Source organism: Medicago sativa, chromosome 5 (assembly GCF_051527215.1).
Source record: "Medicago sativa cultivar Bolivia chromosome 5, Bolivia_mono, whole genome shotgun sequence".
In the NCBI taxonomy this organism is placed as follows: domain Eukaryota; kingdom Viridiplantae; phylum Streptophyta; class Magnoliopsida; order Fabales; family Fabaceae; genus Medicago; species Medicago sativa.
The window spans coordinates 1,674,234-1,816,208 of NC_140753.1; the positions used below are offsets into that span (position 1 = coordinate 1,674,234).

The 141,975-nt window shown below is 32.7% G+C and overlaps 15 protein-coding genes, 1 long non-coding RNA gene and 3 pseudogenes across 39 annotated transcripts; 15 read left to right on the forward strand and 4 right to left on the reverse strand.

Moving 5' to 3' along the window:
• Positions 1-9,580: 9,580 nt before the first annotated feature.
• LOC146918992 (uncharacterized) lies at positions 9,581-10,497 on the forward strand. Its single transcript, XR_015011315.1, has 2 exons — positions 9,581-10,096; positions 10,219-10,497. It is a non-coding gene; the product is annotated as an uncharacterized LOC146918992 (long non-coding RNA).
• A 9,427-nt stretch (positions 10,498-19,924) lies between these two features.
• Positions 19,925-24,209, forward strand: LOC146918993 (uncharacterized). The gene is made up of 6 exons (XM_085712244.1): positions 19,925-20,458; positions 22,112-22,277; positions 22,553-22,729; positions 22,805-22,888; positions 23,237-23,318; positions 23,412-24,209. Exons 1-6 carry the CDS (start codon positions 20,091-20,093, stop codon positions 23,843-23,845), a joined length of 1,311 nt encoding a protein of 436 aa, XP_085568370.1. The 5' UTR covers positions 19,925-20,090; the 3' UTR covers positions 23,846-24,209.
• A 4,037-nt stretch (positions 24,210-28,246) lies between these two features.
• Positions 28,247-33,111, forward strand: LOC146918994 (uncharacterized). 10 transcript variants are annotated; one of them, XR_015011316.1, is made up of 6 exons: positions 28,247-28,793; positions 29,384-29,683; positions 29,827-31,786; positions 31,923-32,058; positions 32,181-32,293; positions 32,695-33,111. XR_015011316.1 is itself a non-coding variant. In XM_085712245.1 (6 exons), the coding sequence occupies exons 2-6, from the start codon at positions 29,416-29,418 to the stop codon at positions 32,800-32,802; spliced, it is 2,574 nt and encodes an 857-aa protein (XP_085568371.1). In that variant the 5' UTR covers positions 28,247-28,793; positions 29,384-29,415; the 3' UTR covers positions 32,803-33,111. The 10 variants fall into 10 exon arrangements, 8 of the variants coding, with proteins under 8 accessions (XP_085568371.1, XP_085568373.1, XP_085568376.1 ...); XR_015011317.1 differs by having other exon boundaries at positions 28,247-28,366; XM_085712245.1 differs by having other exon boundaries at positions 31,934-32,058.
• An 894-nt stretch (positions 33,112-34,005) lies between these two features.
• Positions 34,006-35,823, reverse strand: CDI (Nucleotide-diphospho-sugar transferases superfamily protein). The gene is made up of 2 exons (XM_085712254.1): positions 35,724-35,823; positions 34,006-35,104 (listed from the first exon to the last, which is right to left on the reverse strand). The coding sequence occupies exon 2, from the start codon at positions 35,100-35,102 to the stop codon at positions 34,299-34,301; it is 804 nt and encodes a 267-aa protein (XP_085568380.1). The 5' UTR covers positions 35,103-35,104; positions 35,724-35,823; the 3' UTR covers positions 34,006-34,298.
• A 1,848-nt stretch (positions 35,824-37,671) lies between these two features.
• On the reverse strand, positions 37,672-38,025 carry LOC146918996 (uncharacterized). Its single transcript, XM_085710582.1, has one exon. The coding sequence runs from the start codon at positions 38,023-38,025 to the stop codon at positions 37,672-37,674; it is 354 nt and encodes a 117-aa protein (XP_085566708.1).
• Positions 38,026-38,844: 819 nt separating this feature from the next.
• Positions 38,845-39,950, forward strand: LOC146918997 (uncharacterized; annotated as a pseudogene).
• A 5,337-nt stretch (positions 39,951-45,287) lies between these two features.
• Positions 45,288-47,139, forward strand: LOC146918998 (F-box/LRR-repeat protein At4g14096-like; annotated as a pseudogene).
• A 7,735-nt stretch (positions 47,140-54,874) lies between these two features.
• Positions 54,875-56,719, forward strand: LOC146918999 (uncharacterized). The gene is made up of 3 exons (XM_085712239.1): positions 54,875-55,415; positions 55,974-56,102; positions 56,283-56,719. The coding sequence occupies exons 1-3, from the start codon at positions 54,906-54,908 to the stop codon at positions 56,562-56,564; spliced, it is 921 nt and encodes a 306-aa protein (XP_085568365.1). The 5' UTR covers positions 54,875-54,905; the 3' UTR covers positions 56,565-56,719.
• Positions 56,720-60,810: 4,091 nt separating this feature from the next.
• LOC146919000 (F-box/FBD/LRR-repeat protein At3g14710-like) lies at positions 60,811-62,847 on the forward strand. Its single transcript, XM_085712255.1, has 3 exons — positions 60,811-61,862; positions 62,081-62,209; positions 62,359-62,847. Exons 1-3 carry the CDS (start codon positions 60,888-60,890, stop codon positions 62,632-62,634), a joined length of 1,380 nt encoding a protein of 459 aa, XP_085568381.1. The 5' UTR covers positions 60,811-60,887; the 3' UTR covers positions 62,635-62,847.
• A 296-nt stretch (positions 62,848-63,143) lies between these two features.
• Positions 63,144-64,981, forward strand: LOC146919001 (uncharacterized; annotated as a pseudogene). Its single transcript, XR_015011318.1, has 3 exons — positions 63,144-63,880; positions 64,120-64,260; positions 64,457-64,981. The product of XR_015011318.1 is annotated as an uncharacterized LOC146919001 (transcript).
• Positions 64,982-70,596: 5,615 nt separating this feature from the next.
• LOC146919002 (ASI1-immunoprecipitated protein 2-like) lies at positions 70,597-79,762 on the forward strand. Of its 6 annotated transcripts, none has more exons than XM_085712261.1 (14): positions 70,597-70,673; positions 70,759-70,800; positions 70,997-71,043; positions 71,637-71,726; positions 72,708-73,453; positions 73,598-73,683; positions 73,781-73,875; positions 74,034-74,339; positions 74,529-75,023; positions 75,246-75,936; positions 76,045-76,275; positions 76,380-76,504; positions 77,210-77,601; positions 78,180-79,762. In XM_085712261.1, the coding sequence occupies exons 5-14, from the start codon at positions 72,770-72,772 to the stop codon at positions 79,452-79,454; spliced, it is 4,380 nt and encodes a 1,459-aa protein (XP_085568387.1). In that variant the 5' UTR covers positions 70,597-70,673; positions 70,759-70,800; positions 70,997-71,043; positions 71,637-71,726; positions 72,708-72,769; the 3' UTR covers positions 79,455-79,762. The 6 variants fall into 6 exon arrangements, with proteins under 6 accessions (XP_085568387.1, XP_085568388.1, XP_085568385.1 ...); XM_085712262.1 differs by having other exon boundaries at positions 70,597-70,647; positions 70,759-70,814; XM_085712259.1 differs by having other exon boundaries at positions 70,597-70,647.
• Positions 79,763-84,718: 4,956 nt separating this feature from the next.
• On the forward strand, positions 84,719-88,132 carry LOC146919003 (uncharacterized). Its single transcript, XM_085712263.1, has 5 exons — positions 84,719-84,819; positions 85,163-85,307; positions 86,160-86,244; positions 87,419-87,502; positions 87,702-88,132. The coding sequence occupies exons 1-5, from the start codon at positions 84,783-84,785 to the stop codon at positions 87,837-87,839; spliced, it is 489 nt and encodes a 162-aa protein (XP_085568389.1). The 5' UTR covers positions 84,719-84,782; the 3' UTR covers positions 87,840-88,132.
• Positions 88,133-93,050: 4,918 nt separating this feature from the next.
• On the forward strand, positions 93,051-95,621 carry LOC146919004 (protein RGF1 INDUCIBLE TRANSCRIPTION FACTOR 1-like). Of its 2 annotated transcripts, XM_085712270.1 has the most exons (4): positions 93,051-93,232; positions 93,385-93,603; positions 94,318-94,533; positions 95,119-95,621. In XM_085712270.1, the coding sequence occupies exons 1-4, from the start codon at positions 93,230-93,232 to the stop codon at positions 95,326-95,328; spliced, it is 648 nt and encodes a 215-aa protein (XP_085568396.1). In that variant the 5' UTR covers positions 93,051-93,229; the 3' UTR covers positions 95,329-95,621. The 2 variants fall into 2 exon arrangements, with proteins under 2 accessions (XP_085568396.1, XP_085568397.1); XM_085712271.1 differs by lacking the exon at positions 93,051-93,232 and having other exon boundaries at positions 93,392-93,603.
• Positions 95,622-95,761: 140 nt separating this feature from the next.
• Positions 95,762-99,421, reverse strand: LOC146919005 (Ribosomal protein L14p/L23e family protein). Its single transcript, XM_085712272.1, has 4 exons — positions 99,305-99,421; positions 98,486-98,547; positions 96,643-96,734; positions 95,762-96,399 (listed from the first exon to the last, which is right to left on the reverse strand). The coding sequence occupies exons 2-4, from the start codon at positions 98,517-98,519 to the stop codon at positions 96,025-96,027; spliced, it is 501 nt and encodes a 166-aa protein (XP_085568398.1). The 5' UTR covers positions 98,520-98,547; positions 99,305-99,421; the 3' UTR covers positions 95,762-96,024.
• A 923-nt stretch (positions 99,422-100,344) lies between these two features.
• LOC146919006 (Tetratricopeptide repeat (TPR)-like superfamily protein) lies at positions 100,345-104,853 on the forward strand. The gene is given in 8 exon segments (XM_085712273.1): positions 100,345-103,347; positions 103,569-103,599; positions 103,657-103,682; positions 103,779-103,871; positions 103,874-103,902; positions 103,940-103,965; positions 104,540-104,614; positions 104,617-104,853. Coding segments are annotated over 8 exon segments (3,249 nt in total). The 5' UTR covers positions 100,345-100,464; the 3' UTR covers positions 104,703-104,853.
• Positions 104,854-106,084: 1,231 nt separating this feature from the next.
• On the forward strand, positions 106,085-112,575 carry LEW1 (Undecaprenyl pyrophosphate synthetase family protein). 5 transcript variants are annotated; one of them, XM_085712265.1, is made up of 9 exons: positions 106,085-106,190; positions 106,980-107,569; positions 107,701-107,757; positions 108,319-108,589; positions 108,675-108,736; positions 110,958-111,150; positions 111,255-111,351; positions 111,831-111,913; positions 112,216-112,575. In XM_085712265.1, exons 3-9 carry the CDS (start codon positions 107,710-107,712, stop codon positions 112,221-112,223), a joined length of 762 nt encoding a protein of 253 aa, XP_085568391.1. In that variant the 5' UTR covers positions 106,085-106,190; positions 106,980-107,569; positions 107,701-107,709; the 3' UTR covers positions 112,224-112,575. The 5 variants fall into 5 exon arrangements, with proteins under 5 accessions (XP_085568391.1, XP_085568393.1, XP_085568392.1 ...); XM_085712267.1 differs by having other exon boundaries at positions 107,410-107,569; XM_085712266.1 differs by having other exon boundaries at positions 107,490-107,569.
• Positions 112,576-123,997: 11,422 nt separating this feature from the next.
• Positions 123,998-128,288, forward strand: LOC146919008 (WEB family protein At3g02930, chloroplastic-like). The gene is made up of 3 exons (XM_085712274.1): positions 123,998-124,369; positions 124,921-125,206; positions 125,799-128,288. Exons 1-3 carry the CDS (start codon positions 124,353-124,355, stop codon positions 128,082-128,084), a joined length of 2,589 nt encoding a protein of 862 aa, XP_085568400.1. The 5' UTR covers positions 123,998-124,352; the 3' UTR covers positions 128,085-128,288.
• Positions 128,289-129,865: 1,577 nt separating this feature from the next.
• LOC146919009 (plasma protein) lies at positions 129,866-134,480 on the forward strand. Its single transcript, XM_085712275.1, has 7 exons — positions 129,866-130,092; positions 130,231-130,332; positions 130,929-131,043; positions 131,309-131,424; positions 131,876-132,064; positions 133,483-133,625; positions 134,169-134,480. Exons 1-7 carry the CDS (start codon positions 129,971-129,973, stop codon positions 134,348-134,350), a joined length of 969 nt encoding a protein of 322 aa, XP_085568401.1. The 5' UTR covers positions 129,866-129,970; the 3' UTR covers positions 134,351-134,480.
• Positions 134,481-136,663: 2,183 nt separating this feature from the next.
• On the reverse strand, positions 136,664-141,746 carry LOC146919010 (transcription factor MYB92-like). Of its 4 annotated transcripts, none has more exons than XM_085712240.1 (4): positions 141,448-141,746; positions 139,543-139,807; positions 138,055-138,687; positions 136,664-136,951 (listed from the first exon to the last, which is right to left on the reverse strand). In XM_085712240.1, exons 2-4 carry the CDS (start codon positions 139,803-139,805, stop codon positions 136,927-136,929), a joined length of 921 nt encoding a protein of 306 aa, XP_085568366.1. In that variant the 5' UTR covers positions 139,806-139,807; positions 141,448-141,746; the 3' UTR covers positions 136,664-136,926. The 4 variants fall into 4 exon arrangements, with proteins under 4 accessions (XP_085568366.1, XP_085568368.1, XP_085568367.1 ...); XM_085712242.1 differs by lacking the exon at positions 141,448-141,746 and adding an exon at positions 139,920-139,999; XM_085712241.1 differs by lacking the exon at positions 141,448-141,746 and adding an exon at positions 139,920-139,984 and having other exon boundaries at positions 139,543-139,812.
• Positions 141,747-141,975: the final 229 nt, after the last annotated feature.

Consider the following 141,975-nt stretch of genomic DNA (forward strand, 5'->3'; position numbering starts at 1 on the left):
TATCAGTTTAGGGGAATGTTGTCTGGTTCGAGACCATTCTTCTTCTGAACCATTATAGACAGACAGACCACCAAGGATATGAAATGGAATGATTTCGGACCAGGCTTCATTCCCCTCAACTCTAAGTTTCCTATAAGCTTTTGTTTTTTTTTTCCTACTAACAATTGAATCCATTCTTTTACTACAAGAAAGTTCAGTGCTCAACACCTGTTAAGTAACAGGTAAGAGTTCTTTTCTGTTTGTTTTTTCATGATACTTTTAGTATTGCTTTCCTTTCTTAAAACTTGCAGAAGATCAGTTCTAAAACTCTTATTCTTGAAATTTGATATAACATGATGTTCATTGTTGAACATGACTATTAGCTTAATTATGTGCTGTATGAATGACTACTCTTCAAAATTTCTCCTTGTCCTTCATTTACTTTTACTTTCATTGACCATGCATGTATAAGAGAAGTTGCATCAACCAATATCTGTAATGTAAGTTATTTTTGTGTTTCAACTAGCTAGCATTGCCCTTTAATTTTGTTAAATGATTATATCCTTAAGTATTAACAACATCAAGTTAATATTTTGCTAATTTTCAAAATTTGTCGATTGAGACAAACTAATGTAGCATCTCATGCATATCCTTGTAAAGTCGGCTATTTTTATCCTTGTAAACTCTCCGGAAGGAAGGGTTTGTAACTCTACAAATTGTCTTTGTAATTTGAAATGTTGGTGTATGTCCTAGGTTGCCTACCATTATTTACCTCTTTTTACCAAATTTGTTGAAAAACATTGTTGTTGGTGTGAAAATATGACAAAGAGAAAAACCGCGTTGATGTGAACAAACTTAGTATATGGTTTATCTTTTCTTTATTTTAATATCTGAAGTCACACTTTTGTTAACTGTCTTTGCTTGTGCTGAGTTACAAAGAATATAAATTTTGGAACTTTCATTAGTTTTATTCCGTTGCAAGAATTCACATTCCTTTTCTTGATCCCACATTAATGCATCAAGATATCAAGTAGTTGCTTCAACAATATCATCCAGTTCAAAAAATTACAAATTTTAATTTTATAATTTAAAATATCGAGATTGAATCAAAATCATTCAATCTTGATCAAACGGTCAACGATGTACTAACTAGTAACTACGTGAACCCTGCCTCACACAAATCAAATAACTAATCAAGATGAAGCTTTGAGTTTCTCTTTTTATTTTCAACCCTATGACCGTCATCATAACAATTAATATGTCCTACTCATAACTCATGAATATTGCCTTTTAATGCCGTGTGGGTCAGACTATGCATGAACGCCCCAGCACCATAGGTTCGTGATAATTGGATCTTACTCTTAACCTTTTTGTTTTATACTACAATCTCCCTCACACGTTGCTTATACTGCAAAGATGCCAAGGTAGCATTGAATTAGTTGTTGTATTAGTATATGTATCAATGCACCATGTTCCCTCTTCTGTAGTGTTGTATAACGTTAGTTGTTATACAAGAAACATAGTTTTGAATCTTCATGATATTTTGATTTAACAATATGTTTTATTTCTTGGACATATTTATGGTTTGAACATTAAAGTGGTGACTATTCTATTTTTCATTCTTGTCATAGATGCATGATATTGGAGTCCTCGCGACACATATAGAGTACGTGAAATTTTCTCATTTATTCAGAGAAACTAATCAAGATGTTGATGTTTAGACAAAGATTAGTTTATCTCAACCTTATCTATTGAAGATTTACATATTGTGTTTTTTTTTTTTTGCTAGTAGCGTTGGTACTCAAAGATTTTTAGTTTAGTTTAGTTTCTTTGGGGGTTTTAACTTCTAACCCCCCCTTTTCACAAAACACAAAACACGAATAGTAGTACTCATCAAATTCATACTCATTGTCATCTTTAATTTCATGAGTCATGTTAATTAATAATTTACATCCACTTTTTATTTTCAAATTTGGATTCACTTATTAAATGAGATAATATTTATGACTATGAAGTCTAGTCACGTGGAAGGTGACTCTGAAGTCTTTGATGGTAACGTTTATTGTATAGTTTTATCAAAAGAGGATGATAAAAAAACTATTTTCGTTGTGATTTTGTCCCGAATGTCGAATGACACTGTGTTTCTATGAAAATTTGACTTTGCCTTTTTTAGAAGGTTTCTCGTGAGCAATTCTTTTTTAAGTCATTTTGGAAAAAAAATTTGTACACAAGTATAACATTTTTTTGACACACATATACCAATATGCGATTCTTTAAAAAAAAAAAATTGTGGTCAAATGCACACATTTACACGTGACAGAATAAAACTAGTTATAACATGATCATGATACTAAAAATCATAATGATATATAGTGATGTTTTTTTTAGTAAATCACAGTTCATGATTTTGTTAGACGGTTTTAAAAAAGTCTCTGACGTTATGAATATTTTAAATATGTCTGATTCTTTTAAATTTCACTCATATCAATCATTCTAACAACATATTAGAGAGATGGTAGTAAGTAATTAAGTATAAGGATTAAGTCGATTCCTTTTTAAAAAAAAAAAGGATTAAGTCGATTTATTTTTTTGAGAGAGGGACCCAACTAATAGTTGTTAAAATATTAATAACCAAATTGATAGTTAGTTGCTAAAATACAAAGATATATTCGATAGTAACAGCAGTGGCGGAGCCAAGTCAAATTTTATGAGGGGGCCAAAATATGAGAAATACTTTGGACATTAATCTAAATATAAGTAATGTTTGGACATGCAAAAAAGAAAAATTAAAAGGAAAGAGGAATAAATGATATTAATTGAGTGGAAATTTTATACGGTCACAACTCACAAGTATTTGAGCACATTATTGAGATGCGCACACCCACACACGCTTGTGCACGTATAAAGAGAAAAGAATTAAAAATGTGTTTTTCTAATAAATTGTACTATCTATTTTATGCAATTATGTGTCCAAATGATTGTGATCATCAAAGCATTTTTTTTTGACACAAAACAAACGACATTCATTCATTCAAATTGATAGAGTACATCGATGCAATACAAATTCGCTAAAAACAAAAAGGATGAATCTGTGAACAAACTCACAACATCCATGTTAATAGCATAAAACGGCAAAGTACATAAGCCTACAAATATGACTATATCATCAAAGCATTTTCTGCTCAATAGAATGATTAAATTTTTCTGTTTTAATTTTTTTATTTATGTGTGCGCGTTGAAATATTTTTATTTTATACACACGTAATAATAATATATTATTTTAGCCAATATACTATAAATTCATGTTGGCTGGTTGGGGTTCCTTTTTTCTCTAGTAGTAAGCATGTTCAAACATACAACTTCAGTTTGCATGTTTAAGATTGACATTAACCACTGGGATAAAGCATGTATAGTAAGTGTAATAGCATAGGCATAATATGATATTTATACAAATGTTTGGGGGGCCGTGGCCTTCCCTTGTCATAACATAGCTCCGCCTCTGAGTAACAGATTAAATATATGAACTAACTTGTAAGTTGGTGACTTTTTTAAAATATAAAGATTTATTTTAGAAAGTTTTGTAACATTAGAGACTAATTTGATGGTTTATTTTTCAAAGATAAGTGAAGATAAATATAAAGTGATGTATGATAATATGTACTGCTAAATTGAGAGAAATATAAATTGATCTATGTTAATTTCTACTCCTAAATGGAGTAAAACATAAAGTGATGTGTGTATATCATTATTCCTTTGTCATCGATATTTTTTCTTTCTGATGGATCCTTTGTCATCGTTGCTTATGCCGTAATTATGATATCATTTTTAGACTCTTAATGACGTTGTCACACACATATATATGGATTTGGGATGAGAATATTCCCCACCAGAGGAGTCAAAAGAGAAGAGAGACATATTGATCGAGTATGTGATCACCAACACAAAAATAAAGTGGATACCTACGCTCGATAAAGACCATTGGAAGGACTCAACGTATATAGTTGCATATATTCCCATGTGTTCTTCTTTTATTCTAGCTAGCTTTTCCTTAAACCATTTTGGGCTGGTTTTTTCTCCTTTTAACTATATCATTAAACAAATGTGACAGAAGAATGTTATTTTGTTTGGTTTGTTACAATCCGAAAGTCACAAATATTTGTACTTATAATTTTAATCAAAACCAAAATTCATATAAAATATCGTTAATAATTTACACGTGTTAGAGAAATTAAAAGAACAAAAATACAGACATTCGAGAGATCGTCCTTCCGTTAGTACTGTATATAAAGAAATTAGGAGATTTTTGACTGATTTTTTTATTATCTCAGTTATACCCATAAACAATTTTTCCTATAATAATGATTGTTGTTAGTGTCATTTAAAGATAATAATTTATATTATATATTTTTGTTATATTGTTGTTGTCATTGAAATAGATAAACATAGTTAGTTTGATTTTTCATAATTTGAAAGTAACAAGCATTTATATTTATATTTGTATTGAAAATCAAAATTTCATAAAAACACCGTCATATTTCCAAACGTTAGCGCAATAAAAAGAGCGGAAAAACGGACACTTAAGTTGATTACTAGTTTTTCCTTTCACTAATTGATACTCTAGCTGTTCCTTTTTAAGTGTCGATTTAGAATATTAACACCAAATTAGCGAAGTGTAATTTTGCACATTTACTTCCTGTTATACCCTTATTTTAATCCAACAATATATTCATATTTTTTCACACAATTTCTCTTTCCAATAAATTTAAGGGTGTAATAGGAACTTTAAAAGTTCATGTTATACCCTTAGGTACGATTTCTTAGGTGCTTTTAGTATGATTATTAACTAAATTTACCAAGATTTTCTCAAATCCATAATTTTCTTAAAGTTTGTTATATGCAATGCAAAAAAAGTATATTTTTAGTTAAGAACCATACAAAAAGCACCTAAAGAATTGTACCTAAGTTTTGTTCTAAATTTAATATGTTATCTTCCTCTCGCAACAAACAATTGTTTGTTACTATCTTCTTCTCCAACAAATTCCTATTTTTTTGCATACTATGTCTCTCTCATAACAAACAATTGTCAATTTTAACATAACAAGAAACAAACTAGGTTTTTTTTTTTAAAAAAAAACTTTGTTTGAAAAAACAAAATTTAGTTTTTCCAAATACATAACATTAATTAGTTTTATTGAAAAAGATCAAAGTAATTATCAAAGAGTATAATTGACAAATCGTACCATTAAAATACCAAAAAGATAGTTAAATAGAAGAGAAATGCTAGGATCACACCCACTAACACTCTCTTTTAACACACCTAATAAAAACTAGCCATGTGTCCCACTTTTTTAATTCAATTAACTTGAAACCTGTTCAACCAGTTTCTAAACATTTGATTTTTTTTTTAATAATTTAGTAAAACAGTTGGAGAGAGAAAGAGAAGAAGAAAAAGAAGTGAGAGAAGAGTGTTGAGAAACAATCTTTGATGATCTGGTGTTTTGATTATGTGATTTGGAGCAAATTCATGCAAGTGATTTTTAACTAAACTAATGGAGTAAAATTTATCAGCCCTGGAGAATGTCTTGTAAAAAAACCATTAAAATAACGAAAGCAGTGGATCTCTTGTTACTTCTGGTTTAAAAGAAAGTGAAGTCGTCTTTTTGAAATTCAACAACAAGATCACATCAGAATCTCAAAATCGGGGGATAAACAAGAACGACGGTGGACATTTGCCGGAGATCGGAGAATTCGCCGCGGAACAAAAAGATTGTCGTTTGGTTGATTGTTGAAGTTCAAATTCATCACTCTGTACCGATAAGAGTGCCGAAATTCTTTTTATAACTTCTGAAATTTCATTAAATTTAAAGCAATTAAATTGAAGAAAAATCAGAAATGAACCTCATAGAAAAGAGAGAAAGATCGAATCCTGCAATTGTTCTCAAGTCTCAACACTCTTCTCTCACTTCTTTTTCTTCTTCTATTTCTCTCTCCAACTGGTGTCCTAAATTACGTCCTCCGTCCTTTAATGTAACCACCCATTTGATTTTATTTTTGTCCCTAAATGTAACCCCCTTTTCAAATTACTAGATGCATTTATTACTTTTTTTCTAAACATGCCCCTAATTAATACTACTAACTTGTCTTGAAATATGAATAGTCAAATTTAATACACATATAAACAAAGGACAATTTGGTAATATTAATACACATTAATTACACTGACAACTTTTCTTAAGAAATGTGAAAAATACAAAGGGGGGTTACATTAAGGGACGGAGGGAGTATTAAAAAAAAATCAAATATTTAGAAACTGGTTGAACATGTTTCAAGTTAATTGAATTAAAAAAGTGGGACACATGACTAGTTTTTATTGGATGTGTTAAAAGAGAGTGTTAGTAAAGAGAGTGTGACCCTATCATTTCTCTAAATAGAAGCACTAAATTCACACCTATAATTTTAGAGATTAATTGGAATAGACTGACAGTGTAAAACAAGTTTACACTGTCAACCAATTAAAATCAACCAATTAAACACCTCATCTTAAGAGTGTGTTTGTTTCAAGTTATATTTGTAGATTCCCGGGAATAAAATCATAAAAATGCGTATGCCTACGTTTGTTACAAGTTTACTAAATTTTATTCTCGGGTATAAAATGTTTTTGGGAATAGGAAGTTTTCCCAAAGAAAATGGTGGGAATAAAGTTCCCATGGAGATGAGAATAAAATTTTATGTAATTACCTATTATATTCCCTATTTTTAAGGTTCCTTGGAATATTATAATGTTAACCAAACATATTTTTTCTAAATACATTGGAATAAAATTCCTATCTTTATATTCCAGGGAATGTTATTCCTAGGAATAAATTTGCTACACTTGAAACAAACACCCCCTAAGTGTTAAAAAAAGAAAAATCAAATAAAATCTTTATAATAAATGCATTCAACCTACTTTTCAAATTTTGACATTTTATTTCCTAGTTTACAATCTGCATCATACATACCGTGTCCTTCAAAAAAAAAAGAGAGGTGTTTAATTGGTTGATTTTAATTGGTTGACGACAGTGTAAACTTGTTTTGCACTGTCAATCTATTCCAATTAATCTCATAATTTTATTGTTAAGTTTTGTTTGTTTTTTCCTTTGGAAAAGTGTTACTAGTTTTTTCTAAGTCAAATGTTAACAGAAAAGATTACTAAATTCATAGATACTTCAAAAAGGGATTTTGTCAAAAAATAAAGGATCAAAAAAATATCAAACAGCACAAGATTACTATCCAATTTTTCCTCTAAAAAAAAAAAAAGATTAGCATCCAATTTAATGTGAGTCAATCTTAAATCCCAAGTAAGTATACATAAACTCGACACTATATATACTTGTAAACACACATGCTATAACATACATCAAAACCCCAACTCTAATGTTGCTCGGTCCCTCTTAGTTCAAGAAATTTGTGCAACCTAGAGAAATAATGAAGACTCGAGAGAAGGGTGAATCCTATAACTAATGAAGTTATCAGTTACAAGGAATTGGCTAAGTCTAGGCAAAAGTATGTGTATATGCAATATCCCTTGACAAACTTCGGAAAAAAAGGAAGAGAAAGAGAAAGAGAAAGAAAGTGTGAAGCAAAAAATTAGAAAGTGGTACAACAACGTGAAGAAGCCAAATAAAAAGGAGGTCAACAATAACAAATTGCTTGATGGATGCAAGAGCAAGTTATTTGATTCTTGGAAAATTTAGTAAGAGTTTTCTGATGCTCATCATTATCAACTGGGCAAAGGTTAATTTCACGATCATTCGAGTTCTCACGACTTAGTTTCTAAAATTCTTAGTTTTATTTTTTTTGTTATTTTTCCATTGAAATTTTTTGGTTACATATTTTTCCATTAGATTCTTTGTTCTGTTACTCGACAAGTTATTATCAAAATTAAAAAAATTTATGTTTAATATTTCCTATGAAAATAATAATCTTGCATTTACTATTTCTTATCCCAAAAGAAAAAGAGAGAAAATTGTGTTTAGCGTTTTAGAGTATGAGAAAATTAGCAATTGCCTTGGAACATCGGTTAAAGAATACCTTGTATGGAACCAAACAATTGAAGTTATTAATGATCTCTCTCAAAAGACCAAATATTTAAAAGAATCTAAGTTTGATTTGTAGGTTAAACAATTTTTTGTTATCTTTTACTTACCATCTTGGATTATCAGAGCCCATTCACATGAAAAACAAAGAGTTGACACACAAAAAAAAAAAAAACTTTTTTGGTTGTGCATATAGTATAATCATATATTCATTATTTTGGTAAATTTTTAATGTTATTCTGAAAGTAAAATTTGTTTTAATTAAACAATTTGACTAAAGTGGTTAATGAGATTCATAAAGGATGAATTGCTAAAAATAATTTAGATTTAATTATTGGTTGGAACAATTCTTTACTAAATTTTCATCGTCTTATGGTTAAACTCTGAATTACTAGAGCTGAAGAGGGTTAACACAATTTTTTTTATTAATCAATGAGTGCTTAAACGACACTAATGTTTATCTTTCAGTTTTTTAAATAAAGGTCATAGTTAATCTTGATTGCGGGAGAATTTAAGTTTGAAGTTTTAAACGAAACTTTATTATTTATTACTAGTATTTAGACGATCACTCCTTGTCTATTTATCTACTCTTTTTATTGCACTATTGCATTAACATGTGTAAATTATGAAACTTTTTATATAATTATTTGGATTTTTGTTCGGTCAAAAAAATTATTTGGATTTTTGGAGCTTTTTTTTTATAAATTCATATTTTTTTGCGCACACTTTCTTTTTCCAATAAACTTATTGGACAATCTTTCTCTCATAACAAACAATTGTTAGTTTTTTGATAAAACAAACAATTGTTAGTTACTCTCCATCTCTCCAACGAATTCCTAGTATTTTGCATATATATTCTATTTTTTCCATCATAGTTGTTTTTTCTTATTTTGTACACTTAAAATTTTTAACAATATTACTCATCTTATCTATCTATATATAAAAGTTGTCCCAAGCCTATTTTGAAGCCCTAATTTTTCCAAAACCCTAATGGCTACAATTACTGTTTTATCCTAACTAAATCGTTAATTATGAAAGAAAAAAAAAGAAAAGGAAATCACAGGATAAACATGAAATCCTAATAAAAGGAAATCAAGGAAACAGATTGGACGGATAAATATCACAACAAAAAAAAACGCCAATCACGGTTCTATATTGTTTCCTATTTTGTTTCCACACTAAACTATCAGCTTCTATAACAAATAAAGCCGCAAATCAGAAATCCTTTCTCCAATTCTTGACCTATGGCTGGAAGAACCATGGAAACTCTCCTCTCCTATCACTGCCTAACTGGTAGACACTTCAACACATATTCCTAAATGTTTAACTCTTTATTTTGTTTATATTATTTTTTTGTTGCCGTTTATACATAACAAATTTCACTTTCGTTCCTTGCCAGGTCCTCTATTGAAAAACCCAGTTTCAGAATATGACAAGGCAATTAACAAGCTACAACTCAAATACATAACATACATCGTCGAGTATGACTTCGAAACTGTGAGTATACTTTCCTTTTCTTGGAATGTAAATCAATTTTGCATGAATGTATCCAAAGACAAATCACTTATAGTGAAAATCACTTTTAACCAAAATTAATTCTTCCCACCGTACAACCAAACACGCACGCAAATAGGTTCGGGTACATTGACTGTGATATTACTTTTATTGAGATCATAAAAGAAAGTCCAGATCAGAAAGCTACAACAATGCTATATCCCTATGCAAGTCTCAACTGATCTTGGAAAAAAAAATCAATTTTACCTTTCTATGATCACTTTTACTTCACAAAAGTCAAACATGTTTGGTTGTGAATTGTGATTATTTCAGTCCCCCAAAGTTAAGATTATTTTATTATTTATTTCTCTTAGATATTCACATTAACAACTGATGTTATTATAATCGTAACAAGATTTGTTTTATGTGTTCCCAGGTAATTAAGGAGAAACAAAATGTCTGATCTTGAAGTTGTTTGCATTCATCTTTTGTTGTAATCTCTCTCATCAGTTTAGATAGTCTGCATGGTTAATATTTGATTAAAGGTACAATTTCTATAGTTAGTATTACTTATATGTATTAGCTAATTGGTTTAGCAAATTTATATCGTAGCGCTTCTAATATTTTTTCTCATCTGAAATTCTGATTTTAATTTTCATTCTAACAGCAGCAATTTATGATACTGATTATGAGTACAAGAAGTCTATGAGCCAGCCGTGTTGAAGATGCGAACTTATGAGCTTTTTTTTGTTTGTTTGTAATAATCTGAGTTTTTTATGATAAATTCATTATTAGCCGAGAGGGAGGTTGCCTAGCCTTTTTTATAAATTCCAAAATAGCAGCACTTTCATTGATAGCTCATGTTTTGAGCCTTTCAAACTGTACAAAATGGTTGCTAATAATGTTATGACATTACTCTTGAATAAGTAAAAAATGTCCCTAATAATCATTGTCACTATCTCTTCCAAAGGTATGCTCATAAATATTTTGGGAGTACTTTATAACCCCTGCAACTAATACTAATGTTGGGTTCATATTAATAGTTTGTGTGCTCAAGGTACTTTATGTCATATTCAAATTATGTGGTTATTTGATTACTTTTTTGGAGATCATATCAGAAAGGTGTATAGTATAGCATCATCTAATTGCCAATTGCAGTGAACTATACAAGCTCATAACTCCATACATATCACGCCGATTGATTTCATTGTTTTCATTTACAATAAATTTGTCTTAATTTTCATATTTTATGTTGTCTTAGATGTCCCCTGAGCTATGCAAAATACAAATTAAGTTGTAAACCATGATTCATATCATTGTTTTGAAGACTATGATTATTTAATAAGGATTGGCCCAATGCTTCATGTGATATTCTATTGGCTGAATAAGGATCTATCTAAGCATATGATTGTGTCTTCAAAATATGCTTAACTTACCATTAACTATAAGCATGACCATTGCAAAACATTAATTGTAAATCATACCTTAAGTACATAATATAGCTATATATTTCATGTTATTTTAATTTACCGTTTTTATGTAATGTTGAACTCCTAAATTACTAATATATTGTGCTCATCATTGACCCGTGTGATAGCACGGGTTAGCAAATTATGAGGGTGTCTATCTACCGTCATAACAAGAGTCGGGGTCAGTCTATGAAAAATGTTGGTGTCTATCTACCGTCTCATGTTTTTTCACATGGACAATTGTACGTCGCAGTATCGAGGGTTACTTCGAGGGATGGTTTAAAGATATTGATCAATGATGAGGACGGCTAAGATACTGATGTGACATCAAATGTGATCTACAGAAAAGTTTTCCGTAATGTGTAGCACATTGTTTTGTAGTATTGTTGTTATTGCATATCGGTACTATTTTTATGTCGACAGACGTTGGATTTCCTTTTCTTCAATAAACTATGTCATTAATTTTATATGTTCTCTTACCGTAACAGGGTCGATGTCATGTAAATTGTTTAATGCCGTACATTAAAAACGTTTGTGGCAATTTATTTTATGAGTTGAATTATACTAATTTTCGATTCAAGTAAAGTATTTATTCTCATATTTGTGCTATATTTTTTTATTTGTGTGACCCGTGCGGTAGCACGGGTCGATGGTCTAGTTTATATAATTTTAACATATTTAGAACCTCGTCAAAAGGTCATGTGTGGACTTGAGCTTTTAGTTGGAAGCCATCATGGGTGAGGTTACATGCTCCCTCTTTGTACGTGAGGTTACATGGACTTAAACTTTGTTGTGATTCTTATCAACTTTCATATTTTCAACTTTGCCCTCTACGTAGAACATGAGTCTTTATTGGTATTCAATTGTCAGCGTCAACTATTTAATTATGGTGTTTTAACAATTGTGTGTCGTATTCGCTAGTTGATATAATTTCATTATTTAATTTTGTTTGTTATTTTCTTTCGAAAAGTTTTGCTAGTTTTTCTCTCAAGTCAAATGTTAACAGATACTATTACCAAATTCATAAATACTTCAAAAAAAGATTTTGTCAAAAAATAAAAGATTTACTTCAAAAAATATAACGATGCACAAGATTAGCATCCAATTTAATTTGAGTCAATCTTAAATCCTAAGTAATTCTACATAACTCGACACTGTAAATACTTCTAATACACATGCTATAACATCATAACCCCAATTTTAATAGTTCAATCCTTCTTAGTTCAAGAAATCTGTGCAACCTAGAGAAATAATGAAGAAACCTGTGCAACCTAGAGAAATAATGAAGACTCGAGAGAAGGGTGATAGGGTGAATCCTATAACTAATGAAGCTATCAGTTACAAGGAATTTGCTAAGTCTAGGCAAAAGTATGTGTATATGCAATATCCTTTAACAAACTTCGGAAAAACTGAAGAGAAAGATAAAGAGAAAGAAAGTGTGAAGCAAAAAATCAGAAAGTGGTACAACAATGTGAAGAAGCCAAATAAAAAGCAGGTCAACGATAACAAATTGCTTAATGGATCGAAGAACAAGTTATTTGATTCTTGGAAAATTTAGCAAGAGTTTTCTGATGCTCATCATTATCAACTAGGCAAAGGTTAATTTCATGATCATTCGAGTTCTCACGATTCACTTTCTAAAATTCTTAGTTTTATCTTTTTTTGTTTTTTTCAATTAGATTTTTTTTTTGTTACGTATTTTTCCATAGACAACCTTGAAGGGTGTTTCGTATGTTGAGGATTAGTGTGTAGTATGATATTCCCATAGAAACGCTGTTAGTTCGTCAACTCATTCTCCTTTTGCTTGTTCCACTATTTTTTGGAAATTTATTAAGAATTATGTTTTTTATTGATTCGACCTGCACGTTCGTCTATTAGATTGCAAATTGAGCTCTATTTTTATTTTATTTTATTTTATTTTATTTTATTTTATGATGATTGTGTGGGGAAGTCCATGTCGCAAATGTCATATTTCTGCACAAAATTATGCATCCTTTAAGTTGTAATAGTGGATAAAGCCTCAACTTATATCCATTAAGAAAAATAGTCTATAAGAACTGTAACAAATTTAATTTGACTTGGTGTTTGTGGAATTGGTCCAAGGATGTCACTCCCCCAAGTGTTGAAGGTCCATGTAATTTCACTATGCGATGAAGTATCTCGGGTGATTGATATGAATGATTGGCAAACCTTGCACAATTTCTTTGCAATATGCTTGTAGGGTTGGACAACAATATCCTAACGTGAGGACTGAGGACACTTGAGGCCATTGTCCTAGATTTGATAGTCATTAGTGGTGTAAAAGTATTTTAATTGTTGTATTGACAGAGACAACGGCGAAGCTAGCAATATTTCTATGAGGTGGCTACATATAATTTTTTTAAAAACTAATCTAACTTAAGCAAAAAAATTAATCACGATAACTATTACTTACTAGCGAAAAGACGGACATTCACGTGTCCGTCTTTCCGCTCTTTTTATTGCGCTAACGTTTAAAAATTATGAACGTTGTTTTTTTATGAAATTTTGATTTTGATTAAAACTACAAATATAAATGTTTGTTGCATTTTAGTGACGCCAACAACAATCTTTATTGTAGAAAAGTTGTTTAAGGGTATAATTGAAATAATGAAAAAGTAAGTATCGATATACTCATCTAGTTTGATACATTTTTTAAATGATAAAGAAAAAAAACCAGACATATATATATTCACATCGTGTTTGTTACAATTTTTTTAATATTTAAATTTATCCTTATCTGTTTGTTACATGTGTTATTTGTATTGAAAATTGAGAGCATTTTTAGACAAAGACATACAATATTTTTAGGCGTTCAATTGTCTTCTGGTTCTGAGTTAGGGTTTGCAAGAGTTTGTGGTAATATAAACAAAAATGCGATAAAAGTAAAGAAACTTTACAAGTTAAAAGACATGTTTGGGTTAAACTTTATTAAATACTTCTCAATTGTACCTTCTTGGTCGATTATATACTTTAAAATTTTCAATTATATCTTCACCTGTCGTTGATCATAAGTTTTCATGTTTGAGAAACAACGAGAAATCTATCGTATCTCTTAACTTTGCACGTCTCGCTAAATTAAATAATTTGTAAGATAGTAGTAGGATTCAACAATGATTTGTGACTGTAAATTTAGCCATATGTCAACCAACTAGCATCCACGTGTAAAATTACTCTAGATTCTTTACTTAAAAATGGTGTTGTAAAACACTTAATAAATCAAATAATGTGGGTAGATGTAAAAGGCAAGTTTTCAACTGAATTGTAGAAATGGTTTGAAAAAAACTTAAAGGATGTAAAAAGAAAAAAACCTGATCAAATGTTAGTTTAGGCTACCCATACCCATCTTAGAGTGTTTTCTTATGTACAAGTTTCCCCCCCTTAAATTATTGGGAACATAGGAAGGAACAAGAGTAGTTTTTATGTTATTTTGAGAATATTATGTTCGGTTTCAATTTTGGAGGGTCGAAAATGATTCTATGCTTGAATGATTTAGCATGTGTTTGGTTTTAATTTTAGAGGGTTAAATCTGATTCTAGAGATTGTGGAATTGATTTTATGATATTTGGATGATTTAAATTATAATTGATTTCCCTTGTAGAATTGATTCTACTTGAATCTATAACTTGTAGCTTTTGGCTTCTACAATTAATTTTAGGCTTAAATTTATTGCTAAATTCACTTTTACATAAATATATCCAAACAAAAACCACCTTACATTTAACTCACTTTTTCCCTTAAAAAAAAAACTCACTTTTAACCCGAATATATTTTACAGAATAAATTCACACAAAATCAATTCTCGTAAAAGCTGAACCAAACATACACTTAAAGGAGAATTGATTTTGTATATAAAATTGCTAATTTTTTTTTAGCTTTTGGCTTCTAGAATTGATTTTAGCCTTACATTTATTGATTTTTAAAAAGTCAAACCAACTCATCAAAATTAACACCAAAGAAGATCTCAATCCAACATGCCAACCCAAGCTGATTGCTTAAATTAATTTACTATTTAATCCACTTTCACTTAAATATATTTAAACAAAAATAACTTTACATTCAATTCAGTTTTATTAAGAATCAATTTTACATAAGTAATATAGTCAAAATCAATTCTTATTACCACATAACCAAACATACATTCAATCATACAAAGAGAAATGATAATTAGGCAGCTCCATGTGCTAGTCTATTTAGCCATGGAGGACCCAAAAATGACCTGAGGGTTTAATTTTCCCGACTCTACTAACCAAATATAAGTTATATTCAAGATTTGTCTATTAGCAATAAAATACTCTCATTAGTTGTATTGATGTATGTGATCTAAAATAGATAGAACCAAAAGAAATAACTATATTTTCTCAATAAAATAAATAGATAGAAAAACCAACCGTAACAGAAAAACAATAGTAGTATATCCAATATTTTCAACAACTGTATACTTACATTTCGGATTAATTAGATTAGATTAGATAAGGTTGTAGACTCTGAGCTGCCAAACTATAACAAATCTTAATTAAAAATTAATTAATTAATCTAACCACATCAACGGTAAATATCTCACCACGTGTCCCCGTATATCTCTGAAAAAGCAAAATCTATCAACGGTAAATTATGGATTTGAGAAATTATACCCAAGTTTTGTCCTAAATTTAATGTTATATTTCTCTAGTAACAAACAATTGTTTGTTACTATCTTTTTCTCCAATAAATTTCTATTTTTTTGCACTTTCTGTTATTTCTCGTAACAACCAATTGTCAATTTTAAAATAACAAAAAACAAACTTTGTTTAAGAAAAAAAAAACAAACTTTATTTAAAAAAAACAAACTTTAGTTCTCCAAATACATAGATAAATCAAAAAAAGATTTTGTCAAAAAATAGAAGATTTACTTCAAAAAATATAACGTGCACAAGGTTACTATCCAATTTTTCCTCTCAAAAAGAAGATTAGCATCCAATTTAATTTGAGTCAATCTTAAATCCCAAGTTTCTACATAAACTCGGCACTATAAATACTTCTAATACACATGCTATAACATCATAACCCCAACTCTAATAGCTCAGTCCTTCTTAGTTCAAGAAATCTGTGCAACCTAGAGAAATAATGAAGACTCGGGAGAAGGGTGATAGGGTGAATCCTATAACTAATGAAGTTATCAATTACAAGGAATTTGCTAAGTCTAGGCAAAAGTATGTGTATATGCAATATCCCTTAACAAACTTCGGAAAAAAGGAAGAGAAAGGGAAAGAAAGTGTGAATCAAAAAATTAGAAAATGGTACAACAATGCGAAGAAGCCAAATAAAAAGCAAGTCAACGATAACAAATTGCTTAATGGATCGAAGAACAAGTTATTTGATTCTTGGAAAATTTAGTAAGAGTTTTCTGATGCTCATCATTATCAATTGGGCAAAGGTTAATCATTCGAGTTCTCACGATTCAATTTCTAAAATTCTTAGTTTTTTTTTATTTTTTATTTTCCATTAGATTTTTTTTTGGTTGTATATTTTTCCATTAGATTCTTTGTTATGTTACTCGACAAGTTATTATCAAAAAAAAAATTATGTTTGATATACCTTATAAAATAATAATCTTGTATTTACTATTTCCTATCCCAAAAAAATCATTCTTATGACTTCACCATAGAATTTTCCATTGTGTTTAGCAGTTTCAGAGTATGAGCTGGTTCCGATCTCTATATAAAATCACAGAGTAAGATGGCTTTCCATTAATCACAAAGTAGGTTGGCTTTCCATAAACAAACTTGAAGGGTGTTTCCATTCTCCTTTTGCTTGATCCACTATTTTTTGTAAATTCATTAAGAAATATGTTTTATGCTGATTCGACCTGCCCATTCTTAGGCAGTCAGAGAAATATTGGAACTATTAGATTGCATATTGAGCTCTATTTTTATTTTATTTTATGATGATTGTGTGGGGAAGTCCATGTCGCAAATGACATATTTCAGCATTAACTTGTGCATCCTTTAAGTTGTAATAGTGGATAAAGCCTCAACTTATATCCATTAAGACAAATAGTCTATAATAACTCCAACAAATTTAATTTGACTTGGTGTTGGTGAAATTGGTCCAAGGATGTCACTCCCCAAGTGTTGAAGGTCCATATAATCACTATGTGATGAAGTATGTTGAGTGATTGATATGAATAAATGGCAAACCTCTAACACTCTTTGATTCTCTGCACAATTTCATTGCAATATGCTTTTAGGGTTGGACAACAATATCCTGACGTGAGGACACTTGAGGCCATGGTCCTAGAGTTGATAGTCAATAGTGGTGTAAACGTATTTTAATTGTTGTATTGACAATTTGACATAGACTTGCAAGAGTTTGTGGTAATATAAACTAGAATGCAATAAAAGCAAGGAAACTTTACAAGTTAAAAGACATGTTTGGGTTAGACTTCATTAAATACTCCTCAATTGTATCTTCTTGATTGATTATATACTTTAAGATTGTCAATTATATCTTCACTTATCACTCATCATAGATTTTTGTGTCCAAGAAACAACGAGAAATCTATCGTATTTATTAACTTTGCACGTCTCGCTAAACTAATTTGTAAGATAGCAATAGGATTCAACGGTGGTTTGTGACGGTAAATTTAACCATGTCTTTTCTTTTCTTTTTTTTACAAAAAAATTAACCATATGTCTAACAACTAGCATTCACATGTGAAATTATTCTAGATCCTTTACTTAAAAATGTTGTTGTAAAGCACTAAATAAATCAAATAATATGGGTAGATCTAAAAGGCAAGTTTTGAACTGCATTGTAGAAATGGTTTGGAGAAAATTACTTATAGGATGGAAAGAGAAAAGCCTTTCTTCCGCAGGTAAAAGCATTATGATCAAATGTTTTTTTAAAGGACATTATGATCAAATGTTAGTTTAGGCTATCCATACCTATCTTAGAGTGTTTTCTTATGTACATGGTTTTTCCCTTAAATTGTTAGGAGAACATAGGAAGGAACACGAGCGGGTTGAATATTATGTTCGGTTTTAAGTTTGGAGAGTCGAAAGTGAATTTATGTTTGAGTGATTTGGCATGTGTTTGGTTTCAATTTTAGAGGGTCAAAAGTGATTTTAGAGATTGTAAAATTGATTTTATGATGTTTGGATGATTTAAATTATAATTAATTTTGTTCGTAGAATTGATTCTACTTGACGCTGTAATTGATTTTAGCCTTAAATTTATTGCTAAATTCACTTTTACATAAATACATCCCAACAAAAATCACCTTATATTCAACTCATTTTTAACCAAGATCAATTTTACATAATCAATTCACTCAAAATCAATTCTTATAAAAGCTAAATCAAACATACACTTAAAAAGAATTGATTTTGCATGTAAAATTGCTAAGTATGTGTTTGTTTACATGGTGGGATACCCACCAACCTGCGTTTTAGCCAACTCTACAAATCCAAGCTTCGTTATTTTCACGTTTTCTTAGCCTCAGGACGCGATATTTTGAATTGCAACGTCCAACCAAACACACTATAAATTGTTTAGCTTTTGGCTTTTAGAATTGATTTTAGGCTTACATTTATTATTTGTTTAAGAAGGCAAACTATCTCATAGAAATTGGCACCGCAAATGATCTCAATCTAACACCATCAGACCAACCCAAGTGAGTTGCTTAAATTTATTGTTAAATCCATTTTCACTTAAATACATCTAAATATAAATAACTTTACATTCAATTCACTTTTATCAAGAATCAATTTTACATGATCAATTTAGTCAAAATCAATTCTTGTTGCCGAATAACCAAACATACATTCAAACATACAAAGAGAAGTGATAATTAGGCAGCTCCACGTGCTAGTCCATTTAGCCATAGAGGACCCGAACGTGATCTGAATGTCTAATTTTCCCGACTCTATTGTAACCAAATATTAGTTATATTAAAAAAGAATCTATTAGTAACAAAATATTTTTCATTGATTTTATTCATAAAAGTCATTTAAATCAATAAAAATTGATGTATTCGACATCAAGACTATTCAACATCTTTTATTCTCTTGTCCGTTTTATACTGCTTTGTGGGGGCAAATTCGGTCCTGGTTAGATGTAGCTACAGTCGAGCCATTATGTGTGTCAAATCATTTTTATCAGTTTGTTTATTTCGTAGGTAGCTCGCGTACCATTCGCTCTTTTATGCAACTCATCTGGTTGTGTTGTATGTGGGTCTTGTGGATTGAAAGAAACAATCAGGTCTTCAAAAACATGGACCATGCCGTTCACCAATTGGTAGAGAAAGTCAAATTACATTCGTTTTGGTTGATGAAGGCTACTAACATTTCTATTCGTCATAATTTTCATATGTGGTGGTCAAACCTCTTTGTTTGTTTGGACATTGGCTAGACTTTGTTATTTTTCACTATTGTCTTTGTAATTGTACATTGTCGAGCTTTCTCTAGCACACCTTGTGCTTGAGAATTCTCTTTTGGTTTATAATATATATATATATATATATATATATATATATATATATATATATATATATATATATATATATATATATATATATATATATATATTCCATTTTTGATTGTTAAAAATAAAAACAATATTAGTACCAAAGAAGTAACAATATTTTCTCAATAAAATAAATAAATAGATAAAGAATTACAGCTAAGGTTAAGCACCAACCGTAACAGAAAAAGGATAAGTATATCCAATATCTTCAACAACTGTATACTTACATTTCGGATTAATTATATAAGGTTGTAGACTCTGAGCTGCCAAACTATAACAAATCTTAATTACTAATTAATTAATCTAACCACATCAACGGTAAATATCCCACCACGTGTCCCCGTATATCACTGAAAAAGCAAAATCTATTATCCCCTTTCTATGTTGCGTTGGATGAAGGATGGAAGAAGAAGGTGGATAGGATAACTCACTCGTTCTTCGCTCTTAAACTCGTTCTTTCCATTTCCATCATCATCATCATCATCATTCGCATCATCATCATCATATAAATTTCAATTTCAATTTCAATTTGATTTGAATTTCAATTATGGAGGATTATTTATTCGATGTTATGGAGTTTATGAAGAAACCTTCAATAACGGAAACATTCGTCGATATTTTGCTATGTGCGGTTCCGATTTGGCTTGCGGTCATGATCGGTTTGGTGATCGGTTGGTCATGGCGTCCACGGTGGACCGGACTTCTCTTCATCGGTCTTCGGAGCAAGTTTCGTTTCTTATGGACGGTTCCGCCGGGATTCGGTGCTCGCCGTCTCTGGTTAGCGTTCACCGCTCTTTCTGCTTTCTCTATTTGTCGCAGATATTGGTCTAATTTCAAAAATAAGGAGAAAGTGCTGGATCCTTCTTCCAATTCGTGTTCTGATGACGCCACCGACGCTACCAAACACGCTTCTCGGTAATTCACTACATTATTTTTGGTTTCAATTCAAGTTATTAGGGTTTTTTTTTTTTTTTTATTATTGAAATTTATCTGGTTTATTGAAATATTGAAATATATATAATGTATCAGGTGTGTCTAGTATTGACATGTGATGGTTGATTTTTCATATACTTTTTCAGCATTTTTAGGAACTGGTTTATATGTGTGGTAAGATTAGACAGAATACAATTATAAATGAGAACATTAGAGAGATAGAGAGAGTTGGGGTAGAACTTATAGTAGTAGAAAATATGGTACAAACTAGACTTAGGTGGTTTGGGCATGTAGAGAGATAACCTTTGGATTCTGTAGTAAAGAGAGTAGATCAGATAAATGGAGTCAAATCACTAGAGGTAGAGAATCTATTAAGAAGGATCTAGAGATTAATGAGTTGGATAAAGACATGGTTTTTGATATAACACTATGGCGTTGTTTAATTGATGCAGCTGACCCTGTTTAGTGGGATAAAACTTGATTTTTATTGTTGTTGTTAAGGAACTGGTTTTCTACATGTATGAATTAGTTTAGAGTTTAGACTATATATAATTTTGTTGGGTTAAGGATAGAGAGATATTTTAGTTGCTATCTTGCGCATCTCATTTTTTACTTAGCTACCTTTTAGGCTTTGTTTTAGAGTTTGAAGGGGAGGGTGAGGGCTTTGGGGGGAGAGGAATAGAGGATAAAATAGAGAAATCTTCCACATTTTTGAAAGAGTGTTTTTAATATTGAGATTTGAGAATATTACAACAACATAGATTGAATTTGAAGATTTCGAAATCTTTCTCCAATACAATGTTTGAGTTCCTTCAAAGTAGGGGGATTTTGAATTATGAAAAAAAACCTTCCAAAGCCCTCCCATTCCGAAGTCTTCTATTCCTTCCACCTGCTTCTTCCTTTTTTCCAAAGCCCTCCCCTCCCTTCCCTTCCAAATTTGCAAACAAAGCCTTAGGGTCTGTTTGAGAGTTTAGGAAGGGAGGACTTTGAAAGAAAGGAAGGATGAAGTGGAAGGAATGAAGGGTTTTGAGAGGGGAGGGCTTTGGGGAATTGATTTTTCTTCGTGATACAAAATACCCTAATTTGGAGGAACTCAAAAATTGTATCACAACTGGATTTTGGAGGGTTTTGGTGTGGCTTGGATAAATTTTTCAATTCCAATCTATGTTGTTATAATACTCTCAATATTAAAAATATATTAATCATAAACATTCATTTATCATTCTCTAAAAAAATACTCTCTCAAAAAAGTTGAAAGATTTATTTATTTTTTCCCCTCTAATCTCCCCTCCAAACTCCCAAACCAAGCCTTAGAGTATGGTTGCAGCATTGATAATCTTGTAGTAGTTTGTTATGATTTTTCTACTTGGCACTTTACGTTCGCCGTGATTCTATGTGTAGGATCTTTTTCCAATTTCTTCTGTGTGTCTAATTTCCTTAAATATGACAATCAGCTTCTTTTTACTGTAACATGGATTTCATAAATGCGCACAAACATTAATTATCAAATTGATGTTCCTATGTAAGTGGTCACTTCTAGTTCCTGGATGGTTGTTTGATATATTATACTATATTTCTAGCAGAAGAATGAAGCGTTTTATTCATTTTGGAACTTGGTTATTGCACATACATTAGGTCCGGTGATATGGCTGACGAGAGAGACAAGGATACAGTTACAGAGGCTGATTTGGAACATCTTCTTCATCTTCTTGAAGGGAAAGATGGAGAGATTGACTGGCAAAGTTTTATGGAAAGGTCAACACCAAATATGCAATACAAAGCTTGGCGTTATGACTCTGAGGTAGATTTTGATGTTCAATTTTCATCTTGTGCGGATATTGTCTGTAATCTGGCAAAAAAATAACAACGCATGTTACAAATAAATAATTTTTTTTGGATATCCTTTCTATTTGAGGCACTTTTACTTCCTAGTTTAAAGTGGATTTATGTGAGTTATCTATATTCCATATTTGACACCCAAAAGGCTCATTACATAGTCATCATCTATGTTGATGATTATTTCTCTTTGTAGTTTGACTAAAATAAATCAGCATCTGATCTTGGAGCTTTTAACAGACAGGGGCTACAGTTTACCGTAGTAGAACTGTATTTGAAGATGCAACTCCTGAGTTAGTGAGGGATTTCTTCTGGGATGATGATTTTCGTCCCAAATGGGATCCTATGCTCGCACACTGCAAAGTGTTGGAGGAATGCCCTCATAATGGGACATCAATTGTTCACTGGATTAAAAAGGTATTTAAACCAAATAAATAGTTAATGTTGTATTTAATGTACACTGACATGGTTCACTTACTTTTCTATCCATAGTTCCCCTTTTTCTGCAGTGATCGGGAATATATTATTGCTCGAAGGATTTGGCAGGCTGGAAATGCATACTACTGTGTGACAAAGGTATGACTATGAGTTGTGACATAATTCATGCAATTTTGTGACATTTTATCTTGTTTCTTTCCCAATGGCTAGCCTCCATTCTTCTGTCACTAGAAAAGAAAATCCTGTTAATCTGAAGGCACTAACAGCGAAAGTTTCAATTTATCACTAGAAACATTTGAGCTTAAATTGTCATGCTAAGAATTTGTTAATACGAGTTTGCTATTACTCGACCCTGTTTCTTATATTTCTTTTTGTAGCCAATCTAATTTTTCATAAACCTGTGTATGTGTTGTCAGAAAAGACAATTCATATCTGATTATACAGTGTAAACGTAAGGTTTTTACTATTTAATCTTCAATGTTGTAGGGGGTTCCCTATCCAAGTTTGCCAAAACGCGATAAGCCCAGACGCGTAGACCTCTACTTTTCTAGTTGGGTAATCAAACCTGGTAAGAAATAGGCAAAGTTCATTCTTATTTGCTTGTTAGCATCAACTATTTAATAATGGCGTTTTAACAATTGAGTGTGCGAAATTGATGCAGTGGAATCTCGCAAAGGAGATGGGCAGTTGTCTGCATGCGAGGTTACCCTTTTGCATCACGAAGACATGGGGATTCCAAAAGATGTTGCAAAGTTAGGAGTTCGCCATGGAATGTGGGGAGCTGTCAAGAAATTGCACTCTGGTATGAGAGCATACCAGAATGCTAGGAAAACAGATGCTTCTTTGTCGAGATGTGCGTTGATGGCAAGTAAAACAACCAGGCTTTCTTCTAATGGAAACTTGCATTCGTTAGAGGATGCGTCTTTGATGGAAGAGAGGGAGCAAGCCATCAACAATGCCCGACAGATTGGTCACGGCCTGGATTGGAAGTGGGTGGCCTTAGGTGGGACTGTTGCTGTGGTTTTGGGTATACACAGTGGTGCAGTAGGGCGAGCATTGTTGTTGGGAGCAGGGCATAGATTTGCACGGAGATGAGAGATCTAGGATCTATTCAATGGAATGTTCCATTAATCAACATTCGGAAGATTCATCATAAATTATATTTAGCCCATATTTATCACTATCGAATGCTAATTTTGCGGCTATTATCATCATTATTTTTTATATTAGTTTCAACCTTTATTGATTCATCGCGCATTTGTGCATTTTAGAATGCAAAGGTGCAATTACACGCCTCTTTTTTGGAGGGCGTAGAGAGAGGGGGATGGGATCCTTTAACAGAGTTGTACAATATCATTCTGACCCCTGAAAGTCTGAGTCGGTCATTTTAGTCTTTTGAATGTGTAATCTGTTGGTCTATGTAGTCCTGTTATTTAATGTCAACGTTCTTTCTTCCGTAGTATATGTGTTTAAATGTCTGTTATGGATTGAATTGATAAGCAACAAGAATTGATAAACAACAACAACAAGCCAAGAATTGATACAAACAGTGTTTACCACATAAACACTGTTTGTATGAAAGTGAAACTTGTTGCTCTATAAATAACCCCAAGGAGGCCAATAGTAAAAGGAGTCCGGGTTTACTTAATTTTTAGATAAATCGAGAAAACCTGAACTCATGTAAAAGGGTTATAGATCTGAAAGAACAAACATGTAAGAAGGGTGGAAGCCGACAAATGATAGAGAGAAATGGTGTAACCTAGCTTTGACACAGCTTGAGCGCTGTCTAGCATCTACAATTATTCTTCATCCTACATTCAACCAGCCAACGGTCAGTCAACTACCACCACCCTTTTCGTAAATAAAATAATGAAGGAATTTGTAAACAAATACAAAATTAATCATCAACGTTTTCTGCATTTTTTATTTTTCTTCCTTGTAATAAAAACATTCTGCATTTTTTTAATCATTAACATCGCAATAAGGAAAGGATATGTTCACAAGGACCACTTTGAGGCGGTCCACCAATAGATCCCTTGAAAAAATCTGCTTACATGTGCCTTCACTTTCCCAAAACGTTTTAAACTACATGGCCTTTTTTTATTCAAGAAGTGATATATGCACAACTATTTTGCGACAATTTTTGTGATAACTTTTGCTTTTATACTTATGTTATATTTTTATTTTTTTCTCTCTATTGCTTTAAATTCCGTGTTAATACCTAATTTTCTTTGTAAATGTATAGTTGTCCAAAAAATTATCACACAAATAATCGTTCAAATGACACTTTTTTTTTCCGACAGATTAACTGTAGGGGCTTAAATCAAATTTGATAATAGTAACCTACAAACTAGTTTAACCTTAAATAAACTGTGAGTAGATGACACTTAATACTGATTATTTACCAAGATTATATTAAAAAAATTTAAGGAGGGCGTATTGCATTAGGATTTTAAAAGATAATTTTTGCATGAAATAGTCTAGTGGATTTTAAAAGACTATGCAAGATTTTTATGACTTTTAAGATTTTAAAAGACTATCAAGATTTGTTATTTGGATTTCAAAGGATTTATATCATAAGTCCCCATGAACTTAGCTCAGTTGGTAAGGACAATGCATAATATATGCAAGGTCCAAGGTTCGAACCTTGGACACCACAACAAAAAAAAAAAGAATTTATATCATAAGATTTTATAAGATTTTAAAAGACTGTCAAGATTTCAAAAGATTTACAACAAGAAGGCAATAATTTTGTTTTTTTTCTAGATGCTTATGTGTTGAGAATTCTCTCTTGAGATGTTTTTATATTTTTCAACACTGTTACAATTATATTCATTTCCGACTTGTTACAGAATTTGAAGCCAAGTATTGAATATTAAGCTTGAAGTATAACTAGCTAAAATTTTACGAGAATGAAATTGTAGAAAGCCTCAAAATCCACCATCATGATTCCGATGAAGATGGTCCTAACTGTATGATTTCTGCTCTTCACCCTGCACATTTTACTCGCGCCCTGCAGCCATGCCAAAAATACCCTTACGCAAGTTAACTAACGCAAGTGTAAAATTATGCGTTACTTAACTAACGCAGCGTGACTTAAGTCACGTATGTGTAAAAACCGTTTTTTTACACTTGCGTGAGTTAACTCACGCACCCCGCGTGAGTTAACTCACGCTGGGTTTCGTCTGCACAATAAGCTTTGTGCTTTTGTAAAGTAACAGTTTATGTATGTATGTATGGGTCAATGAGAGAGAGGATCATCATGTAAAGTGGAGTAACAGTGAATGCATGTGGCTTACTGTCAACCATAGTTATATATAGAAGCTTAGAAACTTTTTTCCGTCAACAATATTTATATATGCAGTAAGCCACACTTAACTCATCAAACACATTTCTAAGTAACAACACATTAATAATGCTTTTCTCCACCATATACGTGTACTCTCATACATGTAGAAGCAGCATGCATATATGGCCAAAATAGTGACAATATATAACAGACACGTGTAAACTCACATACATGTACTCTCAAGCATGATAATGCTTTGAAAATTTCTCATGCTTTTGAAATTGTTAACTAGCGTGAGTTAACTCACGCTGCATGAGTTAACTTGCGCGGCGTTCCTTAACTTGCGCATCGTTAGTTAACATGCGCAAGGGCAATTTTGGCATGGCTGCAGGGTGTGAGCAAAACGTGCTGGGTGGAGAGCAAAATTCTAACTGTATACGTAGATGGAAGGTTTCTGGCCCCATAACAAAGTAACAATCAACCTTTTGTTCTGCGCACCTAGAATTCATGAGAAAATGAATCTCGTTGGACAACACGAAATGAAAATTGTGAGAGTCTCACAAAGTCTTGCAAGTTTTTGTGTTGAATGAGTATTTTGTTTATATTTTTAAGGGTAAATACCTCTTTTCGTCCCTGTAATATTAGCGAATTCCGGTTTTAGTCCCTGTAAAAAAAAAGATTTAGATTTTGTCTCTGTAATTTCAGATTCTTCCACTTTTGGTCCCTCCTTTTATCACGTCAGCAGAATTTGCATAAATTACGTCCCTATAATTTCAGATTCCTCCCAGTTTTGGTCCCTGTAATTTTAGATTTCTCCACTTTTGATCCCTCATTTAACGTGTCATGCATGCAGATTCTGCTGACGTGGTGGAATGAGGGACCAAAAGTGGAAGAATATGAAATTACAGGGACAAAATCAAAATCTTTTTTTTATAGGGACTAAAACCGGAATTCGCTAATATTATAGGGACGAAAAGAGGTATTTACCCTATTTTTAACTAAGAAGTCTCACAAAATCCACTCCATAAAAGAATCCATTAAAATCTATATATTTTTGAATAACAATGGACATTTTATAAGTAATGAGAAATCCCAATTGAATACCATAGGATTTCGATGATGCATTGAAAAAAGAATCTTGATTGTCTTAATCGAATACCAGAAGATTTATTTATATTTTATAAAAGTCTTGATTGAATAACACAAAACTTTTTTATAGTTAAAAAGTCTTTTAAAATCTCTTGAAATCTCAATCCAATACACCCCCTAAATTACAAAGAGATTATACTAAAAAAAAACTAAATTACAGATCAATAAGTTAATTTTAATTTTAGGTCTTACTTTGGTCTCTTTTGCTTTTTTGTTTTTGTTTTATTTTGGTCTGTTAAATTAGAAATGTTAGACAATTTGATCCTTAAGTTTTTTTGTTTTGTTTCATTTTGGTCGGTTAACTAACAAATGAAACAAAATGAAACATTTGACACTTTAGTTTCTACTAAAACGACCAAAATGTCTTAATATTGGGACTAAAGCTCATAACTTAAGGATCGAAATGATTAAAAACAACTCATCAAGAGACCTAATCGTATAATCTTTATAATTCAACAGACTAATATGAAACTAAACAGACTTAAAAGAATCAAAGTAAAACCTGAAAATATCTCAAGGGCCTAAAATAAATTTAGCTTTATAAAAAGAAGAGAGATCATTGGAGCTAGATGTGTGGGAACTGGTTGATGTTTCAAAATGTGTGATGTGTAATAATATAATCAAAATGATTATGCATTTTGACTAAGGTCTTAGGAATTGAATGATTTATTTGTTTGATAATGCTAACTGTCATTAGAAGATAAAAAATGAGAATTTTGCATTATAAATAACGAATCTTTGAACATTGAAAGAGTTGATATAAGTTGAATTCAACAATTTTCAAGACAAAATATGTAAATTTGCTTCATTTTCAAGTGCTCTAAATACACTCTTATAACATATTCCTTATTTGTTAATTTAATTCATAAGATTCACATGCTATTTTGAGTGATCCTGACAAATTTGCATATGTATACACTAAATATAATCACCGTATATAAGTGGTCAGTGGCAGAGAATGTATCCACGTGGCATAAGCTTAACCTCAAATAGCAGAAAAGAAGGAAGGAAGGCAAGCAAGGCAGCTTCACATTAACTGTCATGACATGACATCTGTCACACTTAGCTCTTGCAACTTGCAACAGCAATTCCACTTCCTCAGTTTCTCTTTTTTCTTATCTATCACTAATAATACTTCTGCTTAGAAGATTCATTGTTTTCTGGATCAAACATAACTGGTATGTTTCTTTCTATCTATCACTTCTTAGCTAGCTTATTTATTGGTTTCTTCACTTTCAAGGATTCAACCTTATGTTTTGTTTAGATAAGATATGTATACTATATGATCCACTTTATCTTATCCACAACTTTAATCTTATTAGATTATGTTTTTGTAACTTTTAAATTGCATACATGCTTTAATATCCTACTTTTATTAACATAATAATAATAATACTGTGTATTGATATTCCACTAGCTTACTATTATGTTTTGTGGTAATAGTAATAGTAATTGTAGTAATAGTCAACTTGTTGAATTAAATTCAATTTCAGCAGTTGATCCTTGTTGTTTGGATTACCATGAAGATTTGTCATGAAGAAGCATGCATGTTAGCTATGAAATTCATTCATAAGCTTGTTGTCTAACAAACAATTTGAGTTTATGGTATGAATGAATTATCCTTGACATTATTCATAGTAAGATATTATTTTCAACTTCGTTGCAACATGCAACCTAACCTATAATGCTTTTGTGAAATAATTTTTCCAACTTTAAGAAAGCTATAGAATATTTTTAGAATCGAATTAAGTGAGATCGAATGTTATACGATCATGTATTATGTTATTCTTTCAAAAACAATTAAAATCTCAAATATAGACCAAAAATATAGACTTAGCCCTTCAAAACCCTTTATAGAAGTTAAATACTTGAATTGAGAATGTTGCATAGAGAAGTTAGAATAATGGTTTATTGAGGAAAAGGCGAACAAATGAATGTATGCAGCACGCCTAATAAGGTGCATTTCAGAAAGCTGACTAATGAGTAACACATAATTCAATCAAGTAATTCGGTTCTAGCTTAATGTTACTTAAGGAATTAGTTTCCTTTACATTTACATTTATATATATATATATATATATATATATATATATATATATATATATATATATATATATATATATATCCTGCATTCAGAATTATTTTCATTTTAAGGTGCAACACAGAAGTTGATTTTGATTCGAATAATATTTCAGGAACATTCGTGGAAGTGTTTGTCCTTCTGAAGATGAGTGGAGAAGAAAACAAGATAGTAAAACCAAAGACTGATAGTGAACTCTTTCTGAATAACGCTGACCAGTGCGATTGGAAAAATGACTCATGTGCAGGTGCAAATGCAGCTTCAAGAGCTGATATGACATTAGCTACCACTGATCCTCTTTCCGAATTAGTTTGGTCTTCAGATAAAGGTTTAAGTCTTAAATGTGCCGATTCAAGCTTTGCTGATAAAAATAGTTCTCTTTTTCGCGATGTTGGACCTAGCTGCTATAATCAATGTAAGAAACATATAGGTTGTTATTTTAAATACAGTTTCCAACATTTGAAATATACCCTCGATGTTCAAAAAAGTAGGTTTAGAGAAATTTAGTTCTTTCTTCTGCATGCCTTAATAGTATTCCTCGTTCTGAATTTTCTGCAGATCAGGTTGATCAAAGGCCAACTGATGATTTATCACTTCAATTAGATGAACCTAAACCTATTATGGAGCAAAATTCTCCATCAAGGAGGCCTCCCAATGAAGGCATAAATTATGATACTGGTAATGCAGTTGAGCCTGTAACTGAATACAAAGGCTCTGGTGCTGCAGGAACTAATTTAACATCCTCCAGCAGGAATCCTATAGAAAAACTGGAATCTAGTGCCGAGAATGATTTAAGAAATGTTGATGCTGAAAACAAATATGAGGGAAATGAAACGACACTACCTTGCGTTAAGGTTCTTCCTGTTTTGCATTCTCCATGTAACAGCAAAATCCGCATGGCAAAAAACAAAGGCAAGGAAAAGTCCTTATCAGATGGGGATGCAAATGTAAGATTATCCATGGATAATGACAGCAATTCAAGTGTTGAAAGCTGTAACAGTGCTAGGTTTTTTTCCACAGGTAAGAAGCGGCATAACTCTCAACAGCAGTTGATGATTGGGAGTAAAAGAGTCAAAATCGACAATGAAGAAACTTCTGGTTCCAAATCCTACATTAAACAAGAAAGCTCATTCAGAAACTGGATTTCAAGCATGGTGAAAGGGCTCTCACAATCAACTCAAGATGATTCGAACACTTTAGCTGTTAGCCTTGCAAATCCAAATCTTCATAATGCATGGTTTGACGAGAAACTTATCACATGCAAAACGAATCAAAATCCTGAGCCGAAAAATACAGGATTCAAATCCATTTTTCAGTCCATGTATTATCCAAGTTTGAAGAATATAGGAACAAGAATGTTTCATCAAGAAGGAGAAGGTGACGAGGATTTAGAGCCAAGTAATAACACTGTACATGGAATAAATGCTACTCCAATAACCTGTTTTCCAGAGATCAATTGCCTTAACAAACGGCATTTTCAATCAAATAAGTTTGAAGCTGCTTCAGAGAGATATGACGCTGGTCCGTCACAGCCTAATATTGAACCTTTAAATTTTTATAACAGCCAGGAAATAAGCAAAATTAACCCAGCAGAGAATGAAAATTGTTCAAACTTGTGCCTTAGTAAGGACAAGGAAGAAATGGTATCAAATTCATCTTCAATCAGAGAAAATACAAATAATACTGATAATGTAGATTCCAACGCACCATCCGAGAGAAAGAAAGCAGAGAATATCAGTCACCGGAAAGACAATCCAGGGAGTCTATGGATAACTCGATTTGCTCCAAAATCCAGTGGTTTTGAGGAAGATGAGAGAAATAACAGCCAAAAGTTGAAGTATATGTTCAACGACCTTTCATCATCTTCGCGAGGATTCACAAACTCGGAGCAAATGGCTTCGACGTTTGCAAAGAGATTTGTTGGCCTCAAACATATCATGCCGACAGACAAACCAGAATGTACCTCACAAGTAAACATGTTTTGTTTGTTTTGTGGAAAAAGAGGTCACCAACTCAGTGATTGCTCAGCTGTTGCAGAAAGTGAGCTAGAAGATCTTCAGGAAAATGTAAATTCATATGAAGGTCCGGAAAATTTTCCTTTTATGTGCATTAAATGTTTTCAGCTCAACCACTGGGCAGTTTCATGTTCCAGTTCAATCTCAAAAATAAAACCTGAATCGGAAGTCAAAACCTTTGTCCATGAAGGGACTGCAAGACCGGTGCAGATTGACAAGGCAGACCGGATTTTATCTGGCGGTACTATCCATGATGGAATCCATCACAAAACAGATCAGAATATTAATTTAAAGCGGAAATCCAATGACGTTATAAACGCCAAGATAGAATGCAATGCATCATGCAAGAAATATTGTGGTTCTAGTTCAAAGGAAAACAAATACAAAGAGAAACCTAGTATAACATCTCCGTCGAGATTGGCTGAAAAGAAGATTTCACATGTGCCAGAGGGAATTTTTGATGCAGTGAAAAAGCTTCAATTGTCCCGCACCGACATCCTGAAGTAAGTAATGCAAGCCTACTAACTTATACCGTGACATTTTGTATTATAAAGCTAGTTATATCTATTGCTCAATTACATTAAGGATGAAATATATTTCTTCTTAGTCTAAGTTTTAGCACTAAAGAGATACTTACAGTTAGTGTGTAGCAGATGGGTAACTGCTCATGGATCATTCTCGCAACTCGAGGGTTTTTTCTTGCGCCTGCGGCTTGGGAAGTGGGAAGAAGGGCTTGGAGGAACTGGTTACCATGTGGCTTGTATAACTATAAGTGGTATAATTAAAATCACACTTTGCCCTTGGAATGTAGAATCATACCTGGTTCATTTTTTTTTGGATAACTTGTTCATAATGCTTTTTTGTTTTTAAACTTTTTCTTATTCTGGTGTATGATAGAATCCGAGAAACATAGTTTAGAGAAGCATACCAGAAAATCTCTCTCAGTGAAAGTAGGGGGAATCAAGTGTATGGTAGAAAGTCATTATATATCCAATCAAGATTTTCTTGAGGTAATAATCAATCATCAATGATTATTTATTGGATTTAATTTGTATATATTGTCACTGTAAAACTTTTTTAACTGTACTTATCGCGATATTAATCAACTTTACACTGCAAGTGCATAGCAATTAATCTTTTAAAGTTCTCATTGTATGTGTGCCTATTGTTATTGAAGCTATATCGTTTCAATGTCATTTGGATAACTCCATAAACTCATGTGAAATTCAGCTCTAATAAATTTTATGGAGTGGGAAACTTTCATGTGTGTATGATGATGATGTCTACTTCTTTTTTGCGTTTTTGTTTCTTAATGTTTTGCTTAAGTTATTTTATACTAACTAGTACTTTATTACAATCAACATGTTTTGGCTATTAATTTCAAATGATGCTATTTTCCCCTTTTGTACAGGAAGAAATCATGGAATGGTGGTCTGCCAACTCAGAAGCAGGTGTTGAGATTCCATCTGAAGAAGATCTGATATCAAAATTCAAAAAGAAACAAATGCTAGGCCTTTAACCATTTATTTTTTTTTTGTCAAGTAGCCTAGTAGCAATTTCACCTTTAAGGTGAATAAGTGGGGAATCCGGGGTTCAAACCACGACATGTGTCGTAGATAATGCAATGTCCCTACCAACTGAGCTATGCTCACGGCAACTAGTCCTTTAGTCTTTTACCAAGTGTTAATATGTTTATTTATCATCATAAGCAGTTGATACTCTCATATTTTGTTTCTTATTTATAACAAGTTGTATAGAAAACAATACTGATTCGATTTAAAGAAATAATATATACATGCACAACTGGACAAACACAGTTTTATCAAAATGAATCTGAGAACGTAATCATAATAATGCCTCCGTTTGATGGTCAGGATATGAGAGAGGCAGGATATGATATAAAGCTGGATAGAGATAGGATATGATAAAGACATGATAAGCATTAATCCTATCATGTGTTTGATGCTCACATGATAACAAACAGGATATCATTGTAATTAAATGAAAAAATTGCTCTCATAATTAATTAAATATTGTAAAAATGGCATGTTATTAATTATAATAGAAAATACATGCTATCATTATTTTTTAAAATGACAATATTTTAAAAATGGAAGAATATCAAGGTAATATTTTAAAATGACAATATTTGAAAATACATGCCTCAGACTGTCTTATTATATATCCTCTGAAATTTATGTTATTTTTCGGTTATCTTTAATTAATCATGATAAAAACAAGCAAGTGAGTCTTTCCACTGTGAAATTAAAGAAGCTACAAATGTAGCTTCGAGTTGGACGCAATTTTACTACTTAGAATGCATATACTTCTGAGGAGTCAAACTCTTTCCTCTGTATTACTTCTCACATTTGATACAGACTATTTTCGTGTGTTTGTTTTCGCGTGCCACCGTGCGTTTATTCACAATTATCATGGCGAGAAGACATTGAGACGCGAGAAAAATAGTTTTGATGGGTATCCAAACGAACACTTATTATACTCGTTAAAGAAACCATCATGTAAGCATTATACCAGATGAAAGCAAATTTTGTTTAGTCCTTTAACAAGATATTTTCTTATCATACACTTAACAATCACACTCGTGGCATGACTTATATAAGCAGAACCAGCACTCAACATCAAGAGACATACTATGAGCAGAACCTGCACAAACTATATTGAAGCTCATCTTATTTTATGATTAAAATCCAAGAACAATGCATAATCGCAACAATAAAGCCTTGTTGATTAAAACACTCAATACAAAGTTATTCTTAGACCTCTTGTCAGGGCCTACATAGGTCATTAAACAAATAAAAAATCAAATACATCATGAAAGGCATTTACATAAGAAGACATGAACTAGCAACATTCATACTCCTATTCTCATAACTTGCATCATCAGATACAAACTTAGCAGAATAACAAATTTGACATAAAGAATAATACATAGCCATAATTGACTGACTCTAAACAGATATCAATACTAAAACATCCAAATGCATCTTCAAATCTCTAATTATCAGATTTTTCTTTTTTGGCTTGAGCAAGGTACTCTTCCATCTCATTCAGCCATAGATCAGCAAATTCGCAATTCTTCCAAGCCTCAAACCACGGCCCTCCCCGAGTATAATGGATAGCCTTAGGTGAAGTAGTTGGATCATTCTCAACAGCCCTATTATGTCCTTCAAGGAAATTCCAAACAAAAGGTACAGAACCAATTTCATCATCCTCAAGCCATTGAAACCTATGAAGGAAAGCACCAGTCTGTGAATTCACAGCATCAGGAGTAAGAACCTTGTTCTTAGGATGACCACAGTTATACAAAACCATTGAAGACCAATTCTTTCTAGGATACACAGTTTGAACAGCACCATCCATCTTTGTAGTCTCTTTTGGAGTATAATCATGTTGAACACACATAATAGCATACTTATCCTCAATCAAATCTACCAATTCCTTAATATCAGCTAAATAGAGAAAATCACAATCCACAAACATAGCCCAACCTTGATAATTTGCCAAACTAGGTGTTAAGAATCTTGTAAAAGAAAACTCAGTGCTCTCAAATTGACCTCTTTCACGCCAATAAAGACCACTTTTTCTCAGATCTGATTGCTTAATTGGTATGATCTCAACAGGAATTGAAGACCTTTTCATGATTGAATGACGACATACCTGAAATGCAATGTCTTCACGTGGATCATAACCCACAAAGATCTTGAAGGGTTTCTTTGCATTCTCATTCTCAGCAGAATCTATTCCATTACCATTACTAGTTGGTAATGGTGATTGGTTTTTACCATTGCTCAAACTCATCTCTGTAAGAAAAAAAACAACAAATTAAATCTATGCAGACACATCAAATCAAACACACCCATTTGATCATGACAGAAAAAACATAGAAAAATGTAAAAAAAAATTCACTTTTCAGAATGATCCAACTGTTTTAATAATGTGATACTTGATTAATTTCAAAGCATTGCTCAAACTCATCTCTAAAAGAACAAATCAATGGTTAATCTATGTAAACACATCAAATCAAGCACACCCATTTGATCATATAAAAAAAACAAAAGAAAAAAATGTAATTTTTTTCATTTTCTAAAATGACCCAATTGTTGTAATAATTCAAATACATCAAATCAAACACACCCATTTGATCATATAGAAAAAACAATGAAAAGATGTAATTTTTTTTCACTTTCCAAAATAACCCAATTGTTGAAATAATTCAAAGCATCAAATCAAACACACCCATTTGATCATATACAAAAAACAGTGAAAAAAATGTAATATTTACAGTTTTCAGAATGACCCAGTTGTTGTAATAATGTGATAATTGATTAATTTCAAAACATTACCTTATACATCAAAGAAAACAAAAATAAAGAATGAAAACCCAATCGAATGAAATGTGAAAGGAAGAGAGATAATTACCAGAAAGAAAGAAAGGAGGGGACAAGTGTGGTTGGACTTGTTTGGAAAAAGAGAGGATATTTAGAAGAGAAAGAGAGAGAGGGAGGATTGAGCGGTAACGTGATTATTTCACACCGACAGTGGAGGGAGGGAGGGAGGGTTATATATTGTTCACACAAATAATACTGTATCGAGTAAATCTAGGGATTGTGATTGATTTGATGCAATTGGTATGAATCGTGAAGATTGACGCGTAGTATATTGCAATACCAATAGCTGGATTATAGAATATGCTATATTCACCAATCATCTACCTAACCCATTGTTTTACTCTTATACCAGCTATTATTATAATTATAAAGAGGAAAAAAAAACATGATTAAGGCATTAAATTGGTTTATCTTTTTAATTGGATTGATCGTCATGTGACAAAAACATAAAACAATGACGTAATTGAAAAACTTTTGACAAAGACAAAGATTAATTTGAAATATTAATAAAATCAAAAATTGATTTGTGGTAATAAAGACAATCACCAATAGAGTGGTTTACTAAAAAAAATACACTTTTCAATTTTAGTGAATAACAAATGAATATGATATACCTCCTCAAATGTCAATTGTAAGCAAATAAGCAAATTTTTATTTATTGGGTCTTGTTAACGAGTGCCCCCGGGGCACTCTTTAAGCGATCCAAAATAAGCAATTATTCTTTAAAAAGTCAAATATTTCAATTTCCAAGGCATTGATTACATGCATTTTCATAACATACTTACTATTTATGGTCCTTAAAGAGTGCCCCGGGAGCATTAGTTAACATTTTCCTTATTTTTTAGGTTCGTTGAATAAATTATGCATGTGCATACATTATTTATTGAATATGAATACTTTGGAGTAGATAGTGGACACCGCAAGTCAGTCAACAATTTGATTTGCGTGCTTATAAATTTAATGAATAAGGACTTGTCAATCTTGTGATGAAAGTGTTGTGAATTCGAACAAAATCATAGTCATAAACTTATATATTTACCTCATTCCAAGAGGACTAACATGACTCTCACAATATTTATTACTAAATCAACCATTTGGATTTAAAAGATTAAAAACTTGGGGAAAAAAGAGAGATTAATTTATATACACTGTCAGTGTGTAATATTTTTTACAAACACATCCAACGAAATGTTGCAACATCATTTAGTGATAACATATAGTTGAATTGATGTATACAACTTTTTATATTGCCGGTGTACATAGATTAAACTCAAAATCCTTAAAAAAAATAGATTAAACTCAAAAGAACAATCGACTGGATTCAATATCCTTTAAAAAAAATAGATCGAATTTAATACAGATGTGTTTTTGTTTGTTACAATACAGATGTGATTTTTTTAATAACACATGGGTTTTATTTAGCAAAAAGAATACCCAAATGAAGCCTTCAGGGGTTCATTTAGCCAAAATGTTGACATTAAAATGTCTTATACTTAGAATAAAAATTTGCAAGTCTATTTCAAAACTCAAAAGAATTAAAAGAACACAATACATGTATTATACCAAATCAATTATACATATTCTCACATCAAATTCCCTCATATAAGATGAGTAGTGACGAACACGAATGCATTCCAATATATTCTTTGGAACTTAATCCTACTGCCCTACCAACTGATAAGTTTCAATTGACAAATGAGCATGATCAAGCTCAAAAAACATCTTAGAAACGCATTTTCGTTTGTCGCACTCATCTTATACGAAGGAATTCGATGTGAGAATCTATATAGTTGATTCGGCAGAATACATGTTGTGTTCTCTTCATTCTTGCGAGTTTTGAAAGAGACTTGCAAACATTTACACTAAGTATAACATACTTCAATGCCAACATTCTCAGCAAACTACCATGAATTAACTTAATTCCAACAAAATAAAGACACTACATAATAATACTAACTAAACATCTTCATCTGGACGAATCAAACTCTTGGAATATCTTCAGATGATCTGAACAACAAAGCATCCATCTCGATCGTCGGAAACATGTTGTGCTGACCAAATATCGAGAACATGTTCCTCATGTCGTCGTCGTTCGTGACCATCATCCGGTTGAGCGTCAATCTCCCGACTGAGTTGAACGATGGACATTCATACCAAATGTCCTCCACCCTCCTTGTGTCTCCGTGGTTGAGTCGTTGGTTGATTTCATCTGGTTGATTCTTCAAATCTTTTAACGTGAAATCGTCCCGAACCATGAACAAATTGGGCTTTCCACCGTTGAAGCATACTTTAGTGCTGAACATTTTGTTCGGATCTACTACATAATTGTCCATTGCTTTCAGATCTACACCATAAGAAATTAATAACAATCAATGAAAATCTCATTCAAACATTTCATCAAACACTTGGAGTGCAAATTATACATAAAGCCTAAAACTAAAACATAAACATTCAAGCATCTAAACATTTGAGCAACTTAAATCCAGTCTAACAAGGATTCATAATACTTAACATGTAAACATTGAACCATTTCTTACTAAGAAAAATCAAAATTTAAATAAACCCTAAAACTAACATTATAAAAAAAACACCATATACAAACTAAATTGTATGTTAATAGCATAAGGATTACTTACTTGTGATTTTGTTGAAGAAATTTGGATGAATTTCGTGAAAATGAGATTGAGTGATTTTGGTAGAGATTTTGAGAATTTAAAAAATTGAGAGAGTATACAAAACTGTTGTTGCTTTCTGCCATTTGTACCAAAATCGCAACGGTAGTTAACTATAACTACAGGTGGGAAATAAGAGAGAACAGTAGTTAACTACCGCCGGTTTTATCCTATTGGTAGTTAACTACCGTTGGGGGTATTTGTGTCATTTCAATATGTGAAAAAAGAAATTTCAACAATATTGGACTCAATGCTTAGTCAAGTAGTGGGCCACACCCATCGAGCAATACAACCTAGGGTACAATTGTTGACCAACTTTGCGTCTGATTCAAGAAAAAGCTTTTAAAACCCTAACCCCTAATCTCTTCCAACCCTTCCCTCATCGGCACCACCAACTCTCTTCCTCGAAGAGACACCGATGTGTCACCGGCCCAACGACACACCTCAGGAAATTAGACGAAGGATGAAACATAATTAAACATGGAGTCTATCAGTACACGAAGCGGGAAGCGTCATAAGAGTATCAAAATCACAGATGCAAAAGCCGGTGAAGAAGAAGATATATTCTACAACAAGTTACCAGAATCACTTGTTACTCACATTCTCTCTTTCCTTCCAACTAAAGACGTTGTTCACACTTCTGTCTTATCTAAGAGATGGGAACGCCGTTGGACTTCCCTCACCAAACTCTCTTTACACGATCATTATGATTCTTCTCCTTCTCCCTCATCAACTCCCAAGTGGCAAATATATCATATAAGAAGAAAGAAGGACATTACAGACCTTATAGACTTTGTCAACAAAGCACTTATTCTTATGATGGTTTAACCATGGATAACTTTTCTCTTTTCCTCTATCACAAGTACTATTTATCCCTTCTAAATGCATGGTTCTCTAACATCTTCAATCAAATACGAGTTAAAACTCTTTGAATCCATTCACATTTTCAACTCTCAATGTCCGGTCTTGTATGTCATTCTCTTTTCAAAAACTCTATGTTAGTTGAAGAATTAGAATTGCTCATTGATTTGATTTCCACCATCAAAGTTCCCATCATGCCCATGACAATTAAATAATTGGAATTCCTCACTCATTCAGTTTCTCTCCACCCCCATCAAATTTATTCGTTTCAAAAACCTGAAACTTCTCAAATTGTATGGAATCAACTATAAAAATGACTCACCCAAATCCCCTTGCTCTATTCTGCTTCGTTTCCCACTCCTAACAAAATTCGAGGCCAAAAATTGTGCTTGGTTTCGTAAAGAATCTGATATATATCTTTATAATTGCACCACTACTTCAAAGCATTTTCATTCAACATGACATTTGAGCGTCTTATGAGGATATCAACTTCTCTTGTATCTCTTTCTGTGATCTTTTGCATTTGAAAGAAATAACTTACCGTTGGTTTTGGTAGACCACAAGACATTTTAATACGGTCCTCATGCCATGCTTCTCCTAAATTTGTTTTACATGTGGGCGATTATATGTTAGATTGCTTGGTTATTAGAATTCTCAACCAACTCAGCCATGCAAAGTCTATCCAATTCGAGGCAGGGGCGGATCTGGAACCACTCAATTACTAAGAGAGATCATAAACCACTCAATTTCAGTTTCAATCTAAATGTTTCAGAGCAAAATGGTGGTGAAATTATCTTTTGACTGTGTCAGTGTCCAAACGGAAAAAAAAAGAGTAAGGCCGTGTTGGGAGAGGAAAACGATAAAACTTGGCTTAGAGGAGAGGTGAGGGTGAGAGAAATCTAATAGAAAATTGAGAAGATAGAAAGAAATGTGTTTGGTGTGTGTTTTGGAATTTGTAAGGAAAATGTAGGGTGTTGATAGTATTGGGCTGGCTGAGTGTGTTTTTGATTAAAAATAGATAATTTTTAAAAAAATTGGGCTGGGCTGGGCTGGACAGGTGTGGCTATTGCCACTCCCTGCCTTAAGCAGATCCGCCCCTGATTCGAGGTATCAAAGGTAAGCATACCATTTAGCCTCTTTTTAACAATGAATCTTTGATGTTGTCTAATCTTGAATACTTTATAATTTGGTTGCTATGCTTTATAATAAATTGAATTATAGAAAATTAAATAAATAAATTAGTTTTATAATAATATAAATAATAAACCATTAGTTAAATTATATATAATAAATAAATAATCTTTTTAATATTTAAAATTTAAGCATAACGGCCTCATTGTCATCGGGCCATCAATTTTAATTTAGTTTAGAATAACTTATTAGAATTTATGTTAAATATTTTCATATGATTAAATAATGTTTAAATAATTGATTTATAAATTTTGAATAAACTCTTATAAGAATATGCGTTTTCAAAAAAGAATATTCCTTAAAGCCAAAATAAATCTATAAAATCCGTCACTTAAGAGCAAAGTAGAGCACATGAATCGACTTATGCCCAAAATGCTTAGTAAAAATCTTGTATTGTTGGGCAAGGGGAAATAAACATTATTAATTTTATTTTTGAGAAAAATATAAAACTGAAATATAAATGTGATACTATATTAAAGAATATTTCACGGTGAATGATATGCTTCTCCGCCAATGTGCCACCACACACAACCCACAACAAGCAATGCTACGCGTATATGGGAAAATATACGTAGAATTTTCTCATACTTTCTCTCGATACTTGATAGTATTGAAACTATAAACCATAAGATTTTTCAGTCTAGTAAAAATTTATTCATACAAAAGGAAAATCACAAGGAACAAGGTCCAAATATAAAAAGTGTAGAATAAAAAGATGCTACTAAACAAAATAATCTACCTCATAGTGTTGATGTCTAAAACACCAATCCAAATAGGGTTGTTCTGTGTAGGAATATGTTCTTCGATAATCAGCAATTACAAAAGGTAGAACGAGTTCTGGCATTTTATTACCATCTCCTTTATACACTCTATATTTGTGACATGGAAGATCAATGACATACACATAATTTTTTTCATAACCCCACAATTATGGGTTGCTCAATGCATAATACTTCCTCCCGGGAGCATAGAATAATGCAATGCAAGGTCACCCAAAGTTCTTAACTTTACAAAATCCATGGTTGAAAAGTCTATCTTGTACGCATCAAATACTTCCTTGGACATAAAATTGAGCACTAAAAGATGTCCATCACAACTAACCAACCTTACGTGTGAATAAGGAGTAAAAGTTACACTAGGAGTACTATTTAGTTCCAAAAAACTTATATTTGCATAACTCAAGCTGAGAATTCCTATGTTGGCCTGTCAGTGACAACATATATGGTATTATGGAAAACAACAAAGTCAACAACCTTTTCTGAGATTTATAGACATACAAATTGTCAGAATTTCTACATAAAACCACTAAGATAAATTCCTTTGAACCTCTAGCAAAAGCAAGTAACACGCGGCAAGCAAAACAAGAGAAATCGACTTCAAAAGTTGAGTTAATGATTTTCCTCTTTTTTCTTCTAGGCGTCAAGCAAACGGAAGCGCTCATGCTCTTGCAAGGGCAGCTTTATCACATGCTTCACGCAATATTTTTGATGTAATTCCAAGTTGTATTGCTACTATTATTATTAATGAAATGCCATAAGTTTTGTTTATGTCAAAAAAAAACTATGAATTTTTATCAAAATACTTGAGATTTTTAGTTGAGCGTATGAAATTGTAAATCTAACCATACAATTTGATAAAACTCATAGATAAAAGGAAATATAGGCAACTTGAAGCATTTCACTCATGGGAGCCTTCCAAGTTCTGTATTCAACCTCAAACTCACTCAATTTGTTCCTAAACATCACCCGAAGATTACCCTAACATGCAAACACTAATTTTCACATAATCCATCTAATTGCAACAATATAATATAAAAATCCAAATTGAACATAGAACCGAATAACTGAATTATTCTTGAACAAACTTAATTAGAATCAAATGTTTTTATATGAAAAAAAATGTCTCTAAAAACTTCACTGAATAATTGATGAATCGAGAAAATGCTTGGCTGTATGGTCGTGCAACTAAGCAACCGAACAACGATTTGACATATAGGTCAATAGGACAATTACGTTATATGGTCGTGTCATGTGTGGCCATGAGAGAGAGAGAGAGAGAGAGAGAGAGAGAGAGAGAGAGAGAGAGAGAGAGAGAGAGATTTGAATCCTATGATAGGAAAGATTTTTGTAAATTGTGTTAGCGCTGGGAAATATTTAATGTCTTCATCAAACCCACCCCCATAACTGTCACTCATGTTTTATGCATATTCATCCTCCATATATACATGAGCATGCATCACAAAATTAAGTATATTTAAGTAACTCCATGTTAAAGAAAAATTATTTCTTCTTGTCATGATGAAATATCCACCAGAAGACCCTTGATAAGCAAATCTGAAGAAGTTATTTAACATCTTTGAGTGATAAACTTTTTGGTGAGCTAAGCTGATGAAGGAAAAAGATTTCTTAGGAATTGAAGACATTTGGACAAGTAATGGTTCTTAGGATGACATGAAATTCCTCCCATAAATTTTATGAAATTGCCACCAATTCTTGCACACATTACCAAATTGAAAGAGGTCTTCAAAGTCTAGCATTTTAGAAATGATATCCAACAAATCCCAAGAAAGTTGACAGTCTGCGGCTATCTTCATTTTTTTTCCCATTGTATCACAACAAATGAAATTGTTATGTGTTATGGAGATTCTCTTGGGTGAATTTCATGTGGGTGGATCCCAAATAAAGTGGTGATAACCACATGGATTTCACCCCGTAGAAGAGTAAGTGTTAGAAAGAGTGTTAAAAAGAAAATATTTCTAACATTTATCTTAGCAAACGATAGAAATAAATAAGCGCACCAAAATGCTCATCCAAACTAAGTAATACTAGTATGTTATGTATATGTCAATACAAGAAAAACAACAGTCAATAACATATTACACCATAAAACTTCTAACACCACATTACACAATGTCGAAAAATCAGAGGCACGTAACAATTAACAACATACTGAAAAGCTATGGCAAACTAAGTAAAACAAGTTTGTGCCTATCAAAACTAGAAAAACAGCCACCAATAAGCTCTATTACACTATACAACTCCAAATCAATACATTTCCATGTGTTCTCATGTTAGAAAATATAGTGTGGGAGCTAGTGGTGGAGTGTTTAGTAGTAATATGGGACAACATAAAACACATTAGTAATTAATTAGCTCATTGTAGGAGGAGGATGGAGTGTGGTGAAACCCTTAATGTTATTGACATTGCATCTCAAAGGCTTGAATATAATTGTCCTTCATAATATATTGAAATAATTAGTTTTTCATCCCCATGCTCTTTTCCATCATGAAAAATCATGATGTTAACATAACCTCTATTTTCTTCTAATCAAGGCAGTGATCATTGTTTCCAAAGGATTGTTGACAGTGCATGAACCCATAACCCCTATTTTAATAGCAACTATCAGTTTGTTACAAGAAATATATTTCTATCATAAATGTATATAAATTAAAGTTATCAAAATATGTGAGTAAAATAATAATAAATAAATCATTTCTCAAAAAAATTAATCATAAATAATAAAATAAAAACCACTAACCAGAATCATGAGCTTGTTGTTCATCATCCACTGGAATTGGAAGTCTGATGCGATAACGCTTCATGTAGGCGTTGAATCCTAAGATTAAATGTTTATGCCCTTTAAGTACCTCATTCACCCTTTGTTTGAACTATTGAACTGGAAATATGATGATTTGATGATCATTCATGCAGGTCTTGAAATCATTTATGTCTTTCATAAATTCATCATAGTTTCCCCTCTTATCCTCATGAAACATATGTTTAACTTCCTCAAGAAACCCAGTTTCATATTCCTTTGCCATGGAGGCTGATTTGCTCAGTTGAATTGCTTGTGAGTGAAGAAAAAGCTATCTTAATCCTAAATTCAGGTGGGAAGATTGTGTTGTTGTTGTACTTATAAGTAAAGGATGACCAGTAAAGGCTAACCCTATTTTTGATGTAAGCAAAACTAGACTGGTAAAACCGATGAAAATACTCGGGTTTTGGGGAGAATTTCACTCATATATGATCAATCACTATTCTAAAAACCCATCGTTATTAATGGGTATGGATACATGTATCGTTAAGTCCGCATTCGTATTCAAGAAAAACAAGTAGTTAAAATATCAATTTATTTCATCATTTATTCATTAAACTACTTGCTATATGTCTCTGATGAATTTTATATGCGGGTAAGAGTTTTTTGTTTACATCCCTAATATTAGCAAGTTACCAAATGATTAAAAACTTTGAAATAAGAAAAAAAGATTGAATTTTTCTTTGTTAGAAAATAAATTGTATTAAAGAGTTTAATATATTCCTTCAAAAAAAATATACTTAACCAATGAAAATAGGACACATCAATTAAAATTTTAAAATTAAAAATCTTGTCTCGTCTCTCTCGATCAAGTTTAACCATTTTTTCCAGCGTTCCATTACACCACGATATGCAACTGGTTCAAGTATCTGGTCATAAAAAATCACATGATCTTAGTTTTTAGGGATTGGGTTTGATCCGATGGGTCTCGTCGTCGTCGCCATCCAAAAACACCATTTATCAGTAAGGAACAAAAAAAAATCTGATGTAGAGAAGAAAGAAAAGGATATTAGACGGCATGGTGGTGCAATGAATGTTGAGAGTGGAGTGCTGAATAATAGCAGAGATTGATGAAGTTGGAAATTTGTATTAAAAAAATAATTTGAAATCGGAACGTGTGGGTTTGTGAGTCTGGAAGCAAAAACCATTGATAAAGAGATACTCCCTCCGGTCACTATTATAAGCAAATTTTGACTTTTTAGGTTCATTCAATAAATGATGTATGTGGTCTACAATATAGACCACATACATCAATAAATGAAAACAATATTCAAACATGGAGTCCGACAGAAGACGAAGTGGAATGTGCAGTAAGAATGCCCGAATAGCAAATGCTGTTGAAGAAGACGACATTTTCGACAACAAGTTACCCGAATCGATAATAATTCACCTTCTCTCTTTTCTCCCAACCAAAGACGCAGTTCGCACTTCTATCTTATCTAAGAGGTGGGAACACTGCTGGACTTCCCTCTCCAAATTCTCCTTACATGATGATCATCAAGATGATTTAACCATTAATCAATTTGTTAGGCTTCATAGAAGGCGGAATTTTGTTAGGTTTGTTGATAGAGCTCTTATTCTTACTGATGGTATAATCATGGACAACTTTTCTCTTCTCCTCTTTGGAAGGTATGAAACATCACTTCTAGATACATGGTTCTCTAACATCTTCAATCGAAGACGAGTTAAAACTCTTCGAATCCGTTCACATTATCAACTCTCAATGTCTGGTCTTGTATCTCATTCTCTTTTCAAAAACTCCATGTTAGTTGAAGAATTAGAATTGCTCACTGATTTATTTTCCACCATCAAAGTTCCCATCATGCACATGACAATTAAAGAATCGGAATTCCTCACTCATTTAGTTTCTCTCTATGATGTTCCCACCCCCGCCAAATCTATTCGTTTTGAAAACCTGAAACTTCTCAAATTGTGTGGAATCAACTTTAAAAATGATTCACCCAATTACCCTCGCTCTATTCTGCTTAGTTTCCCACTCCTAACAAAATTTGAGGCCAAAAACTGTGCTTGGTTTCGTAAAGAATCTGCTGTCTTCATAATTGCACCTCTACTTTAAAGCATTTTCATTCAACATGACATTCGCGCGCCTCATGAGGATCTCAACTACTCTTGTATCTCTTTCTGTGATCTTTTGCATTTGAAAGAAATAACTTACCGTGGTTTTGGTAGACCACAAGACATTTTAATACGGTCCTCATGCCATGCTTCTCCTAAATTTATTTTACATGTGGGGGGGGATATTATATGACAGATCGCTTCATTTTTAGAATCCTCAACGAATTCAGTCATGCAAAGTCTATCCAATTTGAGGCATCAAAGGTAAGCATACCATTTAGCCTTTTTAACAACGAATATCTTTGATGATGTCAAATCTTGAATACTGGATAATTTGGTTGCTATCGATTAGATTATTGGTCGGTTAATAGTGTAGTACAGATAAATATATTTTTATCAAATACATGTTCCCAAATATGTAGCATATGTATGCTCAAGGGTATCTAATTTTGATCCTTCTGTTGCAATACAAATTAGTTTTGTTGTGTCATCTATTCCAGGTTGATTTGATGCTACCAGAACATCTATGTGTATTTTCAATGTTGACACGTTTGGAGGTTGGCTTAGTTAGTGTTGATAATCTCTTAGTCTTACTACAAAAGACACCGGTTCTCAAGACACTAGTTCTCAAGGTTAGTAATTACTTGTATTTGAATAATACATTACTCTGGCTGCACTATATTCTTAATACATTTTTCATATCATACAAACACTTAACAAGGTCTTGAACCGTCTTACTGTTTTTTCTCTAACTTCTTTGCTCTTTAAGAGTCTTATTCGGCCTTCCTTTAATGTTTCATATTCAGGGAATACGTAAATTTGGGGAAGAGTGTCTAAGTTCTGCTGTTGTGCCCGAATGTTTGGCTTCTCTCTATGTCGTGAAATTTGAAGAAGTTAATGGAGACGATCATGAGCTATTTTTGGCTAAATTTTTTATGAAAAATGGCATGATCTTGGAGAGGATGTGTTTCTCCCTTGCTAGTCAACTCCTGGGCAAATACAAAGCTGTGGAAAAATTTAAGAAGTTGTACTCATTTCATAATTTTAATTAGGCTGTTGTTGAATTTAAGGAGAACTAGAAGGTAGATTTTCATTTTTGTAAGTTCTAATGGGCAATTGAAATTTGACTAGAAGGTAGATTTTCAGTTTTGAAATTTGATACTTCTTAGTTCATGAATTTATATTTTCTGCATTAGCTTTTGAGCTTTTTGTGTTGATAGTTTCTCACATGTCAGGATGTCACCACTATTTTCTCAAAATCACGTTTACATACTAAATTCATTGTTTACTCAAGAAATGGTGTTATGTTGTCTCATGCGTCAAAAATATGAGTAGCCATTACATCTAACAGAAAGTAGAATCAAGTAAACATTAGAGACTTAAACTGATTTACGGAGGAAATATTCATTGAGGTTTGAATGTTTTCTTTTCTTATCGTTACCAAATGTTAGTATCGTTAATTTTTATGTTGAAGGTAAGGATCAAACTATTCACCTCCTTTTCACTCAGAAAGAAAAAAAAAAAATGGTAGGACACATGAACTGAAAACCTGCTAGATGTTAAAACAGGAACAGGCGAACAGCTAAGGGTGTTGTTACCTTAAGAGTTCAAGTTTGCACGAAAATGTTTACTAGGATGTTGCAATCGTTGTGATTTGGATCATGTTAATCTTCCACCATTTCTCACTATCATTTTTAAAATGATTATTAGAGTTAGATATTAAAATGTCACAGGCTTGTTGAGTTCTGAAACTAAGTATAAGAATGTATACCACATAACACACTCATTTGCATGCCTTCATATATAGTGGTCCCTAATATTTGAAAAGAAAACATGTCAAGGAATATAGCTACCTGTTTAGCATGTTTGTGTCTTCTGATAAAATATTTATGTGAACAAATCCAAATGCCTTCAGCCATCATTATACTAATATTCCTTATATTTTTGTGATAAAAATATGTGTCTAAACAGAAAGCTCACAAGTATTTGAGCTTTCTATTTAGAAACAAATATTTATACACATAATTTGTGTCTAAATATAAAGCTCAAATATTTGTGACCAACTAAGTATTTTCCTTCCCCTGTAAAAAATGTATTTTCCTTGAACTAAAATAGGTTTGATATTTTGTTTGAAAATGACAAATGAATTTTATTTAACACAAATCAAACAAGTTTTCTTGCAATACTTGTTTGGACAAAATCACAAATATAAATGATTTGGGCACAAACGTATACGTATGCATATCAACTTAATTATCTTAAAAATATATATTGTTTAATTCATTTATCGTTTAACTTTTTCAATTATGTGTGTGTCCAATAAAAACGATTTGTAATTGTGACCAAGCAAGTCTTTACAATAGATTTTAAGGGTTCATTTAACTAAACACAATTGATATACATGCCCTATCATGGATGTAAATGCATATCCATAGATGTAGATAGTATGATATTCATCTCCGCCTCATTGGATAAATATGATATACATGCCCTCTCTATATCGGCGTGCATATCTGTTTTGTAGATAATATATGGATTTCGAGGTATCCACGTGTATATTCAGATATCCCTGGATAACTTTTTTTTTTTTTTTTATAAAATGACTTTTGTTAATATTTTTTAATAGAGTAAATTACACTCCCCTCCCCGCTAAGATGTTTGAATTACACTCCCCTCCCCTCTTATGTTAAAATATACACTCCCCTCCCCTCTTATTCAAAACATACTAGAAAACTTTTCACTCCCCTCCCCTAAGAGAAGTTTGAATTACATTCCCCTCCCCTCTTATGTTAAAATCTACACTTTACTCCCTCGATATTTTTTTATTTCTAATAATCTAGCAAAAAAAAATCGCTATTTTTTACGGGTCTATTTTAATATAATAAAAAATTGAATATATATTTTTCGCTATTTTTTATTCACAATTTCATTAACATGTAAGTTTAAACCCTGTTATAAAATATGAAACAACCCAAAATAAAATTAAAATATGTGAAAAATTACTAAAGGCAATAAAACATGGTTATTTAAAAGTTAATTTTATACTCTAAATTATAAAATCAATAGCAAAATATTTAAATTTAATTATAATTGACATTTAAATTATAAAGAAATGAATTATTTTTTCTTAAATGGTGCTTCAAAATTAATATATATCATAAAAATATTTATTTATGTTAAAATAGATTAAAGTGTAGTGCATATTTAATTACTAAGGAAGGAGGTTGTAATTCAAGCATCTTACAAGGGAGGGGAGTATAAATTTTACTTTACAAGGGATGAGAGTGTATATTTTAACATAAGGGGGGAGAGGAGTGTAATTCAAGCATCTTTGAAGGGATGGGAGTGTAATTTACTCTTTTTAATAATTACCTAAAATTCTACAACAAAAGTTACATTCCTTTTCTTCTTTTTACCAAAATATATTAATGAGCTATGCTATATGTCACGAGACATATGGTCCCGAATGTTTCACGAAATGTTGTTTGCCAGTTATCACATGCATTTCTTCAAGTTTAAGTTATACTGTTCAATTCCTAAAGATATCCTAAAATAATACTCCACCACCGCTCACAAATATCATCTCATATTTTTTTCTAAATTTGACATAAGTAGTACTCCACCAGTCAGAGCTGAGTCACTTGGTACTTTATTCCAAAATGGACAGGTGTTAAAACACACCCAACAATGAATGTTGAAGAATAGGTGGAAGCTGGTGTGAAGAATTGTTGAAGGAAAAAGAGTGATAAAAGAGAAGATACCAATGGAAGAGAAAAAAACATGTGAAAGGGAAAGATACATAGAAAACGCAAGTGACAGTGCAATATTTAGAAACATACACGCTCGCGATGCTTTCGGGATAGTAGTGTTCGGGATGTTTAGCATTTTTCTATATTAATATTTATACATTACAATAACAATAATCATACATAATAATATCCATACATTTCATTTCATTCATTTCAAACAAAAAAAAAAGTTAATAACATTTAACGAAAACAAAGTTTCTTGATTCAAAAAATATATATAAATAAAGAGAAATATTATTAGTTTTTTAAAGGAGAACTAAAGTGTAATATTAGGTTTTTTTTTTATGAAATTAAAAGTGTAATAAAACAAAGCAATACGACCCCAATGAGATAGGAAAACCCGTTACAAGATATGACTGAGATCACTAACTAACTTTGCATCTCAAACCCTAACCCTTCTCACTCATCAACCCTAACTTCCTCTCCCACTCTTCCTCGCCACCGCTCGGAACGCCTCAATGTCACCGTCCCCAACACACCTTAGAAAGAAAACAATCAAACATGGGGTTATGTTTATCTAAAACCGCATTCAGCACACAAAATGGAAAGCGTCGCAAAATCATCGCAAGTACAAATGCAGGTGATCAAGAAGAAGACATTTTCGACAAGTTACCTGAATTAGTGATAACTCAGATTCTCTCATTTCTCCCAACCAAAGAAGCTGTTCGCACTTCTATCTTGTGTAAGAGATGGAAAAACCGCTGGACTTCCCTCACCAAACTCTCCTTACACGACGATTCCTCTTCTTCAACATCCAAGCAACAATTTATTAGGTTTGTTAGCAGAGCACTTCTTCTTACAGATGGTTTAACCTGTAGGAATTTTATTGTTTAATTATTTATTTTAAAGTATTATTACTATTTTCAGTAATATTTTTATTAATTAGTATAATTAGTTTCCTTTGGACTAAGTCATATAACTGACTACCTACACATTTATAGCCTAGTCAATGTACACGTTACAGTTTCCTTCTTCAATCCTAAATAATAGTCTTACGGTTATGCTTATATTAATTAATTGTAACGTGAACATGTATCAAGGAGAGGCATATAAATTGGTAGCAGAACACTATGGGGAATGGGGTTGCAGTTTATCATCTTATATACAATTGAAAGAAACTATATAAGTATAAACATTTTTTTGTAACAAACTAAGTTCCCTTAAGCATCCAAGAGTTGTTCATGTGCCCTCGCTAGTTCATATGCAGTGTTAGTGAGAAGTGGCTGTTGTATCCTGGAGAGCACTAGCTTTGGGACCAACTGCATCAGGTGATTGACCTGTGGTGGCGAAATGCTCTTAAGCCCAGTGCATTTGCACGCCTCAGCCAAAATTTGATAAGTTCCTCTATTCTGTACTTTATTTTATTATAAGTTAATTTGTTTGTGCTATTATTTCTTTTGATTTATTAGTTTATAATAATTCTATGTCCTATTTTTCCAACAATCTTAAGAGCATTTTTTGTTGGCATAGAATTATTATTGTAAATCCTAATTGTCACAAATCCTTTTCTATTTGTTTAATGTTGTGAATGAGAATTTGTTGACTGCGGCATGTTGCAATGTTTTTGATTATTATGATTATCGTAATTCTAACCTATGATGCATGAGTCTATAACTATTGCATCAGTAAGCAGGTACTGAAAGTGGCAGGGTTTTGTTCCTCTAGTTCTTATGATTGATCGAGAGTTTGGTGAACTTGATTTTGCAGAAAATGGAGAATAAATTCTGAGCCATATATTTCTCTCAGGTTCTATCTATTTTGCTTCATTTATCATTATTAAATACGATTTACTTTGTGCTAGCTATAAATGATGTATATCTATATGATATTGTGTTCAAATTTAAGCTGATAAGAATTATTGGCTACGTGTATTCTTGGTGCAATTCTAGTGCTAGGTTTACCTGTGAATATGGTATATGCTTTATTTGATAATAATTGAATTTATACGAGACTTGATTGTTTTTTCAGCTTTTATAATTTATACAATGAAACTGAAACATGTGCACTTATTGGATGGTTAATTAATCTAGATGATACTAGTCCAAGTTTCTGATCTTGAGATTTATTTGAATAACACTTGCATATAACCTATTTTGTTCATTATGTGAATATCATATTGAAATTGCTTGTTCATGGTTTTAAGAGGTGAGCATGGACAATTTCTTTAGCCAAAACTTCCACGAGAATAATTAAGCTTGAAATTATTTTTCTCTTTAAATTAAATTTTGGTTATGCACCCGGTGGTGAATTTCTTACATGCTTGAATAAGTGAAATCTCCTTTTTACATGTGTGTGTCATTTATTCTCAATAAGAGAATTTACTTTTGATCGATGTGCAATTCTCAAAATGTGGGGGTTTTATGTGAAGTTGTTTTGTATTTAGTGACATTACTTGATTTGTCCATGCTCACTATTGGTCAGTATCTTCAACTTTGTGATTAACAACTACTACAAAGCATGCCATGTTTTAATGCTTTTGAGATTGGATTATTGTTTTGGAAAAATTCCTATTGTTGAATATGAACAATTATTTGGAAATAATTTTAAGCTTTTCGTTTGGTATAATTTTTCATTCTCATTATACATGCTTAATTATTCTAACTCTACTTTGATGATTACTATCCTTTGTGGAATATTATATAAACATGAAAGGTTTTGTGACATTAATCAAGAAATGAGTTTGGAAAATGTGTGATCAACCCATACTTGATATGCATGCTATATATGTATAGAATTTTTATATTGTTGTGAAGTATTTATTTTTGTGCCAAAATATTAGCACATATTTCATGAAGAAACTTTTAAAAATTGAAAATTCTCAGTATAAATATTTGCGATATGCATGACAATATATACTCTTAGTATAAACTTGGTTTTTGTGAAACCAAGTTGATTTGTGTATCCATGAGAATATATATTTGAGAAATTTATTTGATTGTGAAATATTATTTAATTATATTATTGAGAAACTTGTGAAGATATATGATATGCATGAGTGAAATGATGAGTGCAATAGAGGTGTTATGTTGTCGCTTAAAATTAATTTAAGTAGACCTGAATATACTCTAGAACTCTTGATAAACTCATGAGATATATATTGAGATACACCTTAAAATATTGGTGACATGTTACATATTATCCATTGTATTAGAATAATACAATGATGTTTGATTTATCTATGTGTGGATTTATTTTCTCCCATGTGGGGGACTCGTCACTTGAAAAATAATTCAAGCAGACTTGAATAAAATCCACACAAGGATTTATATTTACCTAATGTGGTGGTGTTGTCGCTTGGAAGCATTTCCTAGTAGACCTGTATAATAAATCTAAATGTAGATTTAATTTTCTCCTATGTGGGGGTGTTGTTGCTTAGAATCTAATTAAGCAAACCTATGATAATATATCATAGATGATGATATGGTAATATATATGAGATACTAACTGAGAGACGTCTTAGTTAATGTATAATTTGTGATGCATCAGTATATTGAAAAATATTTATACATCGAAGGGGGATGGATTATGTCCAATACAAAAATTGAGAGTGATGGTAACCCAACATAGATTGTGAAAATTCGCAAGGCTATGTTCATATGGGTAAGAACAAGTTGCTTGTCAATTTGATGAGACACTATCCATTTTATTTTTTAAAGTTCATCCCTATGGTGTAGGATAGTGTATACTACAGCGTTGTAGGTTGAGTTCATGCTCTTAATAAATCTATAGCTCATGCATTTGAGTGGTGTGCTTGACTGTGGTGTACACTTGATAGATTTACCTATATGAGTGTTGGAGGTGGGGCCGCCTCTATGAAAGCTTGGGCAGACTTTCTAGAGCCACTCATGAAATCCAGGCACAGGTGCAAGGCCAAAATGCACCACACCGCGTTGAACAAACTTTGGACGAGAGATCAATGTGAGTGATGAGGTCACTGATTCACATACGGAATGAGGTTCATAGAGGTTATAATCTCACCGACATTCTAGTGGATCAAATTTCATTTGCTCTATGTGCTAGTTCATAGTCCAAAAGACACTAGTGCTTATGCATTGATTTTTCACGCTCTTGGAAACACGTAAAACTTTAAAATAAATAATTGTGGGGGATTGTAGGAATTTTATTGTTTAATTATTTATTTTAAAGTATTATTACTATTTTCAGTAATATTTTTATTAATTAGTATAATTAGTTTCCTTTGGACTAAGTCATATAACTGACTACCTACACATTTATAGCCTAGTCAATGTACACGTTACAGTTTCCTTCTTCAATCCTAAATAATAGTCTTACGGTTATGCTTATATTAATTAATTGTAACGTGAACATGTATCAAGGAGAGGCATATAAATTGGTAGCAGAACACTATGGGGAATGGGGTTGCAGTTTATCATCTTATATACAATTGAAAGAAACTATATAAGTATAAACATTTTTTTGTAACAAACTAAGTTCCCTTAAGCATCCAAGAGTTGTTCATGTGCCCTCGCTAGTTCATATGCAGTGTTAGTGAGAAGTGGCTGTTGTATCCTGGAGAGCACTAGCTTTGGGACCAACTGCATCAGGTGATTGACCTGTGGTGGCGAAATGCTCTTAAGCCCAGTGCATTTGCACGCCTCAGCCAAAATTTGATAAGTTCCTCTATTCTGTACTTTATTTTATTATAAGTTAATTTGTTTGTGCTATTATTTCTTTTGATTTATTAGTTTATAATAATTCTATGTCCTATTTTTCCAACATAACCATGGATCATTTTTCTCTTTTCCTCACTCGTAAGTATGAATGGTCGCTTCTAGATTCATGGTTTTCTAACATCTTCAATAGAAGAGTTAAAAATCTTCAAATCCATTCAAATTTTGAACTTGTTCTTGCTTCTCGTTCTTTTCAAAAACTTCCTGCTATTAGAACAATTGGAATTGCTAGCTAAATCGATTTCCCTTATCAATATTCCAATGTCAATTGAAGAATTGGAATTGCTCACTAACTCGATTTCCATTGACGATGTTCTCATGTCAATTGAAGAATCGGAATTGCTTCATAATTCGATTTCCCTCCATAATGCTCCTGCCTTATCTATTCCTTTTCGAAAACTGAGAGTTCTCAAGTTGCGTGGAATCAACTTTATCACTGACACACCCACCACCCCTCGATGTATTCACCTTAGATTCCCACTCCTAACAAAATTTGAGGCCAAAAACTGCTCTTGGTTTGTTGAAGAAACTGTTGTCTTTGTAATTGCGCCTCTACTTCAAAGCATTTCGATCAAACATTACGTTGGTGTGCCTTATAAATATGTCAGATCATTTATCTATTTCACTAGTTCATTGCATCTGAACAAGTTCAGTTATCGTGGTTCTGATATACCACAATCCATTTTAATAACATCACCATGCCAAGCTTCTGCTAAAATTATTTTACATGAAAACAAAAATTATGAAAGTTATATGTCAGATTCCTCCGCTTTTTCGCTTCTCAGACAATTCAGTCATGCGAAGTCTATCAAATTCGAGGTATCAAAGGTAAGTATATTGTTTAGCTTTTTCCCATGTTTTGGGTATAGTCCTATTTGTTCTCATAAAAATCATTTTTGAGAGATAGCATTATGAAAAATTGAGGGCTTTTTATAATGTTAAATCTCTAACAATGAACATGGTGTTTTTCCCAAAATGATCCAAGAAGCTTTTAGAGCTCTTGATATCTTTGTCTGAGCAATGCACCTGCCTCTAAGTTATATCCTTGAAAATAAAATCATTCTAGAGCACCATATTCTATCCAGTACTATACAGCAACGAAAGTGAATTTCCAACTACTATTTAGTGTTAAGATGTTGCTAATGTTATGAGCTAGCCAAGAATTCACATCATCATATATATATATATATATATATATATATATATATATATATATATATATATATATATATATATATATATATATATATATATATATATATATATATTTCTACAAATTACTTTTTCCCAAATTTGTGGCATGTTTATTCATAAGCTTGTTCTCAAGGGAGATCTAAGTTTAATCCTTCTGTTGCAATACAAATCAGATTTCTTTGTAATTTCCAGGTTTTGAAGCAACCACAAAAACTATGTGTATTTCCATTGTTGACCCGTTTGGAGGTTGGCTTTGTTTCCATTGATATTCTCTTAGCCTTACTTCAAAAGACACCGGTTCTCAAGACACTAGTTCTCAAGGTTAGTAATTTTACTTGTATCTTTTAAACACACTGCATTATATTCATAATACAAGTTGCATGCCATACAAAGTCTTTGTAGGGTTCTGTTTGTGACTACTTACCAGTTTTTTTTTATCTAATTTAGTTTCTCTTTAAGAGTCTTATTTCAACTTTGTTTGATGTTTAATCATTACATCAGGGAATACGTAAATTTGCCGAACAACATCTTAATTCTGCTGTTGTGCCTGATTGTTTCGCATCTCTCCGTGTTGTGAAGTTTGAAGAAGTTAACAGAGACAAGCATGAGCTATTTTTAGCTAAATTTTTTATCAAAAATGGTATGGTCTTGGAGAGGATGTGTTTTTCCCTTGATAGTCAGAGCTGGCTGGAAAAATATCATGCTATGAAAGAATTTAAGGAGAAGCTGAAGAAGTTGTGCTTATTTAATAATTTCCCTATTGCCAGTCTTGAATTTTCATAGGCTATAGAAGTAAGCGGTATTATACTATGCTAGAATTTGTGTGTGAGTCCACCTAGACACTTTTCTTTCACTAAATAGAAACAACAAACAATATGAAACCCTACTGTCTACTAAAGCAATTTGGGGAGTTAACATTGATTAGTTTTTATATTTCATGAGGATATTGATTTGTATATTGGTGAAAGTTAAACTAATGTATTGTAAATAATTTAGTAATACGGGCGATAGTGATTACAGAGAAGAAATGCATGATACGAAGCAATTAGGCTTAAGTGGTTAATGAATTCCACTATGGATGAATTGTTGAGGAGAACTTAAGTTCGATTCCTGGTTGAAACAATTCTTGGTGAGACTTTACTTATCTCCTAACCGAACTCTAGATTATCAGGGCCCCTTTTTTCCTGAGAACTAAAGGGTTAACACAAAAAAATAAAAAATGAATAACGCTTAACGTTAAAACCTGTTAGAAGTGTTGGATGAATATTGGACTTAAGCTATTGGACCTTGATATTTCTAAGCTACTAGTCTAGTCCATTAGGTTTTACTATATATTTTCTTGTAACATTTATTATGTTATGTCATCATTATTATTGGAAACCCTAGCCATTCCTTTGTTAGTCTCTTTGAAACCCTATATTGTTAACATGGTATCAAGAGCGTGGTTCGATACGCCTTGAACCACTTATCCCTTCTGCTATTGAGTTTCCAAAAAGTTTCAAAATGTTATGTGATCGATTTGGTTAAATTATTGAGTTTCCAAAAAGTTTCAAAATGTTATGTGATCGATTTGGTTAAATTTGATGGTCTTTTGAATTTTCTTTTGTTGGTTGTTTCCCTTATTGTCTTGAAGAAATCGATTGAAAAAGTGTTTGTGTTGGCGCGTTTGTATCAGTCTTTAACTCGTTGGGTTCCATGTTCAATTTGTGATTTGTTCGTTTCTTCATTCTTTGTGCATCATGTCTCATGTTGTTCGTTGACTTTGGGCGGTGTTTGAACTCTGAACAATGTTTTTCATTGGCCGTTGAACAAGGGTTGTTACTTGTTACCAAATTTTTATTTATTTGAGAGATGGTGTTGGCATGATGCGGTTGTGGTTCTTATTGGCATTTGAAGACCACTTTGCAATTGGTGGTCAAAATTAACTTTTGACACTTAAAGGAAATGATATTTTTTTTCGGCACTGATTGTTTTTTTTTTGTTGTTCTTCGACTTTTGTGTTCAGTTTGCATTGGTTTTTAGATTTTGTTTGGTATTTTGATTTCTTATTTTTATTGTTTCTTTTTTTGATTGATTCTCTCTTTGTTGGTTCTCTATCTTTGGCCTTTCCTCTATTTGTTTGGTTTGGTTTCTTTTTTTTTTTTTGGCTGTTTTTTCTTTTCTTTTTTATCGTCTCTCTATTGATTCTTCAGTTTGTTTGGTTCTCTCTTTGTTGATTCTTCTGTTTGTTTGATTGGTCCTCTCGCTATTGGTTTCTTTTGTTTGATTGCCCCTCTCTATTGGTTTTTCTTATTTGACTATTTGTTGATTCTTCTGTTTGATTGTCTACCTCATTATTTGGTTATTCTCTTTGATTGTTTCTTAAATTTTTTAGACTTGGTCTTCATACGTTGTTAGATTGGAATCTCACTAATGAGACGAATTGGTAACCTCCATTGAAAATGGTCTATTTTCTTTGGTGGTATTGTTCTTGTTCTCTAGAAGGATAGAAATACCCTAATCTTTTCCCATGAATCGAGCCTCACACTTGATTGGTGGCTTTACATATCTAACCAAAAAGTGAGCTCTATTATATTCACCACCCTTCTGAATATGTAGACCATGCTATTAACGAAAGCCAAGTGCATCTGGAACCTCCTCTTGAAGACGTTTATAAAATGGAATATGCTACTTGTCGCGAGAAAACTAACCACGACAAATTCACGACCCTTTATTTGCTGATTTTGCTGATTTCCTTCCTTGATTACGTCACATGCTTTCCCTTGAATTCCGGGCCTGGAGAAATTTGATTGGCTGAAGCTTTTCTCGGGATGATATCGGGACAAAGCTGGTCGGGATGAATAGCAGTGCTCAAAATTAATGTAGATGACTTGGATGATTCATCAAAGGCTTATTCGTGACTACGTGGCAAATTCATCAAAGGCTTCTGAATGTAATTGAGCTCGTGGTGGACTTATTCGTGACTACGTGGCAAATTCATCAAAGGCTTCTACTACAATATGAACAACATAATTTTTATTTGTGCTTAAATACATGCTCTCATCAATGGTAGTGGCGAATATTATTACTATTTTTATCCAAAATGGCTATATGTTAGTAAATAATCGACTAACTGATACCATTGTTGATATCTGTCGGGCACAAACAATACTTTTATCCAATATGAAGGTAACAGATCTTTGTATGTGGATACCGATTGACATCTCATTTCAAAGACTTGTATTAGATTGAGATTTTATGAGAATTTGTTGACAATAGAAGAAATTTCTAAGTTTTTTTTAAGACTAGGTAGAAATGTATTGACTTTTAAGATTTTCTTTAAATAAATTTTAAAATTTTTTGCTCTGTTCAATTTGACATGTTAACTTTGATCTGATGTATTAAACAATAACTTCAACATTGCATATGTGGAGATGTGTATTCCAAACACTTTAATTTCATCACATTAATAGGTTTTATCGCGTTTGTAAGCATTTTGTCATCATATGTTATTAACTCGGATGTTATGCTTATTAACGGCCATCCTTTTTAGTTTTATCATTCATATCTATTTTTTTAAATTATATTTAGTGTAATATTTTTTTAAGGAGTATTATTATTATCTTTTTTTTACTGCTTTCAAATTGTATACCCAACTCAAATCCCTTAATATTCATTTGTTAAAAAAAATCCCTTAACTAATGCATTTGTTAAAAAAAGGTTAAATTACACTTAAAGTCTCTTAATTAATTTTAGGCAGTAATTTGGTCATTTATCTTTTTTTCATTTCAATTTGTCATTTTGGTTCACTTACATGTGAAGTTTCAAGCTTCAAATTCATGGTTTTATTTTCTTATGACATTTCAATCTTAAAATATATGGTCTTCATCTGTTTGCTTAAGAATATTAGATTTAAAACTTAAAAATCCATATGAAAATGGACCAAAAAGGAACAAATTGAAATGAAAAAAAATAGATAAATGACCAAATTGTTGGTTAAAATCAAGTTAAGTACTTTTTTTACAAAAGCAAAATGATATTCATTTATTTAAATTGATAGAATACAATAACATGATTGGCTAAAAACGTAAAGGGTGAATCTGCCAACAGACTCACATCACCCAAGTTAATAACATACAACGGCAAAATATCTATAAATAATATGATAAAATCTAAATCACCAGAACATGCTTCTGGATATGCAACGTTGACGCTCAAATCATTGATTGAATATGTGATTGGCTCAATGTAATCTTCAATAGGAACGAAACAAACACCACAACAAGACGCGAAATCAAACAACGCCGCACAAGACAATGAACAACACAACGCCACACTCAGGCGACGAAAATCACGAAAAACACAAAAGAAAAACCTTGATATATGTGGAAATTACTTATTTAGATTGAAAAATATAGAAGACAAAAAAGATGCAGAGAGTGATTCTATGTTGAAAAATAACATGATTGCAAAAAAAAAAATGTTGAAAAATAACCTAAAATCATCCTTCCTTAACGAGTGAATGAGAGAGAATTTAGAAAGAAAGTAGAGTTTCTCAATTAAGTTAAGGACCAAAAGTGAAATTTTACCCTAAAAAAAATCCTTTAATATTTCAATTAAAACACATTATTTTATTTTGGGAACAATACTAGGGAGTTTCTACGGTACACCCTTAAATTAAGGTGTACTGGTACACCTGTTTCATAAATCAATAAGTTAACGATAATTTCTATGTAATAAAAAGATAGTTATCGACTTTTATATTTTAGAAAATAGTATCCCATAAAAAAAACATCATTTCATTCTTTATAAGAATTATACTAAATTTTTTAATATTTTATTGAAAAAATAATCAATATTCACTATTATGAGTAATAAAAATTTTAAAAAAATTGAATTTTGCTTTGCGGACACTTTTGATAAATAAAGTATAATTATTATAATTATAAATGATAGAAAATATTTTTTTCTAAAGAAAATAAATCATTAAACTATACATTTAAATACACGGGTGTATCGGTAGTAGAAATTGCCACAATAGTATGTATGTACGATTCCGGACTAATCAAAACCCTTAACCAAAACCCTCTTTCTAACCGAACTCTCATCCTCGGACAGCAATCAGGCATGGATGCAGGTGAAAAAGAAGAAGACATTTTCGAGAAGTTACCTGAATCACTCATTACTCACATTCTCTCTTTTCTCCCAACCAAAAATGCTATTCGCACCTCCATCTTATCCAAAAAATGGGAACACCGCTGGACTTCCCTCACCAAACTCTCCTTACACGATCATCATCAACATTCTTCTTCTTCCAACTTTGTTAGATTTGTTAACAGAGCACTCAACGTTACCCGTGGTTTAGCCATGGATTACTTTTCTCTTTCCCTCTCTCGTAACTATGATTTTTCCCTTCTAACTACATGGTTCTGTAACATCTTCAATCGCAGAGTTAAAAAACTTGGAATCCATTCTCGTTTTAAACTTTCATTCTGTCCTATTGCATCTCATCTTCTTTTCAGAAACATCATGCTAATTGAAGAATTAGAGTTGCTCACTGATTCAATTTCCCACATTAAAACTCCCATGTCAATTGAAGAATTGGAATTCTTCACTAATTCCATTTCCCTCGTTGATGCTCCCATTCCCACTCCACCTGCCAAACCTATTCAATTTGCAAACCTAAAACTTCTTAAGTTGCGCGGAATCAACTTTAATACTGACTCACCCGAATCTCCTCGTGTTATTAACCTTATATTCCCAGTCCTAACGAAATTTGAGACCGAAAACTGTTCTTGGTTTATTGATGCACGCTGTGTGTTTGTATTTGCGCCTCTACTTCAAACCATTTCCATTCAACATGAGGTTGATGTGCGTATTAAACATTTAAGATCTTTTATCATTTTCAATAACTCTTTGCGTTTGAATGAATTTAGTTATTGTGGTAATCATATACCTCAAACCATTATTTTACCGTCCAAATGCGATGCTTCTGCAAAAATCATTTTACATGAGGGCCGAAATTATATGTCACCATTCGAACTTTTTCACCTTCTCGAACAATTCAGTCATGCGAGGTCTATCAAATTTGAGGTATCCAAGGTAAGCACATTGTTTATGATGCAAATCTTCAATACTTTATTTATTTATAATAATTTGTTGTTATCAATTAGATCATTGGTGGGTTAATAGTGTCGTGCAGATAAATATATTTTGTAACAAATACTTGTTCCCAAATTTGTGCCATGTATTTGAGGCAATTCATAAGTTTGTTCTCGACGGAGTTCTAAGTTTAATCCTTCTGTTGCAATACCAATCAGGTTCTGATGCAACCGAAAGTGCTATGCGTATTTCCAATGTTGACCGATTTGGAGGTTGGCTTAGTTAGTGTCGATATTCTCTTAGCCTTACTTCAAAAGACACCAGTTCTCAAGACACTAGTTCTCAAGGTTCGTAATTATTAGTATTATAATAAATACATTGCATTTGAGGAAGATATTTTGAATTCTGATGTTGTGCTCTTTACGAGTTTTTGTTATCTAATTTATTTGCTCTTTAAAAGTCTTATTTTCGACTTTCTTTGATGATTAATCGTTAGGGAATACGTACGTTTGAGGAAGAGCTTTTGAATTCTGCTGTTGTGCCCGATTGTTTGGCTTCTCTCCATGTTGTGAAATTTGAAGAAGTTAATGGAGATGATCATGAGCTATTTTTAGCTCAATTTTTTGTGGAAAATGGTATGATCTTGGAGAGGATGTGTTTCTCCCTTGCTAGTCAAATCCCGGACAAAGATGAGGTTATGGAAGAATTTAAGGAGAAGATGTCCTCATTTCATAATTTCATTCCTGATGTTGTTGAGTTTTCATATGAGTAGTTTATAGAAGCAAGTGGTATTATAGTATGCTAGAATTTGTAGGTAAGTCCACCTAGACACTGTTCTTCTTTAGCAAGTTAAACACTGAATAGAAACTACATATATGATATAACAGGGAACTCTATTGTCTGCTAGAGTGATTTGGGGAGAAAATATGGATTTGTTTTTATATTTGATGAGAATATTATCTATATGTTGGTAAAAATTAAACTAGTTATTGTCAACACTCCACAATTTAGTAATATGGGTGAGAAGTGATTACTGATTACAGAAACATATGATGCTTGGAAGTGAAAACCTGTTAAAAGTTAGAACATGAACTTGCTAAGGGGGTCACTGTAAGTTGTAAAATTTGCATGGAAATGTTTGCAAGAGTGGTAAAAAAAAGTGCACCCTAAAATTATTTATTTTGTATGAAAGCATGTGCCACTATAATTGTTTATCAATATATTAAATATATAACAACTTAGTTTTTTAATGTCCTATTGCTGCCATACGATGGTTTAAGCATGCAAACCTTTTCTCTTTTCCTATATAGTGAGTACGAAGCATCCCTTTTAGATACATTGTTCGCTAACATTTTCAATCGAACAATCAAAAATCTTCAAATCCATTCCAAATTTAAACTCTCATTCTCTGTTTTTGCTTCCGATTCTCTTTTCAAAAACTTCCTGCTATTAGAAGAATTGGAATTGCTTGTTAGTTCAATTTCCATCATCTATGTTCCCGTATCAATTGAAGAATCGGAATTGCTCACTCATTCGAATTCCCTTGATAATGTTTTAGGTTTCCACGTTGATAATGTTCCAGCCAAAGTTATTTGTTTTGAAAACCTAAAACATCTCAAGTTGTGTGGAAAACTCACCCGAATCCTCTCGTTATATTAACCTTAGATTCCCACTCCTAACCAAACTTGAGGCCAAAAATTGCGGTTGGTTTGTTGATGCATATCGTGTCTTTGTAATTGCGCCTCAACTTCAAAGCATTTCCATTGAGAATTACGTTGATTTGCCTTTTAGACATAGCAGATCTTATGTCTATTTCACCAGTTCGTTTGATCTGAAAGAATTCAATTATTATGGTTATGGTATACGGTATACCACAACACATTTTAATGACGTCCCCATGCCATGCTTCTACTAAAATCATTTTACATGAGAGGGCAAGCTATGTGACTCATCAGTCAGATTCCCATGTTTCTTTACTTCTCAGACAATTCAGTCATGCGAAGTCTATCAAACTCGAGGTAAGTATGTTATTAAGCCTTTTTAACAATGAATATCTTGAGTAATTTATTTTTATAACATCTTGTTATCAATTAGACGATTGCTCAATTAATATTGTAGCACATATAAGATAATTATATTTTCTCCAAAATACTTGTTCCCAAATTTGTGCCATGTATATTCATAAGTTTGTTCTTAACGCTTATTTAAGTATAATCCTTTGCAATATAAATCAGTTCCGTTGTGCCATTCATTCCAGGTTCTGAAACTTTTTAATATGCGACTAGAAAGTGTATGTGTATTTCCAATGTTAACCCATTTGGATGTTGGCTTAGTTAGTGTTGATATTCTGTTAGCCTTACTTCAAAAGACACCAGTTCTCAAGACACTAGTTCTCAAGGTTAGTAATTACTAGTATTTGATAAATACATTACTATGGCTGCATTAGATTCATGATACAAGCTTCATATCATATAAAAGTCTTCATAAGGTCATGTTTCTGACTTATTGTAACTTCATGCTGTTTTTCTTTTTTAATCTAATTTCTTTGCTTTTTTAGAGTCTTATTTGGACTTTCTTTGATGATTAATTGTCAGGGAATACATAAATTTGATGAAGAACTTTTGAGTTCTGCCGTGGTGCCCGGTATTTTGGCTTCTCTCCATGTTGTAAAATTTGAAGAAGTTAATGGAGACAATCATGAGATATTTTTAGCTAAATTCTTTATGAAAAATGCTATGATCTTGGAGAGTATGTGTTTCTCCTATGCTAGTCAAATCATGGACAAAGATGAGGTTATGGAAGAATTTAAAGAGAAGTTGTCCTCATTTCATAATTTCAATCCTCATGTTGTTGAATTTTCATATGCTTAGTTTACAGAAGCATGTAGTATCATAGTGTGCAAAAATTTGTAGGATGGTAAGCGCAGACATTGAAGCGCATGATGAAGACATTGAAAGACCTTGATTTTTTTCCGAAAGTTAAAGCCTTAAAATGATTCTTTATTTTCCCACGCGAACACTTGTCTTAGGTTTATATTTTTTGTAACCATGTACGTGTTTAATTTTATAGATGTATGTTTGGCTATTTTTATCTGTTAATGTATGCGCATATATATGCAATTGTGTCTATGTGTGTATGCATGTATGATCGGTATATGTAGTTGCACCTTTGATAGTATACGAGTACAAATATGCAAGTGTGTGTGTGTGTGTGTACCTTTGATATTGTAAAGAAATTTACAAGGTATAGAGGCATGAAAAACAAATGACAGGAAGAAATGTCACGCCTTTGAATTGAAAGAGATGAAACATAAAAATAGTGTAAGCGAATAACTAGGAGCTCCCTTCAGTCCAAAACAGAACTTGACAATAATTCTCTTGCTTGGTGCTTAACTCCTATTTTTGCTACTTCCATAAATCACAAATCTCAAATAGCTTTGATGAATTGAACTAGAGTGCATGCAGGTTAATAATGCAATGGACTCGTTTATACAAACATCATCTCTTTATCGTTCCAATTTTATCGGATGTCTCTAAATGGACTCGTTTCCTTATTCTTGATTTTCAACCATATACCATAAAAAACAATAAAAAAATTAATTATCAAATGAAAATGAACTGTAATCATTTATAACTAGAGACGAGTTACCATTACAACTAAGGAAACCACTAAATAAGAGTGCTACCTTTTTGACAACTTGTGCTATCATAATTCATGAGGGAGATTTTAGTCAAACATCTCCAATGACAAGTTTGTAAGAAACTTAAACATGGTTTTATAACTATTAGCTCTCACAATGTTACATCACACAGGGTTTGGATTCTCTCCGGTCACATGAGAGTCCAGTGAAATCATGTCCATTAAAAATGAATGCATGTGAAAATATTAAATGTTAATAAATGTTGAAAATAAGAGAGAAAAGATATTTAATGGTGCAGATTGTACACTGCAGAAAACAGGAGAGATTTCCACTGGAGGAGATCCATTCCCCATCACACTTATGCAATTCTTGCATATTTTAGTCCAATGATAGATAAAAGTAAGAAACATTTAAGAAACTCGGCTTTTATTGATTTTTTTTTTATTTGCGACTGTTTTTTAGCAAATAAACCAAATTTTAATTTGTGATGTGTAATATCTGTCAACCATAGACCACCAGTTAGTGGATCTAATCCTCCACGAAATTAAAAAAATCCGCGTATTTTGACCAATTCAAGGTAAAAAATGGTGTTGCTGCTTTGGCAAAACTTGGATAAAGTTGAGTCAAACAAAGTTAAGTTAATAGATAATTGAATATCTTTCTATTCAATATAGTAGCTTATTAAGTTACTTAAATAATTCATTTGCTACCTACACTACCACGTCATGGTTCCTCCAATGGAAGAGGAAAAAATAAGAAACAATTCATCATTCTATGACATAGCTTGAAATTGGTTCACGACTCAGTTTCTTAGAGGTTGTGTTTTCATATTTTGTTTAGTTTGCCCCTTGTTGTCCACCATGACAAGGGTGCTATAATCAGGTGGCTTGTCAAACAGCAGTTAAGGCCGATTCACCCCAATATCGTGGAGGCATATTGGCGTGGAATATGGGCGATCAAGATATATTTAGAAGGTGCTAATGCTTCCTTTCACCAACAGTGTTTTGCTCATGTCGATGTGAACATGAGAACTGGTGAATTGTTCCTGCAGCTTGAAGTGTTTTGCATTTTGCAGGGGACACTACTGCAGTGTCAGAATAGAGCTTCTGTTTTTGACGTAGTAGCGGAAGAGAATAATGCGCACTGAACAACATGCTCAATCCAGAGCTGATGGGGACCTGTCTGAGAAATTTGTTGTGCAGGTTCAAAAAATTTCAAGTAGCATTTTTGTGAGGCTTGTAATTCGTAGCAATTTGCATTTAATTCTTGCGATTGTGACCAAGGAGAAGGTTGCAAATGAAGGGTTATTCAACAGATATCATGGTGGCAAGGAGATTTGTGGAGTATCTTTCTTGTGCCAATTCTCGGTATTATGCTAGTTTGGCGTAGTTGGAACACAAGCATGTGGATGTGTGTAATATCAATTTTTCAACCTTTAAATTGGTCTTTTGTTATCTACTATGGCTTGCTGTGTATGATAAGGCAATTGGGACCTTATGTCATCTTAGCATGCTTTGGATTTGGTAAAAATAAAAGATGGGAAGTTAGTAACATGCTTATCAGAATTGGACCTGCATGATTCATGGGTTTATAAACTATTTTCTGATTTTTGCTTGTTTAGAAGTGTGGTGTTTTTGTTTCTGTCAACCTAAGTACAATTGACAGTCTTGCTTTTATTGGTGTGTACTTTGATCTACTTATTGCGCTTGGTTTAGTGTTTATTTAATGTATTTTGCTTGTTCAAAATAAGAACATGAGATATGTGCTTGAAATGTATTATGTTATGCTTTAATTGATTCTATGTTTCCATCTACTTCTTCTTAGATATATAATATATATATATATATATATATACTGACCCCTTGTATGTGTTGTATTTTCTATGTTTATCGGGATAAATATCATGAAAAATGCGAGGAGCGTCTCTTAGAGATTTGCAAAGCTAGGACTTATTTAGTAGTTTATGTTTAGATAAGTTAAACTTTAATATCGACTTTTTTATAGGATTAATGGATTAATGTATGACATTGGTTACTTTCACATCATAGTATACAAGTATTATCATTGGTTCTAAAGATTGAGTTTGTTGTTCCTCAAAAATCTATTTAACACGTTATTTTCTTTAATCACTGAAAAAATTCTTCTTTGGTCAAGTTTTATGAGAGGTACAATGAGTGGACTGCTAGAGTGAAGTTTTTGATGATCATCAACTGCTGGTGTGAATGAAATATACAATTTGTGTTGGATACATACGGCATGGAGTTGGGACAGTTTTGACTTTTGACTGGTGTGGAGAATAAACTGTCTTTAGAAATCATGGTAATGTGACGTGGTAATATCAAAGCTATTGACAATGTAAGATTGTACACTCTTGGACATTTTGGCATGTCTTGTGCCATTATCTTATTCATTATTGTAAATAATTCATCTTTTGCCTCTTAAAAAGCATCATAATCACTACTGGTAGTAGTGATTCTTGATTTCTTATTTCTTAGTAGTACTACTAAGAAATCAAAAATCACATCCATGAGACCAAATAAACTAGTAGTACTTATTGCGTGTTTGAGTTAAGTGAAAAAATTACGTTAAGTTTTTTTTTGTGACCGAGGTTCGAACCCCAGACCTTGCATACCAACTGAGCTAAGCTCATGAAGACAAAAATTACATAAGTTTATTGAAATAAACAATTTCTTGTCTTAATGCATTTTTTTATTTATTATTATTATTATTATTATTATTATTATTATTATTATTTTACCAATATATACTTTTCTTTTTTCTCACAATCTGTTACAGTTACAACTATTTCTCAATTGAAATAACATAAAAATTAGAATAAAAATAGGTAGACACCCTTAACGTGTACACCCCTTTGTACCACTCTGGAAAATTTCAGTTAACCAAATATATGGTCTGTGTGACCATTGTCCACATTTTTTCAGTTGCGTGACCACTATTTAGAACCTGAAAAATGTAGTCACGCAACTAAAATGCAGGTGACCACATAATTAACCAAATAAATTCTGGAAAAATATTGGCCACGAAACTAAAAAAATGTGGTCACACATGCGATATATTTGGTTAATTGAAATTTTTCAAAGTAATACAAAGGGGGTGTACACATTAAAGGTGTCTACCTATTATTGTTGTAAAAATTAATATATGATTATAATTGAAGACTAATTCTTTAAACTATGTAGAACCAAAATTAGCGGAAAAATCTTCCTGAACAGTTTTGAGATTTAATGTTGGTTGGCGTGTAATTAATCTGATAGAGACTCAAACCATATAATTAAAGTGCTCTTCAATTTATCAACATGGGTCTAGTGCTTATTTGTGAAACATTTTGTTGATGTAGATCATTTAAAAATGTAATAAAAGTAGATGTAGAATTAAAATCAATTTAACAATGTCCTTTTAAATACAACTCAAATAATAAAAAGATTAAAAAATATTTGATATGTTCAGACATGGTTTCAAAGCCGCAATCTACGGGTGATTTGTTTTTAAACATAAAATATTAACTTGTCAAAAATATCAAGTGATTAATTAAGTTGTTGAACTCAAGTGGATATTGAATTTCAGTTAAGATCGAATCAAAAATAAACACGAAATTTGATCATTGGTTGAAACAAGCCTCTAAACCTTACTCACCTCTCACTCAAATCAAATTGTTACGAGTTTGAGACTCTTTCCTCTAGAATTAGGGTAACAAGAAAAAATAACTTGATGCTTGGAAAATATTTTAGACTTGGTACATGAAAAAGTTTGTACCCATGGATAAAATACATTATAGGCATGGGCAAATAATTTAACAGATGCCTAAGTAAAAACACATCTTTTGCTACCCACTGGTAGATGGAGGTTGATGCAAATATAAATGTATATGTGCATGCGGCTAACCATATTTGTTCACCTTGGATCCTCTTATCTTCAATCTCTCATTCTCCCTTCTAATTCATCGTGTTGTGTCTATCTCTCTTGATCTTATTTTTTTCTATCTCTTGATCTTCTCTCTAACTTTAGAGAGATAGATACAACTTGATGAAGAAAAGAGAATGAGGAGAAGGAAAGGGGAGAAGGGAGAAGGATATATACAAATTAGAGTAAGATAGTAAAATTACGTAAATAAAAGTTTGTTGTATTAATATTTTGTTATTAAAGTGGCGGGGTGATGTATTAATATTGTTATGTTATTAAAAGAGGAGAAAATATTTCTTAAATTTAGCTCAATCGGTAACTATAATGGATAATATATGTATGAGTCGGGATTCGAATCCCGAATTTTTCATTTTTCTTTATACATAATGTATGTGAATCTTATCACTAGGTTACTTGAAAAAATAAATAACTATACATGTTATTTATTTATTTTTTATAAGAAAATAACGTTGCAAAAGTTATATTTTATCATTTCAAAAAGGTACTTGGAGATGTAAATACACAGTCACGAATATCGCAAAATCCTCTAAATATTCGACTGGTAGACACATGTACCGATATACTGCAAACACAGTAGAAAATGACTATTATATATATGTGTCCATCAATTCCTATTCATGAGAAATATTTATTTGGATACAATTCAAATAAAAAATATTTAGACATAAAAAAAACTCATCATATCATTTTATATTATTATTTAATCATTTTCTTTTTTAACTTTTTCATGTGTTCAAACATTTTCAACTTAAGGTTGTGCAAAGTTATTATTTTCTCCTAAATGATATCATTATTTAGATTTTTTTTTTGACTAATCATTATTTTAGATTATTTATACAAGAAATCAAGATAAATAGTAGTTGGACAATTTTGGCAAAAATTAAAGATATAGGAAAAACGTGAGGCAGGGAGGGACGCCTTCTACCATTGAGACGTTACCGATTTCCCACGCCATCCTCACGCGCATCTTCCCCACGCGTTCATTCGCACGTCTCCCTTCATTTTACACGTGCGGGTTTATTTTCGCACCACAACGTTTGTCTGAATAATACAACTAATTAAAAAAATAATCTAAAATAATTAAAAAAAACATCGATTATGAATTTTTTAAGGTCTTGGTCTTAAAATAATAAATAAATTAAATTTCATTTTAAGGAACATATAGAAATTTTAGAGAGATGAACGAGAGAGAAAGAAAAAAAGGTATAGCAGTTTAAAAGCCAGCTGGGGTTAGATAGATTTCGATTCTCATCAAATTTTCTTTTTAATTAAAGAAAAAAAACACTTTCTCAAAGATTTTATTTTTATGTTCAGATCACACACAGAGAAAGCTAGCTGAAGAAAGAAAAGAAAATTGTAAAATTGTTACAGTAATTTAATTTAATTTTATTATTATCTTGTAATAATAATAATAATTAATTGTTGAATTAGATCGTGTTAATGTTAATGTTAATTCGCGCATATATATAAGAAGTGCACGCTCTTATTTTCTTTTCTCATTTCGTTTCTGAACCCTTTCGATTTTGAATCTTCAATTTCTGGTTCATCGCAGATTAACGAAATTCAACGACACAGATTTTTCTGACTTCATCGCTAAAGGTAATGCCATCGTGATTGTTTCCGTGTTAGATACTTTTGTTGATTTTTCACAGTTAGGGTTTTTGATTTCGTTAATTTCAATTTTCATGTTATTTTTTTAATCGATTTGTTTGGTTTTTGTTTAATTGAAACTGTTTCTGTTGTGTAATTGTGATGAATACATTGGAAAAACCTTTTTCATGTTCCTTTTGATAGAGCTAGGGTTTTGAATTTGATTCACTTCAATTACCATTTGTGTTTAATTGCTATTGTTGTTAGATTCTGATTCGAGAAGTATTTTGTTGATTAGTTATTGCATATGAAGCAAAAACACCAGACACCTCACCGACACGTCGACACTCGTAGTAATTAAAAGCCTCTGACACGTCGACACTCGTAGTAATTAAAAGACTCTGACACGTCGACACCGATAGTAATTAAAAAAAAATGACATAATTGAATTTAATCACGTGGCTTGGAAAGTGTCGGATACCTGGCACACCTTCAATCAGTAGTGTCGGTCAAAGATACGTTATTTGCATAATTCTTTTGATGGAAACGTTGGTGCGAGATTTGTTAATATGGTTTAGTTGTGTTGTTCTACATGATATCAGGATCAAGAAGGAGTTTTTCCAGATGCTAGGAGGCTGAGCTAGAGTCATCGATTATTTATGGTGTTTGGAGTAACAATCTGAGATAACAGGGTAATTCGCTATTTGCTCGAAGTCCACTTTTTTTTTACTTTGTTGTTGTTATGAGGCTCTGAAATAATGGCCGCATTTGATTCATGTTATTGTCGAACGAGTTGAAAGGATGGGTTGGGAAAGTTAATTATGATGAAAAAAAAAATCGTGAGAAGTTACAATATTTCTTTATTTTTTTTAGCATTGATAGTGCGAGGATCGTAGGAATGGAAGTTGGAGGCACTATTAGTATCTTCTTTAAGCAAAGTTATAAGTACTCTTGACTGGGTGTATTACGTATATATATTGGTTTTGGTAAATATTTTGTTACTTTGTGTTGTCCTAATCGAGAAGTGGTTGATCAATGCAAAATTCTGCAGTGCTAAAATTATATTTTTGCCTATGGTTATAGACTTCATACTTCTTCTGTTGAAGTAATTCATTAGTAGAAAAGTATAGGCGTATGGCTGTTGAGAATTAGGATCCCCCCTTAAAGGAAGGCATTTCAAGAAAAAATGCAAGTCATTAGCTCAAGAGAGCGGTCTTTTCTCTGCAGGTACAAATAATAAGCCTCTTAACGAAACTGGTTGGATAAAACCTACTAGCCTAAACAATAACCTAATTTTATAAAGCAATAGTTGTAAGCCACTCTCGCTTTATATATTATTGCTTCGCAGTATGTTCTAATGCACTCATATTTTTGGGCCAAACCTTCAAATGTTCTTGGAGAAAGTGTTACAACATATCCAAGTTAGCCTATGGTTTGCACGGTTTCCACACTTTATTGGAAAAATATGAATACCAGTCACTGAACTTCATATGTTTACCAAAAATAATAAGATAAATCTAGATGCCGCTTTTGTGAAAGTGATAAATTATTGTTATTATTTGTATATGTGATGGCATGGTGAAACTTTGACATTGATGGGATTCTAAAGAATTACTGAAAGGATGAGTCGGATGTTTAATCTTTTTTTTCCAACTCGTGCTTTTTTTTATTAGGTGTAACTATAACCTGAATCTGGGAAGAAGTTTTCAGACATTGCGCAATTCAGAACAGTGGTATGAGGCTTGAATCAGGGACTTGTAATGTGTGCTCAGCTCCTTGTTCATCTTGCATGCATGTTAACCATGCCCCTGAAGAGTTTTCTGATGATAACTGTCGCTCAGGGGAGGCTAATGTTCAGAATTCTATGAATGAGGGTAATGTATATTCTCTTAGTAGCCGAGCTTGTGAAAACTTGCAGCACGGTGTCAGTGAAACAAGTAATATGCTCAGTGTTAGTTCAAGTCACGATTCTCTATCTGAAAACGCAGAGAGTAGACAGATCTTGTTGAATAAGTATCAGGATCCCAACCATTTAGAAGGTCATGATGACAACACATCTTGTATTAGTAGAGCATCTGATGCTAATTCTCGTATACCAGAAAAAAATTCAAAATGCTCTATTGAGAATTGCAGTTCATCATTAACCAAAGAGAGTGCACCTGTTGCTACTTCTGGTGAGAAATGCACTGCAAATAAGGATAAATTTATTGAAGGCACTTCCAATGATTCGCTAAAAGTATGTCCAAAGTCACAAGCAGATCCTGATAATGATAAAGTATGTGATGCTAAAGTTGAAGACTGTAAATGTTCGGCCCATGATGGACATCATGAGAAAGCTGAAGAGCTGGTTAAATCACCTGGAAAGCAGGAATCTCAATCTGAAAATGAGAGTGATGAATCAGATGTTGTGGAACATGATGTGAGTATCTTTCCTTTCCTTTATGTTGATCTTCGGCTGAAATTAAACTTGATTGAGATGAAAATGGAAGGAGTGTAATGTAACGGCATATGTGGAGATGCTTAACCTCAATTCCTATTTCTAACTGTGGTGATTGAAAAATAGGTGAAGGTATGCGACATCTGTGGAGATGCTGGTCGTGAGGATCTACTTGCTATATGCTGTAGGTGCACTGATGGTGCAGAGCACACGTATGCATACAAAACTTTCACTGTATTTCTTATATCTATCATATTGCAAATTCCTTTCAGTAAAACAAGTCTTACCATTATTGTTTCTTTGAATCAGCTACTGCATGCGAGAAATGCTTGAGAAACTCCCTGAAGGGGATTGGTTGTGTGAAGAATGCCAAGATGCAGTGGAAGCTGAAAAGAAGAGGCTGGGTAAGAGTGAAGTTTGCTTTGACATAAAAATGTGTTCTGGGGTCAGACATTTTAAATCATTTGTTTCATGCATATGATTCTTTCTGAATTGAATACTGAATTTGCATGTTCTGATGTATATGCCGACATATTTTTAGTACTGAATTTTTGTTGTTCAGACATTGAAGGGAAAAAAAACATTAAAACTACTTCCACGTCACAAGTTTCTGGCAAAAGACGTCCTGACAACATTGAAGTGGCTCCTCCAGCTGCAAAAAGGCAAGCTCTTGAATTAAGCAAAGGATCACCAAAGGTGTCAAGCCCTAAGAAATTGGTTCCACTATCACGAGAATCTTCATTTAAGAGCTCAGATAAATTAAAAGGGAAGTCTGGTCTTCTGATGCCTCCTCGTAACCACTCTGGTGGTGATGACACACAGACTGCTCGATCTCCTTCCATTGGCCTCCGGGGTCAAATTTCAAAAAGTACGTGTTCTTTCATCTGTTGTGCTTCACTGGAATTTTTTATAATTTTATCTTTGGATTTTGAGATCTTTCAAGTAGCTGGGTGAATGGGTTCCATGACGATATTGTATCATGTCTCCTTGGCTTTCATATTATCAAGCACAATTTTTTGTTCTCATGAATAGGTACGTTTTTTGCTCTTATGAATAGGTACGTTGTTGAAGTCTAATTCATCCAACAACTTAAATTCCAAGCCGAAAGTCAAAATTGGTGATGAAGTTTTTCCACCAAGACCAAAAGGGGGTAATGAACAAACTTCTAAGAATATGGAGACACCTGCTCGTATGACAAGCAGGTCAACATTATTCAAATCCTCTAGTTTGGGCCGATCAAGTGCAATTGAATCAAAAGTTAAAATGCTACCTAAGCCTGCAACTATTCAGGACTTGAAAGGGTCTAGAAATTTAAAAGAATCAGGTTCGTTGGACCGAAAATATCTGTCTAGGAATGACAGGCCTGTGGCTAGTTCTGTTGTTTCCACACCTAAGGGCGATCAGAAGCTTACACCTCGGGGAGAAACCGTTATTAAGCCTTCAGCAGTTAATAATCGAGAGTCGAAGATAAACCAGGATGGGAAGTTAAGCGCGTCATCAAAATCAACGAACAATATAAGCCGTAAAAGTTTGGAGCCTCAGGGTAGTTCAGGTGTGTTCTAAAATAGAAGTATATTATTCCTGCAATGGTATTTTCCTTTTTAACTTTTCGATATCTTATTTCCAGCATAATAAAGCCATATTCTATGTATTTCTCCCTTGTATTAGTTTCAGCTAGGGCATTTTTCTGTAGAGGATGTTGTGCTTAGAAGTTAAAACTATTTTTTCTGCATATAATATTGTTTATTGTTCTGTTTGTCTTTTGAATTTACAGATAGAACAATAGCCTGTAATGATGAAGCTCTACAGGATGCGCTGCCTCGATCACGAGAGACAGCAAATCAGGTTGAGAAATCCAGAGAGAGTCTTAGTGATCGTTTAAGGCCAGTTGTTCCCACTGCATCAAAAAGTCCATACTGTCAAAAATGTGAGGAATTTGGCCATTCACTAGAAGGTTGCACAGCTGGTAATCTGCAAGAATCTGGTGCTGAAATATCTGTTACTGCCTCAAGTATCTCAAAAGAGGAGATGCATAAAGGCAATAAATTGAAAGCTGCAATACAGGCTGCTTTACTTAAAAGGCCTGAAATTTACAGGAAGAAAGAAGTATCTAGTCAAACCGATGAGATTCCTACATCAGGCACGGAGTTGAATTGTGAAGCAACTTCACGAGACCAAGTTTTGGTTTCTAACACACTTAAGAACAGTATATCTACTGAAGAAACTCGTGAACAACAGGAAGTCCTTGAGAATTCTACATCTGATTCTTCTAAATGTTCATCTGCCAGCGATTTGAAGCAACTTAACTCTTGTCCAACTGATCTTTGTTCACAACTAGGAAAGTCGGATTTAGTTGGTCTTAATGCTCAAAAGCCCTTAGTGAGAGACTTGTCTAGAAAAGCTGTGGCGATCTCAAGTGTTGTTTCGAAGATGCTGGCCTTTCCTGAATATGAATACATCTGGCAGTATGTAACATGATTAACTAGTTGTCTTTAGTTCTGGATTTCTCGTTTATTACTTTTCATTTTTTGCAAAGAAGTGTGTTCAACATGAGCTTTTTTGTTTGCATGCAGGGGTGTCTTTGAAGTGCATAGAAATGGAAAGCCTCCAGAATTATGTACTGGAGTTCAAGCACATTTATCCTCTTCTGCATCTCCTAAGGTTCTTGAGGTAGTGACCAAGTTTAGTCCCGAAGTTTCCCTCAACGAAGTTTCACGCTTGAGTACATGGCCATCACAGTTCCATCATGGTGGTGCTAGAGAAGAAAATATTGCTCTTTACTTCTTTGCCAGGGATGTTGAAAGGCAAGTATATGAATATCATTCTTATATTGGCAGTTGGCCATTCGATGCAAACATTTCTTTCTTTTCTTGTAATAATTGACTTTTTTTGTGATATTCTGATACAGCTATGAGAGACACTACAAAGGTCTACTGGATCATATGATTAGAAATGATTTAGCACTTAAAGGAATTTTCGATGGTGTTGAACTTCTCATATTCCCATCCAATCAGCTTCCAGAAAATTCACAGCGTAAGGAATTATTCTATGATTTTGCCAACCAAACCAACATTTTGAGCAACTTCTGAATGGATGCTTTTGGGTTTGGGGATTGCGTTTAAGTTTATGCTTAGATTAGCGTTCATGGATTTGTCAAAATTTAGTTCATTTACAATTTTGATCAGGAAATATGGTTTGAGATTTACTCTCACAAAGGGTGGCCTGCTTCTGTGTTAGTAAATTTCTTGGGGAAGGGCAATTTGAGATTCGACTCTTACTAAGAGTGGCATGCTTCTATCTAAGTTCACCTGACGGTCTACTTTTTTTAGTAGCAGGGCATATGCCTATGTGGTAATCCCTAATGATATTGATTCAGGATTATAGTTTATTCATTGCTTCATGAGATGTCATACTTTTGAGTAAGACTGATGTTGATGAAATGCATTAGGGTTGCAAAGAATGATAATGTTCTGTGTTGAATTTGGACTTCATAAAAAAAAACCCAATAATTTGACGGTGGTTCTCCTTTTAATCACCAGTGGGTTTTAGATCGTCTATTATTTGTCTTTTTTCTTTTTTGCGGGGGGTAGGGTGGTGGCTGACAGTTTAGTATGCTTAGATTGCAGTTTGCGTGACTGAAATTTTAATGGCATGTCTACCTAACCACTTTTTCAACAAGAAAATAATTTTTTTAATTCTTCATGTGTTGCGACTCTTGACTATCCTATTTTTTGGCAGGCTGGAATATGTTGCTTTTCTTATGGGGTGTATTTAGGGGGCGGAGGGTCGATCATTCTGGTTCTGCAAAAAGTATCTGTATTCCAAGTTTGAATGCAATGCCAGTTGAGGAGAATTCTTCAACTGCTGTTGTGACTTTGTCTGAGCGTTGTTTGTCGAAGGGCATTGATGAAAAACCAATTAATTCCGACAAAGCAGGCAATACACTTCCTTCTTCAACTTCCCTAGATCAATCTCCAACTATAGTGAGTAACAATACTGATATCAATCACCAGACACAGTTGTGTTCACAACAAGTACCCTTAGAAATGTCAGATGGTACAATCGACAGCAAAACTGCATTCAGGGTTTCAAAAAGCTGTCAACAGACGAAATTTACTGGTTCTTCCCTGGTATGATTTTATCCTTAAATGCATGTAAAATCTAATATACTTTTTTTTTTCACTTGATAATCTGCTTAGATGTACTTGTGGTGTCCACGTTGTTTTCTGATCATTCCCCCTTCCTCAACTACAGTTAAAAATGATATTCTGATTCCCTAGATAGATTGTTGATATTGATTTGTACATCTTTTGTTCGACTTTGATGATCCAGAAATAAAACTTTTACTGCTTAGTTTTATGGTCTGAAATGAATGTGGCCTTGGCATTATTACACTCCAATACTTCCATGTTAGCAATTATTGGTCTCTAAATTATGGGGAAAATAAACAGGGTTGTTGGGTACATATGTAGCAATTAATGGCCAGCCTAGACCAATTTGACCATTTCTGTGTGTGTGTGTGTGTGTGTGTGGGGGGGGGGGGGGGGGGGGGGGGGGAATCAACTTATTATTTCTCATTAGCTATGCTGCATGATGCAAACTGTACCTGTCTTGTGATCACTGTTTATAAACCAGTTTTATAAAGTAGGGGTTATCTCTGCTGCCAATTATCTCTTGGTTTCTTGAAATATGTTCTGGCTTTATGCAGAAAGCTAGTGTAGTAGAGGATGAACGGTGCAGAGAGTCTAAACCTTCTGAAGAAATGGGAACAGGTGTGAGTAACAAGATGGTGGAAGCTAGTACTGATTCTGCTTCTTCTGAGAAGCAAGAGAATACCCTCTGCCAGGCGATTCCTTCTGTTAGCAATCAAGATAGAGATGCTGCCTGCAATATTAGTAAGAATGAAATTTTGGAGAGAATGAACTGTGATGAAGATCAGCAAAGGACCAAAAGGAAACAGAAAGAAGATTATCACTATATTGATTTGGAGGAAACAATTGACAATCATGAAACACATGCTGCAAGCAATATTGGTAAGGATAAAATTTCGGAAAGAATGAAAATTGATGAAGATCAGCAAAGGTCCAAGAGGAAACATGGAAATGGTCACTATATCGACTTGGAGGCAACTGTTGAAAATCAAGAAACAGATGCTGGAATCAATATAACTAAGGATAACATTTCAGAGAAAATAGGTGATCAAGATAAGCAACGGCTTAAGAGGAAAGCAAAAGAAGATTGTCACTATATTGACTTGGAGGCACCTCTTCAGGAAGACCTGTCCGCTGAAGGGGTTGAGTACCAGCTACCCAATGATAAAGAAGTTCATCATGTTGATCTATCAGTGGCTGGTTTACAGAAAATGCCTTGGAATGAGGTAAATGGAAAATTAGAAGATGCAGAAAGTTCCAGAAAGAAGCCGAGGACAAGTTTTGGCGAGATTTATGATCGTCACAGTTCTGGAGGTAGTCTCTCCTTTAATGACAGTTTGACATCTCTTGGAAATGATATTGGTTCCCGTTCTTCAGTTGGAGACAAAAGATGTGAAGAAGCTTCCGTTGAAAAAATCATCCGTGAGGACCTGGGAACGATGGAAAGAACCTTCTTTCCTGTTGATACTCAGAATATCAATGGCTCGCAATCGGTGCTGAATACTACGGCAATGAAAGGGATTCATGAGCGCGAGAATGTGATTCCAAATCTAAATCTTGCTTTAGGGGATGAAACAGAAACGCCTCCTTCTCCTCCTCCTGCCGGCCCTAAGGGTATGCTGCCTTTCCTAGTTGGGCCAGCAGAAAAGAGAAATAACCATGCAAATAGGCCAGAAGATGACGTTGCTGCTGCATCTCTGTCCCTTTCTCTATCGTTTCCATCTTCAAACATGGAACAAACAAAAGCTTCTTCGAAGGCAGAGCTTTTGCCTGATGGGCACCGTCCGAGTCCTTCATTTCTCCTTTTTGGGAGGAGATACACAGACAAATAAATCTGCTGCTATTTATTTCCTGTCTGTCGTGTAAATTATCTTGTTCGACAAAGCCGGTCGTGTATGATAGATAACCTTCCAGCGGTCCATGCAAAGGAACCATCGTCCAAACAACAAAGAGTCAATAAGTTTTTTTTTTTTTTTTTAAACTATGTCAAATACTTGCTTTTATATTAGCTTTTTGTTGTCATAATATAGTTACGGCTGTTTGTAAATAGAGAGAATTCAAGCCGTCATAATTTCTGAATGTTACTAGGAACTTGCGGATGACTTTTTTTATGGCAGGGTTTCCTCTGTTCCTGGCTCCATTTTTGTGGTACATTTAGTTAAGCACTTAATTAAACAAGTTTGCTATCTAGAATTTTATGACTAAGTTGAATTCTTGTTAGAATAGCTTAGTGAAAATGAGGTCCATGATTTTGGAGCTTGACTGCACCTTTCGATGCATGATTGTGATGGACAAATTGGGATGGCTGCAGCTGCTGCCTTTTAGTGCAACGTCTTTGTTGTGATGTACTCCCTCGGAAAAAAACTCACTTTTTTTATCCTAAATTATAAGCAAAAAAGACAAAGTTTTATCCTCTTTAATCTTGTTTTTTTAAAAAACCATCTTTTCTAAGAAAAATGTTTACTTATTCTCATAAAATTAAATACAAATTACATTCAATTTTCTTTCACTCCCATTTTCTCTATAACCAATAGCCAATGAAAATTATTTACATCTTCTCATGTAACTTATTCCAAATAAAACAAAAAAAGTTATTTTTAGTTTTCTTAAGAAGTGTGATTTGAGTTTTTTTCTTTCTTATAATTTGGGATGGAGGGAGTATCGGAAACGCATTAAAGCATATCGTGTCAATTGCAAAGATAAGTCGGATTGGATAGGCTTGTTTAACTGAAAAAATGGTGAATGGGAATTAGTCACATGTATGATTGGTTTAATTTTAAAATTAACAAAAACTAACATAACTGCTCAAATTGGTGCAATTATAATTTTATTTAGGAAAATGCTTACGCATGTCCCCGCTACGCTTTTTAAAGACCTTACATATTAAGTTTTTATATTAAAAAAAAATATATGTATTTAATGAATTATAAGTTGAAGTGTTTGATTTTTTAAATAATGATTTCTTAATTTGAAATGTTTCAAGAGTGTTTTGAGAGCATCCATTAGCAAAACTTATTTATTTAATGGTTTACATTAAACTGATTTTTGACGTGAAATCGTAGGCCAATTCTAGAGCTTACACTTTCCCTCTTGATGATCATAAGTATGTTGCAGTATTAGGGATTTTTTGTGATGATAATGTGGGGGGGGGGGGGGGGGGGGGGGGGGGAGTTTGGTTGTTGTTATTGCGAGGGACTTGACTTTGTTTTGATGGTTAGTTTTTTTTTTTTTTTTTTATTGGAGTTGGTACTATTTTTATTGGTGTTTTAGGTGTATCATTTATATGACACATTTTGGTATGTTGTTTGTGTCTTGTCGATTTTTATTCGGCTTATGTAAAAGCTTGATTATTAATAAATGTCGATTTTTATTCGGCTTATGTAAAAGCTTGATTATTAATAAATTTTGCTGAAAAAAAAATAAGGACAAAATCCCAAACAGACTTGCAAAGAAACCAACTTGGGAGTAGAAGAAACTACCATTACATTATAGAACCAAATGTTCTCAACAAGCAGGTGAATAATATATATATATATATATATATATATATATATATATATATATATATATATATATATATATATTTGTGGCTGCTCCACCGATCACAACCCAAATATGCCATATCTTCTGTAAATTTATTAGCTTCCCGAAACACTTCAAATTCACAGATTGCCGATAACCCATCATAATACGCCTAATCCTACTAACCACACTTTAGTCTTGACTCTTGAGCACTCCCATAAGGCATTTCATGTATGTATTTCGATATACTAGCACATTTCAAACCCTCAAGGGCACTTCATAGCTCATAATAATAAGCATTGACCGAACCCAAATTTTTTGTAAAGCAACCAAGCCCTTACTTACCATTTGAATCTCTATAAACTCCTCCCTGAGGATCCTTTTGAAGCACTGACTCATCTAACAGTGGTATTCAACGAACACCAACCATCACTTTATTTGTGAGATTATGAGTCATAACTTCACTCTTCCTCCTCATCATACCATACTCATTAACATTTTTAAGAAAGAGATGAGCAGGATGAAGAGTATAAATAAAAAAGAGATCATGTACACCTTTATTAACCCAATATCATATATAACATGTTTCCCAAATATTCTTCCAAGACGTACTCTCTGACTTTAAATTGAATTGAATCCAATATGAGAAGCTCCCCGCAAATAAATTGATTTTATGTTTGATTTGGCACAAGATGACGTCAAACAAAACTCACATGCATGCAATCCCTTAAAATAGAAGAACGTATACTCCTCCACCCCCGTTACAAAGTGGACAATTCTAATCAGTCCCATGCATGGTTTGGAGGAGAGGTAACGTACGTGCTTATAAAATAGAATTAAATTAACATGTGGCCACAATACAACATATATTATCAAAATAAGAAATGTATAGAAAGCGTTTCTCTCAAACAAACAAAAAAAAAACATAAAAAACCGTTGAACATAATATGCTTAATTATATTTTTATTTTACTGCTATTTTTATTGATGCTTAGCTATATCTTATTTAGCATAAAAAATAAAAACTTATCAAATTGATTTTTGTATATCTGTTTCAGAAAATACATTATAAGGTGGTATTATAGAAATATATGATTAATTTTTTTTTTTGAAAGGAGAAATATATGATTAAATGTTTATGTAAGATAATTTTGTTTTTTTTTTGTCACAGGTTCTTTTCGCTGAGGTAATTCTATCTTATATCGTTCAGATCTGTAATTAGTGAACGTTTTCACTATGTGCTGCTTTCGTACCGACGTTACACAGTAGGGATCCAGGCATCAAATCAACCAAACAGACCTCAAAAACTAATAAACATGGATTTTAGTGATGCCACGGGAAATATGACTCAAACATTAGTTTGCCTTACATGGTTGAATAACAATTGAACTCGTTATAAGATTCGTACGAGATTTGGTATTTGGATAAAATCTATCAAATTTAAGGGCCTAAATTCTACAGGTGACATAAATAACTACGACATCTTTAAAAAAGAAGGTTTTTTTTTTTTAAGATGTCGTTTTCCTTCAAAAAAACAACATTTTTTTTAAAAAGTTGTGCATATATAGGTTAGAATGGATTTTTCAATGATTGAAATAGAAATAATAATAATAATAAAAAAAAACAAAGATTCATCTCACTAGCAGTCTAAGATCGTGCCCTTACCAATTTTTGTAGAAGCAAATGGCAAATGGGCACATCTCCGCTTTGCACTTAATGATGAAGGCTGTGTTTGGTAACAACAAAAAGCTAGCTTATAGCTTCTTGAATTAGCTTATAAGCTTGTTGGATCAAAATGTGACGTGTTTAGTAACAAGCTATTCTCATGAGCTTATAACTTTTTTTGAAAAGCTATTTCAAGTAGCTTTTGAGCTTGTAGCTTATAGCTTCTTATAACTTTTTCCAATTATAACCTTGTTAATTTAATTTTATTATTTTTAAATTAAAAAAAAAACCACCCATGTTCCCACGTTTTAAGGCTTACTGCCACCAAAACCTCACAGCTTATTGCAAGTCACGACATGGTATATATAGTTTTCTAAATTTTGTTGTTCACTTTTTTTATGACCTTGCTTTTTTTTTTTTTTTTTTTTTTTGGTACATTATGACCTTGCTTTTAATTCATATAAGATTGAATGTTAAATACAATATATAATAAATAAATAGTGAAACAAGTTTAGTTAAATAAAATTCGTTAAAAAATAAAATTTGTCGAATAAAAAATGCCTATTAATTTATAAAGCACATTTATCATGTGAAGATGAAAATAATTTCAAATAAATTTGAGTAGTTAAAAAAAATACATTAAGTAAAAAAATTTATATATATAATTTATAAAAAATAAATAAATAAACATGTCCTTTTATGTCATTTTATACTTATCAGCCACTTCAACAACTAATTTTACCAAACACATTATTTTTAATAAGCGAGCTTTTCAGCTATAAGCTATCAGCTATCAGTCATCAGCTATAAGCTAGCTTTTCAGCTATCAGCTAGCTTATCAGCTATCAGCTAGCTTATAGCTTCTTTTTACCAAACAGAGCCGAAGAGGTGATGAAACTGCCATTCATGTCTTAAGTCTTTGTATACGCTACTTGGGTATGACTTTGTTTTGTTCCTTCTAATTCTAACACTGATTTCTTCACTATTTATTGTTCATTAGAGAGGTAGTCCAACCTAAAAAACTCACTTGTTCCATGTTGATGATCAGTATCATAAGGAGCTCAAAAGATCTAAACAAAATTATCCTAACATCGTATATTGAGAGAGTGGATAATACAACTCTCTTTCTTTGAAAAAAGTCAAAAACTTAAGTTCAATTCTTGTAGTTGTTCATTTAAAAGATAATCTAACTCTAAGAAAAATAATAGATATCTTACTGTTGTCTCGACGATTAATCTCATTACGAATTCAAAAAGTCTAAAAAAAAATCATGTTATATTTAAAGTTTTTTTTTTTTTACATATACATGTCACATCTCATCGATAATCGTACTACATATCTAGGATTTTGTTCTACATTAATTATCCATTTGTGTCTCTCTTTCCCTTTTATCCATATGATTCATTCGACAACCACTTAATTCAATCAAAGGAGAGTCAACATTTCTAGCAACCGGATCATAATAAAGAGTAAATAGATTTGAGAGTAATTTAGGTATATATAAAATAACAACAATAAAAAAAAAATTATACATCACCATCTGAAGTAGCATAGATATAAATATAAAAATTTAATAGTGCTAACAAAGGAGAGTTAACATATACATATTTTTAGCGATCGACTCATAGTTAATAAGATTTAAAATTAATATATATGATATTGATTTCGTCTCGAAGAATATTTTTAAAATATCAAATTTTTATAACTTTTACTAAAAAACAAAAAAATATTGACAAAAAAAAAATTAAAAATATTAAAGATAAAAATTATAATATGGATATATCAGAAATATAGTCGATTATATCAAAGTAGTAGGAGAAGAGAATTGCTAGCAAAGGTGCGAATAAATCAATGTCACGCGATTAGGTAATTTTAGCTATTTTATTTCCTCCTCGTAATACTCGCCCGATAACCACAAACACAAACACAGCTTCTCACTCTCACTGCACATTTCATTTCTTCATTCTCTCTCTCATGGCAACTTCATTCGCGCCATTATCGATTTCTTCAGGTCACCTCTTTTTCCCTTTTCGTTTCTATTCATCTCACTCGTTACTTCATTGAATTTAATTTTAGGGTTTATGTTAATTCTTATGCTTTTCTTTATTTCCATTTCTTCGTTTATTATTCTACTTATATAGATAGATTACAATCAATTTACGTCGGAAAAAAAATGTAGATTATAATAATAGCTTAGATTTTTCGGAACATCCCATGAATTGCTTAGATTCGCAAATCTTTATTTTCCTTTTTTTTGTTTTTCGAATTCAGTGTTTCGATTAACCATTTCAATTATGATTATGATTATTATTAGTACGAGATTTGAATTGATTTGATTTGATTTGATTTTGCAGTTGGTGGATCTCATGTGAAGTCACCTGAGCCTTTTTCAACAAAGCGTAATTCATCTGTGTTTGGACCTAAGCTTGCTGCTGTTCAAAGGAAATCAAACCTTGTGACCAGAAGGAACCTTATTTCACCCGTTCGTGCAGAACAACGGTATGTCATCCGTGGCTTATAATTAGAAATCCACAAAATGAATTTGAAGTCGGGCATATTTTTTTATGTATAGTTATTGACTGTTTGGATTGACTTAGTTGAGCTTATCTATTGCCATAGGTTTTGTGTGACTGTTTGAGAGAACTTAGGAAAACAGCTTATGACATGGTTCATAAGCTATTTTTGTAGATTCTCCAAAATAGCTTATGAAAACAACTTACAGATTATACGAAAACAATTTAACTTTGCTTTATTATTATTTATTTATAAAAATATCTTATTTCTAAGTGAGTTGTTTGTCCAAACAGGGCATTTATATACAAGGTTTCAAGAATCTCTATTTACTTTTGGTGTCTGCACAAGTCATTCAGTAGTTATTTTAACCTTATATAGTTCTAGCTTATCTTTGATGTTAAAAACAATACAAGTATTTTCACACTAGATGGGGTTTCTTTGATGCTAAAACAAATCATAGAATAATCTTTCCATGCTAGTTGCTATGTTTGAATTTGTCAATCAAAAGACCAGATGTGAAGAAATAATGGTGATGTTCAATGTTTCTTTCCTCTGTATGTCCCACTTGTATCTTCTGATTCACCATTTTCACTTAAAATTTAAAGGTCGACTTTCTCTCAGTGTATGCTTAATATGTTTTTTTCAAACAAATGGTGAATGGTCGGTTGAAACCTCTCTCTTTCATGATATTTTTTGAAATAGTTTTGTTCTAATTGTCTTTTGAATGCTTCGAGCATTGGTTGAAACATCAAATTTGCACCTTTCTTGATCTTATAGGTTGCTTATTTTGGAAGTTTATGTTAGTTGTTCTTTCCATTAACTGTCTCCTTTGTGCAGTGATAACAGAGGTGGGGATTTGGTTGCTGGCTTTCTTCTGGGTGGTGCTATTTTCGGAACTCTGGCTTATGTTTTTGCTCCTCAGGTGATTTCTTCCTACTTCAGTTTTATTGCAAATTTAACTGAAAACTATTTATGATAAATAAGCTTGATTTACTATCCAAAAAGTATGAGAAAGGAAGACAGAGTGACCATGTGATAAATGACTACTCGGTTTGTGTTAAAATATTAATGAGAAGACGCATTTGCTACAAGACTGAGTCAACAACAGCTTCTTAGTTATCATTAACTACAGCCCAATTTGGACTAGTTTCTAGGTGATAAAAACTTGTTAATTTAAATAATTATTTCATTCCTAACTTATAAAAAGAGAGCCTTTGTAATTAAGTTTATAGTTTGCTGATGGAAGAGTTAGGTGAGAGAGCTTTCAAAAAAGTTGGGATGCATAAACTGGTGTCAATTCTTATGGAAAGCTCCATGTCTGTTTTATGAATGGCATGTAAACCCATTGGATTGTATTCTTAGAGAGTAGTGGCGCCTCTGGGCTGTGCTGGTTGGGTGCATTTTTTGGGTGTACCTGTTATTACCGCCTATACTTCATTCATCCCCATATGTGAGTTTAGTACCATTTGTACTTATCTCCATCAATGATAATATATCTTCTTTGCTGTTTAAAAAAAAAAAAAAGACTCGTATGGAAAGCCATTATATTAACAGCAATACTCAATATTGTAAGATTATAATTATTTGAACTTTTTTTATTGTTGTTTGTTGAAAAGTTTATGCCTACTAACTCTTCATCACTTCAGTTTTATTACCTAGTGCAACATTTGTTTAATGCTTCGAGAGCTGAATTAACTTTTCAAAGGATAGGAAAAGAATCGAAGAACTTTCTCTTTCATTTGCATTATCATTAATAATAGCAAATAGCAATATGCTGCATTGCAAATGGGTCATAGTGACGACTATTAGTTTTTATCGACAAAGTGAATGATGTCTGTTAAAGTATACTACTAACTTTTCCATCTTTGGACCCTCTCTTGTTATTATGTCTTAAGTACTCGGTGTTATTTTAGCAAAACGTTGAAGGACTAAAAATTTTAGTCATATTATTATAGCCTAGTTTGTCTCAGCAAAGAGTGATCTTTGCATTATCTATCTGATTGTCGTATTGCTTTTAGTTCTTTGACTTTTTACTCGCAAGAGATATCATTGTTTCCATTTAGAAGCTCATAGTATGTTATGGTGTTGACATGCAGATCAGAAAATCTCTGCTAAATGAAGATGAATATGGGTTTCGTAGGGCCAGAAGACCACCTTATTATTATGACGAAGGGCTAGAGGTAATTTGGCTTCCCTTGGCTTTATATTCAATATTTTTGTGTAGTTGGTATATACTGGTTTTTGATAGAACACTATGGCGTCATTTGATCCATGTAGCCGACCCCACTTAGTGGGATAAGGCTTGGTTGTTGTTGTTGTTGTTGTAATTGGTATATGCTGAGTTTGTTTTTGATTATGTTATGCTGTTTCTGAATGCAGAGGACCAGGGAGACCTTGAATGATAAGATAGGCCAACTAAATTCTGCCATTGATAATATATCTGTACGTCTGAGAGGTAACAAGAAAGTGCCTACTGCTGCCCCTTTAGAAAGTGATCCTGAATTTGAAGGCATTTGAAGCACTTGCTTCCAGCTCGATACTCTTGTCAACGATACATCGAAAATTGGGTATATGTTATTTGACAGTTTGAAAGGTAAAAAGTGTTGGTGCTGGATTGATATGGTTAAAGCTGTCAAAATCTTTAGTGGACCATTTTATTTCCATGGACAGTAAAAATATACAGTATGGATTATGGAGCGATAGATCTATCAAACCAGCAGTAGTCTGTTTCTTATTCGATGACTGTCAACGTTTGTGTTTTGGATTTTGCTTCTCTTTATAATAAGAAGCCAGACCCTCTATTGATATAATTTTTATTTATTTTGAAATTATTGTTTTACTTTATCAAACATTTTAAACTTAATTTTGTAAAAAAAAAAACCTTAGTTTTTAAATTAAAAATCTATTAAGAAAAACTAGGTTGAAAGCTGCGAATGTTTGTTACAGGTACTAGTGTAGTGTGAAGCTAATTTTAATTACATTTTTTGTATAAGATTCTTCCTCAATTTTCTTTTACACAAATCCTTTACGTCTGTTTTGCTTTAAAATATTGGATTTAATGATGAATTCGAGATTTGAAATAATTTTGGGAGTAAAACGTTAAATATTTAGCGGAAGTATGACAAAATTGAAAAGATTTTGTAGGACGTAGGTTAGAATTTTGATGGGGAAAAATTCGAGATTTTTTTAATTAAATCGCACGAAATCTTTTAAGTTTAGGATGTAGGCTTGATGGATTGGCGTTTGAAAGTTGCTCTTAAAGCTCCTTCAGTTGCTCACATGCTTCTCAAATATCCAAAAACACTCCTCTCCATTTGTAATTCTCAATCGTTGTGGTTAGAGAGTTAAGCAACATATCTCCCGAGAGTTAACTACCGATCCTGGATCAGAAGTTAAGACCTGCTTAAACAACATAAATATTCAAATACTAATACATATTCAAACTCAACACTTTCAAAATAACATTTTAAACACATTCAATCAAGTTCATACACATTCAAACTTAAACTCTTTCTCATAAGCATTCAATCAAAACAACACATTGAAAACATTAAATCAAATTCTTACACATTCAAACTCAAATTCATTCAGCATTTCAACAAAAAGCATTCAACCAAACTCATATACATATATATACAAAACATGTTAAAAAACCAAATTCATACATAATTTGTGACATAGATGTTGCGGTATTAAAATAACATTATATATCAAAGTCATACCCCTTTCGAGTGGAAATATCAAAATATATAAAAAAAAAAAAAAAAATTCAACCATTGAGTTGTCAGACCTACATAACATGAATATCTTGTCCTCCTCATACGCCTCACTCGATACTGAATGACTGACTCCATTTCTTAAGCAATTTGATTTAGAGTACCATATAAAATCATCGTAAATGGAAGCTTTTTATCATCTCATCCAACACCATGAGCCTAACTCTCCTACATAGATGCAAAGTTTCTAGAGTTTCACTGACATTTTCTTGTTCTAGTGGAACCTCCATATTTAACGGTTTAGGTGGATCTCCTTCTATAAGAGTCAATATCATGGGTGACAAACCATGTAGAACTAGAAAATGTAACCCATAACGGCTTTTCAGCATGTCTATGTAATTAGACCCCACATGTCTTCATATACAACATGCAACGAGTAATCTTGAAATGTTTGGTCCATCTATCTAGTACGACAGAGGGATGCCTATGAATGCTATGAATACATCTACACTAACTCTTCACATGCTCTGACATAGACATAAATGATTAGGATTCATAGCATCTATGCAGGAGAGTTAGGATTCATAACTCTTCAATGAACCTAATTTTTATTTTTATTTTGCTTATAAATATGATCGAAGGGAGAACCTAACAAAAAAGTGAGTGTTGGAATGAAAGATAAAAGAAAGTGTTCATAGCACTCGACATATAGTAAATATGAACTTGGTTGTTTTGGTGTTGTTAATGAGTTTGATGTAATAGCTTTGACCAATTGTTAAGCTCATTAATGCTTTGGTCTGTGCTATTTTTAGCACTTTGGTGTATGACAATTTGCCATTTACCTAACCTTTAAGCATATCTCGTAATTCGATTAGTATTTTATTATTAGACTTTGCTATTTAAAAAAAAAAAAGAACTCTATTATGATACGAACATAACTGTGAATATAAATTGGATGATTATAATTAAACACCACTCTGAGAAAAAAAAATTGGAGGAACCACTGAAAATATTATATGGTGAAATATTTACCGTACATTGAATGTATTTTTTGGTAGAAAATGTACATTAAATGCTAGAAAAACTAATAATCATAGTATCCCGTCTATTTTTTTTTTTTTTTTTTGACAAAACCCGTCTAATTTTTTTGATAAACAGGAAAAAAATAATAATAGTAAGCATTAAAAACTCACACACATAAAAATTATATATCTTAGAATTGGTCTGTCTTTATAACAATTATGTTTAGATGACATAATAGTTGTTAAAATTAGGTTAATTAAACTTTTATCGATTTTAGACCATATCTTTTTTAGCGACATTGAGTCGTTGACCCCTTTATACTTTTCTCTTTTTTTTTTTATAGTTCTCTCAATTTTTTTTCTCTCCCAAATTTATATTGAGATGACATCATTTATTGAAGTGGCATCAAGCTCTCGTAAAAAGAAAAAATATTTTCTCTTAAATTTATATTGAGATGACATCATTTATTGAAGTGACAAGGTATCAAGGACTTGGAACCATGTTAACTGGCATACTGTTACTACCCCGAAACGCTTCGGGGGCCTTGGTATTCGTGAGGCTATGATCATAAATGTGTCTCTTCTTGGAAAACTTGTGTGGAGTATGTTGCATCATAAGGAGAAATTATGGGTTCAGGTTCTAACTCACAAATATTTGGACAAAAAATCTATTTGGATTGAGGACAAGAAATCGAGTGCATCTATTATTTGGAGAGGGATTATGTAAGTTGTTGCTTCTTTTGCTCATGGGTATAAGTTGCGTATAGGAGCTGGTGAAACTTCATTTTGGTATGAGGATTGGACCAAACTAGGCCCTCTATGTAAACTAGTACACTTTGTTAACATAAGTGATACAGAGTTAAAATTACATGATGTATGTAAGGATGGTGGTTGGGACTTACAAATCCTGGCAACGATGATGTCATCTGATATCGTTCAAGCTATTCAACAAATTACGCCTCCTATAATTTTGGATACTCGCCTAAATGATGAATGGGCTTGGCAACCGGAACAACAAGGGAAGTATACTTGTTCAAGTGGTTACTTTTGGCTTCTTCAACAACAGAGAGGTTGGGATCCTAATTGTGATATGAGATGGATTTGGCGGCTTAAAGTTCCTACAAAGATACAACATTTTATCTGGCTTTGTTCTCATAACGCTCTTCGAACAAATTCCCCGTCGGCACTACTGCAACATGGCAGCTTCACCAGACTGCACCCGTTGCTCATCCCTTATGGAAGACCATTTACACTGCTTACGTGATTGCCCTCATTCCAAGGAGCTTTGGCTTCACTTGGGAATGGGAGGACAAAGGGATTTTTTTCTCCCTAACAGAAACCACAACTTGGGTCAAGCAGATGGCATGTGGTACTCTATCGCTCTTATTTCTTGCAGTTTTATGGAAGGCTTGGTGCTGGAGAAAAAATAGTATTTTTTAGGAACAACCTTGTCAGATTCATGAAGTGGTGAGGAAGACTCAGGCTTTCCATGACGAGTTCATTACTTTCTGTCAACCTACAGGATCTAACACATCTATGGCCCGAATTTTAGTGCATTGGAAACCACCTCCTGAGGGTTTCATCAAACTTAATGTGGATGGCAGTTTTCTTGAAGATGGCTTTCGTCTAGACGCTGGTGGAGTTCTTCGTGGCCATGAAGGGAATTGGATAGCAGGGTTCACTCATTTTGGAAATGGCGGTCATGCACTCTTGGCGGAACTTCGTGCGATTCAACTTGGGATTGCAACTTGTTATGATCTCGGCTATACACACTTCATTTGTGAGAGTGACTATTTGGAAGCAATAGACCTTATTCTCAATGTGACAAATGCAAGTTTGCATGTGTATGCCTCTGTGTTACTAGAAATCTCAGATGCCTTACACCATGGGACTATCAATTTAGTTCATATTTCAAGGGAGCAGAATATATGTGCTGATTTTATGGCTAAGAAGGGTGTCCATTCCGCTTCTTCAGCTCATTGGGATCGTCCTCCAGATGGCTTAGAGTCTCTCCTTCTGAGAGATAAACTAGCTATGTAGTGTTTATTTTTTTTTCCTTTTTTTTTTCTGTTTCCTTTTGCTTTGTTACTTTGTAACACCACCAAAAAAAAAAAGATTCACTGAATAATTGTATCTAGTCAATATTATAAATCAGATTTATTAATTATACAATAAATTTATAAAAAAATCTAAAAATATTTGTTTCCTTCTTATAATAGTGATAAGAGGGAATATGTAATATATGGAGACTCTTTTTATAATTTTAAAATAATAAATAAAAATGGGATAGACTCCACTCATCCAGCCAACAATCATTTTTCTATTATTATTTTTTTGTCGATGGAATTTCTATTATTATTATTATTATTATTATTATTATTATTATTATTATTATTATTATTATTATTATTATTATTATTATTATTATTATTATTATTATTATTATTATTATTATTATTATTATTATTATTATTATTATTATTATTATTATTATTATTATTATTATTATTATTATTATTATTATTATTATTATTATTATTATTATTATTATTATTATTATTATTACTACATATTCCATATGCTCTATTAAATTAAATAAAGAGCTGCTGATTAATCTACATATTTCTTCCACATGCCTACCTCTCAACTCAACCTTCGAAGTGTCAATCAAGAAAAACAAACATTGTTGCCAACTTGCCAACCTTAACCAACCATGTTCAACTTCAAACATTTTCCTAGCCAGAAAAATTAGAAAGCAAATAAATTTGAGCTATACTTAACTATATTTTCTGCATTAATTAATTAAGCATAATTTTCATTACAATTATTTGAGCCACATCATAAAAAATAACATAATAAACAAACAAAAACAAGAGGTTACCACACAGGTCAACAATTCCTCTTTGGTTTGGCTTTGGAGTTAGGTTTGGTTGTAGACTTTTTGAATAAGACCAAAACAATATTAAACACTAGCTTTACTTTCTCTCTTCAATTCCATTATAACCCCACTCCCAAAGTTCCTACATTTTCCTCTTTCTTTTCCTCTCTACAAATTAAATTACTAAGATAGTACTATATTGGATGTTCTTTTTTCTTTTTGTCTTTCCTCCAAACCAAAACTTGGTTTCCATCATAAGAAATCATAGCCCAAATTACATCAACAAGAATTATGGTGAGTATTACTACAAACAATCAATGCAACCCCTTTAACATATACTACACATGGACATGTCTTAATTTATCCATTTTTTTTCATGATTTTATTAGTTTTCTAATTATGTTGTTTGATATTTTTAATTTGGTTAATTATATGTATGTAATTAGGGGGATGGAGAAGGTGTAGTTGGAGTGAGAAGTCTGAATGAAGAAGAAATCAAGTGGCCACCATGGTTGCAACCACTTCTCCAAGCAAGGTTCTTTGTTCAATGCAAAGTGCATGCAGATTCCAACAAAAGTGAATGCAATATGTATTGCTTGGACTGTATGAATGGAGCACTTTGTTCTTCTTGTCTAGCTTCTCACAAAGATCACAGAGCTATCCAGGTAAAACAAGATACTTATAAGCACTAATTGTCTTAGAGAATCTATAACATACATTAAAAGTGTATCATGAGACATGTAACTACATTCAATTACTTAATAGTGTCAATGTGGTGTCTGTGTGTTTTGTCTTTCATAGTCAATGACTCCATTTCATCCAATTTTGTGAAGATTTCAAATCAAAAGCTTTGAATTTGAGGATTTAAAATTAAATTTGATACTTGTAACCTTGTACACATTACTTTCTTGGGGAAGGGTCCAATGTATTTTAATGGATTCTAAAAATATTTGTCTTCTGTGTTGGTTTCATCGATCACAGTGTGTCATTGAATTGAATGCTCAATTTGCAATTCAAAAGTCAACTATGGATGGCCAATTAAAAAAATGTTTTTGACTTTTTTTTTTCTTCCATCAAACAATTTATTATTGTGCAATTTAAATAGCCATCGGTTCACCATGAATCATGATGTGATAATTGGATGATTGCTCAAGGAAAAAATAGACTATGATGACTTTCATAAAATATAAGAGGTTAGATCTAACTCACCTCTTACAAAATTGATTTAAAATGATTTATATAGTAATAGATATAAACTCATTTGTCACTTATAAATTCATTTTTTCACTTATAAATTCATTTTTTCAACCACATATATGATATAATATGGGACTAGTAACAAAATATTCTTTTAATTTAATTTTTTTCTTGTTTGATAGATAAGAAGGTCTTCATATCATGATGTGATAAGGGTGTCTGAGATACAGAAATTTTTGGACATAACAGGGGTTCAAACATACGTTATAAACAGTGCAAAGATTGTGTTCTTGAATGAAAGGCCTCAGCCTAAGCCTGGCAAAGGTGTCACCAATATTTGCCATGTCTGTGAACGAAGCCTTCTTGATTCATTCACCTACTGCTCCCTTGGTTGTAAGGTATGCATTGTTAACCCAACTCTCCATCAAGTTAAAATTGCTTTCACGCTTTGTAGTACTGATCTATTTCTCATCGAACATGTGTCTGGCGTCTTACATGTGTCAGTGTCTAATAGCGACATAATTGATTACATTAAATTAATTTAAAAAATATATATTTACGTGTCAATGTCATTGTGTCAATGTCATTGTTGTGTTTGATGTTCCTGTATGTGTTAATGTTTTGGTAGTTTATTTTACACTCAATTTTTATTGGTATACTTTTCTTGTGTTCATTTAGTTGTTGCCTCAAACAATCTAGGTAACGTTTAATATTAGGCAGCATTCCTATAATAAGTATGCAAACATTTTGGCTGTACCCTATTTGTTTCCCTTGAAAAAGTAAGTATAACATTGTGAGTTAATTAACACTCAAATTGGTCTTCAAAATTGTATTCATGGGTGAAAATTGTTCATCATTTTGACAAATGCATTCTGAAATTATAAACGTTGAAGAGTTAAGTGAGACTATCATGTGACAAGTTTAATGAGAAATTACATCTTCCATTTTTCAAATTTTTATTTTGTATGTATTTATTTACTCAGATAGTTGGAACCTCCAAGAAATTCCAGAAGAAAAAAAAGTTAAGTGAGAGAGATGGGTCAGATGGTGAAGAATCAAATAGTAATGAAAATGACATAAACATAAACAAAATTCAGAGCTTCACACCTTCAACACCGCCACCTTACAAAATTGCTAAGAGGAGGAAGGGAGTTCCACATAGAGCTCCAATAGGGGGAGGCCTTATTTACTAAATACTTAAACTAATTGTACATACTTGAATTCGTGGTGAGATTGGCAGAATTATGGCGAGTTGTAATTTTCACTTTAGAATTTCTACAACTTACGGCGTCACTGTGATTTTGTTAAAAGCACCTACATATCAATCCTACACTGTAATAAATGTTATTCATAATATGGACTATAGTTGCACTAGTGGATACTTTTATACAAGATGCGCAATATTGTACAAAGTGGTTTGTATAAATTATCAAGATGCTCTTATAATCTTTTGACAATAAAATTGTCTATTGTGATTGTGGAATAATCTAATGAGGAATAAATCTACAATCCAAGTAATGTGAAACAGGCTAGTTTGTGGAATAAAACAAGTATCACATTGTGGTTTTATTCCTTCACATTTCTACTTTCTACAATCCAAGTATCACATTGTGGAATAAAACAAAGTAGAAACCAAAACGAAAAATCATTCAGAAATACTGTTACGTATGAAACACACATGAATGTCTTGCTTCTAAAAAAATGTTAGGCTAGAAACTAAATCAACTGCTCATTATTTGAGTACAACTCTTCTGAACCTTTTCTGTGTTTCATCAGGATTCGATAGATCATATACTAACCTTACAATTCATACCGAAAGATTCAAATTATATGAATGGTAAGATGTGACATTAGATTCCACAATAAAATTTGAGGATGACTCTTTCCATCTATGCAATATGCCCAGCTAAGGTAAGGATCTTGACATGCTTCTTCTGCCTCAACTCATGAGGAACTGGTCCGAAAACTCTGGTCCCAATAGGCTGCCCTTGTTTGTCAACAAGCACAACAGCATTGTCGTCAAACTTGACCTCACTGCCATCACACCTACCCTTTGGCATTGCTGCACGAACAACTACGGCAAATACAACAGCTCCCTTCTTCACTTTTCCATTAGGATGTGCTTCCTTCACTGATGCTTGTATCATATCACCTAATCTTGCTCCTTTCTTCCCTGCCAACGCGCGTATGCACATCACCTTTTTAGCTCCAGAATTGTCCACAACCTTCAGAACAGTCCTCATCTGTATGAAGGTTCGTTGTTGCTGCAAAAAGGAAGACATTGTTTTCTTCAGGAAGGAATCATAACAATATGTGTAAGAAACTAAGCATGGATTTGTGACTCATTTTAAGAACACATGTATCTTTGCACTGCATGGAAAAATTACTGTTGTTTTCTACAATCTAGGTTTAAGATTACCAATACTGTGTTTGGCAAGCATAAGAAAATAATGTTAAGGAAATTATAATAATTGAAACATGATCCTGCAACTGATTCCTACATGTACCTGAGAAAAATAACTGTTGCATGTCATCTCATGTGACGTGGTAAATAGACCAGGGGAACTGTTGCTTAATCCACCGAACAGAGAACGGCCCACTAGTTTGGTTTTTCAACACATGAAACAAAAAACTAACAAGTTAATAAAAATATTTATTAAGTGGATAAAGTATCACCTTATCAACATAAAAATTCTTGAGCTCGTGTTTGACTTGTAAATAGAGGGAGGGAGTGATTAGTGGCACAAGTGCAAACTGGCAAGATAGAGTCATGCAGCTTAATATATGAAATTTCAGAGTGGTTGCAAAATGTAGTGGTTTCAATTTACTGCAAAAGCAACAGTTTGCCAATGCTCATGTTTTAGGGAGCAAAATGACCATGTAATAATGAAACTACAACATGGTTTTAGTAAACTAACAATTTGGACATCACCACCAAAAGGATAGAATCAATGTTTTGCAAGACATAGAAAACAGTTATTCTCTTACCTGGGGAAGTTGACATTTTAACTTCCAATGAAAAGGCATTTTTTTAATGGTCTTGGAAAGTTGGATTGATTTATATCTAATTATCTATTTCCGGAAGAAGCCAAGCCACAAACCAGCTCCATATAAAGACAGTGCTGTAGAGAGTTGAGGCATCTCCAAAATATAAGCAAAAGGTGCTGAATCGCGTAAATTATGTGTCTTTTGTTATTTTCTTTGCACTATGTTTGTGTGTGTTCCGATTATTGATCCTTTGTTGGTGTGATTTTTCTCAACACACACAAACCCAAGAACACAGAAATATTGTATAATTGTATAAAGTTCTAAACAAACAATATATAGAAGTTGTGAGTATCATCATTCTTGGAATTTTCCCAAAATTCGTTACTTCTTGGAAAGGGTATGTGAGTGTGCACTTATGAAAAAGCAACATTTTGTGGGGTTATTGGACTTGTTCTAGATAATAGGTGTCTTGATATTGTATCTGGTTGCTAGTGAAAGTTTATAAAAGTGAAATATAGGCCTTGACTCTTGACTTTCATGGAGCAAATCACACAACGGATACAATTATCCAAGATATATGCTTCAAAGAGACCAGGGTTAGCAGACATGGAGTACATTGTAAGAAAAAGAAGCAGGAATGTGGAATACAATTGCACATAATGCATAACAATGTCAAAGTAGCTCAGTTCAGTCTCCTCGACAAAGCTAATGATAGTAAAATAAAGGAGCATCCCAGCTGATTTAGCTTAAGGATGGCAACATCTGGTCGTGTTCCCATCCCAACTTCAGTGAAAACAAAATTTAAAAGAATACTCGGAGATGCCAGAAGTAGGCACTTTTACGTGGGTAGTAACTAAGGAAATTCAATGCTAAACAGTCACCTAAAAGGAGACAGTACTGGAGACTGCATTATACCTACGATAAATGGGTACTTCTATAAGGTTACAGCCTACAGTACCTTTACAAGTTCCCATTGTGTACACATGATGATGCAGTAGACATACTACTGAAATAAAATTTCTCCAATTTTCAACATGCAAAAGAAAACTCTACAGATGACTTCCAGACAATGAGTGAAAACTCACAGAACATTAAAAAAAATGTTGCTGATACGCTAAACAGTGCAGTCAGACATCAACCATAAATATGTGGTGAAAGTCATATCAAGAGCTTGAAAGAGGTAAATTTAGCTAGTCTCCTATAAAAAACACAATTGTAACAAAATGGGCTTTAAAGTTCCATTGAACTACAAAAATTAATGTAACATGAGATTTTGATCAAATAAATTTCGTTTGTTTTTGTATTGATAAATAATTTCGGTTTTAAAAATGGAACACAAGAAGCAAACATAAAACAGCATACCACGAGAACATCTGGAAGCAATGGTTGCAGCCATCTTGAAAAGTTGGTATCTTCTATATTCCCTGAAAAAATGAAGGGGCATAAAGACATGAGATTTAAACAGGCAGAAATAAAGAATATCCAGAAATGGAAAATGCTTGTTCAACATGTAGTTTGAGAGAATTTCCTAAATATCTGTTTGCAAAATTACATGTTGTTAATATATATAACAGTGGAAATGAGACATAATTGTATGGAGGAACGGAAATTAGTAACTAAAATATAGTGCTTGATATTGATAAAAGTCGTATTAAAAAAAATGCAACAATTTTGTTATGTTTCAGCATTGTATCAGTTGTAAATAATAAGCACACAAATCAAATACTAATTAACATAAAGCAGCAAGAAATTGAACAGAAACTTTGACAACAAGAATGATGCTCTCAATTGTATATATATTGCCTTCCAACTTGACACCTATTCTATTCAACATCTCAATTCATATCAGAAGAAGCCTATGAAGCATGGACATTGAACACGACCAATGATATAATTCAATGCAATCACACGTGTCAATGTTGTGTCGGTTTCGTACAGCGGGACACATCCTCAATAATCATAAGTGAGTGTCGGTGCTAACATACAAAAATTACAAACAAGACGACGACAGACAATTTTAAATTGATTGCTTTGAAGATTTGTGAAGTATATGAAAATTAGGGTTTATGTAAAATTGATTTTTTTATAACCTATGATATAATAATAAAAAAAATAAACAAGGCAAGTTATTGAGAAATGGAAGAAGAGGAATTGAAAATGAAGTTTGAAGAATGAGCAAACCTTAAACTGAAGAATGAGAAGACGAGACGGGAGTCGGAGAGAAAAGAAGAAGGGATTCGAGTGAGTTAGCAGATTAATTTTTCGGTGAGTTTGAGCTTCGAAACCAATTTTCATCTTATTAGGGATTTCGTCGAATTAATTTATTATATATATCAACCAATTAAATCTATAAATAATTGTCAAAACAACTCTTTCTATAAATAATTGAAATTAACTCTAATTTTAATATGTGTATTGAAACCCTTTTTGTAATTACACACTCAAAATCAATTTTGATTCAAATTATCCAAACATTATGGTAAGGTATTCAAACATAAATTAATTTATATTCAACTCGTTTTTAACCAAAATCAATTCAATCAAAATCAATTCTGACAAAATCAATTATCGTCATTGCATAACCAAACGCACACTCAAACATAAACCTTTGGACGTGTTTCAGTAATATGCCACACATTGAAGGCTATTGTTTGGAAGAAAAAAAAACTAGGGGGGTAATTGATAAGCTAATTTATAATGTACAAATTAGTTAATTGATAAGTTTATAAAATTGATTTTTTCTTTTTGGATTACAAAACTCAGGATCTTTGTTAAACTATAAAAAAAACTATTAGAATCTCATCAAAGTGAATCGTTAAATTAGTCTTTTTTGTCGAAGGTCTTTACTATCAATCACCTACTATTAATTAATTTGTGTTTTTTTTTTCTTTAGAGGATCAATTAAATAGTCTTAACATATGTTTGGTTTTGCAGTGACAAAAATTGATTTTGAATGAATTGATTATGTAAAATTGATTCTAACTAAAAGTGTGTTGATCTTAAAAGTTATTTGTGTTTGTATAAGTTGAAACATAAATTTATACATAAAAATCAAAAGTTAAAAATCATAAATTCAAATAGAATCAATTATAAAGATATAATTAATTCTACTTAAAAACAATTAAACATAACAAAATCAATTCTATGTCTCTAAAATGGATTCTAACCACTTTAAAATGGAATCAAACACCGGTTTATTTATTTACAATGAAATGAAATGAAATGAAATGAGTAAAAGAGAGTAGCAGAGCAGAACAATGGTCATTCAGGGTTTAGTTATGTACCCTCCTCCTCTCACTCCTCTTAAACCCTAAATCAAAATCCTTTGAATTTTCATTTTCATGAGTATGAGGAGGAGGAACAGAGAGTTGAAAACTCTTCTCTCTCGCTCTCTCCAATTCTCTTCTTCTTCTTCAAAACTCCACGGTTTGCATCACCCTAACGACGCCACTTTTTCCCCCTCAACACCCACCACACCCACCCCTCCTGATTTATCACAAGACTACGCATTTCTCCGCAACACTCTCATCAACCCCACTTCCCCACAATCCATCCCTTCTTCCGCTGACGACATTGTTTCAACCATATCAAAAGCACTCAAAACCGGGTTGAACATTGAAACCCATCAATTTTTTCGACAGTTTCGTAATCGGTTAAGCGACTCTTTGGTGGTTGAAGTCATGAACAATGTCAAAAACCCTGACTTGTGTGTAAAGTTTTTCTTGTGGGCTGGTCGACAAATTGGTTACACTCACACCCCCCAAGTGTTTGATAAATTGCTTGACTTATTAGGATGCAATGATAATGCCAATGATAGAGTGCCTTTAAAGTTTTTGATGGAAATTAAGGATGATGATCGCGAATTGCTTCGTAGGTTGCTTAATTTTCTAGTTCGAAAGTGTTGTCGAAATGGGTGGTGGAATATGGCTTTGGAAGAGTTGGGGAGGTTGAAGGATTTTGGGTACAAACCTTCTCAAACTACTTATAATTCTTTGATTCAGGTTTTTCTTAGAGCTGATAAGTTAGATACTGCTTATTTGGTAAAGAGAGAGATGTTGAGTTATGGGTTTGTTATGGATAGGTATACTCTTAGTTGTTTTGCTTATTCGTTGTGTAAATGTGGGAAGTGTAGGGATGCTTTTGATTTGATTGATGAGGTTGAGGAGTTTGTGCCGGATACGGTATTTTATAATAGGATGGTTTCTGGGTTGTGTGAAGCTTCACTTTTTGAAGAAGCGATGGATATCTTACATAGAATGAGGTCTAGTTCTTGCATTCCCAATGTTGTTACTTATAGGATTTTGCTTTCTGGTTGTTTGAAAAAAGGACAGTTGGGGAGGTGTAAGAGAATTCTGAGTATGATGATTACAGAGGGGTGTTATCCTAATCGTGAGATATTTAATTCTCTTATACATGCTTATTGTAAATCAAGGGATTACTCTTATGCCTACAAGTTGTTTAAGAAAATGATAAAATGTGGGTGCCAGCCAGGATATCTGGTTTATAATATATTCATTGGTAGCGTATGTAGTAATGAGGAACAGCCTAGCTCGGATATTTTAGATTTGGTGGAGAAAGCTTATAGTGAGATGCTTGATTTAGGGGTTGTATTAAACAAGGTCAATGTCAGCAATTTTGCACGGTGTCTTTGTGGAGCTGGAAAGTTTGATCAAGCTTTTAAGATTATATGTGAAATGATGGGCAAGGGTTTCATCCCCGATGATAGTACATATTCTAAAGTGATTGGCTTCCTTTGCGATGCCTCCAAGGTAGAGAAAGCTTTTTCGTTGTTCGAAGAAATGAAAAGGAATGGCATTGTTCCCAGTGTTTACACTTATACTATTTTAATTGATAGCTTTTGCAAAGCTGGTCTGATTCAGCAGGCTCGCAAATGGTTTGATGAAATGTTACGTGAAGGTTGCAAACCCAATGTGGTGACTTATACTGCTCTTATTCATGCATACCTAAAAGCCAAAAAGATGTCTGTTGCAGATGAACTTTTTGAGATGATGTGGCTTGAAGGTTGCAAGCCTAATGTTGTTACGTATACAGCTTTAATTGATGGTCATTGTAAGGCTGGGCAGATTGAAAAAGCTTGCCAGATCTATGCCAGAATGCGAGGTGACATAGAATCCTCAGATATGGACAAATATTTTAAGCTAGATCACAACAACAGTGAAGGACCAAATGTTATTACATATGGGGCTTTGGTGGATGGTTTATGCAAAGCAAACAGGGTTAAAGAGGCGCGCGAATTGTTGGATACCATGTTGGCTCATGGTTGTGAGCCTAACCAAATAGTCTATGATGCTGTTATTGATGGGTTTTGCAAGATTGGAAAGCTTCAGGATGCACAGGAGGTGTTCACAAAGATGTCAGAGCGTGGATACAGTCCAAATTTGTATACCTATAGCTCTTTCATCGATTGTCTGTTTAAAGATAACCGGTTGGATCTTGTTTTGAAAGTGTTGTCCAAGATGCTAGAGAATTCTTGCACTCCAAATGTTGTTATTTACACAGAGATGGTTGATGGCCTCTGTAAAGTTGGAAAGACAGATGAAGCTTACAAGCTCATGCTTAAGATGGAAGAAAAGGGTTGTAATCCAAATGTTGTAACTTATACTGCAATGATTGACGGCTTTGGGAAATCAGGAAAAATTGAGCAGTGCCTTGAGCTCTTTAGAGATATGTGCTCAAAAGGCTGTGCTCCAAACTTTATAACCTATAGGGTTTTGATAAATCATTGTTGTTCCAATGGCCTTCTTGATGAAGCTTACAAACTCTTGGATGAAATGAAACAAACATATTGGCCAAAGCATATACTAAGTCACCGTAAAATTATCGAAGGGTTCAGCCAAGAGTTTATAACCTCGATCGGTCTTTTAGATGAGTTGAGTGAGAATGAATCAGTGCCTGTTGATTCTTTGTACAGAATTTTGATTGATAACTACATCAAGGCGGGGAGACTGGAAGTCGCATTGGATCTTCTTGAAGAGATTTCATCATCACCTAGCCATGCAGTTGCCAACAAATATCTATATACTTCTTTAATCGAGAATCTGTCACATGCAAGTAAGGTTGATAAAGCCTTAGAACTGTATGCTAGCATGATAAGTAAGAATGTCGTTCCAGAACTTAGCATACTTGTCCACCTCATCAAAGGCCTTATCAAGGTTGATAAGTGGCAAGAAGCACTACAATTATCGGATAGCATATGCCAAATGGTTTGTCTCACGCTCTCGCTAACTTTTCAAACACTTGCTAATTTAAATTTGATAACATTAAGCACTTCCTTTACACACTTGGTGGTTGAAATATGTTTTGAAGTAGCGATATTATTCCTATCAAAACTGCTCTGTAGATGTGCAAGACCTTTGATTTATCATTTTAGCACATTTATTCTGACCTTTTATTTATGCTTTTGCATTCTCTATCGACATTGCAGGATATCCACTGGCTTCAGGAAGAGGCAACCGGTATAAATTAGGTTTCTGATGTACAGGTTGAATATAACTAAAGCAAAATGGATGCAGGTAGGACAGAAGAAATGGTCAAGCTGGTGAGAGGCTCATCTCTTTTAACATCTAGTTTTCTCTGATGCCTGCCTTGTATTATTGATTTTTATTTGAAGAAGTGTGGTATTTTTGGTGTTTAGGTAATAGCAGCAATGGTGGAAGCAGAAACAGGAGATTATGAAGAAATCTTGGAAAGTTGTGTTTTACATTCCACTAATGTCCGAATCCTGTGTTTTTTTTTGGTCCACCCATCCATCATTACATCATGCTGGGGTGGTGATTCTATGGTTTATGATCATGGCATGCAGCATGCTAATAGATGTCAAGGTATAGAAAATCAAACTTTTACCCTTGTCATCTTTTGGAACATAGTTACAAACTCGATAATGTTATTGTTATTTGTATTCTAGAAAGAGTTAAAATTATGTGTTACATTTGTGCATCAAAGAACCAAGAAATTAAAGTTGATATAGTGAGTTGTGGAGTAAGATATTTGACCTTTTTAGCAATCCCATTGTTTGCAATCACAAATTGAGTACTGATTTCAAAGATCTATTTTTGGGCAGACATTTGCTTGGCATGTTCATATTCAGACATACGAAGGCACCTGTTCTTTGTTTATGCTTTATGTTTTTCTATTTTACCTGTTTGATAAATTAGAAATTGTATACCGGCATGATATATTATGTAAGACTTTTGCTACACTAACTGATCACCTGTGCTGTTATACCAGCCAAATATGGCCACCGGTTTAAAATTATTAATTTTTCAAATCAAACTAGACATGGTCAAGGTTTAGTTGCGAAACTGGTATAATTTGAAGTGAAAGTCATCATCATGTGTTATATTTATTGTCTATTTTTGAAGTTCAGTGACAAATAAGCATTGGATTTTTCATTAGGAAGAGCTTGGCAAAGGAATCGGCTTTTTGACATACATGGAGCAAGGGGTTTTAGAAGCATCCTTGGTTCAAAAAAATTCTATTCATTTCTAAATATGATATCTTCGAGTGGATTTGTTGGTCCTTGACTAGAGTTGATGCTTTGTACAATGTGCATAGATGAACTGGTTGGTCGCAAGTCAGAGTTGTGATAATAACTTCTCTGCTCACTCCATATATCCGACGTCTGCAGACTTCACATCACAGTGGTGGGATCTTAATGAGCTCTGAGCTGCCCTTATTTTTTGGTAGTGTACGTAGGTAGACTCTACAGTGCTTACGAGCTTATAAAATTTACTTGAATCTCTTGTGGCTAGCTTGTTTCAGACAACCAGAGGGAGACACGATCACATCATGGTTGTTTTTATATTGGGGATTTGAGTTACAAGAGTCAATCCCAAGTATATATTTTCTGAGAATGCTTGTGGAATAACTGGTCAACTAATTGCACATATAAGCTCAAATTACTTGCCTATACATGTAGGACGGACAATATCACTAATATGCATTCATTCTGAGTTTAACGATCACATCATTTTAGAATCACTTTGATCACATATTGTCTCCTAGAGTCCTAGTGTCGTATACACCATCGATCATGTATTTGTTTTTATTTTGATACATGTTTGATGTGCTCTAAACCACTCGTTCAAACCTTTGTTTTTCTCTGGAAGAGCGGTCTTAATGTGCAAATGAAAATTTCTAAACTCGCATATGTATGAAACAATTACTTATTTGAATGAATATGGCCTTTGTTTCAAACTAAAAAATTATATTCACTTACAGTTGTATTCTTATCCTAAGTGTTGAGTTGGAAAATATTTTTGGGGTTTTAAAAGTTTCATGATTTGCTTTAGTTTAAAAAATACGCAATTAATTAATAACACACTGCAAACCATTTGAATTCATCACTACAATAAACAATTCAAAATCATATTCATTTATAATAGGTTTAATTGCATAAATGGTCTCTTAATTAATTATGAGATTTCATATTGATCCCTTATTAATTTTTTTTCATATATAGTCCAATAAATTTTTTCCGTGTCCTTCGAATAAATCAATTATGTTAACTTTTAATAAAAAAAATGTTAACATTCGTCTTCCTCCTTCATTAACTTCATCCTTAAACCCAAAAAATTCATCATTTTCATCACCAAACCCATAAAAAAATTACTACTCCCTCCGTCCCATATTAGATGACCTAGTTGACTCCGACACACGTATCAATGCATATGTTTTATCTTTGATATCTTCCATTCTTTACTAAAAAAAATAATGAAAATTTAATATTTTAAAAATATTCATCGAGACGAATCCAACAACATCTTACATATTATTTATCTTTGTGAATTAATAAAAAAATATGGTCAAAGTATTTAAGTCAATAATGTATATTGTCACTTTAGTCATCTATTGAGAGATGGATGGAGTAATAAACTTCATCACAAAACAAAAACAAAACTCTCAAAAACAAAATCCAAAATAGTATCTTCATCAATCATCATCATCATCGTCATCGAAAATTAACACAAGTGAACTGTGTGATAGTGTGTCCAACGCTGAGCCCCGTCACCCTTGCCGCCACCAAGCTTCTCCGATCACCGTTGAGGTACGACTTTTATTGCTAAGCATCTCATTGCCAACAAATTTTTCCAAATCCAATCCCTTAAACTGATCGTATTATGTTCATTTGCGACGCCAAGTAAATAGTGAAAAAGGGTTTATCAATATTCTAATCTGCATAATCTAAGTAACCCTTTTCGTTTTGGATTTGTTCTACTTTTGAAATCAGCGGAATTTGAACTCAGTATTTCCCTATTTCGCTTTGTACACTAAACCTGTTTGATTAAATGCCTTAATGTTTGTTCCTTTGTTTTTCACTCTGCAATTTGCAAATCTTCATAATTCATTTTAGTTCGAAAGTGTTTTATTTGTAGAAAAATTATTGCTTTTGTTGTATAATTGTTTGGTTAGTTTGGTGATTTTTGATGTAGTTACTAGGTTTTGGAACATGCTGGGTTGTTTGTGGTGAATGTTGTTTGTGTAATCAGTTGCATTGCAATGTCCGGGGTTATGCATGCTCATTGATATTGTTCCTTTATTTTTTACTCTGCAAATCATCATAATTGATTTTAGTGCTTCTACAATGTGTTGTTGAATAATAACCTCACTCTGAAGCTCGCTTCTTTAATTTTACATACTGTTTAAATCATTACAGTTTTTCTTTTCATGATCTTATTATTTCATGCAACACTAAAAATTCAATACCTATGCGTTTAAGATTTGGGTTTAAATTTGTGTTAATTTTGGATGATGATGATGAAGATAATATTTTAGGTTTTTTTTTTTTTTAGTTTTGTGATAAAGTTTAATAATTTTTCTGGGTTTGGTTATGAAGATGATGAATTTTCTGGGTTTGAGGATGAAGTTGATGAAGGAGGAGATGAATGTTAACGTTTTTGAACAAAAGTTAACAGAATGAATTTACTTGACTGACGGAGGAAATTTATGGGACCATATTGGAACGAAAATTAACAAGGGGACCAACATGAAATCTCATAACTAATTAAGGGACCATTTATGTAATTAAGCCTTTATAATATCACGGGAAGATGAGATAGCTCTAAAATATCTTTTATTTTCTTTTCAAGTAACAAAAATAGTATCTTAACTTCATAACATTCATTCATAGTATCCATTTCGTTCCAAAAATAGTTGGACTATTCTCATGTTTCAAGATCTTTGTCTAGACTTAAATCTCGTTAAGTCCATGTCTTAAGATTTTAGTGAATTACAGTGTCACGGTCTTTCATTTTTTGATGAATCAGTATTTTTCTGATTAAGAAAAAAGAGAGAGAAAGAAAACACTATTTTTTCCCTTTCGCTCCACTTTTCTCCACTGTTCCAGTTTCCTTGGTTTATCTCTTGCTCTCGTCGAACACTCAAAGGAAATTCGCTCGGTTTAACTTCGATTTTCTGCTCATTCGGGTAAGCGCTATGATGATTGGTGAATAACATCTAAGACTAATAGTGTTGTTGCACAGAAACTGTTTGATTAAATCTCCCTTTTTATTCTTTGCTTTCTACTTAATGCTGCTTCTTTTCATACTTGTATGTAGGAGAAGATAATGGATTTCAGAGATGTAGCTCACAACTTGTATCATTCTATTCTTGCCGTAAGTCTTCCATTTTTATTATCATCCTTCATTAGAGGAGATCCTCTTCTGTTCTGCAACTAACTGCTGTTTCGGTAAACAACTTAATTAACCTCTTATAGCATAATAAAATAAGTTGTTTCATAAGTTATCATAAAGAGGTTATGGAAATAAGCTGAAAACAGATTATGGAGATTTTATAAGTTGTTTCCACAAACTCTCTCGATTAGTCTCACAAGTTCTTATGCCAGTATATAAGCTCAAATAGGTCAATTCAAACCGTCCCTAAAACTATATTGAAATAAGTTAGCATGTGAATCAGACCCAATTTGGATTAGTAGTTTATAGCTTATGAGAGCTTCTTAGTTAAAGAAAATTTACAGACAATGGAGAATTTCTAATAAGCTTGTACATGTCATAGAGAAGTGAAATGATAGAGCTTCTGAAAAAAATTGACTCCTAGTTGCAACTTATGCAAGAAGCTTTTGTTTAAAAACTCATAGTTTGATCGCAATATTTGTTTAATATTTTCTTTTTCTTAAGAGCTTCTTGAAAAGTTTCTCCAAACAAACTCTTGTACAGATTGGAAATCTTGGGCTTCAACTACTATGGTACTTTCTACAAATCATTGTCAGCGCATGGTATTACATATCAGTGGTGGCTAATTTGTTTGAAAGCTATTTCATCTCTTATGGAGTATTGAACAAATACAAGTCTCTTCCTATAGCAAAGCTTCGGTACCTGGCCATTGTCATAGAGAGTGAAGATGCTCATCGGACTTCAAAAGTTGTTCAACTTTTGCAGTGGCTGGACTCACTTGGTATAAAAAATGTATGCCTCTATGACATGAATGGTATGAAAGCTTTGGATGATTAGTGATGGTAAACTTTCTTTTACCTGGGTTGTATTATAATTTTTCTTTGAACTCTACGATATAGGAGTGTTGAAAAAATCAAAGGAGGCCATATTTCACACAATGAAGAATGCAAAATCCATAGAGGTAACGTTTTTTTTTTGTTCCCAGCAGATTGCTTCTATCTTAATATATTGATAAACTTATGTGGTGCTTTATGATACAATATTATTATTAACGTTCTTTTGAGTAGGCAGTGCATCTCATATGTTTTCCATATAAATCACATAGTTTCGGTAAATCTAATCGCCAGGGACGGAACTAGGTTGTAAGTAAAAGGGGTGATCGCTACCCCAACTTAAAAGATGTTGACAGCACTATACCCTCTAAGTTCATGCTCGCCCCTTCACAATGTGACAAGTTCTTTATTACTTTTGTTCTTGACTTATACACGTGTAATTCTATGTGCCATAAAATGCAAAATTTCACTTGCCAAGGCCCACTCATCAGTTCGTGTGTGTGTATACACACACACACACACACACACTGAGTATCACAAGGACAAAAAAACACAAATTTTAAAGTAAAGTTTACAAAAATATTTAATAAAAAATGATCTTTCCCACTTTTCTCCTCCATGTTCATTTTTACTAATTAATGTGTGTTACTTTCGCCACCCTTAACATATTTTAATACTTTATAAAAAAAGGAAATGGTGTGAAATATTCCTTTATTAAGAAGTTCGCCACCCTTATGATTTAATGCATTATTTTTAATGAAAAATTACATTATCCATTTCACAGTCTTGCTATAGTTGTTGGGTTTTGCTCCTAAATTGAAATTTTAGTAATCAATCTATAAATCTCTGAAATCTGAAGGGACTTAAGAATAATCTAAGTCTATTTTTGGTCTGTGGGGAATTATTACTATTATTTTTAAAATTGTATAGGAATTTGTAATCATACAATAAAACTTAAGAGAAATAGGTTTTGTGTCAAATTTGTATACAGATTTTTAAATATGCCTTTATTAGGACAACAGGAAATGGTGTGCCCCATGTCAAGTTCAATTTGTTTCACACCTGAAACTTTTTTAATACTCTGTAAAAAGGGAAGATTTTTGTTGAATACATTTTGTATCATTTCAGTTGCTCATTTGTCTTAAGTTCGTAAATGATGGGACCTGCCTATAGTATTTGTGGATGTCTCTAAGAAATTATTGATGAGGCGATGAAACAAATGTTTCTGTTGATATATCATATAAGCTACATGCCTGATGTGAACCTAGGAGAGACACTCTCGTTTGAGCAGTCATCAATGCCTCTCAATAGTCGGCTATGGAATAGTTAATGCGTGGGTAAGATATTGGTAAGTCGGAGGAGGGAAAAGCAAGGAAAGAAAATGAGTTTAGAAAATTATTTTTAATTTTAGGTGTTTTGGATGTTAGGTCAATAATAGGAGTGACAAAAAGTAGGCATGAAAAAGTACCTTCGAGTCCACAAGAAAAGTTCTCTCTAGGGCGAGGTAAAAAGGGAGAGAACATACTCTGATACAACAGCCCCATTTTTCTTCACACTTCATTGTTCTACGAATGGAGTTGGAATCCGAGAGATCGTCTCTTGAGGTAAGAGGAAGGGGCGGGACTGGCGGGTTGCGTGAGGTGCAGGATCTGCGGGTGACTGGGTTAATTAGTCTGGGCAACAGCTCGCTGGGTTCTGTTTTCGCCTGTCGCCGCTAGTTGTGGCTGCAGCTCTGTGCTCCGGCGCGGCGCGGGATGTGGTTTTGGGTGGGAGAGACTTGGTGTTTGAACGGTCTTGGCTGGTTTTTTTGGTGCCTTCTGTTGTTTTCACTTTGGGTGTTTTGCCTTTTTTTGTGTTCCCTGTGCTGTTTTGGTTTATGGTGCACTAGTTTTTAACCTTAAGCTGTTGCAAAGTGTAGATGAGGGGAATCTGCTAAAGTTGTTGGTGTCCAGATTTTAGTCCGTATAGTGGGTAGTTTGTTTTTGTGGCACATGTGTCGCTTTGTTCTCGGGTGTTCCGCTTATATACCGCGCCTTTGTATTTCAGTTTCCTTTTGCGGCCTTCTGCATCTTGTGCAGGTTTAGCGCTAATAATATTTGCTAATTCAAAAGAAAAAAAAAAAAAAAACAGATGAAATTTTTCCTCACACAAACTAAGAGAATGAGACCCTGTCTTCTTCCCCCTCTAAAGCAATGGAGGGAGAAATACCATTATTATTCTCTTTTGCTCTATTTCCATTTTTTCTATGCATCCATACGACTCATTAATATAAAATTAAATGGCTCATTCGACTGTAACTTCAACTGTTTTTTCATTCGTTTGATCAGATCTAGCTTTAACTCAATGCAGGAAGTTAATAAAGCTGTGACAGACCATGTACCTGATCACATGACCCTAGAATTTGTTTCTTATGTGGATGGGAAGGAAGCGGTGGCCAAAGCAGCTAACATGATTTTTGTTGAGAGTTCGAAACGACATAACTTAGATGGAGAACTTGATTATCAATTAGAGCCTCGCTTGAATCAGGCACTGCAAATAGTTGGTACGTTTGCTTCCTAAACCTACTACTAGTTCAAACTTTAAAGTGTTTATTTCCTTGTGCAGTATAACATTCTCTGGCTAATGACAATCTTGTTTGACTCTCAGGTTGCAAAGGCCCTGAACCTGACCTTTTACTGGTTTATGGACCTGTGAGGTGTCATCTTGGTTTTCCTGCATGGAGAATTCGGTATACAGAGATAGTGTAAGTTGTTTCTAGGATATTGTTATTTTTATTGCTGTTGTTTTCTTTATCATCATTGGGAGAATAAGAAGTTAGCTCGTTTGTTTTCATGGAGTGCAATAACAGTAATGAAGTTAGCTACTCTGTTACATAGGCATTTTGCTCTGCGTTAGGCTTATTGTGGATTAGTATGTTGATAATAAGAAATAGAAGTCCATGTAAATGAAAGTAGTTTATAATCATCGAATGGTCGGTGAATATAATTGGATCTGATTCAGTTTCTCTCCTTTTTTGTTATATTCTCTCTTTTGCATAGTAAACCTGTAACGAGGTTGCTAGTTGCTACTCCACAGCCATGTTGCTGATGCAGCAAACCTTAAAAATGAACCTCCACGCATTGCATAGGTTTCATGTGATGTTAGTATGAGAAGTTGCATTTTATACATAGCTTCGTTTTTCTATTTTTTAGTTGAATAGATTCCGATTAATGTTTCTTGCAGGCATATGGGGTCGTTGAACTTCATGAGATACGGTTCTTTAATAAAAGCCATTTACAACTTTACAAAGGTGCACCAAAATTATGGTAAGTTTTTAGAGTAATTTTAATTATTAATTGCATTTTGCTTCTAGCATCTCCATATCTGTTTGTTATATCTTATACCAGATTACCCAAAAACTAGCTCACATCCTTCAAGTAGAAGTTACACAAACCTATACTAGTATACTACCTACTTTGTTGACAGACGACCCCTTAGTCCTTACTCCTTACCATTATATATGATATATGATGTTTGCCTTTGAACTATAGGTACAGTTAGTGTAAAGTATGTTTTATTCTATATGTGATTGCAATTTTTTTAATTATTTTTTCGGGATTGCTAACAGGTACATAGGGAAGGAAATCAATCAGAAGTAAATTGACTGTGCAAGCACAAAGCGTAGGCGCGAAGAATAGAAAAATACCTAGCTATACATCTTGTGGAGGAAAAGGGTTTATGTGTTACGAACTTACGATAGAAATAGAATTACAAGTAATGATTTAGATTCACTCACTAAACTTTTAATAACAGAAAATTAAGTAAATTTTACCCTCACTAGCCTCCTCAGTGTTGCTGTTTGAGTTTTAGTTGCCCTACACTGTTGCTTTATTTAGCTGAAAGAAAAACCCATGTACGCTACAATGATACTGTATCTTTTGATTTTGATTATCTAGTGATAAATTTGAGAGAACTTATAATACACTAATTATAACTTATCTCTTGAAAAAAAAAAAACTAATTTTAAGTTATAACTTATTTTATGAATATACACGAGACAAATATTTTTATTGGTCAATTAATTAGAAATGATCTTTTACTAATCAAAACCATATATTGTATTTTAATCAAATAAAACACCGAAAAATGAAATTTGCGATTATTCTTTTCAACTTGAAATATGGCCAACAATCCAAATAACCCGTAATTTGGGATTATAATTTAATACATGAATATTATGATTTAGGCATATCATATTGCAAATCATGTTGTGAAATTTTGGTTGAAACTCCTTTAAATAACTATGTAGGTTCTTAGTTATTCTTTCGTAAACAATTTCTTCAAGATAACACATATTGTCTGACTACTTCATTGCGTCTTCCCAGCTCTATGGACAAATATATCATTTTTTGTACAAGATCTTAAGAAGTTTCGGAAGCAAATTGGAATCTTATGGATGAGAATGGTCATATACGCAGCAACACCCCCACTTGAAAGAATGACCATTTGAAACCTTGGCTTTGTAGGATAAAATGAAAATGATGTCAACTACTCTAATTTCTTTCCAATCAAGGAATCCATATTGCTTCCTTATAACTTGTGTACTTTTGTTTACATGTATTTTAATGATTTTGTTTAAAACATGTTATATTTAGACCATGAAACAACACATTTGGATTAATATATAATGGAGTTCAAGAGTATGTATGTGAAGTTGATCACAGGCTTTACAATTATTAGCGTTGTATTTTGTTTGAATCATAACCTATATTGATTATACGATTCTGAATTATAATCGCGAGATTCTTGAATACAGTTGTATTGCAGGTCTACCGTGCAAAATTGATCAAACATAATTGAGTTAATAGTGTTTTACTCCTCTGTAATTTTTTTTTTTTAGGTTCCGTCATTGTAAAAAAAAATTGTTTTAGAATACCCCCTAGGCCATCTGACTATGTACGCTACAATTACATTGGAGCCGTTTGAATTGACTTGTTTGAGTTTATCTACTATCGTAAGTACTTGCGAGACTGTTTAGAAGAACTTATAAATAACATATAGTTCCATGCATAAAACATCTTATAGTTTATATGGAAACAATTTAACTTAAACATCTTATAGTTTATACGAAAACAATTTAACTTTATTTTATCATTTGTTACAGAAATAGATTGATAAGTGTTTGTGTTATAAGCTACTCCCTCCGGTCATTATTATAAGCAAAAAACTACTTTTTAGGTTCATTGAATGAGTGATGTATGTGACCATTAATATAGACCATATACATCATTTATTCAATAAATCTAAAAAGTAGTTTTTTGCTTATAATAGTGACCGGAGGGTACAAATTAAGTTATTTATCTAAATAGGGTCATTTGTAGGCTTCTTGTGTGAAGAATTTGATGTAATGTTTTTTCCTTTGGTCCTATCATCCCACGTATAAATTTCGGCATAAACTTCACGTATATCATATATTATTTTTTAGGAGAATGTTAACCAGTGCCCCCGGGGCATTGGTTAAGCACCAAATAAAGTAAGTTTTTATCAAAAAGTAATGTAATTATTACTTGATAAAAAGTGGCAGTTTATATTTCCAAGACAGAAATTCTATTTATAGATTCCTTAACCAGTGCCCTGGGGGCACTGGTTAACAAGACCCTATTTTTTATATCAAAATGAGTTCCACGAGTTTACAGTAAATGAGTAGTTGAGTATCATAAACTTCATATTTATTTTACAAACTATCTAGAAAATTTGTCTCATAAATATAAAGTTTATTGAACATATATTTTTCAAAAATTGTGTATTGTGAATTTAAAGTTGATTGAAAAACATGGAAAGGTACGATTGTAAGGGAAACGAAAATAAAATAAAAAAAAATCGTATTTTTTGTTAAAATGGAAAAATGTTAAGGTACATTTCCATTTTAGTGTGTTTAGTAACAACTAACACGGTGGATATATCAGAATTACAGTAACTTATCACAATGTCACAAAGATTACAAAGTGTAATTTTTAAAAAGTCATGATAAGTCACGGTAATTCTGACACACTCACCATCGTCCCTAAACATTAGGTTAATGAATTGTGAGTAGAAGTGAGGAAAAATCCTAAGTCAGCACCAACAGCAAGTCAAGCAACCAACCTTTGGGCCAAGTACATTAGCAGTTTTCACAGAAAGTTCCAGGAAAATGCACGAATTCTTATATATAGTACAGTAGCATCATCATTATTTGAGTACTTGTATTATTAGGCTTTGAGGTGAGACACTGCACGAGTTCAAAATGCTTCTACTGTGGCTGCAATAACCGGTATAGTCAGGCTAATTTTTTTATGGGAAAATGTTAATAAATGTCGGCACTTGATAAGAAATTTAAAATATAAATTTTATTTTAAGATTCGTGTATTCAACACATTAAAAGATCTCGACGTTATAACTGTGATTGGTTAGGAAATATGAATTTGTTTGTGTTGGATATCTACCAAGCAATTTTCACGAGGTGAGATGAATTTATTTTGAATGTAATTTTTTTTGTATCCACGTTCATGATTCATCTCGTCTCATTTTGGTTTCTATGCTACATACTTAATTTTGTTCTTGTTCATTGCTTTTATTTCGTGTAGTCATAAAGTTAAAGAAATCAACTCCAATTGTTTTATTTAGTTATTAATTAATTTGGTGTTCTATGAGAACGAATTAAGGAATCAACATTAGAAGTTTGTACTAATTTAACCATCCAATCTCTAATATTTTTAGTATGTTGTTTTAATAGTTTAATAATGATAAATTTTGGAGAGAATAACATCAGTTTAGAGATGAAACTGACTACTTGTTTTTTCTATCAAAATTCAACTGTTTATGATTATGATTATGAAAATAGTAGTATAACTATAATTAATTGTTTTATCTAAAAACAAAAAGATTTTTGTGGGGAAAAAAATCGCAGCACTCTTGTCCCGTCGCTTTAAGAATCCCAAAAAGAGAAAACGACAAATTGGTTGGCCTATGCTGCTTTATTTTTTAATACAGCTTTGAAATTAATAATACTTTTTTTTTTGTCAAGAATAATACAATTTTATTTAAAATTTAAATTAATAGTACCCTACACTTGTCCCGTAAATGTAGTTCAGTTGATAGCTACCAAAGATATTATGTGCAGGGGCTGGGGTTCGAACCCCGGATTCCCCACTTCTCCATACATAATGTGTGTGAATCTAACCTAGTGATCAAAAACACATGTGGAATGGATGAATGTTTTAAGGCTCGTATCCTTATCACTGTAAATCTTGATTTTTTGTACATCTTAGTTTTCCTGATTACTATTACTACTATTGTGCCAACATTATCTTATAAGTGCATATCACTTGTTGTCATTAATTGAAATGTATTTGCTAGTATCCACCCACTCATTTGAGTTTTGAATGATCTTTCTCATTCAATCACCAAAGACCTAGTTTTTTTTTTTTCCATTGAGAAACACCAAGGCTCTACCTCTACGTACTAAATTAAATAGTGGAGTAAGTACTAAACTAGTTTATAGCATATGAATTTATAGTTGATAACCGATAAGTTAGTTGCCGGCAAATAAGTTTTTAATTGGTTAAATTTATAATGTTTAGTAAATTAGAGGTTGAACTATCTTATAAATTTAAAATGACATAAAGAAGTATTTAATTATTTTGAATTAAGACAAAGCGATAATATTCAGAGAGAAAAAAATGATAAATTAAGCTATTTAAATTAGCTTATAAAAAATCCTCTAAAAAGAAATTAGCTTATAAAAAGATGTTATAAACTAATAAAAATAAGTTATAAACTCGTGAGAAAACGACAATGAATCTTTTTCAATCATCCTTATTTATTAATTTTGTTAAGTCTGCAACAACTTAACCTAATTTTTTTCCCTCCACTAATCTCTTATTAGGTTTGCAACAATTCTATACTAAAATTTTGGCTCTAAATTTGCATCATATATGTTTTTCATTTCTCTCTCTAATAACCGTGAATATTTTTCAAAGCAAAAATTTAATAGATATCTTAATCCTTATCCTTATTTATTAATTTACCGTGAATATTCTCTCTCTAAATTTGCATCATAAATGTTTTAATATTATTATTTATCTCTAATAATTTTGTATCTTTTTATCTTTTTCCTTTATAATTTCTTTTATTATCATTTGATTGTAATATTGTATCTCTAATAATCTAATTTGCGTTTATTGATCGACCCATGATCTTACAGGTTAAACATTATTTATTGGTCTCTATTATAGTCGAGAAGACACGTGCGTCGCACGGGTGAAAAGTCTAGTAAGAGGTTATAAACTATAATGTGCTTGTCAAACAGTCCCAACTATATATCCCTTTCAAAAGATGGCTCAAGTTGCACCTATAATCCTGTAACATTATCATTACTTAGGATCCATTTTTTGGCTCAGCCACAAGACAAAGGAAGGTTTGTTGGGTTGCTAGTCAGTCTCCCACCATACATGGAAAAACCCATTTGGAATATACAAAATTTGTTTATTACGCCATTTTACGTAAAGCACTTGGTGGTTCCCATTGACATTATAATATATCCCATCACCCTTAATTTATAATAATCCATAATTAGAAATATCCCATCACCCTTAATTTATAATAATCCATAATTAGAAAGTTAGTTCAAATGTCACTTACATTTAAAACAACAAAATAAAAATTAAAAAAGGTTTGTGTAAGTTGGCATGCCACAACCCTGTCTCCAGTTACCCTTTTGTCTACTATAGTGTTGCTTCTAATTACTTGGACAATTTTCATCCACCTTTGTTTAGTATTTTTATCCATATAAGTTTTGATAGAGTTTACAAATTACACACATTCTATACATCGACCACAGAGTAGTGGTGTCTTTCACTCTTAGTAGTGACTCTCATATATATTACTATCAATCTCTATTGGTTTCTTACTTTTTTTTATTCTTTGTCTTAACTGTATATTTGACTTTTGTAACCAAAAATAATTTATATTTGACTATTCAAACAAATCGATTTAAGAAGAATGAACTTATTTAGCTTGTCTTGTTATACAAGTTAGGCTAAATAAGTCTTATGTAGTGGTTTTTTTTTTTTTGACGAAATATGTAGTGGTTTTATTTTTTTTTGACAAACAAATACTCATATTATTTCATTTCTCACAATAGAGTGAATACAAGATGGAATCAAATCAAACACTTGGTGACGAGCATACATTCGTGACACCTTTGCTAAGCTATGGGCGACAGAGTTTGCTTGCCTCCTAACAAAACTTATCTTAAAGTTTGGAGATTGGGATAGTAGAGACTTACATATAGATATTATAGTACCAAACTCAGCTTGATTATTAGTCCTATCAACTATGCTATCGACTACTAGCTTACAATCTAGCTCAAAATGCACATTTGATATTCCCAATTGTCGAAGCTTAAGAATAGCATCATGTAAACCAATTGCCTCTGCTTCCTGCGGTGGTGGATTTCCTTCATGCCATGTCGTTGCCGCTGTGATAAAATGACCTCGGTGATTCCGGATACACATTCCAATCCCGAAGCTATGCTGTTCCGCAAACATTGCTGCATCAACATTGCACTTAACGTAGTTCGTCTCTGGTGGCTGCCACTGCATAATATTAATCTGTTGCTGCTGGCCCTGCACAGAGTTCAGCACAGTATTAATATGTTGCTGCTAGACCTGCACAATATTCAGATTTCTTGCTGCCTTCCATTGGAAAAGAGTGTCGCGCGCTAACTGAATTGCGACATTAATTGGTTTCATATCTCCATCCCATACTTTATCATTTCTCCGACGCCACAAGCACCAAAGAATCATTGCCAAATCAGCGCCTTCACTATCTGTCATCCTGCATAACATAGAAAAAAAACCAATCTGCTAAGCTAACAGCAACCGCAGCCGCATTCTGAACTAGATGCCACCTTCCTACTGAAATCCATACATTTTTTGCCTCCTCACACCCTATAAAAACATGCCATTCATTCTCATAATTAGTTTCACAAAATGGACAGCTATCCGTACATTGCACACCTTTGTCTTGTAGTCTCATACGAGTTGGGAGAACACCTCTCAACACCCTCCATAAGAACACCTTGATTCTTTGCGGAATCTGCATTCTCCACATCTTCAACCACTCCCCCGGGACTCGATACTCCTCATTATCAATAAGTGTTTCCATTGCATAACGATAGGCTGATTTAACTGTGTAAATTCCTTGTGAACTGAATTTCCAGATGCGTTTATCTTCACCCTCCCTGTTGATAAGCACTAACTTTGCAATGGCTGCCTTGTCTTGCTCGTTAAACAGCTCAGCAATCAGCCCCTAATTCCATGTTACACCATTCGGGTCCATCAAATCCGCAACCTTCAAACTTTCTGTCCCTTGAACTCTTGTACTTGACACCACTGAATTTTTATCTTCCCTCAACCAAGGATCAGTACATACCGCAATGTTCTTACCATTTCCAATTCGCCACCTTTGACCTCCTCTAACTAATACCTGTGAAGCAAAGATACTACGCCATACATAACTTGGGTTGTGGCCTAGACGAGCCCCCAAAAAATCAGTGTTCGGATAATATTTAGCTTTGTAAATTCGAGCAACAATAGTATCTTGGTTGGTTAGAAGCTTCCAACCTTGCTTCCCTAGCATAGCTAAGTTAAAGCCAAAAAAGTGTCTAAAACCCATACCTCCATACTCCTTCCTCATTGTTAGTTTGTCCCAATTTAACCAATTTATCCCTCTCCCTTGTCTCCGATTTGTCCCCCACCAAAATGAATTAATCATCCTTTGAAGCTCCTCCCCCAACGTCGTCGGTAATAAGAATGTGCTCATACAATATGTTGGGATTGATTGTGCAACTGATTTGATTAGAACCTCACGCCCTGCCTTTGATAAATGCTTGTCGGACCACTGTTGTATCTTTCTCCAAATTCTATCCCTCAAGTAGCCAAACATTGCCTTTTTATTTCGACCAATCATAGACGGCATTCCGAGATACTTCCCACTTCCAAGAGTCGCTGTAACCTGAAATATATTTTTTATTTCCTCTCTGTCCGCATCAGGTGTGTTCCTACTAAACATTATTTCTGACTTCTGGAAATTTACCGCTTGTCCGGATGCTGCTTCATAGGTCTGCAATATCTCCTTTAATTTTGTAGTCTCTCTATTGTTGGCCCTGCAAAACAAGAAACAATCATCAGCAAATAACAGGTGTGTGAGAAGCGGAGCTCCTCGACACACCTTAACACCATGAATGTCTCCTCTCTCCTCTGCTCTTCGTAGTAAAGCGGATAGACCTTCCGCACACAATATAAACAAATAAGGCGACAATGGATCGCCTTGCCTAAGCCCTCTTTTTGGGATGATTGGACCCACTTTCTCTCTGTTTACAAGCACTTGATAGTTGACATTTTCTATACACATAGACATCCAATTTACCCACTTTTCATGAAACCCCATTCTATGCATGACTCGCTTCACATACTCCCACTCAACTCTATCATACGCTTTGCTAATATCAATCTTCAACGCCACTTCCCCCACCTTTCCTTTCCTTTTACACTTCATTCTATGTAGTGGTTTTATTAAACATTATAAGTAGTGGCTTCAACCGTTAATTGATGAATACAAAGAGTAACGAGTTCAATAGCTTAATAGGTTGGTGTGCCAAAGAGAATATCTTTTAAAAATATATGAAAGAAATATTGCGTAACTTTCACAACGTGGCGAAGTAAATTTTGAAAAGTTCAGTTGAAAGATCTTTATCTACTTATTTAGTGCTTGTTTGGTGCAACTCTCTTCACTCTTGCAAAAGTACAGCTGCAGCGCTGCCCAACAACAGGGATCCGTACCCTATAATTAGATAGCATGGTACGAAATACCAATATTTATTGGGTTTTGCTAACAAATGTCATAAGAATATTGTTTAAAAAATTCACAAAAAGAAACTTTATATTGAAAATACAAGTCAAACATTTGTAAAAGTTATAACTACATGAATTTTAATATAAAAATTACTACTTTTAAATACCTAAACAATGTTCTAAAAACACTTGTTAACGTTTTTCATATTTATTTGTAAGGCATTGTGTACTTAATAGCCAAATAGCTAGGTACGATAAATTTTTGGTGCATCATGTTAAAACAATAGTATACACTACCACCTGTAAAACAATATTTCAACTGTAGGACCTTCTACTTTTTTGCACAGCTTCTCCTAACCTTTATGTGGAAGCATTAATTTGAGTCTTTGGAGACAATAAATTGTATAGACATGTTGTGAGGTTGGATGAGATTCTTTAGCCAACACATTTGGAAAACTTTAGAAAAAAAGGCAGGGCAACCCGGTGCACTAAAGCTCTCGCATACGCAGGGTTTGGGAAGGGGTCCCATCATTTGGTGTATTGTACGCAGCCTTACCCTGCTTTTTACACAAGAGGTTGTTTCCAGAACTTGAACCTGTGACCTTCCAGTGACATGACAACAACTTTACCAGTTGCGCCAAGGTTACCCCTCATTTGGAAAACTTTAGAACTCATTTTTTTTTTGTTATTTTTTTTATATTTTTTGTTAATTTTATTTGCTAACTGATGCGTGTTAAAATAATATATATTCTCAACACATAAACTAATGTCAGGATACATTGTCTTAAATTATAGTATAAAAAGATCAAACACACATGGTTAACTCAGGGGTGCTACTCTCTTGAGGTTTGTGACTCTCAAGTTAACCATGCAACAATATTAAGGTCAAATCTTAAGAATGTGACCTTGTAGCTATTCGAGGGTAATCCTTCTAAGATTGTTAAGAATGGTGATTGGTGCCTCTTTTGGATGGTGAAGATACACGTGGTCAACCAGATGATGTGTAGATACAACATGTGCCTCCTTAGAAGACAACTTAAATCAACCAGATGGAAACTTAAGATTGGTTTTAAGTTTTCTGGATGTATTTGTGTTTACCGTGGTATCTTTTCTCGACGTTTTACAACAAATATTTTTGGCGTTGTCGTGTTTTGTTCCATCTTTTTTGTAACTTGTTTACATTTTTGAGCATATATCCATATTTTGTCTTATTTCTGTATTTGTGTTGTTTTCCTTTATATCTTTCGTTTAACGATTTTCGTTGCTTCATCATTTATGGGATACTGACTCCCTTTCCTACCCCCCAAGTTATCACTTGGATCGAGGCAGACATCATTGTCAAATTTTGTCATCTTTAGATTTGCCATTTATTTTGGACTAGATTCCTTCTCTACTCTCAAGTGAATACTTTGTTCTAGGTGGACTTTTTTGTCAAGTTTATTTTTGGTGTTGTCTTTGGGAAACAAATTGATGCCCAAGAGGTATGTTTGGCTACTTTCCTCGTTGCTCGAGAAATATGGAAGAAATATGGATTCTCATGTATGACCTTAAGACATTAGGAATATCTTCAACCAACTTTAGTTTGGATTCATTGAACCTTATTATGAGTTTGTGTAATATTATCTTGTTTCATTCCTTTCCTTATCCATTAGTCTGGGGCATTCCACTAGAGTTAAGTGCTGCAGAGATGACACGTATTGTAGATTTTTTTTGAAGTTTATGTCAGTGAATTGGGTCGTGTTGTTAGTAACCACTGCTTAGGAAATTTTGAAATTTGTATAGATATTTGTTTTAAAGAACTTCAAAATGTTATTTACATTAATTTTGGCTAAAGCATCAACCTCAATCTATCAGGAAGAGTTTGAGGAGGTCCACTCCCCACCAATTGAATAGCCATGGGAGAGTATGTGAAGTAAGTTCAATAGTAGGCGCTGGATGGACGTCGTAATTTTTTAGTATTTGCTACATTTATGAACGTGTTCATTGTCATCATCGTCCATCATAGGTTAGTAGTATCCAACACAAAGGAGTTTATTCGTAAGTGTCTTGAAGAAGAATATCGAAGTTGTTCAAATGCGTTAAGGGACATCAACCGTTCACCGTATAAGATGTTGTATTTGCAACAACTACAACACTCAGGTCCATAAGGGTTTAAGGAATGCTTATAGGTTTAAGTGAATGAGAAAAATATATATTTCACATAGGAGTGAACCTCTTATATAAATGGCGCGTCAAGGTCTCTATGTCTGAAACAGTCTCACGATTGAGAGATATCTGCACGTGAATCACATATCGCCATCTGATTACCATTAGAAGGTCGTGATTTAATCAGATGGCTTAATCCTCAATGATAATGGAGTCGATGTGAATAGTCCCGATCATTAGCGAGTTATTTGTAGACTCGATCTCATTTGCCATACATACTGGACCTTAACCCAATCTAAAATAAATATAATTTATATGAACAAAGCACACGTTAAAAGAGAACAATTTATCCTAAAAAAGTTATGGTGGTAAAAAACAAAGTAAAGAAAATTTACCATTTTAGACAATATCTAAGTCATAAAATCATGAAAAAAGATTGATAAACACCCAAAACCATCGAGATAGAGAAATAAAATAACGTGTTGACTGAATGTATGAAATTTAAAGATGTTTAAATACAAGAGTTGTAGAATTAAAGTTTGTGTTTGATCAACTAAAAAATAAGGAATTGAACATGAGAACTTCAATTGATACTTTGCTTAGATTGTAAAACTTTTCTAATGATTGTACAAGCCGAGGGATAAATGACACAACAAAAACTAAATTTTGTTGTCTTTCATTAAACCACAATTACAACATTTTGTCAAAAAAAAAAAAAAACAATTGTTTAAATACCAAATTAACATTTTATCCTCTGAAATTTTGTCGTCTTTGCATATTGTGCTTTAGTAGATCAAATACAATCTAGAAGCATTAATTTATCGAAAGTTAACAGATGTAAAAATGAGGCAACGTTTGGTGAATTGGCTATGAACTACGCGCAATTTCATTTTCAAAACAATCCACTTTCAATTTATACCACCCCATGTCATAATCATATAACAACTGTTACAAAAAAAAAAAAAAAAACTCATATAACCAAATTTGTTTTTTTTTTTTTTATTCCATTTGAAATTCTTGTCACATCACATGCATGGTACATTGGTACCAAATCATTTTTCTTTAGGGAACATGGGTACCAAATCTTATTAAATTCACAAACATTATAAATAAATACCCAAAAATTACAAAGAGAGGTAAAATTGTACATCACAAAAAAATTACCCCATCATAAAAAAAAAAAAAAAGAGGGGTTACCTTACCTTTTTATTTCCTGAAAAGAAGGGTAAATGACTTTACTTCTGAAAAAGTGATAATACATACACATGCCTTTGGCTTTGACAGAATATAGAAAATTCAGGGTTACTTTTGTCTATTCACACCCTCCACCTGAAGAAGATACACACTAGTAAGTAAGTAACAACTGCTACTAGAAAGTGAAGGAAGGAAGTAAGAGAGAGAAACATTGATTTTGGGAGAGAGAGAGAGAGAGAGAGTGTGGCCACCTTGGAGACAGGAAAACAAACTCAATTTGTTTGGTTTTGGTTTACATGTTCTGTAAAATTCCTGTTCTTAAACTTCCAATAATTTTTCCATTAATTTAGAAGAAAAAAAAAAACAAATTTTTTTAATGTTGGTGTGATCCAAAACTTGTTCAGTTTCTTGTTTCTGACAATGTTGTTGGAACAATAACATTTATTCTTCTTCTTCTGTTACTACTGACACTTTGAGAAACCTCTTTTGTTTTTACTTTGGTTGTTGCTTGTACCTTCTTTCATAATCGTTCATGGCTTCAAAATCCAGGTTTGTCAAGTTTCATACTTTACTGTGTTTTTTGCTTTAAGATCTGATTTGGGTCACATTTTCTCTTTTTTATTTATATTTTTTGTCTATCTGGGTTATTATTGTGAGATTTTGATTAATGGGTTTGATCTGTTTGGTTGAGAAATTGTGTAAATTTCCCAACTTTATGTTTAATTTTTCCTTCATCTGTTTAAATTTTTGTGCTTTTTTGTGTTTTTTGTTTTTGTTTTTATCTTGTTTGTATGCTCAAAATTTGAACTTTAGAGTTGGGTTTTAGTTAATTTTCGTTATTGTTTTATTGTTGCATCTTGATTCTTGATATTTGATGTTTTTGTTTTTACTATCTGTGATTCTGGCCCTAATGCTCCCTTATTTTGCTTGATGAATTTATCTTTGTTTGTTGAATTTGGCTTGACAATGTAAATATAGATCCATTATCTGATTTGATAAAGGTGTGACATTTTGTGTTTTCGTAATTTATAGTGTCTTGTCTTTTTTCTGTTTCATTTAATGCAATGCTGATATTGGTATTTACATTGTGAACTTGATAGATCTGGTTTATCTGAAACACTCCCCAACAAAGCATCATCTCCAGCTACTCCTAACAAAGCTACTCCAGCATCAACTCTCAGCAAAGTACCACCAGCAACTCCAAACAAAACATCCCCGGCTACTCCAAGAGTTAGTAAACTCGGCAGAGGGGTATCTAAACCGGAATCTGAGTCGCCTTCACCTTTGCAAACTTCACGCCTTTCTGCGGAAAAAGCATCGCCACGATCTTTGAATTCAAAGCCAATTGCTGAGAGGAAATCGCCGAGACCTACCACACCAGCTGATGTAAGTTAGAGTAAATACACAGTGTTCCTTCTTTCTCTGAGATCGAGTTATGTTTGGCTTGATTAGACAGTTGGACTTTTTTTTTCTTTCCAAATTTGTTTTTGGAAGAGGCATTTGAACTTTCCAATTGTCTCATGAAAAGTGTAAAAATAATAATAATTAAACACCTGAAAATGTGTGACCATGTTTTAGACTGTTGATCTTAGGATGCTAGTTGTTTGACAATTTTTCTTGGATTATCATTAGCTTCTTATTTGTTATTCTGAGATGTCCAATATGTCGGTAGTGAACTGTCAGCTATGTATCGTTAATTAAGCGTGCTAATTGATACATGAAAAAATAACTGCTGCAGTCATGCTTTTTGTTAGTTATCTGTACTCTGATATGTGTTTAATATTGTGAAAAGCAGCGTAAGGTAGTTTTACATTGATGTCCAACAAGAATCAAACATTTTGCAGTTATTTTTACACTGCGGTTACAAAGTAGACTTATGTGGTAATATCATGAATTTTGATTGGATATCGCTGTGAAACTATTTTGAAGCGGCAGTGCATCTCCATTAAACTTGTTTAATATTTTCTGTATATTTCAGAAGCATACCCCAAGAGCTGTTGCAAAGAGTTCCGAATTGCAGACACAGTTGAATGTCGCTCAAGAAGACCTAAAGAAAGCAAAGGAACAGCTGATTCAGGCTGAGAAAGAGAAGGAAAAAGCAATAAATGAGCTGAAAGAAGCACAAAGATTGTCTGAGGAAGCAAATGAGAAACTTAGGGAGGCAATGGTGGCTCAAAAGCGTGCTGAAGATGATTCTGAGATTGAGAAGTTCCGAGCTGTTGAGCTGGAACAGGCTGGAATTGAAGCTGCTCAGAAGAAGGAAGAGGAATGGCAGAGAGAGCTTGAAAGTGTGAGGAACCAGCATGCTTTGGATGTGTCTGCTCTTCTCGCCACCACTCAGGAGCTTCAACGAGTTAAGCAAGAACTTGTAACGACTTGTGATGCAAAGAACCAGGCACTGAGTCATGCCGACGATGCAGCTAAAATTGCTGAGCTTCATGTAGAGAAAGCGGAGATTCTTTCGGCTGAACTGATACGTTTGAAGGGCTTACTAGATTCAAAGCTGGAAACCGAGGCTAGTGAAAACAATACTGTATTGGAGCTGCAAAAAGAGATTGAAGCTCTTAAGCAAGAACTTGAAAAGGCAAAGGATTACGATGAAAAGTTGGCAGAGAAAGAGAATTTGATTGAACAGCTTAATGTGGAGTTTGAAGCTGCTAAGATGGCTGAATCTTATGCGCGTAGTGTGCTAGATGAGTGCAGAATAAAGGTTGAGGAATTAGAAACAAAGGTTGAAGAAGCAAATCAGTTAGAGAGATCTGCGTCATTGTCCTTGGAAACTGCAACGAAACAGCTAGAAGGAAAAAATGAACTGCTGCATGATGCAGAATCTGAAATTTCTAGTCTTAAAGAGAAATTGGGAATGTTGGAAATGACAATTGGGAGGCAAAGAGGAGATCTTGAGGATTCAGAGCGTTGTCTTCTCGCGGCTAAGGAAGAAAATATTGAAATGTCGAAGAAGATTGAATCTCTTGAGTCCGAGATTGAGACAGTTAATAAAGAGAAGGCTCAAGCTTTGAACAATGAAAAACTTTCAGCTTCAAGCGTGGAAACCCTATTAGAAGAGAAAAACAAACTTATCAATGAATTGGAGATTTGTAGAGATGAAGAAGAAAAGACCAAATTGGCAATGGATAGCTTAGCTTCTGCGTTACATGAAGTATCTGCAGAAGCTAGAGATACCAAAGAAAAACTATTAGCCAACCAAGCTGAACGCGAAAGCTACGTGACTCAGATTGAAGATTTAAAGTCGGATTTAGAAGCTAGCAAAGAAAAATATGAGTCCATGCTTAATGATGCACATCATGAGATTGATGTTCTTACATCTAGTATTGAAAATTCTAAGATGGATATTGTGAACTCCAAGGGAGAGTGGGAGCAGAAAGAACATGATCTTGTCGAGTGCATAAAGAGAACTGAAGAAGAAAACTCGTCGTTGGGAAATGAAATAAATAGGTTGGTTTCTTTACTGAAAAAAACCGAGGAAGAAGCCAGTGTGAAAAGAGAGGAAGAAACTCAACTGAAGGAGAATATGAAGGAAGTTGAAGCCGAGGTGATCCACCTGCAGGAAGCACTTAAAGAAGCACAAGCTGAGAGCATGAAGTTGAAGGAGAGTTTATTGGATAAAGAAAACGAGTTTCAGAATATTTTTCAAGAAAACGAGGACCTCCGATCTAGGGAATCAGCTACCATCAAGAAGGTGGAGGAGTTATCTAAGTCGCTCGAAGAAGCTACAACACGAAACACGAATGAGGAAAATGGTGATCTTTCTGATAGCGAGAAGGACTACGATTTGCTTCCTAAAGTAGTAGAGTTCTCAGAAGAGAATGGGCATGGAGGAGAAGGTAGCATATTTAAGGAAGAGCTTTCGGTTTCGGCCAAAGAAGAAAACATTGTCTTGGATGACAAGTTTGAAAAAACAGAATCTCCAAAACCTGAGAATGTGAATGGAAAACTGAAGGAAGAAGATGCGAGGAAGGAGAAAGATGATTCTGTTGAATTGAAAATGTGGGAGAGCTGCAAGATAGAGAAAAAAGAGTTTTCGCCAGAGAAAGGAGCGGAACCAGAAGAATCCTTTGAAGAGGAAGTGGAATCAAAGACAGATGGTGGTGAGACAAATGGAGCATCTGTGACAGAGAACATTGGTGATGGTGGAAGCTCACCAACAAAGGAACAAGTGATCAAGAAGAAGAAGAAGCCTTTGCTTGGCAAGTTTGGAAGCCTGTTGAAGAAAAAGAGTGGTAGCAATAGCAACCACAAATAGAACAATACTTTGCTTTTGATGGTATATTTGAACATTAAAGTGTTTGCATGTATTTGGTTTATTGTGATTTTTTGCTTCTTGGAATAGGTTTTTAAAGAATGAAGAGGCTTGTAATATTGTTTAGGATTCTTTCTCTGATCACTTCTTTTGAGTTGCACACTTTTGCATGTTGGCTGTGAATTGAATGTGATGATGAAATTCTAATTTTTTGTTTTCCACTTTATTCTGCTTTCCTCTCATGTCCCCTTATATATAGATTTGACCAAAAAGAAGTGGCAAATTGAATTGTATTTTATGTTATCCTAATTCTAGGGAACGTTCAGAATATATGATGTTTAGCTCCACACAATATGTAAACAAATGTAATACAAGTTCAATTTTACAATGTTGAAAAACATAAATTTCGGCCAATATCCATGATTGATCATCTAGAACATGACCCAAGTGGATCTTACATAAACTTTTATGATTAATTAAAATTCAAGTAATTTCTACACTTTTATCATTTTTACTACGAGTGTCGCAAAATAGCGAATGAAACCCCGTGAATTTCAATGTTGATATACATAAATTTTGGTCAATGTTCAAGATTGGTTATCTAGAGCACGACTCGAATGATCCATGTGATTATGTGGAAGATCTTATATAAACTCTGATATTATCTTATATTTAGTTTTTATTTACTGTCAAAAATATTGACCTACCTCTGCCATTGTTATCTACCCTTGGCCTCCTACTTTGAATTTTGTATGTTTTGGTTTGATAATCATGACCAGAAGCTAAAGCAATATTGTGAGAGTTTTCTATTCTAGTTTCTAGAAAAGTAAATATTGGTCAATGTCCCAAACCTAAGCCTGGCACCGAGAAAATTGAGTTCCCAACTTCAAACCAACTAATTATCATATCATATTTTAGTTTAGGGTCATGCCACCGGTTAACATTTTCCTTTAGTTTATGCCTTTCTACTAACAAAAAAGAAGAAAATACTTTTGATTTATAAGGTACAATTTTTTAATTATGTAATTATTTATTGGAGGAAAAAGCTCACATCTCTTTCAAAAAAAAAGTTCGTTTAAGGTCTTTTAGAAAAATCATTTTGTTTTGTTCTAGGAGTAGAAAACCATTTTGTTAAAAACATCGTTTTCAACCTTAAAATGAAGAGGTGATATGGCAAAAAACTTAGACGACATTGAGTTTTGGTGACATTAATGTATTTTGATGAGAGATAATGATGTATGAATGACTAAAATAAATTATTTTTTACGAAAGAGAATAATTGGTTAAGATAAAGATAGAGATGTCATCAATGTTCAATGTCACCCAAGTGCAACCGCTTTTCCAAAATCTAATTTTTGTTTTTAACTATTTTGAATGAGAGGGAGATAAAATATATTTTTTAAGACAAAGATCAAATAATTTAAATGAATGGTAAAAATTAAATGATTAAAATCAATCAAAACTTATACATCCTCATATTTGTTTTGGAGGAGTTAGAATTTAAACACAATCACAACGTCCAACATAGCAATTTTAATATTTTACCGGTTAAGATAAGATATGTGGACTGATATATCCTCTTTATGTCTTTTTTTTTTTTTTAAATAAATATTATATGCGACTTTGGAAATGATTTGAAAAAGAAATAATTTATTAATCTACATTTATATGTGTGTTTAACAAAAAACTTATTAAATTATACAGTAATTTGAATGAAAAGCAGTCTTAATAGTTAAGTCAATAATTTAATTTGATAGAATAGAAGCTACCTTACATTCCATTCCATACTTAACACACTGATTTGGGTTTGGTTGGTTGGTTGGTTGGTTGGAAGGAACGAACGAAAGAACACAAAAACCATTTTTGCATTTCATTTGCAAGATTTGAAGATGTGGCCTGCGATTATCTGTGGTTTGATTATTTACAAATTATTCAAATATTTCTTTTATGACGACGACGTTTTGGACATTGAAGCTTCTGATTCCACTGTTCTCTTCTCCGTAGCTAACAGGTTCTATTTTCTTACCGTTGTTGAATTGAATCCTTTCATGATTTCAATTATTTTCTTACTGTTGTTAAATTGAATTGAATTGAATTGAAGGATCAAATTTTTAAAGTTTTCATTTTTATTATTCATTTATTGTTGCAGGCTTCAGAAGCTTTTTGGTGGAAAGGTTTTTGTGGGTCTTCGTATTCCTGATGCTGATTCTGCTTCACCACAAACCATTGATCTTGTTCTCCTCACTAAACGGTATTATTTTTTATCTCTTTATTGTTTCCGACACTCCTGATAGAACGCGTGTCTGTGTGATTACATTCAATTATGTCATTTTTTTAAAATTACAACTGTGTTGATGTGTTAGTGTAGTGTCCGATGTTCTCCTCACTAAAAGGTATTATTTTTTATCTCTTTCCAACACTTCCGTTCCGTTAGTGTCTAGACACTTGTAATTGCATTCAAATTATAATAAGGGTGTCGATGTGTCATTGTCGTATCCAGTGTTTTTTGAGATTAAGGTGTTATATTTTCTTAAACATACATGAAACAACGTAAACATTAGTCATTAACACACATTGATGCAATATCCATGTTTCTCTTTTTTGTTAGTTCGGAATTTACTATTGCGATTTTGTTGAAACTCCAAAGTGTAGCTTTTACAAAATCATGGTATTAAATAGAGTATTTATCAATCATTTACTTGCTGATTTGTTAGTTTTTTTACTCTTCTGATTAGGGGTTAAATTGAGTCCAATCCTCAGTTACAATTGCTAGTTAATGAATGATAAATTTGTGGTATTTTTTTTTTCTTTTTTTTTTTAATATTTATCTTTACTTTAATATTGCAGAGAGCTACTAGTGATATCGGTGAAGAACTTCTCGGGAATTTTGACAGTTCAAGGGGATGGTAGTTGGGCCTGTGAAAAGCCAGGAAAACATAAAGTTGACCGTCACCCTGATCCTGTAAGGAACCTCTTGAATAAATTATGAATGTCACTATCTGTTCATATACTGTTTTATTGCTGCGATGGTTTTTTTTTTTTTTGGGGTGATGACACAAATTAGATTTTAGAAACTGCTTTTGGATGTTTGTTAAATCATATGAACGGTGATTTGTATTTCATTTTGTTCCTATTTTGTTATGAGGCTGTATTAGGTGTGGAAGGAAATGGGTTGATTGCCAAATTAGTAACTTCTTTCATAATTCGTTTTCTCAACTTGTATACAGTTGGAAGAAGTAAGAAAGCAGGCTTCTATCCTCGAGTCCTATCTTGAACAAAGAGGAGTTGTTCTACCTAAAGGATTCCTAACTTGTAAAGTTATACTTCCAAATCCTAAATTATGGTATGTTTTTGAATCTCCTTGAAATATAAGTACTTGCTGTAAATATTGTCAAATTCTTTAGAAGATACTCTCTTTTAATTCATGATTTGCCAATACACGGTTTGATTATTTTGTTGAAAACTTTAAAATTTTCCAAATTTGGCTTCATATAGGTCATTCTTCCTATTCATATGTATAATCCATTCTTTTTTAATTAGTTCTTGGCAATAAATGAAGAAAATATTACTGTCTAAACTATAATTGGAATTGTGTTGTTAATAAATTGGAAACGTGTTGAAGAAATTGTAAGCATCAGTTTAAACCATTGACAAGCAGTATTTATGATGTAAAAAAAGCATTGGTCCATCTGGTTTATCCAGTCAAAAGAAAACTGAGTAATTTACTTTCTTTTTTAACTTTGTTTTGTAATATATTATATTACATGTTCAAGTTCTTCTCCTTGTATTTGCAGTACCATTCCTGCTAGTGATTTCCCATCTGAAGTTATTACCCATGAACAGTTGGTGCAACTGAAGCCCGGAACAAAGAGTGTGCTCTCTAGCTGGGTAAAGAATACCTTTCTTAGTGGGAAGAATGATATGCAAGAATCTAGCAATCAGAATCTTGAATTTGTCCTTAGCACAGCTCCGATATGGGATAGGTTAGTTACCATTTGTTCTTATCTTTCTAATGTTCTATTCTTCTAATAAAACTTTCTGCAATCATATTTGGATGCAATTGTATTTAGATGCTGTTAATGGTGCCTTGACAACACTTTTGCTTAGGGGAGTAAATATATCAATCCATTTCTGAATATTGGTAGGATAAGGCTTTACTTTATCAATTCAATCTCAGAACTCTATTTGGAGAAGGCTCGATAACGGTTTTGATTTATGTGTGCCTCCAATTCTGTCTCAAATATAGATACTCTCCGACTGAATGAAAACCCTATAATGCATCTCAAATGTTTAGTGCAAAGACCTACTTATAGACCCAGCAAAGCCAGACATCCTAATTACTAGTATTCCTAATCTATGTTTGAATAAGATCATTCAAAATAGAATAAATCATTCAATAGTAACTGTCGATAATTAATCTCAACCAGAAAACCCTAATCTCAAGTTAAATACCTAGATAAACAATGAAACTAGATAAGCCAATACACAAATCGTACTTTTTATTGGGGAAATACCTTGGCAAAAGGAACATTTTGGGGTTATCTGTTGTACAGGGTTGAAGTTCTGAAACAAATCAGAAGTTTTCTTTTTTTTCCTTTTTCATATTGTTGGTTAAAGGGGATTACATAGCAAATGTTGATAGGAACTTAAATTATGAAAGAACAGAAAAATAGTACTATTGATTACTAAAAGGAACTACTCCCTCCATCCCAAATTTTAAGTTGCTTTGAGAAAAAAAAATTTGTCCCAAATTGTAAGTCACTTTACAATACCAATGAAACATCAATATTATTTTTCCTATTATACACTTAACTATTTATTACTCTCTCTTCTTTCAATTCTCTAATTTATGTTTTCAATAACATTAATGAAGGGTAATTTTGTAAAATAACTCAATTCTTTAATTTCGGTGCAAAATTAATTACATTTCTTAATCTGTGTGAAATGGTCAAAATGACTTGTAATTCTGGATGATAAATCCCTGGTTTCCGGAGCAATCCTCTGAGAAGAGATAGTTTTCCCTCTGCCCAACCTCTTAGAGCAATTCTTAATTTCGCTCTAACTTCTGACTGAAAATAGTTCTCTCTCTCTCTCTCTCTCTCTCTCTCTCTCTCTCTCTCTCCACATCCTTTTATAACAGAATGTGTCGCACACTTTGTTCAGCCTTCATTCTCTACCACGTCGCATTCCTTCGCGCTCATTTTTCTACATTCTCATAACATTGCACCCTACATAATAGGCTCGGGCAACTGCTTAGATATTTTCCTATTTGGGTCCACACTCATCCAGGTCCTAACACATCTGCTTGACTTTGGATCAGTGTACTATCTGATAATTGTTGGCATTATTTAATATGACCAAATTTTGGTTTTTTACTCACAACAGATTGTTTGGCTTGCAGGTTGGAACTGAAAGGCAGCAAGTATGTATTGGGAGAGTTCCTTGAATTTAAGGGCAAGGAGGGGGATGTTGAGGCTTTAAGACATATTAGAAGATCAAAAGTTGGTCAGATGATAATCCAAAAGACAAGCATGTTTGGACTAGGTAATCTTCTCGCAATAAATTATGCTTTGTATTCTAATTGTATTTAAGCTATAATAACAAAATTTAATGGGTAATTCAACTCAACTTGAAGTTGAAACAAAGATTGGTTTGAATTGTTTGAGAGATTAACCCTCAATGTTTTATTTAATACTACAACCAAATCCCTTAATTAGTGGCAAAAACCATAGTCTAATCAGATCTTGATCCATTTTGGTTACAACAGATATTCACATAATATCATAACATACTTTCAAATATTTCTACAATTATTAATATATTGTCTATCACGAAAAAAATGCTAATAGTAATATCCTTCTCTAAGTTATATAATAGATGAGCCAAGATCAAGAATCAGAACATTCATCATTGGCTCTACGGACAAGTTGATATTTTCAATACACTAGTTACCTGTGACTCTTTTCTATAAAATTGTAGTATTAACCGATAATTACCTCTGTCTTATGGAAGATAAGGATTCTACTAGCAATGTTATTATTGTCTAATATTATGATGTTTCTTTAACTAACATGGGATTGTTTGCAGCTCCTTCTACGCTTCAAGTTTTGTACACTTTCCGTGACTACAGAACCAAGGGAGCATCAGCACCAGAGTGGAACGAAGTGACCGTAAAATCAAGTACTGAGATCATCTTTCAGGTTGAAAATGCTTCCAAGATCAAAAAGTTTAAGCTGTCTTCAGTCTGCTCTATGCATCTTAGCGCATAAAGTTACTCAACTGAAATGTCGGAAATGTCAATAACATTAAAATGTCCCTTTTCCAGACATACAAAATACTATTATGTGGTTGCGTTATACAGTTTATATAGATATCAATATAGTTGACAGTTTTCTTTTATTTACACGATCATACTATAATAGGAACGAGAAATTCAGCTGCTCAAGAAAGCAGCTATAAGTCTTGCTGGAAGAGTAAATTAACTCTGCCACCTGATAACTGATAATGACTCTAGTGGCAACAGTTAAGTATTAATAGTTTTTTGTTTCAACTCTTGGAACCGTTTTCTCAATAGTCAATAGCTTTCACTTGCCTGAATGAAAACTGCTACCTTCTTCCAACGTTTAGGAACATTGCCAAAAGCATATATGCTGTTAATAAATTTCAATAAGAAAAACTTGGTACACAATTGACTCCGTCCGATCAGATCGTAACTCCCGATCAGCTTTTTTTGTGTAAATTTCGATTGGGTTGTAACTCTCAGTCGACTTTTTCAGAAATGCGGGATATTTTGAGGGACCTATTGAGCAACTACTTTGTTAGAATAAGATACTTTTTATTTTGGTAAAATTTGTGTCTAATCTAGGTCTGCTATGTGTTTTTAGGCTGGAGTAAGCCGCAAATACATTTCCTAATAGAACTATGGTACTAGATTGGCATGCCGATGCTATTTGACCCCCCTAGTTCCACATATGCACCTCTTCTTCTAAGACATATCAATTTTGTTAGCATCATCATTTATCTGCCTTAATTCATTAGACAACGACATGGGACAATACAATCTTCTAGCATAGGTTGATGGTATGCAAATAGTGGTGTAAAAAATGTCGTCCCAACATAGATGAAGTGAGTTCAAGAAAGTTTGGTAGTAGAATGGTGTTGGAAAGTGAAGTTGGTCAAGCATCTTGAGTTGTTGTGTGGGGAAGGTGCAAGTGAGTAATGTAATGTAATGTATATCCAAAGAATCCTCTTGGGTATGATGTAGGTGAATAATGTGGCTCAAATTTAGGAAGACTTGTTGCGAGGCAGGTAGGATACGATGCATATACTCAAGTCAGCCAGAGAAGTTGTGTTGTTTTGGTGCAAACAAGTCATGTTGTGTTTGACATGGAGGGACTTAGCTGGGACTGTAAAATATTGATCAACCGAAGGTGCATCATCATAGTCATCCGAGTAATGCGACATATATACCTCATACAATGCACTCATCATACCACTGATGTCCGGGTCGATTGGAAATAATGTAGGCAAAGTCATTACTTCCATCCACGACTTCACTCTATTCTTTAAGAAAGAAGAAAATTCATGAATGACAATGCGGATTTTGCCCTAGATTATTATTCAGAAAAATGAAAAGTCATAGACACTGATCACAATTTTGCTATTAGTTTATGCGCCGGGTTGGCTTAGAGCCTTCCATCAAGCTCTTGAGCTTTGCGTTGGTCCTAAAGCTCAATACCTGCGGGTTACCTGTATAGATACCCACGCGGGTACGGAGCGGACACATGTATCATATTTATTTAATGGGACGGGAACAAATATCATACTATCCGTGCCCATGGATACCCCCTAGTTTATGCACTGGGTTGGCTTAGAGCCTTCCATCAAGCTCTTGAGCTTGGCGCTGGTCCTAAAGCTTTGTCCATTGTAAGCTTAGGGAAGGAAGTTAAAAAAACCTTGTGGAGAATTGTAAAATAGTTGTTCCTGTAATTTTTCTTTACTAAAGTTGTTACTGTCATTCTCTCGAATAATAATTCATGCCTTTCCAATTTTTGCTTAAATTTTTTTAAAAGTAGTTTCACTTGATGATAGTTGACTATTGACACTACTTATTAATAATGGATTCCTTGTATGTTAGATCCAAAGTGTGGAACAATTTAAGAATCAATACGATTTGTGAAATGATTTTTGCCTTCTTTATTGGGTCTAAATCAATATAGTCTTACCTAATAGATAACAGAAACTCTTGACTTTTAAGTAAAAATGTAGCTAAGATCAACAAGTTATAGAAGAAATATCATACTAACTTCACCTTTAGCATAAACAAATGGTTTAAGGGCAATATTTTAGAAGACTTGAGTTTGTCTCATTTTCTTGGTTCTATTCTATTTCCATTTCTTTAGTCTCCACACACAACTAATCATCGTTTATAATATTAACTTCCTTTTGCACATCTTCTCAATCAATTCAAAGGTGTTATTTATATATGTGGAAAAAATATGAGGCAGATTTTGCAAGTATCTTCTTCATCATGGCTCAATTCCAACCATTCACACTTAAGATCAATAAAAAGTAAGAGTGCATTAAGAATAAGGAAAAACTGCAACTGCATTTTATACAAAAAGATGAACATAAACAACTGTAGCCTACATATTAATTACAACAATATTCATGGTGTACAATCCATCGACAAATAACACATTATTATAGCTTCTTTCAAAAAACACATTATTATAGCTTATAGATATATATATGAACAACCGATTACACCAAAATGAACAATGTGTTGATCCGTATTATATATCATAATCCGTCAAAATGATGTGATCTTTCATGAGAATATTGGCTATGGCTGGCTTGAATATTGTTGTCTACAAATAAATAAAAAGAAATAAAAATGAGTATAACATGCTTCAAATAATATAGAGTTTGTGATAATAAAAAAAATAGAGTTTAATAGTAGTTTATTATTAATTATAAACAAGTTTAACATGAAAATTAAGCCAATCATATTTTAGTGTCTTTTATCATGTGTAAACAATTTTAATTAGTGTATTGACAAAACAATATGATGAAATATGATTGACTATACATATAAAGAGTTTAATTACTGGTAATTTACTTTGAACATAGAAGAGTTTAATCATCTACTCATATATGTGTCTGTAGACATTTATTGAGATATATGTTTTTAAAAATAATATAATAAATTACTTTCTTCATGAAGAAATAGAATGATAAATTATTATTAAAGTGAGACTAATACGATTATTAAATGTCTATATATTTTTTTTATAAAGAAATAATATAATAAATTGATTAAAGTGAAACTAATAATTATATTAGTAATGAATATATATATATATATATATATATATATATATATATATATATATATATATATATATATATGGGGTTTGCTAGGATACACCCACTAGTTTTTATTAAGGTGTGTTTTAGCAAATATATATATATATATATATATATATATATATATATATATATATATATATATATATATATATATATAGATACACACACACACTAACATATGAAGTAGTTATCTTTCTTTCTTACATTATCACCAGTAACATGTCCGTCTCTCCGCTTTTTGTTACACTTAATTTTATATAAAAAGAGAATAAATTATTTTTGAAAATTAACATTAAAATAAGTTTTTTTTTTATAGTCTCTAATATTGTTCCTATTGTATTATTTAAATAATATATTAAAAATGATAAAATAGTTTAAATGAATAGTAAATAAGAAAAAATTCAGCAAAAAAATGTGTATCCACTTTATATATTAGTTTAGAAAATATACTCAACCCTCTTTTTCATAAAATTCTCGTTTGTGAGTGTCAAATGATGTTTATAATAAAAGACAAATGAAATAATAATTAAATTTCAATATATACTATGAAAAACCATGTTAGAAACAAGTGGAGTTAGAAAATGCATGCAAATATACTTACTCTATGAAATCTTTCCAATAAGCATCATTTGCATCATCATTTATGAAATCTCCCCAAGTTTCAAAGCTGTTGGAAGAAGAAGTGTTACAACACTCTTTTGCATCTATCATCATGTTTTCTTCTCTTACCTTAACTGTTCCTGAACGTTGAGGTGAAACTGAAACCAGCTTTGGAAGTGAATTTGATGATATTGTTGAAGCAAAATTTGTGTTACCAATTTGTTCACCAAATTTCTGAGAGCACTCAAATTCTTGTGGTAGTAATTGCTGAAAAGGGGCTTCAAAGTTTTGCAAATTAGGCTGAATTGTTTGAGAAGAAATACCAATATTGGAACCATCATAAAAACTTTGTATGTTATTATTAAATCCCAAAACATCATTTACCAAACTTTGTGGGAGAAGTGAATATTGTAGCCTTAGAGCATTATTATTTATGTCACAACTGGTGACAATGTTTGCAGCATTCAATATTATTTGTTGTAGATTACTAAGAAGGTCTAGGTGATCTGTTCTTGGCCTGTGTGTCACTGGATCTAACCCCATTTGCATTAGCTTTTTCTTCAAATGTGTGTTCCAAAAATTCTTTATTTCATTATCAGTCCTTCCTGGAAGATGAGTTGCTATAGCTGCCCACCTAATAAATCAACCATATTCATATTCACAATCATGATACATACAACTTCATTTTCATAATTAACTAAATACTATATATAAGACCTATTAATTTATTGTTCTCGTGAGCTTAACTCAGTTGGTAGGGATATTGCATATTATATGCAGGGGTCGGGGTTCGAACCCCGGACACTCCACTTCTCCACATTTAAACGTGTGAGCTCTGGCCACTAGGCTACTTGACAAAAAAAAGAAGTCCTGTATTAATTAATTTATTTTTGTCAAATAATCTAGTGGCGAGAATTACACATTTTAAGTGTGAAGTTTCAAACCACGGGTTTGAACCCGCGCTCGAACATAGTTTTAGTATCCATTTGTTATTGCATATTATAAAATAAATAAATTGACATTCAATAATTTACATATTAGCCCTTAATTTTATAAAGTTTTTAAAAAATTGAAGTAATTTAGTGTATATTTACGATATTGAAAATCACTTTTCAAATAATTTTTTTTATTAAAAATAAATTTAAAATAAGCTACTCAAAGCAGCTTCTTGATTGAAGCATTTTTTTCTTCATATTTCTTTAATAATCCGGATAAGAACATTCAAAAGTAATTATTATTTTAAAAAATGAATAAAATCTAAAAAAATTCTTTAAATGATAAACTTTATTTTTGAATATTTTTGAAAAAATAAGGGTTTTAGCTGAATATTTTTGAAAAAATAGTTTTAATTGTGATAAACAAAGCTAATACAATTCTGCTTTTTAAAAAATTCTTTATTTCATTATCAGTCCTTCCTCAAAAATTCTTTATTTCTTTTATAATTTAGAACAAACAAACCATGAATCAAAGAAATAATGATGAAGCTTACTTATTTCCAAGAACTGAATGTAAATTGATGATGAGATTTTCTTCTTCATCAGAGAATTTTCCTCTTCTAATATCAGGCCTTAGATAATTATTCCATCTTAGTCTACAACTCTTTCCACATCTGTTCAATCCTGCAAGCTTTGGAAGAGCTCTCCAACTTCCATGACCATGTTTCTGAATGTGATCCACTAATATTTTATCTTCTTCTGGACTCCATGGACCCTTCTTCAAGCCACTTTCATCATTGCTTGGTGTTCTCATCATCACTGCACTTACAAAAAAACAACAAAAAATTGCATCCTAATTAGTTTGATTTAGTTAGTAGTAGATTGCATGCATGACCAAAATAGAAAGATTAATTAGTAGAAGAATCCAAACCTAAACTATGAAGTGGATAGAGGATGTTTAGAACTAATTAATATTCACCGTACAGCTTGTTTTTTTTATAAGGTGGTGATGTCTGGTTTTAATTTCTTACTTATATTTATACATGTGATGTTGTGATGGGAAATTCCAAGTTTGTCCTGTATGTATGTATATTTTATATTCAAGTCATATGACAAGTAATTATCGAGACACTAAAATTATGTGTGTGTAGTGTACTATAAGTAAAGTAAACCAATTAGTTCATGATTTTTGTGTTCCCAAATAGGTTTGTAAGGCCATGACAACGGAGCATTCTATTTTAGGTGCTTAAGTGGATTATGTATGTATACATCATCTATTTTATAATTTTCAATGATATTATTTAATAAGTATTTAATCTCTTCAATAAAGTTTATTATTGGGTTGTGTACAATTTATTACATATGGCCTACGAAAACTAAAGAGAAAGAGGGTGCTTACATAGCCACATTTCTCTATAAACACCAAACATTTTTTCTCCACAATGGAGATGCTTATTTATTCTGGTGTTAAATATGTGAAGCATCCGCTATTATGGATGCTTTAAGATTATGAATTTTTTAAAACGGTCATCGATTCTATCTATTAGACCGTCAAGTTGTTCTTTGTATTTAACCATTTATTATTAACTATCATTAAGTCATTATATTTAATTTTTTTACTAGGGCTCTATATTTAATTAGTTACTATCAATTTAGCTCTAACATTTGTCAGAAAGATTAATATGAGTAAATTTCGTCAAAGAGTCATGAAATTTTTTAAAATATTAACGTTAATTATAATTCTATTTGAGAAGGAAAAATATACTCACAATGTATTTTAAAATATTATTTCCATCTGCAGCCTATGTGGGACGTCTAAAAAGAAACTCACCACTTTCTGCATTGCTCTTTTGTCAAAAGATTTTGGCAGTGGTTTGATTCTCTCATTATTATCATTTTTCTACTAACTCCATTGTTGATGTTTCATCTTTGTTGCATGGGGGGGTGGAGGATTTAACTTCATCTATTTAATAAGGTCACACTTGTAAACAAACGCGGCCTAAGTTTGTAAGATTATCCTTGTGAGCTTAACACGATTGGTAGTGATATTGTATATTATATCAGAGTCTGAACTCCGGATACTCCACTTCTTTACATTTAAAATGTGTGAGTTCTAGCCATTAGACTATTTGACCAAATATAAGTTTGTAAGATTAAACTATATTTTTTTAGGGGAAGATTACATTATATTTATAATTCCTCTAAAAAATGTATTTATAATTCGTGTTTATTTCTCACTTTTTTTTGTTGTTTTGGAATTTGTGTTTATATTATCTTTGGTGATCTTAACTACATATAATAAATAGTTTTCAGTCAAAAAAACATAATCAATCATATAACAACTTAATTTAAAATAAAACAGCCTCTTAATTATTATATTTAAAAAAAAAATATTTGGTTCTAACTTCTAATCACTCACCAAAACAAAAAACAAAGAGTTAAGAAATAGTTGAACGTACGAATATGGGTGTACTACTTCTCCTGCCTTTGGCACTTTGCAATTGAAATGTCTTTTTTGGCTGTATCGTTGAAGCACTTTTTGGTATTATTTAGAAAATATAGTTACTAGATAATATATGATGCAATCGGTCAATCAATTAATGCAGTAAATATATGCTATAGTACAAGTTTTTGAGTTGGATTAATATGTGTATATTATATTCAAACAGCAATAGAGAGAAAGAGACAGTTCAAGCACTATGATCATACTCTCTTGACCGGAAGGCCAAGACAAGGGAAGACCATTTACATCGGTTGGAAGCATCCTCGTGGGGATTGGATAAAGCTAAATTGCGATGGTGTTTACAAGAATTCAATGGGTGTTGTGGGTTGTGGTGGTCTTTTTCGGAACTTGGATGGTCACTGGTAAAAGGGTATACTTGTATCGATGCTATTACCATCAAATATAAGTGATAATCCGTAATGTTAGATAATAGGTTAATAGATTATGCTATTTCGCCCTTTAGGTTTCTATGTTAGTAGAGTCC

Bases quoted from the DNA above. Each gene is read 5' to 3' on its own strand.
- LOC146919009 (XM_085712275.1), top strand. From the start codon at position 129,971: ATGTGGCCTGCGATTATCTGTGGTTTGATTATTTACAAATTATTCAAA. The intron at 130,093-130,230 runs GTTCTATTTTCT...TTATTGTTGCAG, and splicing joins CTCTTCTCCGTAGCTAACAG to GCTTCAGAAGCTTTTTGGTG. The intron at 133,626-134,168 runs GTAATCTTCTCG...GATTGTTTGCAG, and splicing joins GACAAGCATGTTTGGACTAG to CTCCTTCTACGCTTCAAGTT.
- LOC146918999 (XM_085712239.1), top strand. From the start codon at position 54,906: ATGTCAATTGAAGAATCGGAATTGCTTCATAATTCGATTTCCCTCCAT. The intron at 55,416-55,973 runs GTAAGTATATTG...TGTAATTTCCAG, and splicing joins TCAAATTCGAGGTATCAAAG to GTTTTGAAGCAACCACAAAA. The intron at 56,103-56,282 runs GTTAGTAATTTT...TCATTACATCAG, and splicing joins TCAAGACACTAGTTCTCAAG to GGAATACGTAAATTTGCCGA.
- LOC146919005 (XM_085712272.1), bottom strand. From the start codon at position 98,519: ATGGCTGCAACCATTGCTTCCAGATGTTCTCGTG. The intron at 96,735-98,485 runs GTATGCTGTTTT...AAACCAAACTAG, and splicing joins TGCTTCCAGATGTTCTCGTG to TGGGCCGTTCTCTGTTCGGT. The intron at 96,400-96,642 runs GTACATGTAGGA...TCCTTTTTGCAG, and splicing joins GCAACAGTTATTTTTCTCAG to CAACAACGAACCTTCATACA.
- LOC146919010 (XM_085712240.1), bottom strand. From the start codon at position 139,805: ATGATGAGAACACCAAGCAATGATGAAAGTGGCTTGAAGAAGGGTCCA. The intron at 138,688-139,542 runs GTAAGCTTCATC...TTGATTTATTAG, and splicing joins CATTCAGTTCTTGGAAATAA to GTGGGCAGCTATAGCAACTC. The intron at 136,952-138,054 runs GTAAGTATATTT...ATTTATTTGTAG, and splicing joins TATTGGAAAGATTTCATAGA to ACAACAATATTCAAGCCAGC.
- LOC146919002 (XM_085712258.1), top strand. From the start codon at position 72,770: ATGAGGCTTGAATCAGGGACTTGTAATGTGTGCTCAGCTCCTTGTTCA. The intron at 73,876-74,033 runs GTAAGAGTGAAG...TTTGTTGTTCAG, and splicing joins AGCTGAAAAGAAGAGGCTGG to ACATTGAAGGGAAAAAAAAC. The intron at 74,340-74,528 runs GTACGTGTTCTT...TCTTATGAATAG, and splicing joins CCGGGGTCAAATTTCAAAAA to GTACGTTGTTGAAGTCTAAT.
- LOC146919003 (XM_085712263.1), top strand. From the start codon at position 84,783: ATGGCAACTTCATTCGCGCCATTATCGATTTCTTCAG. The intron at 85,308-86,159 runs GTATGTCATCCG...TCCTTTGTGCAG, and splicing joins CCCGTTCGTGCAGAACAACG to TGATAACAGAGGTGGGGATT. The intron at 87,503-87,701 runs GTAATTTGGCTT...TTCTGAATGCAG, and splicing joins ATTATGACGAAGGGCTAGAG to AGGACCAGGGAGACCTTGAA.
- CDI (XM_085712254.1), bottom strand. From the start codon at position 35,102: ATGAGTTTGAGCAATGGTAAAAACCAATCACCATTACCAACTAGTAAT.
- LEW1 (XM_085712265.1), top strand. From the start codon at position 107,710: ATGGATTTCAGAGATGTAGCTCACAACTTGTATCATTCTATTCTTGCC. The intron at 108,590-108,674 runs GTATGAAAGCTT...TCTACGATATAG, and splicing joins ATGCCTCTATGACATGAATG to GAGTGTTGAAAAAATCAAAG. The intron at 111,352-111,830 runs GTAAGTTGTTTC...TGTTTCTTGCAG, and splicing joins ATTCGGTATACAGAGATAGT to GCATATGGGGTCGTTGAACT.
- LOC146918994 (XM_085712245.1), top strand. From the start codon at position 29,416: ATGAGTGGAGAAGAAAACAAGATAGTAAAACCAAAGACTGATAGTGAA. The intron at 29,684-29,826 runs GTAAGAAACATA...AATTTTCTGCAG, and splicing joins ACCTAGCTGCTATAATCAAT to ATCAGGTTGATCAAAGGCCA. The intron at 31,787-31,933 runs GTAAGTAATGCA...GTTAGTGTGTAG, and splicing joins TCCCGCACCGACATCCTGAA to CAGATGGGTAACTGCTCATG.
- LOC146919004 (XM_085712270.1), top strand. The intron at 93,604-94,317 runs GTAAAACAAGAT...CTTGTTTGATAG, and splicing joins AAGATCACAGAGCTATCCAG to ATAAGAAGGTCTTCATATCA. The intron at 94,534-95,118 runs GTATGCATTGTT...TTATTTACTCAG, and splicing joins ACTGCTCCCTTGGTTGTAAG to ATAGTTGGAACCTCCAAGAA.
- LOC146918993 (XM_085712244.1), top strand. From the start codon at position 20,091: ATGGAGGATTATTTATTCGATGTTATGGAGTTTATGAAGAAACCTTCA. The intron at 20,459-22,111 runs GTAATTCACTAC...CACATACATTAG, and splicing joins GCTACCAAACACGCTTCTCG to GTCCGGTGATATGGCTGACG. The intron at 22,278-22,552 runs GTAGATTTTGAT...AGCTTTTAACAG, and splicing joins CTTGGCGTTATGACTCTGAG to ACAGGGGCTACAGTTTACCG.
- LOC146919008 (XM_085712274.1), top strand. The intron at 125,207-125,798 runs GTAAGTTAGAGT...TGTATATTTCAG, and splicing joins GACCTACCACACCAGCTGAT to AAGCATACCCCAAGAGCTGT.
- LOC146918996 (XM_085710582.1), bottom strand. From the start codon at position 38,025: ATGGACAATTATGTAGTAGATCCGAACAAAATGTTCAGCACTAAAGTA.
- LOC146919000 (XM_085712255.1), top strand. From the start codon at position 60,888: ATGGATGCAGGTGAAAAAGAAGAAGACATTTTCGAGAAGTTACCTGAA. The intron at 61,863-62,080 runs GTAAGCACATTG...AATACCAATCAG, and splicing joins TCAAATTTGAGGTATCCAAG to GTTCTGATGCAACCGAAAGT. The intron at 62,210-62,358 runs GTTCGTAATTAT...ATTAATCGTTAG, and splicing joins TCAAGACACTAGTTCTCAAG to GGAATACGTACGTTTGAGGA.